This window comes from Callithrix jacchus, chromosome X, assembly GCF_049354715.1.
Source record: "Callithrix jacchus isolate 240 chromosome X, calJac240_pri, whole genome shotgun sequence".
NCBI classification, from domain to species: Eukaryota; Metazoa; Chordata; class Mammalia; order Primates; family Cebidae; genus Callithrix; species Callithrix jacchus.
This window is the reverse complement of record NC_133524.1, coordinates 124,435,846-124,580,024: the sequence shown is the minus strand read 5'-3', so window position 1 is coordinate 124,580,024 and position 144,179 is coordinate 124,435,846.

Genomic DNA, 144,179 nt, shown 5'->3' with positions numbered 1-144,179 from the left:
TTGAGCCCAGGAGGCGGAGGTTGCGGAGAGCCGAGATAGCGCCATTGCACTCCAGCCTGGGTAACAAAAGCAAAACTCCGTCTCAAAAAAAAAAAAAAAAAAAAAAAGTGGTGGGGTTTTTAAGAGGTGGTTGGGTCATGAGGGTGAAAACTTCATGTATAAATTAATGTTATTATCATGGGAGTATGTTAGTTCTCAAGAAAGCAGGTTGATATAACAGCCTGGCTTGCTCTTGTGGTCTCTTTTGCATGTGATCTCTTGCCTTATCACCTATATATCATGAGATGACCCTCACCAGATGCCGGCACTGTGCTCTTGGACTTCCAACCCTCCAGAACCATGAGCCAAATAAACTTCTTTTCTTTATATATACCCAGTCTGTGGCATTCTGTTATAGCAATAGAAAACAGACTAAGACAGTGGCAGAAGGGACCAACTAGTTGTGCCTATCCCATGGGTGCTTTCATCTGTGTTGTGCCAATGTCTATAGGACAGGCCCAGTGAACTTTTTGTTAATGTGAAAGTAGGGAGTAATAAACTAGAGAAAATAATTTGAAGACCAACTAGAGGGTTAGACAAACTGACCCAAAAGGAATAAGAAAAGGAAGAGAGCGTCGAAATTAGGAGTGAGAGACAAAGAAGACATTATAGATTGGTAGAGGTGGCAGTGTTGATAGATGAGTAATTCTTTTAAGTAGATAGCAAAGTATGGTTTTAAGAGAATAAATATAAGAAGAAAAGAGGAGAAATGAGAAAGAGTGGGAGTTACTAAGAGAATAAACAATAGATAAAGACTGCTTGATTATCTTGTAGTCCACAGACTGAGGTCCTAAGGCTGATATGAAATTGCTAGGTTTCCTTTGGGATCAGCAGGATTGTAGGGCTCACATACAAACCTGTGAAGCAGCTTCAGTGACATTTTGATTTAACTTGGAGCATCGTGAAAGTTCTCAGAAACCCTAATATAATGGACAGTGTTCATTGATTGTACCAAAAATTATGTGTCTGTTCTCTCAGGCTGAAGAGTCACCCTGTACTGTGCGGCAGGTCACAGAAGTCGAGAGAGAAGATTGTAAATTGCACTTTTGAACCTGGCCTCGAAGTGCTCATCCAGGCAGCTGGGCCAGGCTGAAGTGAACACGAGTTCTGCACAGGCGAAAAATGATAAAAAATGTCATTTGCAAGTCTTCTCTGTCAATAACAAAGCTCATCTTTTTGTGCCAGCAAGACATTGCAGGCAGCCCATGTTTCAAATTCAGTTAATCTCAAAATAATTCAAAAATCAAAGAGCCTATTCAACCATCAAGATGTACCAGATTGACTCACTGTGTATTCATAGAAGAGATTGTGTTTGGGGGTGGGGAAGGAAGAATCCAATATCAAAATCAGTCAAAGAAGCACCAGTTTTTGTTCAGTATAAATTGTTTTCAGAACACACAACTGCATTCTGAATACTAAGAAATACTGCCAAGGAATAGTTGATGGAATCATTTGCATCTTCAACTGGAGTAAAATATAGCACCTTAGATCTGTACAATTAAGTGGCCCCTCACATTTAGGTGTTTCCATCTCACTGGTTTCCGCTTTTAGTTGTTAATTTTATACTCTGCTCTTACTAAGGGCTGTTGTGGTTTAAAAAGCTAGCAGGTAGCAGAGACATCAGGTTTGTAATTCGTGACAATATTATCATCTTTATACTATTTACCATGTGTATCGGCTAGCACTTTGGCTTGTTTTAAGATTTTTCCCTTCTATTTTCTTCACTGTTTTTCAACTAAGGGGAAAGGGCTGGCGTTTTATAATTCTTTGAGCCTCACTTCCCTCATCTGTGAGATATGGAGAGTAATCATACCCTAGAAGGTTCTCATTAAGTAGTAGCTATCCACCCCCTACATTTACCACTCCTAATTTTATAGATGTAGAGATTGCAACTCAGGGAGAGGTGAAGAGTCTTACCCAAGATTGCAACCCTGTGAATGGCATAGTTGTCAGCTCTACAAATGCACCCACTATCCTTTCTCAGTGTACTCTTTGAAGCTAAGTGAATGAGATATAACGTAGGAGAACTGGCCCCCTTAGAAGTTATACTGAATAGGGAGCATTCATTACTGTATAGTGTACATTGTTCAATTTTGATGTAAAACACAGAAGGCAAACTGGCTTAAGGAGTTAGTTAGAGGGGAATAGTTAGCAACATGTCTCTACTCTGAAAGGGGTGCTGAGACTGAAGACAGTCCTTCTTCACTCATATATTTACTCAGTATAGATCTACAGTCTCCTGTTCACAATTCCGAAATCCAAGGACTGACACTTGAGAGCGCTCTCTCTCTCTCTCTCTCTCTCTCTCTCTCTCTCTCTCTCTCTCTCTCTCTCTCTCTCTCTCTCTCTCTTTTTCTGGTAAATTTGGTGCCCCAACTCATTGACAGCAAAATCTGTCCTTATCTAATAATATATGAGGCATTTTACATTCTTTATTAATGCAACACGGAGCAAGTATTTATGTGATCCACTACAGATATATTAATGTGTTAAATTGTGGGATGATGGCCCAGATCTTGCTGGAGGTGCAATTTTTATAGTGTATAGCCCACGTTATCTTTCTCAAATCTGAAAAGCATTCTAAATTCTGAAGAACTTATGGTCCCAAGGTTTTTACATACATGATTGTGGCTCTATAAATACATATTTAGTGCCTTTAGTATGCCAAACACCGTATTAGGTGCTGGAAATGTGACTAGAAATGATAATGAAGATGATGCACCAACAATTATAAAATACTCACTCCACGTTAGGAGATAGGAAGTGCTTATGTGAAATCTCTGATTTACTGGTAAGGCTTACCCGGACCTTTTGTAGCAGATACTATTGTAAATCATGGTTCCTGCCCTCAAGGAGCTTGTAGCCCCAGGAGGGAAAACAGCAGGTCTGTGTGATAGAAGCTAAAAGAACTCTATAAGGGAATTTTATGCCCTGAAGTTGCTACTGTTGCCTGGACTAAGACCTTGTGCTATCTATTATCACATCGGTGAATAATGGAGTGGGGGAAAGCCCAGGATCAAGGAGAAAGGAAGTAGCAAAGACGGAAAACGAAAGATAAGGCTAATAATGGAATGGTATGGTGGCCCAGGGATCAAGGGACAACATTTAATGGGACATGATAATATCAGTTGAGGTAGGAAATTGAAATCTAAGAGTATGTTGCTTGCCATGGGATTCTGGCCATGAGCCATTAATGCCATAGCATAGTTAACTGTGACAGATAAGAGTTTATTGTACAGCCTGGCTTGTTAGCTTTAGAGGAATGGGTGAGGGGAAATCTTAAGATGTAGCATCTCTTATTTCTCAGCAACTCCCTCTAAAGGCATGACTGAAGGTAAAACATTTGGGCCCAAGATTTTCTAAAGGGCAGGAGCCTTTCTACCTGAGGCCTGAGGGTGACTGCCTAACCCCTCCTAAGTGAGGGTGGATTTGTCCATGAGTAAATAAAATAATGTCTTGTCATATTGCAAGGCTAAGGTCAAATTCTGAAATGAGAGAGAGTCCAACCTGATATAGCACCTGCCTATTTCTAATGCAACTTTCTTTCTAATTGCTCATACTTGATGCAAGACCTATAATTGATGGTCCTGTTCAAGTGACCATCAATTATAGGTCTCTCTTGGCAACAGGCCATGCTTTCTCCCCTCCTTTGCTGGTAATTGATGGGCTGAAGTGATTAAGGGTGATATACTACATTACAAGCATCATTCCCATAACCAAGAAGACATGAGCACACAAGACATCCACTGTTCTTAATTGATAATTCTCATGAGCTGTCCAGACAGGGGCCATTTATATATTTGGCGCCCTCATTTTTCTTTCCTCCCTGGGGTTAGGTGCTGCAGCTGGTAGGGCCATTACTCCCTTGTCCCTGCTTGTGAGTTTTGGCTTGTGGCTGGTTTGTCTGTCAGAACATAAGCCTCGAGCACACAGTGGGATGGTACCAGTGGGTGGAGAGGGGAGCTGGAAACTAGCAATCCCCATCTGGTAAAGCAGAGGCTTTGAGGCTGACCTAACTGTATGCCACATGAACAAGCTGAACCAGGCTTGTGAGAGGATAACAAAATCACATCAGTAACATTAACTATTGTTGTTATAACAGTTCTCATGGCAACTAGCATTGTTTGAATACCTACTCTGTGCTAGGGGCTTTCCATTGATTATTTCATTTAATGTTTACAAGAACCCTGTAGACTATGAATAGTCGTCTTTTACTTGCCCTATGCTGCACAGCAAAAGTATTGTAGAAGTTCAATTGAAGTTCAAGTCTATTTCTGTCCAAAGCACATACTCTTCCCCCGCCCCACCCCAAGATGGAGTCTAACTCTGTCATCCAGGCTAGTGTGTAGTGTTGTGATCTTGGCTCACTGCAACCTCCGCCTCCCGGGTTCAAGTGGTTCTCCTGCCTCAGCCTCCCAAGTAGCTGGGACTACAGGTGCCTACCATGACACCCAGCTAATTTTTGTATTTTTAGTAGAGACGGGGTTTTACCATGTTGGCCAGGCTGGTCTCAAACTCCTGACCTCAGGTGATCCACCTACCTTGGCCTCCCAAAGTGCTGGGATTACAGGTGTGAGCCACCATGCTCAGCCCAAAGCATATACTCTTTTAACTAGACTACACTGTCCATTCAGAGAAGTCTCATGTAGCAGAGGTAATGTGCTTGGAATTCTCTGAAAGCAGAATTGGACTGAGGAGCAGACCAGCCAGGTAGCTGCGCAGAGCATCAGGCTATGGGGGCACTGATACAGCATTGGAAAATGTGGAAGAGTGAAGCCCATTAACTCATTTCCATATGCAAATCCCTATTTTATTGGATCCACCACCTTTAAAACACACAGAGGCCTTAAAAGAAAATAAAAACGACCCCTTACTAGATTGGACATATATCAACTTAGTAATTTTACAGTACACATGCAAGTTACATGGAGGCCTTACTACCAATCCTCAGAACAGCCAGTTGCCTAAAGAGATTATAGCAATCAGTTGAAATTCTGAAAGAGAATAATACATGGTCTAGTGCTGTGTGCCAGGAAGGAGTTATTTTCCTGTCAAAATTTTAAACACTTTTAATATGCTTTACAATCAATTTTCTGGTTCAGAAAATTGCATTTAATAAATCCCTTAATTTGAACATAAAGAGGTATTTAGATTCATTAACAGAGAATTAAGTTCATGTTTGCTTTCGTATTTCTCTTCACTATATTCTTTCTTCTTTCCCTCTACTCTCTGTCCACATCCCTATCTCTCTCCCCCTTCCTGTCTTGTCTTCCCTTCCTCCTCCCCCTCTTCCTCTGCACTGTTACTGCAGTTTGTGTCAGCATTTCAGCCCCATTAACAGTTGGAGACCTATTCAATTCTTTACGTATATGATCTTGGACATCTCCATCCTGGGAATTGCCACAGTTCCCTGCCATGGCCGTGGACAGTCCATATCGTCTCAGCCTACGGGAAGATAAAGGGCAATCAGCATGGAAAGAAAATGAGTTCTTGGAAAAGGGGCTACCAGATGCTCCAGTAGCATTCTGTTCCTAACAAAGCAAGGCTTTGATAGTGTGAAAGGAAGACACGTGGCTTGTATGTTGTGTAAAATGAAGTGCTGTATCTTGAGGTTTTTCTTTCCTTTCTCCACTCTGACCCCAATACCTCCAGAGATCTTCACTTGTCAGAAGATGATGCTCTTAAAATCCTTTTAGTTTTAGCCCCCCCCCCCCATGTGGGCAGTACTATTGGCAAAATGTTGGGCAGTCCATGTTAGCAGTGTTAGCATTCTGGTGTCACCCAGAAATGCTGAGTAAAACTGCGACATGGGGGTCATAAGCAATTCCAGTGGCACAGAAGCTGGGAAAGATTGTAGAGAGCCCATATACTGCAATACCAATTGAGGACAGAACCATAAATGTTTAAAGCTAAAAGCAGTCCCAGAAATAATTAATGTAACCTTTTTTTTTTTTATACAAACAGGAGATGGAGGTCTAGAGAGGAAAGTGGTTTACTAACCTCATATAACAATTCAGTCTGTGGCACAGCAGGCCCTAAACCATGGTGTCCTAACTCCCAGGGGAGTGTTATTTCCCCTTTCTCATGACCATGGGCAATTTCAGGGATCTGAATAGAATTGTATAAAACTATCACCTTAGGCAGCAGCTATTAAAGCCCGATCCCTTGGGTTTAATTTCCACTTGTGTACTCTATGTCCTCCTTAGGTCAAAATGTGATCTAAGCAACTCACTTATCCAGCTACGAAATGGTTTGCTGTCAAGGATTATTCTAGATTCTAAGTATATGGGATTCAGACAAATGTAACTGCTTTTAAACTGTCATGTCTTAGTAAAAGAGAATGAGGAAGCTTTAAACACAAATTGTTTGCTGGTATTTGCAACATTAATGAAATCAAATAAAGCAATATTAATAAAGACAATGGCAATGTGGACAGGGACCTGGCTCCACTGTTATTGATTTGTCTCTGAGACCCTACAGACAATAGGGGAAATGTCATTTATTTGACGTGGTCTTGTTTCGTTGTTGGGGCTCCTTTTCTCTTACACACTTTAGTTTGTTACATCAAGGAAGACTGGCTATTATGTGGTAGGCTATTTATGTTGAATAGAGAATCACAACTGGTCACTTCACTTCTGGCATCCTTTTAAAACAAATTCCAGGATGAATGTTATGGCTTGGTAGGCTCATTGAATTTAAAAGAAAATAGAGCCAGTAGAGAATTTCAGAGTGTGCTCTCTAGGTACTAATTTTTTAATGAGGAAGGCCAGGCTGGAAAGAAGACTCGTTCAAGGTCACACAATAAATGAGTGCTGAGTCAGGGTTAGAATTGAGACCTTATGACTCCTAAAACAGTATGCTCATTGATGTAAGGAAGTATTTTCATAAATTATCATATCATATTATTTTGAAAATGGTCACAGGGTCTATGACTAGACTGTACAACATATTTCTCAAATATTGTTCAGCTCCAGATGCAAGCTCTAATTCTGAGTCTGTTACTGACTCAGTGTGTGACCTTGGGCAAATCGTTTAAACTCTCTGTGTCTCATTTACCTTCTCTGCCAAAACAGCAAATCAAAAGCTGCCTAATTTGGCTCACCAAATTCTTTTTTTTTTTTTTTTTTTTTTTTGAGACAGAGTCTTGCTCTGTCACCAGGTGCCAGTCTGGACTGCAGTGGTGCGATCTTGGCTCACTGCAACCTCTGCCTCCTGGGTTCAAGTAATTCTCCTGCCTCAGCCTCCCAGTAGCTGGGACTACAGGTGCGTGCCACCATGCCCAGCAAATTTTTGTATTTTTAGTAGAGACGGGGTTTCACCATGTTGGCCAGGATGGTCTTGATCTCTTGACCTCGTGATCTGCCCACCTGGGCCTCCCAAAATGCTGGGATTACAGGTGTGAGCCACTACACCCAGCCACTCACCAAATTCTTAGAAGCCTCAAAGAAGAGAGTGTACAAGAGGTAATTTGTAAAGTGTAAAATGTTGTGGAGATGAGATTATAATAGTATTGACAGTTTTAAAATATCCCCAAAAGAATTTTGCTTTTAGCAATGCAGACTACTGGCTTTTAGGGGCACATTACAACTTTTGTGAGCTCTAGGCACTTTGCCTTCATGGGCCCTAAAATATTCAAAATTGTTTTATGACTGCATTGGTGTAAAAATTTGCATATCAATGTTGTATATATTAAAACATCTTTAACCTAAAAGTATATTTTTCATTTGATTTTAAAATATATTAAGATATATTTGTGGACTCCTAAAAGTATTGAGGGCTTTAGGCATGGTGTCTACCATGCCTAACAAATCAGTCAGTCCTGCTGATTTGGACCAGTCCTCTAACTGAGGGCAATGAGAAAAGCTGGACAAAATATAAATAATATCCATTTTAAGACACTGGGGATCTAACAAAGGAGTGAAGAGTTATAGAAGAGAGAAGCTCAGAGAGGTTAACCTAACATTTAGTGTCACTTTCTCCTTCAATATACTTCTTGATTCCAAAGGTATAGCTGAGCTGTTTACAATTCTAGGGGCTAACATTTAAAGGTCAGGGTCTATCAAAGAGGAGGGTTTCTGGTAAAGCCCCTGGTTTCAGGTTGACACTCTGAAGGGCAGCATCCTAGGCAGAAAGGCAAATCAGAAATAGACTAGCTCTTCTAGGGACTGAAGACTCGCATATAGTCATTTTAATATCGGATTGGGTTAAAGTGATCTGGAGTTGTTCCTGCCCTTAGACTCTTAATGCCTGCCAGAAAACAAAACAAAACAAAAATGTAAATAATCTCTGGAGGTTAGAAGATAACCTCATCTAAAGTCTCAAATTAGTTTTACAATTTTTCACATTTGATGTTTTGGACTTTTAGTCAAAAATAATTAGGCACAGGAAAAGGTAAGTCTGTGTGACCAAAAACTGAGGTTAATCAACAGGTAATAGAAACAGGTCCACAAGGGCCTCATAATGCAGTTATTATACAGGCTTTAAAATGACTATGATTTATATATTTAAAGAATTAAAATATCTATAGATGGCGTTGTTTGTTCTAGACTGGAAAAGAATTACAGAAATACGTGTAGATAAGCAGTGAGACATTTGTCTGTTTATAACATTTGCCATACCCATGCCCTGTATGTGAATGTTATACTTGGAAAGCTGTCAGTAGGATCCAGTATGAGATGTTGCCATTCATGTGAAGTTTGGTTTTCCACGGATGGTTATGTATTCTTTAAACATTTGAGTTCCAGGTTCTTCAGGTGTACAACATAGAATTCATTTTTATTACCCTGCCCCCCAAATTTAGAATTTATGGTAATTTGGAAAATAATGGGCTTTGTTTTATCTTCACATGCAAAAACAGATAGTAAAACAAGATTGTAGGAGGAATGCCAAGTCTGCTTAACAAAATAAACTCTTTTTTGAAATAGCCATTCTTATTTTACATCTGCCTTCTCACAAAAAATATTCTAATTACAAATGAGTCATATCCCTTAATTAAAGCTTGTCCAAGGAAGTCTTTTTACTGAAGCAGTTTATTAGTAATTAGTTTACATTGGTGAAAGCTACTTGATATAATTATTTTTCTTTGACCTTTGTGTAAAAGTTAGACTCTGAACAAATTCAGTTTAATTCTATCCCCAAATAATCTCCTTTGGTAAAGCTTTATTCTCATAAAAGATAATCTGAATATTCAACTTTTTGTATTTCCCCAACCGTCTTTTTGGTAAAACGTAAAGAATAAAAATGGTGTTTTCATAGTGTCCGAGGAAGAAAAGGTAAATATTTTGAGACATGGTTTCAATTATTCTTCTAAGGAATATTACCTATGGCTGTAGGAATGCATGCAGTTTGTTTTTTTTTTTTTTCAGCTAAGCCAGATATGACCCAAAGTGTTCAAAAGAAATTAGGCGGAGAAAGGAAGAGTTTAGAATTTATCACTTCAGAGACAGTTTCAACTGACTGCAATGAAACAAACAATTTCCCATTTGACAAAGAACCAAAATGATATTCAGAGGCCGCTGGCAACACAGGCTTTCTTTTCTCCTATTCCCTCACTCCCCGTCCTTCTTCCTTTTTCTAGATGTTAGGTTCTCTCCCAGAAAGCTGCCCTTGTTTTGTGTAATCCTGTTCCTCTCTGAATTATGCCCTTTTGCTCTATTGTGGTTTCTGATGGTAACAAATTTAGCCTTAAGATATCCTTTTATGGCAATTTGAGTTCCCTCCCAGGAGCCTAACTTTTCCCATGGAAGACAACATAGGTACAGCCACTCAACTTGAGGAGAGGGCCACATAATTGATTCAGGGGAATTTGTATTTTCTGGGCATTTCATAACTCGTAGGTAATTATGTTTCTGAAAGTATACTCAAACCTTTTGTTAACTGGATATGATGGAATTCAGGTCACCGCCCTGTCTTCTGACAAAAATGACCACACAATGAATAGCCTTTTACTGAGCACCATCTACGTGAAAAGTTTACATTAAGAGCTAAAGGGAAATATAGAGGAAAGCACAGGAAGGGGTTCTGTCTTTACAGGAGTTTATGAACAAATAGAAGATAATGGCTATATGTGTGGAAGTGGTGTGAGGCCTTTGCTCTGCTCTATATTCAGACTTTATCTCTTTTAGCCCCCACTGTGCTTAACATAGTTTCTGGTGTATTTTAGCCACTCAATAAAGGGATGTTAAATACATTAAAGAAATGAGTTAGTGTGGGCACTAATTTGGCATTAAACCACACACATACCTCTAGGACAGAGCTCATCCAAGGAGAGCTAATGCAGTGCTCACAAGGAGGCAGTGAAATTTGTGGTTCACTGACCATCAACTCAGCAGTAGATCTTTGATGAGATCATTTACTATTTGAGAATATGACAAAAGTTATGAACACTTGTTCCAGAAAAATACATAAGTGCACATATATGGTAACTTTTGAGTGCAGTTTAGACTTCCTGTGGATTCTCTAAATGTCTGTAGTCCTGTGATTAGGAACCCCTACTTTTCTGAATGTCTATTATGAGTCAGGCACTGTGTGGGATGTACACTGGGTGCTGTGAGAGCCCAGAAGAGAGATATTTATCCCAACCTGGTGATTCAAAGTAGGCTTCCTGGAAAGTTAGAGACTGAGGCTGAAACCTGAAGGATAAACGGAATAATAATAATAATAATAATAATTAATAAGTCACGTGACACCACTCAGGGAAATCTTTCCTATTCATCCTGTTGAAAATAACATGCTGTTTTCTACCTCATTATTCTTTCTTCATGTTTAATAGCACTTATCACACTCTGTAGTTGTGTTCTTTTGTTTACATATTTATTATCAATGCCCTGACTAGAATGTAAGTGCCACAAAGGTAAGTGAATTCAATCTGTTGTGTTAACTGCTATATCCCCAGTGCCTGAAACAGTGCCAGACATGCTCATTATTTGTTGAATGAATAAGGGCTTCCTAGGCAGGTGGAAGAGCTTGCCTGAAAGCACAGAGACATGAGAGACTATGTGGAGTCTATGAGTCATTCAATGTACCTGTAAGGTAACGTGTAAATGAGAGTGATGGCAGATGAGACTGAAGAGGAAAGGAGTAGGCAGGTCACAGAGGACCCCGTTAAGGCAGTTGAGCTCTCTGTAGTTCCAATGTAGAGGACAAATTCATGTAGTCATTTCTGGGGAAAAATATTCCAATCCCAGGAGAAAGAACTGGGGATGAGATGGGGCAGGGAACAAAGTAGAATAAAACAAGTCCAATCCAGGCTGACTTGGGATGTTCTGTCACAGAAACCCTGCAAGTACTTCCTGCCTTAGACTCTGGTTTGGGTCTCTAGCTATGGGCTGGTATGTTGGACTTAGGCTCTGTTAATAAGGATAATGACAATGATAGTGAGAGTAAATTGATCCATGCACTGTGCCAAACCATATGCATAGATTTTGACATTTCATTTTCACAACGACCTTATAAAGGAGATACCATGATTTAGAAAAGGAAATTGAGACTTGGGTCAAGCAAATTCCTCAGTGTCATACTTCAGCAAGTGGAGGAGTAAGGATTTGAAACTAGGCAATTTGAATCGAGAGCTTAATTCTAACCAGTAACCTCCATGCTTTTCTAACAATTAAATTTCTGTCTCTGCCCTCAGGCTTCATCTCTGGACTTGGATATACTAGTGCTACACCACTGGGCTTCTTGTTAATTTCCATCCTCTATGCCCTATCAGTTGCTTTTGGGTGTTTTTGGCCATGTCCTACTCTAGTCTGTGATGAAACAACATCACACGAAGAATAGTAAGAACCCTTATGACATTCAGCCCTGAACTCTCTAGAGGTAGTTTGAGTGGATTAGAAATCATCTCGGCCAAATCTTGCTTGCAAATCAGTATTGATGTTGTCACTTTTAGTGATTTGGTGACAGAAACAGTATCTTTTATTAGCCCGATCCAGAGAAGACCTTTTCTGTTAAACATGTGTTGGCCTGTGCCAGGTAACGTAGGAACTGGGAAGTCTATGAAGCTGTTCGTTGAATCAGTTTATATCGTAATCAATATGTAGCAAGGTAATTCTGCTAGTAACCATGAATGTTTCTGGGTTGCTTACTAGTTGCCAGACACTTTTTAAAATAGCATTTTCATGTGTTTACTTATTTATTCCATGTATATTTATGAGGTAGTTACCAATATTATCTACATTTTCCAGATGAGGAAACTGATTTACAAAGAAATAGTTAATTAAATTGCCCAAACTAAAGAGCTAGTAAGAGGTAAGGCTTGAATATGAATCCAGGCAAGTCTGGGCCCCAAGCCTGCTCTTTTAACTAGACAGGCTGTTCTTTGCAGGCTAATTTCATAATGTCATACAAGGGTTTGGATCATAATCTCCCCCCCCAAAAAACCCCACACAATTCTGAAAGCCATAATCCTGAATGTCAAAATCCTGAAAGATCTAAATATTTAAAGTCTAAAATCCTGAAAATCACAGTCCCAAAAGATTGTGAAATTTCAAAAGTTGAAATCCTGAATGTTGAATTCTGGGAAAGGGGTAAGTAGTTTTCAGTTGTATGCAGAAGAGTTCCATCATGTTAGACAGAATTATTACCTTGTTATTGTCTTTATTTTAACTTGGAAGAAAATTCAGATAAATGGATTCACCATGTGTTATGGCAGCAATGCAAACTTCAGTTTAAATTGCATCATTTGCCTGCATTGGCATTCTTTCCAGCTGATGACATTCCAGGAGCTTTTATCGAATTAAAGCCACATCTGCCTGGAGAAGCCAGGAAAATTACTGCCTGGTTTGAAAATAATTATATGCATGGTAGGATAAGAAGTACTTACTCAGTGATGTTGCTGTTTGATCACTAGTATTGTTTCTGCCAAATTTTTCATCTATATATGAATACATGCTGAACAGATTTTCGTACACCCAAAACCACATAGGAGCATGGCACAGAATATGGGAAAATTTAATAGGGAATGCTCAGGTTGGTGTATATTGAATCAGAGAAGAATTTCAAAATGAGCAGCACCATGTAGAAAATGAATGTGAACATATTCTCCAGGGAGAGCCATGTCCCAAAACAAACAAAAAAAAGCAGCTATTCATCACGATGCAAGACTTCAACATATAGTTAATGATTGGGAATGTCTGCCAGCTCTGGACTATCTCTGTGCAATTGCCCATAATCTATGCCTGTAACACACTTTTTCATATGTCAAATTTGCTTTTTACTTTTTTTCTTTTTCTTTTTTAGTTTCTTCAGTATTTTAAATTGTTAGCATTATTTTTTACAATTCACTATGCTATGTATTTCATCTTTGTATCATTTCCAGTGTTGAAGATACCAATTGTGTAAGATTTTAGAGCATTCTAATTTATTTTATGCATTTTTTTTGCAAATTCAACACCATAAAAATACATTATCCAAATGTTGACTTTGGTGTAAGCACTATGTGTACATGTTGTTGTACATAGTGCTTATACCAAATTCCTCACATATTGTGAAGAATTGTTGACAATTCCTCAATAAACAAAGAAGTGTCCTTTTTGTACATCTGCATTTGTGACTGATAAGATTTCTCCTCATCTTGGCTTTTTGGGCAACTGCATGCATGGTGGTGACCCACCTCAGTTTCTAATAGATCTTGACAATCAGATTGCTCATCACAGTATTTCAGATGACTGCGGTTATAAACCTGGATGTACAAAATTGCCAATCATGGTGATATGCATTTATACATTTCCCTTCTATTTCTTTATAATTCAACTTGTCTGCTCATAACTGTTATATCTGTGTGACAGTATGCCTGAGTATTTATGCTTGAACCATATGTATGTTCTTATTGCCTATTGTATTGCGTGAAGTGGCCTGTGACATATCATGTTTTATATTTCTCAAATAAATCACTTTCTATAAATGTAAGTATCTTTTAAATAATTAAAAATATTTTATTCAGAATTATATTTTTGGGATTTCAATCTTTTGGGATTTAAATAATTTGGGATTGTGGTATTGAGGGTTGGGCTTTGGGGGCTTTCATCGGTGCCTGTTGCACAACACATGTATTGAGTGCCTAGAGTGTACACAGCATTCCACTAGGACTAAGTTCAGGAGCCTTTGCATAATGCAAGAAATGATGGACACTTAAACTAGGGCACTGGAAATAGGTTTGGCAGATATTCCCTTTGGCAATATAGGAATGACAGAAAATAAATGATAGCTTGTTAGATAGTGTACGTTTGGTTATTTTAGGACAGAAGGATTTGAGTGAGCCCATGTCTGGGTGAAGGTGTGCAAGTCTGGGAGAATGAAGAACAGAGAAGGTGACAGTGGCAGAGAGAGCGAGATTATGGAGATGATGAGAGATCAGTAGTTTAAAGCAAGGCTTAGCTTTATAGCCGTGGAAGGCTGTGTGTATATAATCAGAAGTACAAACTAGAAAGGGAGTTCACATACAATGGACATGTTTTTCTTAGTGGAGTAGGAGACAAAAAATCATCAGCTAAGAATGAAAGGACTGAGAATGCCATTGGGTTTTTGTGAATGGGTTGATTGGGGAAGATTTGAGAAGAGAAAATAGAAATGACTGAATGCGAAATGAAAATATTTTAGCAAATTATGTCCCTCAGAATACTATTTCAGGAGACAATGAGAAAAATGCTTCTAGGGAAAGTGGACTGTAAATTAATCATAGTATGCATTTCACATTATATGTTGGAATATAAAAGACTCTTAGAAGTTCTGTGATACAGAAATTACCTACCTTCATTATCCTGCATTTTCCAATTTATAGAGCATTTTGTAGTCATTTCTTCACATAGTAATCATTAATATCCCATATCGCCCATATCATCAGTGTTCCAGGGAATGCATTTCAGGCAATGCTGATATAGAGGGCTGATTTGAGATAAATCAAAAAACTGATGAAGTATGTTGAGAACCCACATACCCAATCACATAATGCATGTATAATTGAGGCATTTAAGGCTGTCTTGTGACTTCAGCCAGCAATACTTTGTGGCCTGTAAAGTAGAGCAGAGAAAACGGAGAGTTGTGTTTGTTCAAGCATGGGTTTTGGCAAGGCAAAAGCAGCAGAATGCAAAGGAGACAAAATAAATGAAGATTTTGTAGATGTGTTGTTGATGAAGGCATGATGGTGGGTAGAGAGAAGGGCAGAATGACTGAGAGGGGTAGGAGAAGTTCGAGGGCCTTGTCATAATGGCATCAAAGGATATTTCTGATGGGAAAGAGGGAATGGGAGAGTTGACAGTGAAGGGAGAAGATACATATAGATATGTTTACAATTTATTTAACAAATATGGAGTATAATAAACTATAAAATGCTTCTCAGAGTTGGAGTAGGTTGAAGCTGGAGAATAGGCTGATGCATTTCGCAACTAGGAAATCATTAGTTACTTAAAACTGAACAATTTGTACATACAGTACTAAGAGTTAATAAGGGGATGTATGGTGAAGAGACTTACAAAATAAAACCTCATTGATTATTGCCAGTAAAAGGAATGACAAATGGGAAATTACTTGAGAAGACTGAAGGACCAAAGTGTTTTAAAAATTTTTATTTTGTTTGTTTGTATGTAGAGCAAGTGAAACAGGGGGCTTGAAGTAAGGACATTGGCTAGGAGGATTGGGATAGGCAGAAAAGAAGGAATAAAATCACCAGCATCGTTGAGGGTTCAACTAAAAAAAGTTAACATGATTTATCTTATGGTCTTTCCCTGGTTAATGTTACCTGACAATGGTAGGGTTAGGGGATGGCAATGCAGGGGTTGAAACAGACCAGGAAAATGGATAAATGTTATGAGGGAGCAAAGCAGGTTTTTCTTAGAAGGGTGAGAGCAGGGTATTAATTTGGGTTCCTGGTGAGGTGAAGTTACAAATTTTGGACAAAAGCCTGGAAAGGAGTGGAAATCAAGGCCTTCAGAGTAGAAAGAGTCAAGAATTTCCTGGGTTAGGGTGTCATATGTATTAATGCAGAGAGAAATTAATGTCACCTTAGACAGGAGTCTGTGTGGGAGGAAGTACTGTTAGAAGCACAAAATGGAAGAGGGACTTGGGGATGAGCAATGCCATTGTAAAGGAAGAGAGGGTGAAGGTGTACTTGGATTATAGTATTGGCTTCAATGGAAGAGAGGTAGCTAAAGGAAGGTGATTGAAAAATAGAAGACAGGCAACTGACATGAGTGAAGAGAAGGCAGAGTTTCTCTCTTGGTCCACAGAAAAAGAGGAAGAAGAACAGGAAGGAAAAATAAGGAGAACGAGGAAGTGGAAGAGAGGCTTCCTTTCGAAATAGTCATGAGGAAGGCAGAACTCTCAGGGGAAAGCCAGCAGGCAGCAGGTAAATCAGAGGGCAGACAGAATCCTCTGGGGATAGGTAGAAAATATAAGAGATGCAATTGGTAGTAGAATAAGTCTCCAGAGAACATAGAAGAAAGGGACAGGGGAGTGTCAAAAGCAGAGACAGATACCACAAGAGAAGATGAACTGAGTTGAAAAGTGTTGAAAATAAAAGAAGCAACACTCGATTTGATGGTTTTATTCTGTGAGCAAAAGTAATGGCAAGTAATGAGGTATGAAGGATGCAAGGTCTGAAGGCTGCAAACTGAGGCCAACCAAGGGGCAGGCATTCCTACCCTAGGAGGAAAAAAACTGGCACGGTTGACTAGAGGTAGCTTGACTCCCCGTGATATAGTGTTGAGACTGAGGGCTATGCTGAAGTTGAGAGATGCATCAATAAGTTTACCTGGACTTTTGAATAATGACGATAGTACATATTTTTTGGGTTGTGGCATCCCATATCAAAGACCTTGATTCTATGAGAAGCACAGAGTGTCACCCTAATCCCATGTCTGGTGATAAATGGGTTCCCTATCCCTGTGGAATAGCAGTGTCTCCCTATGCATTTGTTAGATGAATGTTTTCAGATGTGCAGGGGGACATGGGAGTGAGTAAAGGGAACCAAGATCAATTTGTAAGGTTACTTTCAGGGCCAGCTTTGGAAAATTGTGACACAGAAGAATTGTTCAGGGTACTTGGTATTTCTCTACCTTACCTTTAGGTGTTCTCACTGCTTGCTGCCTGCCCACACTGTGTTTAGGGCTCTTGCACCATTTCCTGTTTAACCAGGGCCATTTACAGTAGCCAGCCCTGCTCCAACTGTCCCTTTCCCTTATTCAAAAAACTTGACCATGTGCCTTCAAGGCCCTACTCTATTCTTCCCAAGATGTTTCCTTTAGTAGCTAACAAGGGAATTAGTGCTAAGGTAGTTAAATCAAATTACTTAATGTCTTCATACCCTCAGGGTTTTGTTCCATTTCATCTGCGTATCTTAACCCAAAGGAAAAACTGACAATGGGAATTGAAAGCTCTAAAGTAGGGGAAGGAAGGTAAGGAAGGGCTGCCTGGCCCTCAGATTAAACCAGCAAGACATTTAGGTTCTGGAGGTTTCATTGCATGTGGAACTGATTTTGTTTTCCAGAAAACTTGGGGTTAGCCCTGGTTTCCTGTGGTGTAAAAGTAATGACACCCCAAACTTTTGGGTACAATGACTTGCAGTTGCTTATATTTTCATTGTCTATCCCCTTTGTTGAGCCCTCTGTGGATTGTGTGGTAATTTTTTTTCTATTCCTCAGAAACTTTATACTCTAGCTTGCTTGAGGCATAAATAAGCTAAATCTTGCAAAGAGTCTTAGAAAAGTAGTTTTCCCTAAAATCAATGCAAAGAAGCTTTGAAAATAGACCCATTAAGTGGTTTTAACTCTGCATAACAAACTATTTAGTCAGGTAAATCTAATTCTTAAACAGGCTGAAACCTGATTTTTTTCCATCCATTTTCCTTCCTCCAATCAAAGAACCCTAGGTGCTCACTGAGGAATGCAAATGTCAAAGTGGAAATTTTTGATATGTGTCTTCTAGGGAGTGGGGGCTGTGACAATGGCTTTGTTGGTTTCAAGCAATGTCTCAGGCTCTTGCCAGCGATTACAGGCTTACATGAATAATACGAAGAGGCTGCAAGTGGCACAAATTGCTATCCAGAGCCAGCTCTAAGCAAAATGGAGATCCCTTACTTTGTACTCAGGATATCCATTTAATATCTGTTCTTTAGTAAGTATGTGCTGACCATATATTTCCATGTCAGAGTTGTCTGTTCAGAATAGTAAAATCATGGGAAAACTTTTCTCATCTATAAATTTCCCAGGCTATTCTCTTCCTCATCCAACTAGCAACTAATTTATTTGACCATCTGCTTTACTCTCCACTTCCAGGCACCTCATACATAGAGACATTTACGAGTACAAATGTGTTTCTTCTTTTTCAAGACACTGAATGCCTTTAGGCAACCATTAGACAGCTCAGAGACCTCTATTGTGTCCCTTAATATGGACCCATTGTACTGCACCATGTTCTGTCCTATCCCACCTGCTGGCAGCTGTCATGTTAGAAATCTATCTCGCAAATCAATCTCTGCTAAGGTCCTAATACCTAGTAATTGCCAAAGTGTGGCCTCTATTCTTCCCCTCAGGCATATTTGCATTTTAAAAAGGAACCTTTAGGACCACAAAACCTATTTTAAGAAATGACTCTCCATGGCATTAATTTCAGACATTTATTATTTCAATAAATATTTAACATGTGCCTATTCTGAGTCAAACATTGCATTAGAAACAATGAATATGCGATAGTAAAATGTGGTTCCACCCTAAGGAGCTTGCAGCATAGTGTAAGCAATAGGCATGTAAAATAATTTCAGTGTAGTGTCATAAGTTCTATGAGAAAGGTATTATTAATTCATTCAAAATACGTTTATCGACTGCCTATTATGTGCAAAGCACTATGTTAGATACCAGAGAAATAGCAGTGAACAAACCAGTCTTTATCCTCACTGAGCTTACATTCTGTTGCATATACAAGGCAGTATAGTTTGATACATTCTGTTGTATATACAAGGAATAATTTGAGAAGGTGGGCAGGGCTACACGGTCATGACATTTGAGCTAGATCTAGGAGGGTAAATAGAAATTCAAGTCTATGAGATGAAAAAAAGCATTCTAGGCAGAAGAAATATCATGTACAAAGACACAAAAGCATGAAAGATGGACATATTGCGTCTTTGTGAAATGGCAAGTAGTTTGGGGTGTCTGGAGTGTGGGGAATTCTGTAGTGAAGCATCGTGGAAATAAAGTTGGAAACAGAAGTTAGGCAAGATGGTAAATGATAGAAGCTGTACAGCCCTATTTCTGGATCACATGGAACAGGTTCAAATTTGGGGTCTGCCACTTACTAGTTAGGTAATCTTTGGATAAATTATCTAATCTCTCTGAGTCTTGGTCTCCATACCTATAGATGGGAATAATAATTGAAACAACCTCATGGTATTGGAGTAAGGATTAATTTATGTAAAGTATGATGTTTGTCAAGTACTTAGCACAAGGCCTGAAATATAGTAACTGTTCAATAATTTGTAACTGTTGTTCTTCTGTAAAGGTGATTGAATTGCATCTGTAGGCAATGGGAATCTGCTTAAGCTGAATTCTTCATAAGGGAAGTGACTTGATCAAAGATGTATTTCAGAAAGACCACTCCATCATGAGAAAGGAGGAGAGATTTTTGGGGTTAGAGAGTAGAGGTAGGGCAGATAGTTAATAGACTAGTGCAACAATTCAGGAAAGTGACAACAAAGGCCTGGATAAAATTGAATCAGGGGAGGAGGAGAGTCCAAGGGAATGGAGTTGAATGGGATTTAGGAGATTGTTCTCTTAGTTCTTGATTTGCACAGGTAGGAAGAGACAGTTGAGGCCAAAGATGTAATCAAAGGAGATGGTGAGTGATTGGAAGGAATGGTGATCCCTTTAACTGAAATGTGAATTACCAGAGGATGGGTATGGTTTTTGGGGGGAAGGGGGAAATTTCAGGAAAGAAAATTATTGAGATTGTCACAGCAAGTTTTGTTACATTTATGTCTGTGGAATATCTATCTACCTACCAATTGATTTAGCAGACAGATGAAAAGATGTGTTAGCTGATGAAATTATAGATGATGAAAGAGTAGTAGATGAGATTATCTAAACAGAAAAATATTATCTAAATAGAAAGTTGAAATAGACTGGGGACATAACCCCAAGCACACCATTTTTTCAGGGCTAGGCGGAGAAAAAGGAACAAAGTAAGAAAGAACAGTCAAAAGTATAGAAGGCCAAGTATTAGGACTGTATGCAGGAGCAAGGGATGAGAGTTCCAAAGGGGAAGGAGTGAGAAATAGTCTCAAATGCAGCTGAGAGGTATAATTGAATGGAAATTGGGAGGACACTTGGAACCCTTACTAGAGCTGTTTTATTGGAGAAGTGAAGGTAGAAGCCAGATTGCCTGGGCTGAATAGTCACCTTGACTTCCTTAGCAACCCTGCTGTGTAACTAGCAAAGGGGATGAAGTCACCCAGTGTGTTGGTTAATATTGTCAACTTGATTAGATTGAAGGATGCAAAGGGTTGTTTCTGGGTATGCCTGTGAGGCTGTTGCCAGAGGAGATTAAGGTTTGAGTCAGTGGACTGTGAGAGGAAGACCCACCCTCTATCTAGGTGGGCACCATCCAATCGGCTGCCAGCATGGGTAAAAAAAGCAGGCTGAAGAAGGTAGAATAAGCTGGCTTGCTGAGTCTTCCAGCCTTCATCTTTCTCCCATGCTGGCTGCTTCCTGCCCTTGAACGTCAGACTCCAGGTTCTTTAGCCCTTGGATTCTTGGACTTGCTTCTGGTTTTTCAGGGGCTCTAGTGCCTTTGGCCACAGACTGAAGGCTGCACTGTCTGCTTCCCTACTTTTGAGGCTTTGGGACTTGGACTGAATGACTACTGGCTTCCTTGCTCCTCAGCCTGCAGACAGCCTATTGTGGGACTTTACTTTGTGATTGTGTGAGTCAATTCTCCTTAAAAAACTCCCTTTCATATATCCTAATCTGTCCCTCTGGGGAGCCCTGACAAATACACCCAGGATATCATAGACCATACATTTGGAAGAAAGAGTTAAGACTTGTGTCTTATATACATATCTAACCAAATGCTCTGCTGCTCTACAGAGCAACTAGATCACAGGCAGTAAGGTCTGTGGCTTAGCTTGATGATCCTTGCAAACAGCGACTCAGTCACTGTGTAGATACAGTGTAAGAAACTAGATTTTAGGGGTTTCAGAAGAGTTGATCTTGTTAATTTATAATGTCATCAGAAACTCTTTGCTTATCTTTGTTAAAATTTAATCATAGATTAGTAAATTCTATTTTCCTTTAGTAAAACAGCATTTTCATCTCTGAATAGTACTTTTAAAAAATGTGCTGCTATATATTTTTCTTCCTGAAGAAAGCTGTTACCTCTTAAGATCTCTGACTCACATGTGTGGCATTAAAAATTTATATGGAACACACATTTCTTCTTTCTTTTTGGAACTCTGTAAAATTTCCACGGAATGGAATCTGAATGCCTGTGTAAGAAATTGTAGGTTCCCTACCCGTCTCCTACAATCCGGGTACCCTTTTCTTCATTTGTACTGGAAGAAGGTTTCTACTTTTCTTCTGTACTCACAGCATATTGAAGAACATATACAGAAGGAAAAAAGAACTTGCTAAAGCCACAACTGCTTTTACTTAAAAGGGAAACCACTTTGCAAAGGACCATTGTGTAGCAGACTTAAGGTGTTTACTATAATAGTTCCGGATGTCAGCTTTACAATTCATTTCCGAAAGGAATAAAATCATCCAATTCTAGCACTTCTCTGGGAACCCCTACACAGAGAGGAAATTGGCTAGCAGATATGCAGATGTGGGGGCCTGTGCCACGTAACTGCTGAGGTCTGGGATGTATCTTAATCACAGAGGAAGTTTGTAAGCAATAAAAGAGGCCTCTGTGGAGGCTCTTCAGGTCCCAAAGCTCATTTTATCCTAAGAATATAGGGCCCTGGAGTCTGTGTGTTCACAAGCAATAAAGCAGTCTAACTCTTCCCAAGTCGCTAAAAGAGCCCACTAAAAATGATGCCTTCCTCAGCACTTCTCTTTCAAATGGTTCAAGAAGAAAAACCATGTCATCTTTTCTAATACCCACATCCTATTTCGAATCTGCCAAAAATAGTGATTTTAATTCACAAGCTTTAGACAAGAGGGGAAAATGCACTCAAAAGGACAGCTTGATTTTCTGCTAATCTTAACATTTTATAAAAATAAGCTTACCGTGAAAGTGATGATCTTGTATAGAAAGCTATCTGATTGGAATGCCCAAGCTTTTTGGCTGGGTTGCTTTGCTTTCGTAATTTTTTTCAACTGTGGTTGATGTCTTTCACCAAATTGTCCTCATGTCCTCGGCACTTTGTGAGGAAAGAAGCCTTCCTCAAAATTGTCTAAAGCTCTTCTACTAGGTTGCCCTTAGTGTGGACTGGAACCTGTGTAGATCTCAATCCCAGTTTCTCTTCTTCAGAGCACTATCTGTCCTTCTATTCTAAACATGGGGTCTACCAGCTGCCTCAGTGTGTCCAAAGACTCACTCTTATGAAATCCTTTCACAGACCTTTAAATGGGGCCCCGTTCCAAGAGGGCAGCCTGGTAAATTGATAGCTCCCACTAGCTGATGGAATATTTTCCGGCTATTGTGCAAGGTCAGGCTGCTAGATTGGTACTGAGATATTAAGTTGAGACAACTGTCATTCATATTAAACACATGATAATTTTAGGGCACCGTTGACTTAGGTATCAGCTCTTTTCCATCTGCATTCCAATTGTGAGTCAGCCATTTGCCTATAGCACCAGAGGTTAGTGGGAGCAGCTGTTGGCATTTTTTAAACTCCTCACCATCCCACTACTGGCACCCAGGACAGTCACCACATTCTTTTGCACAGGCTCTGTGTCTTGTCTCAGATGGAAGATGGTCACAAATATGTCCCCTAAGGACTTTTGAGACTATTTTGCTCCTATGTCAAAAGTTCTTCTTGTTCTCTCTTGCCTTTAATTGATGTGGTGATATCATATTCTCTGAGGCTGATCTTAAACTGTGCCAGATGAGGGATAGATGTCCCTTGCATGAGTAGAACCACTCTTTTCATTCTGCCAATGGGTCCCTGGCCTATCTTCCCAGCTGGTGGTACTGTATGGAAGTCAGGGGGCGTAGTCAATGTTGAAAGCAACCATATTTGAGGAATGTAAAGATTGTGGCCCAAAGCATTGAAGACAATACATGATTGGAAGAAGTGTTGTCCTACCTTTATTCTATAAAACCCCTAATGGTAAAAATTTAACATGACCAAAAACAAATTATTATTCACATTTTTCTGCATACCCTAGGCAAGGCTTACATTTGTGGCCAGCATTAATGAGGAGTGAGGCATAGATGCTGCAGCATCATGAGTTATGATGTAATGAACTGCAGAGATAAGATTTATATCATTTCATTAAACGGATTCTGAAAAGCCATAACTTGTGAATAACAGTATTGCTGTTTTCCTCATAGTGACCAATATAAAATTAGCCAAGAATGGCATACTTACAATAAACTACAAAAAGAGATGGTCCCTGAACACAAAGAATATTTATATGCACAGATCAGACAAGAAACAAACACATAAGCATTGCTTTTTGACCCATCATTCTAAACCTTTATTAAGTCACTGTATATACCTCACATGAGCCCATACATTTTGTAATTCCTTTTAAAATCTAATTTTATAAATAGTAAAGAGTCCCACAAAAGTATTTCACAGAGTTGTTCCCACCCTAGAGGTGGCCATAACTGAAGAGTTAAAAGTTTAGAAGCTTGTAATCTCAGCACTTTGGGAGGCCGAGGCGGGTGGATCACGAGGTCAAGAGATCAAGACCATCCCCGTCAACATGGTGAAACCCCGTCTCTACTAAAAATACAAAAAATAAGCTGGGCAACGTGGCGCGTGCCTGTAGTCCCAGCTCCTCAGGAGGCTGAGGCAGGAGAATTGCCTGAACCCAGGAGGTGGAGGTTGCAGTGAGCCGAGTTTGCGCCATTGCACTCCAGCCTGGGTAACAAGAGCGAAACTCCATCTCAAAAAAAAAAAAAAAAAAGTTTAAACTGCTTGTTAACACAAATACAGTTTTGTGTTGCTTATCAAAGAGGATATGTTTTGAGGAATGTATTAGGAAATTTCATCATTGTGTGAACATCATTAGATGATTCCATCATTGTACAAACCTCATTGAGTGTCCTCACATAAACCTGGATGGTATAGCCTACTACACACCGAGGCTATATTGCGTAGCCTATTGTTCCTTGGCTGCCAACCTGTGTACCATGCTACTATACTGAATACTGTAGGCAATTGGAACACAAAGGTAAGTATTTGTGTATCTAAATATTGAAAAGGTATATTAAAAATACAGTGTTATAGTCTCATGTCACCACAATTATATATACAGTCCATTGTTGCCCACAATGTCATTACTTATTACATGACTGTACTGTACATTTTTTTCCCCAGAAGGGGTCTTTATCTGTCAAAGATCAAAGTCAAATAAGAAAGCTGTAATTTCCTTTGGTTTATGTGATAATATTTGGAGCTCAACCCCCAAATTAGAAACTTAATGAGAAATGAAGATATATACATTAACTATAACATGGAGTTAAATTTCATTGGTTTAGATAAAATTATTTAATACTTATTCAGGGTATTACAAATACTTTGCTAAGCATTGGATATATTGTGGTGAACAAATTAAACAGGGACTGAATAAGGACCTCACGGAGCTTAGAGTAGCTGGGGAGACATTAAACAAATAAATATACAAATATTGTTATGAATTTTAATATATTCAAAGGAGAATAAGAAGGCTCGTTGTGAAATGTTGATGACAGGAGTCTTGCTTCATACAGAAAGGGAAGATATTTCTTATAGAGGAGACAAAATGAAACATGAAAAGTCAGAAGAGAAGAGATCCTGGCAGAGCAAACAGCACATAAAAACCACTGAGATGGTTCCTTCTAGGAATGGAAAATGTGGAAAAGAGTGATTAAAAATGAGGTTAGAGATGTTGGCAGAAACTAGGTCATGCTGGGACTTAGAGGAGATTGAATCTGATCCTAAAAGCTATGAGAAGCCACTAGGGTATTTTATATATGAGAGGAAATGATCTCATACACATTGTTAGAAGGCCACTCTGAAAAATGCAGGAGGGTGAAAGTGGAGGTGGGAAGACCATATAGAGGGCTGCTGCATAGATCCCAGTGAGAATGATGGAAGCTGAATCCAAGGTAGCAACAGTGGGTTGGAAACAAATAAGCCACTTTGACATATATCTTGGAAGTTGAAATGACAGGACTTGCGGATGAACTGGATTTATTCATTCATTCCTTCTTCTAACAAATATTTGAAGGCTATCTCCTGTGTTATGCATTATTGTAGGTGCTGTGAATAGAGCAGTCTCTGCCCTCATGGAACCTGTAGTCTAGCGGAAAGACAGATATAATAAACCAGGAAAATGTAATATGACCAATGGTGATAAGAACTATGAACAATAACGAAGCAGGATAAGATGTGAAGGGAGTACTGGAATGGGTTTGAGGTTGCTAGTTTATAAAGAGTGGTTAGGAAAAAGCTTTCTAATAAGTTTACACTTGAACAGAAACTTGAAGATAATAAAGGAGAAACCTATGTGGTTATCTGGGGGAACTATTCTAGGCAAATAAAACATCAGGAGGTAGAAATGTACTTGGTAGTTTGAGAAACACTGGAGAAATCAGTATGTCTTGAATGGGCAAGGGTGACGGTAAAATAAGGTTAAAGGGGTTCTGCAATGGGGAAGCTCATATTGGGCATTGTAAGTACCTTGATTTGTAAGATAACATGGGAATCCCTTGGAATGTTTTGAGTAGAAGAGTCATGTCATCCAGTTTATGTTTAACAGGATCATTCTGGGTACTGTGTTGATAATAGACCATAAGGAGGCAAAAGATTAAGCATAGAGAACATTTAAGAGGCTGTTTCAGTAATTTATGCTAGAGATGATGGTGGTTTGGACTAGAGTGAATATATGTACAGTGCTTGGATCCTGTGTAAATTTTGCAGTCAAAACAATTTACAAATCAATTGTGCATGGATTGTGAGACAAAGAAGTCAAGGTCTATCCTAATGTCTGAGTAACTGGAAGGAATTAGAGTCACCACATGTTGAGATAAGGAGGACTGTGAGGAGTTGTTTTGGTAAGAAGGAGTTTTAAATTTGGAGATGGAGTGGGAAAGAATTCAGAATGACTCCTAGATTTTTGGTTGGAGCAGTTGGATGGAATGTGGTACAATATCCTTAGGTGAGAAAGATACAGAATTTTAAAATTTTCTGTGCCAAGCTCCTTATTTTGATAGATGAGGAACAAAAGCCCTGAGAAAACAGCCACTTAGTTCAGTAGTGTAAGAGTCTGGACTTTGTTAAATGTCTCCTAATGACAGGATCCTGATTCTTGCCTCTTTTCTTTTCTTTATTTTTTTCTATTATACTTTAAGTTCTGGGGTACATGTGCAGATCGTGCAGGTTTGTTACATAGGTATACACATGCCATGGTGGTGGTTAGCTGCATTCATCACCCCGTCATCTACATTAGGTATTTCTCCTAATGCTATCCCTCCCCAATCCCCCTACCACCTGCTATTCCTCCCCTAGTCCCCCACCCCCCAGGCTCCAGTGTGTGATGTTCCCCTCCCTCTGTCCATGTGTTCTCATTGTTCAACACCCATTTATGAGTGAGAACATGCAGTGTTTGATTTTCTATTCTTGTATAAGTCTGCTGAGAATCGTTTCCAGTTTCATCCATGTCCCTGCAAAGGACATGAACTCATCCTTTTGTATGGCTGCATAGTATTCCATGGTGTATATATGCCACATCTTCTTTATCCAGTCTATCATTAATGGGCATTTGGGTTGGTTCCAAGTCTTTGCTATTGTGAACAGTGCTGCAATGAACATATATGTGCATGTATCTTCATAACAGAATGATTTATAATCCTTTGGGTATATACTCAGTAATGAAATTACTATGTCAAATGGTATTTCTATTTCTAGATCCTTGAGGAATTGCCACACTGTCTTCCACAATGGTTGAACCAATTTACACTCCCACCAACAGTGTAAAAGTGTTCCTATTTCTCCACATCCTCTTCAACATATGTTGTCTCCAGATTTCTTAATGATTGCCATTCTACCTGGTGTGAAGTGACATCTCAATGTGGTTTTAATTTGCATTTCTCTAATGACCAGTGATGAAGAGCTTTTTTGCACGTTTCTTGGCTGCATAAATGTCTTTTTTTTGAAAAGTGTCTGTTCATATCCTTTGCTCACTTTTTGATGGGGTTGTTTGTTTTTTTGTCTTGTAAATCTGTTTAAGTTCTCCATAGATTCTGGATAGTAGCCCTTTGTCAGATAGGTAGATTGCAAAATTTTTTACCAATCTCTTGGTTGTCGGTTTACTCTATTAATAGTTTCTTTTGCTGTGCAGAAGCTCTTAAGTTTAATTAGATCTCATTTGTCTATTTTGGCTTTTGTTGCCATTGATTTTGGCATTTTAGTCATGAAGTCCTTGCCCATGCCTGTGTTCTGAATGATACTGCCTAAGTTTTCTTTTAGAGTTTTTATGGTATTAGTCCTCATGTTTAAGTCTTTAATCCATCTAGAGTTAATTTTTGTATAAGGTGTAAGGAAGGGATTCAGTTTCAGCTTTCTGCATATGGCTAGCCAGTTTTCCCAACACCATTTATTAAATAGGGAATCCTTTTCCCATTGCTTGTTTTTGTCAGGTTTCTCAAAGATCAGATGGTTGTAGTTGTGTGGCATTCTTTCTGAGGCCTCTATTCTGTTACATTGGTCTATATCTTTCTTTTGGTACCAGTACCATGCTGTTTTGATTACTATAGCCTTGTAATATCATTTGAAGTCAGGTAGCTTGATGTCTCCAGCTTTGGTCTTTTTGCTTAGGATTGTCTTGGTTATACAGGATCTTTTTTGGTTCCATATGAAGTTTAAGTGTTTTTTTTTTCCAATTCTGTGAACAAAGTTATTGGTAGCTTGATGGGGATAGCATTGAATGTATAAATTACTTGGGGCAGCATGGCCATTTTTATCATATTTATTCTTCCTAACCATGAGCATGGGATGTTTTTCCATCTGTTTGTGTCCTCTCTTATTTCTTTCAGCAGTGTTATGCAGTTCTCCTTAAAGAGGTCCTTCACATCCCTTGTTAGTTGTATTCCTAGGTATTATATTCTCTTTTTAGCAATTGTGAATGGGAGTTCACTCATAATTTGGCTGTCGATTATTGTGGTATAGGAATGCTTGTGATTTTTGCACATTGATTATGTATCCTGAGACTTTGCTGAAGTTGCTTATTGGCTTAAGGAGAGTTTGGGCTGAGACAGTGGGGTCTTCCACATATACAGTCATGTCACCTGCAAATAGAGACAATGTGACATCCTCTCTTCCTATTTGAATAATTTCTTTCTTTCTTTTGCCCAATGGCCCTAGCCAGAATTTCCAATAGTATGTTGAATAGGAGTGGTGAGAGAGGGCATCCTTGTCTTGTGCCAGTTTTCAAAGGGAATGCTTCCAGTTTTTGCCCACTCAGTATGATATTGGCTGTGGGTTTTTTGTAAATAGCTCTTATTATTTTGAGATACAATCAATTCATGCCTAGTTCATTGAGAGTTTTTAGCATAAAATGCTGTTGAATTTTGTTAAAGGCCTTCTCTGCATTTTATTGAAATAATCATGTGGTTTTGTCCTTGTTTCTGTTCATGTGATGGGTTACATTTATAGATTTGCGGATGTTGAACCAGCCTTGCATCCCTGGGATGAAGCCAACTTGATCTCGATAGGTAAGCTTTTTGATGTGCTGTTGGATTCAGTTTGCCAGTATTTTATTGAAGATTTTTGCATCAATATTCATCATGGAAATTGGCCTGAAATTTTCTTGTTTAGTTGCATATCTGCTAGGTTTTGGTATCAGGATGATGTTGGTCTCATAAAATGAGTTAGGGAGGATTTGCTCTTTTTGTATTGTTTGGAATAGTTTCAGAAGGAATGATACCAGCTCTTCTTTGTACCTCTGATAGACTTTGGTTGTGGACCCATCTGGTCCTGGACTTTTTTTGTTTGGTAGGCTATTAATTGTTGCCTCAACTTCAGCCCTTGATATTGGGCTATTCAGGAATTCAGCTTCTTCCTGGTTTAGTCTTGGGAGGTTGTAAGTGTCCAGGAACATATCAATATCTTCTAGATTTACTGGCTTATGTGCATAGAGGTGTTTGTAGTTATCTCTGATGGTAGTTTGTATTTCTGTGGGATCAGTGGTGATATTACCTTTATTATTTTTTATTGCATCTATTTGAATCTTCTCTCCTTTCTTTATTAGTCTGGTTAGTGGTCTCTATTTTGTTGATCTTTTCAAAAATCCAGCTCCTGGATTTATTGACTTTTTGATGGTTTTTTTGTGTCTCTATCTCCTTCAGTTCCACTCTGATCTTAGTTATTTCTTGTCTTCTGCTAGCTTTTGAATTTGTTTGACCTTGCTCCTGTAGTTCTTTTAATTGTGATGTTAGGGTGTTGATTTTAGATCTTTCCTCACTTCTCATGTGGGCATTTAGTGCTGTAAATTTCTCTTTAGACACTGCTTTAAATGTTTCCCAGAGATTCTGGTATGTTGTATCTTTGTTCTTATTGGTTTTGATGAACATCTTTATTTCTGCCTCCACTTCCTTATATATCCAGTAGTCATTCAGGAGCAGGTTGTTTAGTTTCCATATAGTTGTGTGCATTGGAGTGAGTTTCTTAATCCTGAGTTCTAATTTGATTGCACTGTGGTCTGAGAGACTGTTTGCTATGATTCTGTTCTTTTGCATTTTCTGAGGAGTGATTTCCTTCCAATTATGTGGTCGATTTTAGAATAAGTGTGATGTGGTGCTGAGAAGAATGTATATTCTGTGGATTTGGGGTGGAGAGTTCTGTAGATGTCTATTAGGTCCCCTTGGTCCAGATCTGAGTTCAAGTCCTGGATATCCTTGTTAATTTTCTGTCTCATTGATCTGTCTAGTATTGACAGTGGGGTGTTAAAGTCTCCCACTATTATTTTGTGGGAGTCTAAGTCTCTTTGCAGGTCATTAAAAACTTGCTTTATATGTTTGGGTGCTCCTGTATTGGGTGCATATATATTCAGGATAGTTAGCTCTTCTTGTTGCATTCATCCCTTTACCATTGTGTAATGCCCTTCTTTGTCTCTTTTGACCTTTGTTGGTTTAAAGTCTGTTTTATCAGAGACTAGCATTGCAACCCCTGCTTTTTTTTTTTTTGAGATGGAGTTTCGCTCTTGTTACCCAAGCTGGAGTGCAATGGCGCGATCTCGGCTGACCGCAACCTCTGCCTCCTGGGTTCAGGCAATTCTCCTGCCTCAGCCTCCTGAGTAGCTGGGATTACAGGCATGTGCCACCATGCCCAGATAATTTTTTGTATTTTTAGTAGAGATGGGGTTTCACCATGTTGACCAGGATGGTCTCGATCTCTTGACCTTGTGATCCGCCTGCCTTGGCCTCCCAAAGTGCTGGGATTACAGGCTTGAGCCACCACACCCGGCCACAACCCCTGCTTTCTTTTTGCCTCCATTTGCTTGGTAAGTCTTCCTCCATCCTTTTCTTTTGAGTCTATATGTGTCTTTGCACGTGAGATGGGTTTCCTGAATACAGCACACCAGTGGGTCTTGACTTTTTATCCAATTTGCCAGTCTGTGTCTTTTGATTGGGGCATTTGGCCCATTTACTTTTAAGGTTAATATTGTTATGTGTGAACGTGATCCTGCCATTTTGATGCTAGCTGGTTGTTTTGCCCATTAGTTGATGCAGTTTCTTCATAGTGTTGATGGCCTTTACAGTTTAGTATGTTTCCATGGTGACTGGTACTGGCTGTTTCTTTCCATGTTTAGTGCTTCCTGCAGGAGCTCTTTTAGGGCAGGCCTGGTGGTGATGAAATCTCTCAGAAGTTGTTCGTCTGTAAAGGATTTTATTTCTCCTTTGCTTTCGAAGCTTAGTTTGGCTGGATATGAAATTCTGGGTTGAAAATTCTTTTCTTTTCTTTTTTTTTTTTTTTTTTACATAACTCATCATTGAACTGTAGTTTAAATAAATGTATAACAATGTGTCCAGAAAAAAAAAAGAAAAGAAAAAGTAATTTTTTTAGAGACAAGGTCTCACTCTGCCGCCCAGGCTAGGGCACAACGGTGCGATCATAGCTCACTGCAGCCTTGAACTCCTGGGCTCAGGTGATCCTCCTACCACAGCCTCCTGAGTAGCTGGGACTCAGACACCATGCCTGGCTAAATGTTTGATTTTATAGAGACGGGGTCTCACCATGTTACTCAGACTGGTCAACATAGGTTCCTTCTGGCTGCAAGTGATCCCCCCCACCTCGACCTCCAGAGTGCTACAATTACAAGCGTGAGCCACCACACTTGCCAAAAAAGTATTTTAACCCAAGTATTTATTAAGCATCTATCAAGAGGAGATTGGCATTACTCAATGGAGTATGTGACCTTCATCCTACAGGATCATATAATTCTTGAAGAATCTTTTCCCTCCCATTTTTTCTTTTTTTTTTTAGATTTCATTTTAAAAAGAAAAAGTGATCCACTTCAAAAGTGATCCACTGTTTGTGTGTGCCTGTTTTTTTTTTTTAAAGAGAAAAAGAAGGGGAAAAAAAGAAAAAGAGGGAAAAAGGAATATTACTTCATTCCTAAAATGGGTTTCAATAATGGCCAATCAATATTTTGAGTGTTTAAAGTGGTTAATGCATATTTTATGTGTTTAAAATGGAGACCTCTATTGTGTTTATTTGTTCTGGCTCTGAGTTCAAGTCCTGGATATCGTTATCAATTTGTTGTCTTGTTGAATCTAAATCTCATTATGTGTCTTATGTATCTGGGTGTTAAGATCTCTTATTGTTACATTAATCCTTTTACCCTTGCATCCTTGTAGCTTTGAAATCTATTTTATTAAGTGTGAGAATTGCAACTCCTGCTTTTTATTTATTTATTTTTGCTCTCCATTTGGTTGGTGAGTTTTTTTCCATCCCCTTGTTTTGAGTCTTTGTATATCTTTAGATATATCGTTAGATTCTGTGGATAATGTATATTTTGTGTGTTTAAAATGGAGAGCCCTATTGAGTTTATTTGTTCTGGATCTTAGTTCCAGTCCCGGATATTGTTATCAATTTTCTGTCTCGTTGAATCTAAATCTCATTATGGGTCTTATGTATCTGAGTGTTAAGATCTCTTATTATTACATTAATCCTTTTATCCTTGTATCCTTGTAGCTTTGAAATCTATTTTGTCAAATGTGAAAATTGTAACTCCTGCTTTTTATTTATTTATTTTTGCTCTCCATTTGGTTGGTACGTTTTTTTTTCCAACCCTTTATTTTGAGTCTATGTATATCTTTGGATATACTGTTAGATTTTGTCTATCTCTTTTGATTGAGAGATTTGGTTGATTTAAATTTAGGGTTGCTGCCGTTTGATATTAACTGGCTATTTTGTCCTTTCGTTGATAAAAATTCTTCTTTATGTTAATGCTCTTTACTTTTTGGTGTATTTTTAGAAAGGGTCACACTGGTTGTTCTTTTCTGTGTATAGTGCTTCTTTTAGAAGTTCTTGTAAAGCAGGCCTGGTGGTAATAAAATCTCTGAGTACTTGCTTGTTCCTAAAAAATTTTATTTTTCCTTCAAATGTAAAGCTTAAATTGGCAGGATATGAAATTCTGGGCTGAAAGTTCTGTTGATTAAGTATATTGAATATTGGCCCCCACTCTCTTCTAGCTTGTAGGGTTTCCGTTGAGAGATCTTCTGTAAGCCTAATAGGCTTACCTTTATGGGTGACTTGATCTTTCTCTCTGGCTGCCCTTAATATTTTCTCCTTCATTTCGATCTTGGTGAATCTAACGATTATGTGCCTTGGGGTTGGTCTTTTTGAGGAATATCTTTGTGGTGTTCTCTGTATTGCCTGGGGTTGAATAGTGTCCTGCTTTGCTAAATTAGGAAAATTTTCCTGGATAATGTCCTGGAGAGTATTTTCCAGCTTGAATTCATTCTCTCCATCACATTCAGGTACACCAATCAAGCGTATATTAGGTCTTTTCACATAGTCCCATATTGCTTGGAGATTTTGCTCATTCCTTTTTATCCTTTTTTCTCTATTCTTGTCTTGTCGTTTTGTTTCATTAAGTTGATCTTCGACCTCTGATACCCTTTCTTCTGCTTGATCCATTCGGCTGTTTAAGCTTGTACATATTTCACTAAGTTCTCGTGTTGTATTTTTCAACTCCATAAGTTCATTTATATTCCTCTCTATATTGTCTATTCTTTTCAACATTTCATCTAACCTTTTTTCCAAGTTCTTAGTTTCTTTACAATGGGTTAGAACAAATTCCTTTAACTCCCAGAAGTTTCTTATCATCCACCTTTTAAAGCCTACTTCAGATAATGGAACACAGTCCTTTTCCATCAGGGCTTGTTCGGTTGCTGATGAGTCCTTTTCCATCAGGGCTTGTTCCGTTGCTGATGGGTTCTGATTTTGAGTATACTCGGCCTTCTTAGGCTGTTTTTTTCCCTTCATTGTAGATGACCCGCCTTTCTAATTAGTTTTCTGAGTCGACGTCCGACTTATTGATTCCCAGTGCTGGGATCTGAGCAACCCACTGTGGCAGCCTAAATAGCAGCGGTAAGACTGATGGTGCTCTTCTGCCCGGGAATCTCTGGTCTGGCTTCCCTCTTGAGTCCGCAACAAGCGGCTCTGAGTTCCCGGAGCTCCAAACTCTGGTCAGTAGGGGAAGCAGTCCCGTTGGCTCTGCATGAAGAGCTGCTGCGCCGAGACGCCGGCAAAACCACTGCGGCGGCCACAAGAGTCGCACTGGCGACCCGTGGGGCTCCTCCACTGGGAATCGGCTGATCGGTGAGTGACGAAAATTCGTCTAAAAGTGTGGCGTCGTCTCGTTCTCTGGGCTTTCACTGGGAGCTACAATCCTGAGCTGTTAGTGGTCGGCCATCTTGGATTGATCTGAAAATTCTTTTCTTTTAGGATGTTGAATATTGGCCCCCACTCTCTTCTGGCTTGTAGGGTTTCTGCTGAGAGATCTACTGTGAGTCTGGTGGGCTTCCCTTTGTGGGTAACCCAGTCTTTCTCTCTGGTTGCCCTTAGCACTTTTTCTTTCGTTTCAACTTCGGTGAATCTGATGATTATGTGCCTTGGGGTTGCTCTTCTCAAGGAATAACTTTGTGGTATTCTCTGTTCCTGTATTTGAATGTTGGCCTGCCTTGTTAGTTTGGGGAAGTTTTCCTGGAATATATTCTGAAGAGTGTTTTCCAAGTTGGTTTTGTGCTCCCCATCACTTTCAGGTATACTGATTAAGTGTAGATTTGGTCTACATAATCCCACATTTCTTGAAGTCTTTGTTCATTTCTTTTCACTCTTTTTTCTCTAATCTTGCCTTCTTTCTTTATTTCATTGACTTGATCTTCAATCTCTGATATCCTTTTTTCTGCTTGATTGATTCGGCTATTGAAACTTGTATGTGCTTCATGGAGTTCTTGTGCTGTGTTTTTCAGCTCCATCATGTCGTTTATGTTCTTTTCCACACTGGTTATTCTCATTAGCATTTCATCTAACCTTTTTTCAAGGTTCTTAGTTTCCTTGCATTGGGTTAGAACATGCTCCTTTAGCTCGGAGAAGTTTGTTATTACCCAACTTCTGAAGCCTACTTCTGTCAATTCGTCACACTCATTCTCCATCCAGTTTAGTTCCCTTGCTGGTGAGGGGTTGTGATCCCTTGGAGGAGAAGAGGCATTCTGGCATTTGGCGATTTCAGCCTTTTTGTGCTGGTTCCTTCCCATCTTCGTGGATTTATCTACTGTTGGTCTTTTGAAGTTGGTGACTTTGGGCTGGGGTTTCTGAGTGGATGTCCTTTCTGTTGATGTTGAAGCTATTTCTTTCTGTTTATTAGTTTTCCTTTTAACAGTCAGACCCCTCTGCTACAAGTCTGCAGTTTGCTGGAGGTCCATTCCAGATCCTGCTTGCCTGGGAATCACTCATGGGGGCTGCAGAACAGCAAAGATTGCTGTCTGTTTCTTTCTTTGGTAGCTTTGTCCCAAAAGGGTACCTGCTAGATGTCAGCAGAGCTCTCCTATATGACATGTGTCCCAGGTAGGATGCATGGGGGTCAGGGAGCCACTTGAGGAGGCAGCCTATCCCTTAATGGAGCTCAAGTTGTGGGGACTCCATTGCTCCATACAGGGCTGCTGGGCAGGGACGTTGAAGTGTGCTGAAATGGAACCCTCAACTGCCCCTTTTCCTGGGTGCTCTGACCCAGAAAGGTGGGGGCTTTGTAAGTCCCTGATGGGCTGTCTTTTTTTTTCTCAGATGCCTTGCCCAGCAAGAAGGGAATCTACTTCACAGTCTGCCTGCAGAAGCCTTGCTGAGCTATAGTCCTTGGCTCCACCCAGCTGCTGTGTAAGCTTCACAGAGGTGGGACTTTGTTTACACAGACAGTGTTGCAGCCACCTACCAGAGCCTTAGCAATGGCAGGTGCCCCTCCCCCCAGCAATCTGGAAAGTTCCTGTTGGAGCTCAGTCTGCTGTGCTGTCTGCGAGAATTTGAAGCCACTGTCTTTTAGCTTGCAGGTCTTCGTGGGGTTGGGACCCGCTGAGCCAGCTCTCTTGGTTCCCTTGCTTCAGCCCCCTTTTTCAGGGGAATGGGTGCTTCTGTTTCGCTGGTGTTCCAGGTGGTACTCACCTAAAACAGGTGCCCAGTTTCATGCCAGAAACCCCAGGCATTGGCGTTGTAGGTGCCAGAGGGAATCCCCTGTTCTGCAGGTTGTGTAGATCATGTGGAAAGCACAGTATCTGAGCTCGAGTGTTGGAGTGTTGGAAAAAGACCCTAATGGCTTCCCATGGCTAGGAGGGAGAGTCTCTGGTCCCTTGCACCTCCTAGGTGAGGTGGTGCCCCACCCAGCTTCGGGTTGTCCACCTTGGGCTGCTCCCACTGTCTAACCATTCCTAATGAGATAAACTTGGTACCTCAGTTGGAAATGTGGAGATCACTTGTCTTCTGGTGTACTCTCACTGGGAACGACAGACCAGAGCTGTTGCTATTTGACCATCTTAGCAGAAGTCCCTTCTTGCCTCTTTTCCATACTGACTTTTTAATTTTAAAATCTCTGAAATGTGGAAATGAAATGGTAAGTGTCTTAAAGACAAGATCTGCTCTTTAAGCTTCTTCTGTATGTTATGCTATGTTATGTTATATTATGTTGTGTTATGTTATGTTATATTGGGTACCTTTTGTTTTATGTATGAACATCCCCTTTTTCAGGATCCATTATTTTCCACACCTCACCTGAAATCTACATGGTTTCCACAGGAGTTACTATGCCGGAACAATATGATCCCACCTCTTCTCTACAGTGAGTTGTTTGAGGAATCAGCTTCTAATCCAAAGTGGGCCAATTTCTTCTGCCTGGTAAAGGGAGGAATGCTTATTCTAAGTGCTCAGTACATACTTGTTGACCTGAACTGAAGGATGGGTGAAGCTTTTAGAAGCCATATATGTAAAACTTTTTCAAAACATATGAATTAGGGAATGATTATTCTCATTTCAAGAAAAAATTTTGCTCTACCAGAAGATTGACTGTAATTTTGCTTTAAATAACAATCTTTCTAGTGAATTCAAGCATTTGTTATGATCATTCACAACTTGACAGGCTGGGGTTGATGGGAGAGCATTTTAAAGTTAAAGCATTTGGAAATACTTCCCATTAAATTCTCTTTATGTGGGTCTGGAGTCTGTACTCTACAAAGGTCTCTCATTTCCAAACAAAAATTTTAAGCTATCAATTGGGTTAGCACCCAGTGTCAATACAGGCTAAATGATGCTAAATAAACTAGTGGTGCTTTCAATTGTGAGTTCAATTTAGTATGTTTTACAGTCCTCTATAAGGCTACATTAAATATTGACTAGATTAATTGAAAACATGGTACATAGGGAATACTCAGTGTGTGTGTGTGTGTATGTGTGTATTTATAGTTAGCAAATATGAATACCAAAGATACATGAATAGAATCATAGGTTGCTCATAATGAAGAATGAAAGTCAACAATACCACACATTAGCAGAAAGATGCATTCAATGCTTATCAATGACCTTCTGCCCTACTGGAGAATAAGAGGAAAAAAAAGTGAGATAGAAGTCTATGGAGCTCAAATTTAAAGTCAGATAATCCATTCAGCTATTTGATAGTCCTGTATTTATTCTGTGAAGATAAAAGTGATCAGCTGCCATAATCATATTAGTGTTATATAGTATAAAGTAAATCAAGTTCAAACTAGACTTCTCTGAAAAGGGAAAAAAGGAAGAAACAAGAGGAAGAAGCAAAAAAGGACGAAGATGAAAGAATAAATGGTGATCATTAAAAAATCTGGAGACAACAGATGCTGGAGAGGATGTAGAGAAAAAGGAACACTTTTACACTGTTGGTGGGAGTGTAAATTAGTTCAACCATTGTGGAAGACAGTGTGGCGATTCCTCAAGGCCTTAGAAATAGAAATTCCATTTGACCCAGCAATCCCATTACTGGGTATATACCCAAAGGACTATAAATCATTCTACTATAAGGACACATGCACACGAATGTTTATTGCAGCACTGTTTACAATAGCAAAGACCTGGAATCAACCCAAATGCCCATTGATGATAGACTGGATTGGGAAAATGTGGCACATATACACCATGGAATATTATGTAGCAATCAGAAATGATGAGTTCGTGTCGTTTGTAGGGACATGGATGAATCTGGAGAACATCATTCTCAGCAAACTGACACAAGAACAGAAAATGAAACACCGCATATTCTCACTCATAGATGGGTGATGAAAAATGAGAACACGTGGACACAGAGAGGGGAGTACTAAACACTGGGGTCTATTGGGGGGAAAAGGGGAGGGCCAGTGGGAGGGGGAGGTGGGGAGGGATAGCCTGGGGAGAAACGCCAAATGTGGGTGAAGGGGTGAAAGCAAACAAAACACACTTCCATGTGTGTACCTATGCAACTGTATTGCATGCTCTGCACGTGTACCCCAAAACCTAAAATGCAATAAAAAAATAAGAAAAGAAAAAAAAAAGAATAAATGGTAGTTTCATGAACACATATAGCTACTAAGAGTTGTGGAATCCCTCTTTATTTTGTCATACATGGATTTGAGCACCTTTGCACTATGGAGAAGCAGCTTCCAAATGAGTTCACATATATCAACCAAATGAGTGTGCTAATGTTTGAATGAATACATGTAGTTTGTTGGAGACAATAAATATTGAAATCAGGATATGTATAATTCATACATATATTAACCTTTTTTCTCAACTCTGGAACAATCTCCTTACATTTAATGGTTGTAATTAAATCTCTGTCTAATTTGGGCTTTGCTGACTGACCAGGTCACTTTTTCTTGCAGTTTCAGTTTCTAGAAGATTGCTGACAAGATTAAAGTTTAAGGTAGTTTTATTGGTATTTTGGCAAAAATACAAAAGTGTATTCCTTTCCTATTTATGGAGGGTGACCATAAGTCTCGATTTTCCAAGAATAGTCCTGGTTTATGCCTGTTTTCCTGATGTATGCATTATAGTATCTTTTTTCACCACTAAAAGTGCCCTTGTTTGGAAAATAAATTATGTTTGTGCTACATATCGGTTTTATAGGTTATTCTGATTCAGCCAACATAGAAATAATCTGCAGGGAATTCAGTTAACCCTCCTACTTTCTCATGAAGTCTTATATACAGTTCCTTCCAATCTGTTCCACCTCCTAGGTAAAAGACCATATCAAATCACACTTCAGTTAAAGCATTTTGTCAGATGACTGAAATTTCAGCCAAATTGTACTGCTTTCTGATAATCTAAGTGGATGCAAATTGTATAGAAAACCTCAAGGAATGGATGAATAGCGTGTCTTTTATTCAGTTCTCAACTATATTCTGTATTGCTGATTGAAGCAAGATGCGTAAGTTTTAGTAAATGGGAATTGTTTTAGTTAGGATGAGGTCTGGCTGTCAGTGACAAACACAGCCTCTGAGTGGCTTCAACAAGACAGGTAATTTTTCACTAGTATAAGATACCAGAACTAGATGTTACAGAGCTGTTAGTTGTACACTAGCTCCAGTCTCAAGACCCAGGAGCCTTCCGTTTCATTGCTCAGTTATGTCCAGCATTCATTCTCAAGGTTATTCTTTATTCCTGGGGGTCTGCTTTGGTTACAGCCAATGTGTCCTCATTCTAGATTGCAAGGAAATGGGAAAAGAAGAGAACAACCTTCCCTTTTTGAAAGGATATTTCTTATAAGATTTCCACCACTTTTCCTTATATCTACTTGGCTGCAATGCAGTTACATGGCCATATTTAGCTGCAAGAGGGTCCAAGGACCGTAGTCTTAATTCTGGATCACCATGTGCCCAACCAAAGCTTAGAGGTACTAAAGAAAGGAAAAGGGAAAGTGGATATTGGGGGACAGTTAATGGTCTCTGCCATAGGACTAAAGGTGGCAAATTGACATTTTATAATGAAAAACAAGACTTGAATTATTAGTCCACATCAAAACGGATCCTACCTCCTTATAGCAGTGAATCTGAAAGTATGCTTAGTTATTAACATTTTCCCCCCAAAATAAAGCTTTGATTATGCTTGATGCCATTTAGTACTTCCTTATTTTATAAATATATACCATTTAAGAGTGTAAAAATTTATTCAAAACCATTCAACTTCTTTGAAAGTTATTGTGGGGCAAATAGACTTAGAATACATAAAATGCAATGCAAGGCTGTCTTTGATCAAGTGATTTTTTGTGGACTGCTGCTACCAACACCCTAGCTTAACTGGGTTCAAGTTTTTCCAGCAGTTACATGCAGGCACAGTACTCCATGTCACCCTCTAAGAACTACATTGAATTGTACTGCATGTGTGATGAAAAAAAATGTTATGAATGTCCCTTAAGAGTCTTCAGATACTTTCTTCCTATTCTTAAGCACCCTAACCTCTTGGAGCCCACATTTGCTAGACTGGTTCCTAGGTTTTTGTGATACATAATCATGGAGTGGGCAAAAGAGCAAGAATGAACAAAAGAGATGTGAGGATAAAGGGAATACATTATCAAGTGAGATTAAACCAAGCTATATGATAAAGGAACTAGAGAGAGAGAAAAGTTGAGAAGTAAAAGCCATATACACTAGGGGTAGGATAGAAAAAGAAGTATTTTCAGGGCACTGTTAATCAAAGGTTCTTAAGGGTATTACATGAACTGTGCTTTTAAAATTTTATACCACTTATAGCCTGGACCAACTGGGTCCCACACACATTTATTGACAAGTTCAGTTGCAATTTGGCCGTATTTTGGGGTCCTCTTAGAGTTAGTTTATTTTGATAAGAATCTTATATTATCAAAAACATAATTTTATTTAATAAATTTCTTGCTGTGATTAACCACTCTGATGGTTGATATTTAAACATACCATTCACTTAAACAGTTACCTATGATCCCTTGAAATTACTTGCCTAATTAAAGCTAACCATTTTCATGATGATCTTTCTGAGGTTTTCTAGTTCCATTGGACATTAACATGTAGGTATATTGATAGGCAATTTGAGTCTCTACAGTTGGCCAGGTTATTCATTGCATAAACCTATGTGATAGTCCTAAATACTGTAAAGAGCAATGTATTCACAATTGCTCCCTGAGTAAAATAAATAGTTCGTCACCTTATATGCAAATATAGTTTTATTCTTCCTGTATAGAATGGGCAGGATCATTTTACCTGAAAAAAGTGTGAGAGACAAAGGTGATAAGATTTCTAAAAATAATAAAGAAGATTTTATACCTTAATACTTTAGGTCACATAAGGGTCAGCCATGACTAGGGGAAGCAAGATGGTCTGAATGATGGAACTGGACTCCAATGTTATGTAGCAAGTGTCAACAAGACAGAGCTGTTTGGCACCATGCCTGTTAAACACCAGACAGCTCTATCTTGTTGACATTTGCTACATACACTGCCATCTAGGTGAGCAATTGGTATCAGGGAATTCAGCCACAGGTAAAAAGGTAATGTCACTGCAATGAGGAGTCTAGGAATAAGCAATTTTTAGAGATATACATAGGTGAGGCAGTTAGAATTGCACATTTTTTCTATCACTTAATTGTGAATGTTTTGGTCATTATGAGATTACCTTTTCTTGGGAAAATTGTTCTAAAATGATTTGTCTTTTATTTGCAACTGTATCACCTACTTTTCTTACAGTGGGGAGTGACATATGTCTTGTCTGGTAATTACAAAAGTTTTCTATAGCTTTGGAAGACCAGAGTTAGGCCTAACAAAACTAAACTGGCTCCCTGTTCTCCTTTCCCTACTCCCACCAAAGCAAATAAAAATGTATCTCCCTATCTTTTCTCTGGCTATGCCATTGATCAAGATGTCCTGTTTCAGGGATGGGCTTGAAAGTTAGGTCTGCTGGAAAAGGCTTTGATTTTGGATTCCTGGGGGTCAGCTGAAATAGTGCTCGATTTCACTAGGGTGGACCTACAACCTGAATCTTGGATCCTGTATCTATGGGGTCATACTGAAGTCTGGGTCCACAAAGGCAGACCCGGCACAGGAGTGGGCCTTGAGACTGAGACTATGGGGGCTGGTCGTGGGCTGGATTTCACTGGTGTGAGCCTGTTGCTTGAGTTCCTGGCAAAGCCAGGTACTTACTTTACTCTCCACTCACCATATGGAAGGTATCTCTCCACTCACCGTATGGAAGGTATCTCTCTCCATACGGTGTGGCTGGGTTTGTTGTGGGGTGAAATGGGTAATGTGAAATTGTTTTCCCTACCTACTTGAATGCATTTTTTTCTTATTTCTGTGCTATAGCCAGATACTGTAATTCCTCACCTGGATTGCTTAGCTCATTTGAAGATACTTTCAGGCGTAGATAGTTGTTCAAATTTGCATTTCTGCAATGGGACAAGTGTCAGAAGGTCCTACTCTGCCAACTTGCTGACTTCACCCCCAAAATTAAAAATGCTTTGGTCATCAATAAATACGATAAACAAAGTTGAAAGACAAGTACATACTGGGAGACAAGCACGTATTTGTAATGCATGTAATCAAAAAACCTTAGTATAACGAATATATGAAGAAATCATACAAACTTAACAGGACAAAAAAAAAAAAAATTAGCCCAGTTAAAAAATGGGGGAAAAAAAGAACTAGGTGCTTTGGGAAAAATGAAACATATATAGTCAATAAAAATACAAGAAGATACACAATCTCACTTATAGTCAGGGAAATACAGATAAGGACCACAATTGTATATCATTTTACATCTATTTGACAGGTACAGTGTATGGAACTTGACAATACCAAGTTTTAGATAGGATGTGGAGTATGTAAGTTCTCTCATACATTGTTGGTGGGAATTTAATTTGGTGTAACTACTTTGGAAAACAACTTGATATCTTTCAAAGTTGAACATTTGCACATTCTGTCATCTATCAGCGATGTTAGGTGTATTCCAAGAAAAATTTTAGCATATCTACCCGAGGAGATATGTACTGGACTGTTTTTGCTGGAATTGTTTATAGTAGCAAAAACTTGGGAATACCAAAATAATCATTAACAAGAGAATGAGTATATTACTTGTGAAATGTTCACATAATGGAATATAGCAGTGAAAATGGACAATCTACAGCTATAAGCAGCAACATGAATGAACCTTAGTAATACAGTGCTGAGTGAAAAAAAAGCAAAATATTTGAAAGGAAAATATAAATAACAAGATAAAATGAATAGAAAGGGAAGAGAATTATAAATATAAAATTCAGAACTGGTTACTTCTGGGGGCAGTGGGGTATGGTATATTGGAGGAACACAGATAATATTCTAGTTTGGGAATTGGACAGTGGGTTCATGGATGTTTATTAGGACATTAAAATAAATAGATAAAAATGATGATTTAAAAGTCAATGGTAGTATAACTTGAATTAAGAATTATGATTATTTCAGTTCTGTACATCTGAGGTTCCAGAAAAATCCAAAACAATAAACTCTATGTCATAGTTTACAAGCTCCCATATGATCTTTTTTTGACTTACTTTCTAAGTTTCCATTTCTCTTATCTTTGTTCACTCAACTTCAGCTACACTGCTTTTTCTGTTGATTCTTTAACTCTTTAAACATGCTCTTGTCTCAGAGCTAAGAACTTTCTTCCCTCAGATATCCACACATCTTGCTTCTTCATGTCATTCAAATCTGCTCATATATTTCAGCTGGGTGTCTCTGAACATCCTATATAAAGTAGCACCCCAAAAATAAGAAAAAATAAGAAAATAAGGTACCCCATTACTCTCTTTTTACACCCTGATCTACTTTTTTTACACCAGTTTTAAACAATGCATTCTTATACAAATATTATTTTTATTATATGTATTTTCCTACACTGAAGATCCAGGGGAACAGGTTTTTGCTTTGTTCGCTGTGGTTTCTTTGTTTAGTTACCTCCTACCTGTCCTTTGTCTCAGATGTCATTTCCTCTGGAAAACCTCTGACTCTTCTAGTCTGATTTATTTCTCTTCTGAGCTCCTATTTTACCCTCAGGATAACATCAAAATAAAACTCTTCTTATTCTTTTGTGATTGGCTATTTACCTGTGTGTCTTGCTAGATTTGTGAATGATTTGAGGATAGAGACCTTGTCATACATGCACAGAGGTGTATATATATTTAATTCAAAACATCTAGTGCCCACCATATAGATGTTCAATAATGATTATTTAATGAATGATAACATAGATAAAAGAATGAGCAAGAAAGTGAATGATTCAGCCTTAGGGTTAAGGTGGCTAGCTAGAAAAATGAAGAGGGAGATTGGACATGTGCAAACAGTAAATTGTAGTGTATATAGGAGAAGCTGGATGATTTTGGTGAGACTTGTTCATCGTGTTTATATAAAAGCCTTGTTTTTATGCAGACGTTGGTGAGCTGTATCACTTTTAATGTAGGGTATTGAGAGATATGCTCCAGGCTGGATATATGCATACATCCCCACAAGGGAAAGAAATCCACAAGTGTCTTAGTCACTCAGCATTTCCATGCAGTTACAGTTAAGGGGTAAACCCATAGCATAAGATAATGATGAGATCTTGGGAAATTTTAAAACAAAACTATGCATGATCAGATTCACATTTCCTGTTACATGAATTTCATTTTGTCTGACTTATTCTTCTTTTATAATCTATATAAGGTCTATACTTTCTACTTAATAAAATATAAAATTCACTGGCATAGTCCTTTTTTCTGCTCTCTCATCCCTGTCATGAGAACAACCAAGCGCTTTCAGTTGCCCACAGATGCTCTAGGTGGCTTAATGTTTTCCCAATCAAATTACTCTATTCTCTTTTCTGGCTCAGTTATTATGGGATCATCTTTATCATCATTATCAGCATTAATGCTGTGTCATAATGATACACATAATTGGATCACTTGCTCACTTGCATAGATAATTGCTTCAATTTGCTGCCAGCTTTTCCAGCTACCAGTGACATACCCAATAGCCACATGAGAGTATCAGCAAATGATTGGAACTTATTTATTCTATATGATGGACCAACTCCAGAGCTCACTGTTTGGGTATGATTGTATGTCATGAGTTGTTCATTAAATGTATGCTAACCCTCTTTACTTTATGAATGCACTGTGTCCATAGCATCCTGAAACCCCTGGTATGTTTATGGTGGCCTTACTTCACCACTGGCACCTAGAAGTAGTATTTGGTATCCAGATAAAGAAAATAAAGTGCTAGCTAGACCAAAGGTATACATTTTATTTCCATAGATAAGTGAGCTCTTGGTTCTTGGTCACAAACTGTACCTCTATTTCAGTAGGCCCTGACTCTGGCACAGACAGAACTCTAACCATCCCATAATTAGAAGATGGTGACAGTTCAAGAAGATGAATTTAATTAGAGAAGTTCCTCTAGAACAGAATGATGTGACAGGCAAATGTCACATGATGATAAAAATTCTGTGTGCAGGTGGTATGCCAAGACTCAGGTGAGCAAAGAGATTTTCAAATAAGAGAGAACTGATGCCATTGTCAGGTCAGAGAGGGATAATAACATGTTCTGGGTCAGTTGTGGGGTTACTTCTGGGTAAAAGGAATGGGACTTTGGTTTGAGAGCAAATTAAGGCCAATGTATTAGAATTATTAGTATTAAGATACAGGAGGAAGCAATAGAGGCAATTACTTGAAGTAGGTTATAAGGTAGAGTTTTGGTCTTGCAGTGATCTGGTGGAGCTGGCTCATCCTGGCTTGTGAGAGCTGACTGTGTATGCTTCTCTTCCTAACTTTACTGTCAGTGAATTCATGTTGATTGTTTGCTATCAGCTATGGTAGGAGTATTTGCACCATGGGAATGAGCAAATATTATAGATCAAGCCTCTCTTCCCTGTTGGAAAGCCAGTTTATCAGTACAACATTGATAATAGAAATAAGGTAGTAGCAAGTGACTTTATCAAATGCTAACTATATGCTAAATACTTGCATTATCTCATTTAAGTTTCATGCCATCTCATTTTTGGAGGGAGCAAGAAAACTGAGGCTAGAGAAGTTTAGGAAAAAGTTGAGTTACTAGAATGGGGCATGTGCTCAGAACATGACTTGTAGTGAAGGTGCTTTAATTATGGGCATTTGAGTACTAAACTAGGGTTCTTAAGTCTTGCCTTGGGTTCTAGGACTGAGCTTGCAGGAAGTGTAGGGTAATGCTTAGGGAACCAGGCTAGTTATTATGCCTGACAGAATATTAAGTAGAATTATGTCCTCATCTTTACTATATCCTCTTGCCTGAAGTTTTTCCAGTATTCACCAAACTGTGGCAGGAAAGTTCTAGAATTAGCCTAGGTACCTGCTTCCACATTGTATATTCTTGTTCTAATTACTTATTTATCAACTTCTAACCCCTTCTCAAGAGCCTCCTTTAGCATCATACTCCTGAAGCTCTATGTGATCCTAAGATTCTAGATTTTAAAATGCATGTACTATTCCCCGAGATGTTTAAGAACACCTGTCCTTATTTCTGTATGGTACATTCAAATTTTTATAGCCAGAAAGGACCTTCAAGATGGAGCTATTTTGTTTTCTTATAGCATACAGATTTTAAAAAGTCAGTTATTTCAGTCTACACACATTTCTGGCAAAAAGATTATATTTAATTTGTCCTAAATTACTTTCACACCCAATGAGACAAAGTATATAAACAACTAAAAGAAAAGTATATTAAACTGTTTAAATCCAAATATGCAAATATCTGATAAGCCCTGGCCAGTTATTGGGAATTGTAAATGAGATTTTAGGTGTATAATGCCTGCAGATTAATATAAGCTTCACTTAAACCAGTGTGTATTTTTGAACCCTAATAATGATTTTCTTTTACTTTACTATAGCAATTTACAGCAAGTCAACTGCAGGAAGATTAAGCATAGTGGTAATATCCTTTCTATTACATTAGATATAATAGGAAACCCAGATCTACCAAGAAATCATTTTTGCTCTGCAGTTGGCCCATTATTTCATATAGTTCTGAGGGAAAATAGAGGAAAAGCACATTTTAAGCAGGTGTAGACATTGCATACATTTGTTGCAATTCAGGCATACTCTGCAATTCCTATGTTACACAGAATAGGGTTCAGTTGAATCCAAGAGAGGTTGTGATATTTAGGTAGCTAAATGAATAAGAACAATGTTATATAGATACAAAACCCCATTGTGCCTGTGATGTTTTAGAATAACTGCCTAAAACCTTCTAAAACTGATGCACCAAGGTTTGAACTTTTGGGCTAGTTCATTTATGTATGTGCACATATGTATTGGGGGAAGGGGATTTATAGTTGAATGCCACGAACTGATGGCTCTTTGTGTCAGCAAGTTATTGCTGCATAATAAACTATCTTACAAATTAGTGACTTTAAACAACTATCTATTATTGCTCATTAGTCAGTGAGCTGGTCAAGCAGGTTTTTAGTCTTGTCTGGTCTTACTCATGCAGGCTGACTTGTTTAGGATAACTTCAGCTTGGATAACTTAGCTCTTCTCCACATTCTCTTGCATCTCCCTAGCAGGTTAACAGGGATATGTCCATATGGTAATGGTAGAGGTCTAATAGAGTAAAAATATTCAAACAAACACTCTCCTTATGTTATATTTGCTAACATTTAATTATGGAAAGAAGTTATGTGACCAAGCCCAGAATGAAGGATAACATCTTTTGAAGCAAAACTGATGAGAATCCACAGATGCAGTTGCTGTTCCATATACCAGCAAAAATCAGCTTCCATGCCTTCTTTGATATACATAATACAGGCTTCCAATGCCTTGAGAAATGAAGTTTGGAACTTTTAATGCAAATGCTATTTGGATTATAATGGTAAAACCATAATGTCCAGTACAATGAAAGAAATGATCCTACTATATTTTGCATTGAGCATGATATGTTGTTTATTAACTCCTTTAGCTAACATTTATTTTTCATCTAATATATGTCACTATCCAGTTTAGGAAGGACATAGCAAACTGGAGCATGGCCAGAAGGAGACAATGGATGCTATTGACTGAATATTTGTGTTCTCTCTCCCAAATTCATACACTGACATCTAAATCTCTATTGTGATAGTGTTTGGAAATGGGACAATTGGGAAGTAATCAGGTTATGAGAGTGAATTCCTCATAGATGGGATTTGTACCCTTATTAAAAGAGACATATAAGAGATAGTCTCACTCTGTGCCATGTGAGGCTACAACAAGAAGACAGCCTTGTGCAAACCAGGAACCAGGCTTTCATCAGACATTGAATCTGCAAGTACCTTGATCTTAGAAGTTCCAGCCTCCAGAACTGTGAGAAATAAATGTTTGGTGTTTGAGCCACCAAGTCTATGGTAATTTGTTGTGGCAGCCCAACATCACCAGGAAAACGGGAGTAGTGAGGAATCTGAAAACAATCTAGGAGAAATTGTTGGAGAAGTTAGTGATTTTTGGACTGCCGAAGAGAATGCTTAAGGGTGATAAAAGCAGGGTCTTCAAATATGTAAAGAGCTGTCACATGGAACAGGGATAGCATTGGTATATATCATCCCAGAAGGCAGAATTTTCCATTGCCTTGAGAATAAAAAGCAAGTTCTTAACCATGGACCTACAAGTCCCACATGATTGGCTTGTCTGTTTCTTTCACCTCATTTCTGCCACTTCCCCTTGCTCACTGCAGCCAAGCCACATTGGCCTCTTTGCTGTTCTTTGTGCACATCAGGCCCACTTCTATATCAGGACTTCTGTATTTACTGTTTCCTTTTCTTCCATGGAACACTCTTTCCCAAAATATTTGCATAATTAGCTCCTTTTAGTTATTCATGTCTCAGTTCAAATGCCGTCTCCTAAGAAAAGTCTTTCCGAACCGATCAATCCAAAATTAGCCTCAACCGGGTGCGGTGGCTCATACCCACAATACCAGCACTTTGAGAGGCTGAGGTGGGCGGATCACTTGAGGTCAGAAGTTTGAGACTAGCCTGGCCAACAAGGCAAAACCCTATCTGTACTCAAAATACAAAAATTAGCTGGGCATGGTGGTGTGAGCCTGTAATCCCAGCTACTTGGGAGGCTGAGGTGGGAGGATTGCTTGAACCCAGGAGGTGGAGGTTCCAGTGAGCTGAGATCATGCCACTGCACTCCAGCCTGGGCAAAAGAGAGAGACTCCATCTCAAAATAAATAAATTAAGAAATAATAAAATTAGCCCCTACACCTCCCACTATTTTTTTTCTTTTTGATCTCATAATCTTATTACTTTACTATATGTATTGCTATCTGAAATGGTCTTATTTTTATACTTATTTACTAGCTTGTTATTTATTTCCTTACAAATAGAATGAAAGCTCCATGAGAGTAAAGACCTTGTTTGTCTTGTTTACCACTGTGCCTCTGTCTTATGGTAAACAGTGCTGGTACATAGTAGGTTCTCAATAATTATATACTGGATGAACTAATAAATTGAATAAATCATAGGTATTTTGTGAGTTATCTTGTGAAGTAATGAGTGTTCTGTCCCTGCATCTGTTTAAGGAGACATCCAGCAGAGATAAAAGACTATCTATCGAGGAGCTCCCAAATTAAGTGGGAACATTGACCCGATGATCTCTAGAAATCCTTATAACTCTGGTATTTTGTGATGTCCAAGGTCTAAGGAGAATATTATAACTGTAGCCTAGTATTCTTATAGATGTATAAAATTCAAGAGGATTTCAAGGTTAGTCATCTCATATTTCCTTTTTTATTGTACTTTAAGATCTGGGGTACATGTGCAGATATTGCAGGATTGTTGCATAGGCGCACACATGCCATGGTGGTTTACTGTCTCCATCCCCCTGTCACCTACATCAAGCATTTCTCCAGTGTTATCCCTCCTAAACCTCCCTGCCTCCCGCTGTCCCTCCCCTAGGCCCCCCCCCACCCAACATACCCCAGTGTATGATGTTCCCCACCCTGTGCCCATGTGTTCTCATTGTTTGACACCCACCTATGGGTGAGAACATGTGGTGTTTGGTTTCCTGTTCTTCCAGATTCATTCATGTCCCTAGAAGTGACACAAACTCATCATTTTTTATAGCTGCATAGCATTCTATGGTCTATATGTACCACATTTTCCCTGTCCAGTCTATCATTGATGGGCATTTGGATTGGTTCCAGGTCTTTGCTATTGTAAATAGTGCCGCAATGAACATGCATGTGCATGTGTCTATAATAGAATGACTTATAATCCTTTGGGTATATACCAAGCAATGGGATTACTGGGTCAAATGGAATTTCTATTTCTAAATCCTTGAGGAATTACCGAACTGTCTTCCACAATGGTTGAACTAATATACACTCTCACCAACAGTGTAAAAGGGTTCCTATTTCTCCACATCCTCTCCAGCATCTGTTGTCTCCAGATTTTTTAATGATCGCCATTCTAACTGGCGTGAGATGGTATCTCAATGTGGTTTTGATTTGCATTTCTCTAATTGCCAGTGATGATGGGCATTTTTTCATGTTTGTTGGCCTCAAACCTAGGCAGTCCCATTCAGGACATAGGCATAGGAAGTGACTTCATGACTAGAACACCAAAAGCAATAGCAACAAAAGTCAAAATAGACAGATGAGATCTAATTGAACAAGAGTTTCTGTACAGCAAAAGAAACACTCATTAGAGTGAACCAGCAACCAAGAGAATGGGAAAAAATTGTTGCAATCTACCCGTCTGACAAAGGGCTAATATCCAGAATCTGCAAAGAACTAAAGCAGATTTACAAGAAAAAAACAAACAGATCCTTTCAAAAGTGGGCAAAGGATATGAACAGATACTTTTCAAAGGAAGACATATGTCTCATGTTTTAAAAGTATATTATTTTATCTTTAGGAAACTTTGTGAGATCAGGGTGTCACCATATAGAATGTGTCTATAATTATAATTTGTTTACTTTTTGCTATAGATTCTCAGAACGTTGAGTTGCAAACACCTCATTATGTAGATATAGGTAGATGTAGATATAGGGTTCTGAACACATTCTACACTAGGGGTCATTTAACTATTATTTCCCTTTTTTCTTCCCCGAAGGGAAGGCTCCTTGAGAATATAAGAATGAGCTGGACCTTAAAGGATGGGACAGGTTTTGGAGCATATCAGACATTTAGGCTGGGAAAAGGGACTAAATGAAGGCATGGCCATGGAAATAACATATGTGAGAAAAAAGCAGAGTATTTATCTTGACAGATATGTGGCAGACAATGTGTTTCTAAGAAAATATGGGAGATGGAAAACTTGGGAAATGGACAAGCAAGGTTAGGTTGAATCATATAGAAGCTTGAGGGTTTTTTAGATTTAGCTTTTGTTTTAAATTGATGCATAATAGTTATACATATTTATAGAGTACATGTGAATCTCATATAGAGGCTTGAATGTCAAGTTTGCATTTCATCCATAGAGGGCAGGGTTCTAGAATAAGGGAGGGACATATATCTATAAAACAATATATATATGTAATTATAATATATATAATAAAATATGTTCATGTGTGTATGTGCATGTATGTGTTGGGGGAAATGGATTTATAGTTGACACCATAAACAGATATCTCTTTGTGTCAGCAAGTTATATATTTTATTATATATAATATATATTATTTATACATTATATATAAATAATATATATTATACATAAATATAAATATATAATATATAAAGATATAAAATATTTATATAAAATATATAATAAAAATAATATATATAATAATTTACGTATGTATAATAATGGGGAAGCCTTCCCAAGAAATTTAAAAGATGTTGAATCTCTTTTCTCTTTTGGAAGAGGAAACTGAGACTCAGAGAGAAGAAATAACTTACCCAAAGTTACCCAGCCAGTTTACAGCATAGCTAGAGAGAACTAAATTTTTCTGATTGCTAGCTTAGTATATTTTCCAATATACCATGAAAGTGATAAATTGAGAGTGATACTTGCGATTTTAGGTATTACATGCTTATTTAAACAAGCAAGTAATCAATTAAGATAAATTCTGTATTAACAGATGTTCAGGAGCAATTCCTGAGGGCTGTAGAGGTAACAAATGTCTGGCAGTGACTGCTTTGATGAACAGTGGTACCACAGGGTACAATGTTCCTCCACAAACAAGAGACCCTCTCTACTGTGTCCACTGTGTGTGGCCCAGCTGGGAAGATGATTAAATGTATACATTAGATGGGAATGATCAAGTACCTCTCACCACATGCTCAGTGGTTTTCTTTAATTTCCAAATGCTGCACTGGCTAGAACCTTCTATTTTAATTGATGGATGTTCCGTTATGTGGCTGCCTAGTTCACTCTGTTTCTAAAGGCCATCATGATCCATCACTGCTTTGTGTTAGACTAGGGATATCCAGTGTTGTTGAAGCTGCCATATTGATTGGAAAATACAGACTGGAGGCATAGGTGACAAAGTAACTGCTCAGGCCTAAGTTCTAGAAATCATTATTGATATTTTCTTAAGGGAGGTAAACTGAAACTACTTCTGATGTGCCTGGGGTTTCCAGAGAACCGGTCCCTTGTGACATGTTCTATTACCTTTCTGTCACCAACTTGCTCTGAATCTACAAACACTACTGCTTAAGAAGGCTAGTCAGACAGACTTGTTTTCAGATCCTTCTTCCACCATTTAATAGCTGTGTGAATTTAGTCATTGAACTTACTTTCTCACATATAAAATAAAAATAATAGTAGTATTTGCCTAATAGAATTTTGTGGAAGATTAAATGAGATATTTCAAAGTGTATGACAATTTAAGGTCATTATGTTAACATTATCATTAAGAATACAGAGAAAGATCCAACTGAAATGGAACAACTTTGTCTCAGTAACCCACATTCTCATAATGGTAAGATTAAGTTTATTCTATTATAGGAAATAAGACTTGAGTGAAAGAGAAGCTGGATGACTAAGTTTAGACAAAGCGTAGGGGAGAGAGAATGGGAGAATGGAAGTCTCATTCAAAAGATACTGTCTGGAAAAAGGGCAAGATTGGATATGGATACTGTATAGGGACACTGGCTAGTCAGAGAATATCAGTTTAAGAGATTAAGGCCCAGAAATGTTAAGTTATTTGTATATAGTCACAAAGTTAGTGAACAACAGAGTCAGGACTCGTTGTCAGGTTTTCTAAGTCCCAGTCTTGTGCTCTTTCTTGCCTCCTCATTTTGCTTCCATTTAAACAGTTAGTTTGATAGAAGGAATAAGATGTAGTGTTCAATAGCACAGTACAATATTATAGTTAAGAATAATTTATTGAGTATTTCAAAATAGCTAGAAGAGAAGATTTGGAATGTTGTCAACATAAATAAATGATAAATATTCGTGATGATGAATACTCCAGTCACCCTGAGTTGATAATTACAGGTATGCATAAATTAAAAAAATCACATGTATTTCATAAAAATGAACACTTATGTATCAATTAAAATACATGAAATAAACTTTTATATTTACAATAAAATATGTGTAATCCATTGAAAGATAGAGTTAAATTTAGGGGCATTTAGAGGTAATTTCATCCAGCCCTTCATTTTCATATAAAACAATTGAAAGTCAAAGAAGTTACTTTTTCACCATCTCATATCTTATTAGTAGCATATCCAAAACCAAAACCTGGATGTTCTAATTGTCATTAGTTATTTTTGTATTTAACTCTGGGACTTTAATAGTGAGAGACTTTAAGTCCTTTAAAAAAACTTAAGACTTTTTCCTCCCTTTCCTCTATTGCCCACCAGATTATCTGTCTTATTTTAGCTCCTGGTGCCACTATGTAAAAATATTGGTATCATAGCAATAGCTTACTAGAACTATTGTAAGCATATAAGAACTCGACAGTAATATGCAGGTATGAACTATTGGTAAATATTCAAGTGAATTTGATATCACATCAATTTTATAGCCAACATTATGATACTTTATAATTTTAGGATAAAGTTTCCAATAGAGTAAGATAGAAGAAAGCTCAAGGACTTTGATGGTTAAAGTTTGCTTTGGTACAAATTAATATGTTCAACTGATGTTTGTACTGGTAAACAAATAAAACAGCAAATATGTGTCATTAAATTTTACAGTGACAAAGGTAACAGATTCAGCTCAGATGGGCTGGATACTTGACTTTTCTCCTAAACGAACACTGTTCTTCCTGCCCCAGAGAGAACAGTCATGTAGAGAAGTCAGGGAAAAGTTTCCCTTGGAGGCACCTATTGAGAACTTAGTTAATCAAGTCACCATTTTCCTATGCAATCATCAGTTTTCATTCCTTTGATATCATTGTGTCTTCTATGTTAGCTGTCAAGTTAATAGCTTTTGGGTGAACTACCATGAGACATGTGTTCAAATCGCTACAGGTTTCGCAAGTGAAATTGTGTGGTCTTCATCAGATGTTAAGGTCTTTGAGCATGGAGGCAATGCCTTTTTAATCACCATGTCTCATAACTTTTGTTCTCACTTAGTCTTTGTTATTTGCTCAGTTGAAGTCCATGCAACTGCAAAACAGAAGTCTTCTCCAAAGGGCTTACCCCGTTTCTTCAAGCTCTAGCTGCAGTTCTGTTTCTCATAGGAACTCCTGGTATAGCTGCAGCCCTCATTATTTCCCCATCTTTATTTCTTGTCTTTCGCTCACAGTTTTGTATTTTTCCAGAAGGCTTTCCTTTAAAGGCAGATTCTACTTAGTTCTTTTTGTTCTCCTACAGTATTAGACACGTGGCAGTTTCTCAAAAATATTGAGTTGATTTGAATCAATTTCAATAGCTAACTACCTAATTGTGTAATATTTGTTGTCATTGAAAACTTTTATATAGGTCTTACATTCCAGCTTGATTTAAAGTCGATCATCAATTGCTTGTGGCCATAAATGAAAATATAAGTTAATAGCATACTTTAGGTTTCTCCAGTATCCATCTAAAATTGATTGTTCTGGGATTGCAAGTGCGCTGAATGAGGAGTCAGAAGAGTAGAGTTTTAATCTTTGATCAGGCTCTAATGACCAACATGGCCTTGGGCAAATAACTTGATATCTTAGTGTCTCATCTGTATAATATAGTTAGAGGAGTTAATCACTCGGGTCCCTTTCTAGTTATGTTATTTGGTGACTGATCAGTCCCCATTCAAGAGTCAGGTAAGAGTAACAGTCAACTTGCATGCTAAATCTGGCCCAATTCCTGAGCTAAAAAAATTTTTCATATTTATAAAGAGTTTTACAAACAAAATAAAGAAGAACGTGTGACAGAAACCTATGAGGTATACAAAGCCTAAAATATTTACCATCCAGCCACTTATAGAAAAAGTTTCATGATCCCTGGTATAAAGAATGTGAGCATAAGCTCTTGGCCCAACTCTGTCCACTTACCAATTGCATCAACAGAGATATGTTTTGTTGTGTATCTATGCCCCAGTTGCTTCTACAAAATGAGGATTGTAGGAGTTCCTACAAATTTATTTGTTGTGAAGATCAAATGAGATTATATATATAATCTTCTAATTTATATATTATATATACATATATAAAATTTATTTAAATTTATATACATATATAAAATTTATATAAGTTTATATATTATATATATAAATCTATACATCAGATATATGTTATATATATAATATATAAATTAGAAAGGTGCCTACAATAGAATTCGTATTCACTAAATGTTAACTGCTGTCATCATTTCTATTAATTCCTTGAGAGAGGTAAGTAGACAGCTCAAAAGGAGGAGATGAGGAGGGACAAATAATAAAACCTTGAACCATAACATTTTAGGATTGGAATTGTGCTCAAACACTATCTAATCAGCTCATTTTCATTGAAGATGCTGTGACTGAGATTCAGGAAAATCAAGTGATTTGTCCAGAGACATAGTTTATTATTGTCTGAGCCTATATATTTTCCTCTTATCAAAGAGTCACATAATGGTTCCTAATTCTAGACTTTGACCCATGAGCTCATTGACTTTTAACTTTTTACTTTGAAATAATTTCAGGGTTATAGAAAAGTTGTAAAAATAGTACAAAAAATTCCCCTATACCTTTCATCCAGCTTTCCTGAATGTTAATATTTTACCACATTTCTCCTCTCTTGTATTCTTTCTCTTCCTACAGATGTAGATTTGAATAAGCTTTTTGTTCCTAAACTGTTTGAGAGCCAGTTGCAAATGTGATATCCATTTACTGCTAAAACTTCAGTGTATGTTTAATAAAATCAAGAGCAATCTCTTATGTAATCACAGTGCAATTATTTAAACAAAAAATAAATATTGACATAGTGTTATTTACTCTATGATCTTTATCCAGACATTATCATTTGTCCTACTTATGTCCTTTGTAGCAAAAGTACATCTTGTCTGAGTCCTTGACAGTACAAATTTAATTTTTAGTGGGGGATTTGTCCTTTGCAGGGTTTGAAGATTCTCTCATGAAATGTGTTTCTAAACTCCTCAACATGCTGATTCCATGCATTTTAAGACAAGGATAAATTTTCCTTTGAGGTCTCTTTATTCCCCTTTGCCTTAATCAATCCAAAGTGGTCAGCAAGATGCAAGTAACATTTCCTCATAGAATAGCGGAAGCCATTAACACAAGTGACATGTTCCTGGGATTTAAGTGGTTCTGTACTGTGCTGTCCAACACTTAGATGTATGGTTATTTGTGTTTAAACCTTAGAGTGAAAATGAAGTAACAATTTGGCACATTATACCTCCTGCTGAAAATAGACAAATAAAACTCATAAAATCAAGACCTAGGTCAAATCTGTTCTATTTACTTAGCAAATGACAGATTGATAGGACCATCTCTTGGAACACTTTCAGAAGTTTATCTGAGGCTGATGGAAGGGGAGATATATAAGAGAAATGGTCGCTTATTTTTTTTGCATTCCTTTGGTTTATCTTATTTAGCAGTGACCCAAGTGAAAAGATCAAGGTATAATACCATTTTTTTCAGAGAGATGGGAAAAGCACACCTATGTTTCATTCTAGCATGGCTGTGGGGTTCCATTCTGAAGGGTCAGGTTATTTTATAAACAGGTTTGTTTGATAGTTTTGTTTGGTAAAGAACTTTGGAGAGGGGGATTCTCAGTGCTCCAGTGTAATATTGAATTCAGCCTCACAAGATTTTTTTCTCTCTAGTAGGGTTCTTTTTTTCTTTTTTTCTAGTGGTGTTCTTGTCTTACAAATGCTTTTCTTTTGCAACTTCTCTTTTAAGCAAAAGTAGAGCTGAGATATTGTTGTTCCAAAAGCCTTCTTTTTTCAGCTTGAATACTGTATATTACAGTGCCAGCCCCCGGCTCCCTCTGTACATTACTCTATGGTACTTCCCTTGTTTAGCATCTGGTATTCTCTCTTAAAAAAACAACAACTTTTTTTGTTAAAAAACATAGTAAACATACAGAAGAGCAAAGAAAACATAGAGCTCATGAATTTTCACAGTGATAACACTCACATATAATCACACAGCATAGATGAAGTGATTGAAGAAGCACCCCCTATACTCTTGAAAGTACTCTTTCCTCCCTATTGTCCCTAAAATTAAAGAAGTAACAGTTACACATGTTAGAAGTTATCTTCTAACATTTATAAAGCTAGAAGTTCTTCTAACATGTATAATTGTTACCTCCTTAGTTTTATTTGTAGTTCTATCATTTGTTTATATTCTCAAACTCCATATTGTTGTCTAGTTTTTGAACTTTGTATTAATGTAATTCAATAGTATGTATCCTTTTGTGTCCCAGCTTTTGCTCAATGTAATATTTATGAGATATCATCTGTGGTGTTCATTCTCTTTCTCTCTCAGTGAATATACTACATTTCCTTCTGTAGACAGACATTGGTGTTCAATCCAATTTTCAGTTATTATCAGTATTGCTCCTGGTATATAAACACATGCATTTCTGTTGGTGATAAGAGAATTGTGCAGTCATAGTAGGGAGTCATTATATCCTGGTTTGCTTGATTCATTCCTGGTTGTTACCTATTGTCCTGGTATAATTACTTATAGTGCCCCATTTCACTCTCAAATATATCTTTGTTTGGATAATAAAATAGGACAATATAATCATGAGATGTACTTTAATGTTAAAATTTAAGATAATGCCAAATGATTTTTCAAAGTGAGTGTACCAATTTATAGCCCCACCAGCAATGTATAAGATTTTCACTTGGTCCTCATCTTTATCAACACTGTTTGTTTTCAGTCTTTTTAGTTTTGGTCTTCTTGGGGTGTGTAGCAGTACTTCATTATAATCTTAATTTCTTTGGTTGTCGTTGGAGTTAAGCACTTTAAAAAATGTTTATTGGATTTCTTTTTTGTGTATGTGTGAATTGCTTGAGTTCTGTCACTTTTGCTTTGCATATTAAAGGCCAGTTTTATAGTATAAGTAAGTCTAGAATTGTTATATCACTTATTGTTTAATATTTTTGCATAAACGTCTATTATATTTGATGTTAATAAAGACACATCTGCTTTCTAACGGCTATTATTGGAATGGTATATCTTCTAATAATTTTATTTTCAACATTTCTGTATCCTTATGTTTTGTATATGTCTCTTGTACACTGCCGATTAGTTTTTTGGAAACTAATCTTTTAGTTTCACACTGCCTGTGAATCTTTTTCTTTTAATTGGAATGCTGAGTTTACTTACATTCAATGTAATAACTGGTGTATTTGTGTTTAAGTCTACTTTCTCCCTGTATGCTTTTTTTTGGGGTCTGTTTTTTTCTCTTCTTTCTCAATTTTCTTTCCTTTTTAAACTTTATTTTGGGGGGTGATTGATTTTTATCTTTATTTTTCCACAGATGTTTATATATTATTTTGTTATTCTGTTGGTAATTAACCTAGAAATTATAACATTCATCCTTAACTTATTAAAACCTGAATTAATTAGTAGTTTAACTCTCCTCTGAAAACTCAGAGATCTCAGAACAGTTTAACTCTGTTTTCCCTGTTTCTGACATATATGTTATTATTGTCTAAGTCTTTCTCCTTTGAAAGAATTTTTTCTTCTTGCTGTTTCTTGCTGCTTTTAAAGGTTTTCTATTATTTCATTGTTTATGTTCAGTTTATAGATTGATATTTGCCATCAGTTTTGGAATGTTTGCAGTTTTTATTTCCCTAAATACCCTTTCTGTTTCATTTTTCTTAATTTTCTTTCTGTGATCCAGGTTATACATATGTTAGATTTTCTTACTATATCTTTTATATCTATCTCTTGCCTTTACTTACTTTTCATTATGCCTTTCTATTTGTCTCATCTTGGATAAGTTTTTAAAAATATGAACTTTTTTCCATTTCATCCAGCTGTTTAGCCTATTCATTGCATTCCTGAATTTGGTTATTGAACTAATCAGATCTAGGTTTTCCATTTGTTTCTGTCATGCTATTTTGTAGTGTCAAGTTTCTTGCTAACATTTTCAAGCTCAGTCCAGCTCAGCTTTTGTCTACATGAAAATATTAAGAATATTTGTATTATAGATATTGCTTTTAATCTTAATTTATATAATTTTTTGGATCTCCTCTTTTATCTGTTGTTTATGCTGTCTATTTTCATGTTATCATGTTTCTGTTGGTGCCTGATTATTTTTGATTGTTTGCTTGACAATATTTTTTAATAAACTTTTTAAAACAAAATTTAGAACAGTTTTTAGATTTATAGAAAAACTGCAGATAGTATAGAAAGTTTCTATATACTCCACACTCACTTTCTCCTAGTATTAACATTTTAAGTCAAAATGGTACATTTGTCAAAATTAATTAACCAATTAATATGGTATCATTAACTAAGGTTTGCATTTTATTCTGATTTCCTTTGCTTTTACCTAATATCCTTTCTCTCTTCCAGAATCCCATCCAGGATAACAATTAATTGTCCAGTATCCTTAGGCTTCTCTTAGCTGTGACAGTTTCTCAGACCTTCTTAGCTTTCCATAACCTTTACAGTTATGAGAAGTACTTGTTTTGCATTTTGTAGAATGTCCCTCAATTGGGATTTGTTTGGGTTATAATATCATGTGGTTTACATATATTTACTATAAAGTATAATAATTTTGAGGTAAAAACTGATTCTCCAAGCAGCTATTATATGAATTTAACTGAGTCCATCAAGGTACTGGCACAATTTCTCTGAAAGGATCAGATTGTGAGTAGAAAATGATGATTCTCAATGGCTACCTTCATAGGGCTCAATAGCATATGGGACACGTTTTGAATGATTCAAAGCATTCTTTTTTTGTGTGTATGTGTGTACTTATTTTTTTTCTTTTCACTGTTTTTCTTTATTGTGCTTTAGGTTCTGGGGTACATGTGCAGATCATTCAGGATTGTTTCATAGGTATATACATGGCAATGTAATTTGTTGCCTCCATCCACTCATCACCTATATCTGGCATTTCTCCCCATGTTATCCCTCTTGAACTGCCCCACTCCCTTGCTGTCCCTCCCTTGGCCCCCTCAAACAGATCCTGGTATGTGATGTTCCCCTCCCTGTGTCCATGTGTTCTCATCATTCAACACCCGCCTATGAGTGAGAACATGCGGTGTTTGATTTTTTGTTTTTGTGTCAGTTTGCTGATTCAAAGCTTTCTTAAAGGTGAACCTTAAGTCTATAGTAAAGGTTTATCATTACCCAGGGTTGCTAGTGACAAAAGTTCATCCAAAATGAAGAAAATGAAGTCTGAACATTTTTGAAAAACAACACATAAAATTCTTAGAGAACTTGAAATAAGAGCATGAAATAAATAGTATTTCAGTGACAAATGTTTGTGTTACATCTGTGGAGAGTGCCATGATTGATGGCTTCTTCAGTTGCAAGAGCCACAGAAGCAGTATTTGGTCAAATATAAGTATACTCAGTAATAATGATGCTTTGGATAAAATTGGAACCATTGCTAACTAGAAATGTTACATATTTTTTTGGAAAGCCAGTAGGTTCCATACTGAATCTACACATAATAACAATTCTTTTTTTGGTTCAAGCTTGCATTCTCTGGCAAATTCTTGAACTAGGACATTTTTCTGTATTGTTTGAGATGAGTATTTTCAAAACACTCCGGCAAAACGAGTTTCTTTTAAACCTTAGCCTTGAAAAAAAAAAGGAGTTAACTGCCTGAGAGAAAAAAAAAGGCTCCCTATTACACTTTCAAAATTATTTATATTAAAAAAGGGAATAAACAGGTCACAAGCATAGAAATGTCAGGACAAAGGGCTTCTTGAGGTCATTGAAATAAATGAAGGCCACATTTAGTGAAAGAGAAAGGGAAATCTCATATAAATGAGAATGGGAGATGGCATAGAAAATGAGCATCTAAGGCAAAAAGGAATAACTGCAGAAATGAATGAGGATGAATTGATAGTAGGCATTTTACATGTCAGAAAGGAGGCATAGAAATGGGAAGGTGATTGTAAGCTAGGTTCTCAGAAAAGGAGTTTCTCATAAAAGAGGATAATGGTATATGAAATTGGTGGGGGAAATTGAAAAGGAAGAAAGTGGCAATATGGTATCAACAGAGCACCAAGTTAACACATAGGAAAACAAGAAATGACGAATCGAAGAGCAAACTACCATCCAGCTATGATGGGATCAGCCAGGGTGCCTCAAGCATTTTACTGTTGTGCCTCAGCTTATGGTAACTCTCAGGAAGAATGATGACCCTTCCATGACACAATCAGTGTTCTGTGCTGTTTCTGATTCTTTTTCATTACACGAATTACAACTAAAAACCTATCTCTTCTAAGAACATGTTCTAATTTATCAAGGATAACTAATGCTAGGTAAATACAGGCTCCTATAAGGGTATGGTAGACTTTTGTGTTGTATTTACTGCAGTAAAAACAGATGCAGGCTTTTAAAAATGCAAATTATAGCACTTGAACATGAAAGAGCATTAGAAGATGCTGTGTTGCCAATACAGCATTAGCTGAGTTGAGGTCTTACTCTGCAAGCTGCTGAAATTTGGGGGGTTCCTGAGGGGAACATGTATTCTGGAAGTACCCTATTACAAAATGATATTTGATAGTGGTAGTGGTGATAATGATCCAACTGGGTAATGAAGCCTTGTTTCCCGTGTTTTTATTTTATATGTCCTATTTCAGAGCCCTCAATTTCTACTCAACAATGTTTATGTACCTCTTTAATAAACATCATTGTATTAACCACCTTCATTTTACAGCACTTTATATTTGGTCAACCACTTTCCTATCCTTTATCTCATTTAATCTTTAGCATTTAGCCACGGTTCAACTTTCTTTGCTGTAAATAATTGTTTTAAAAAACTGAAAACAGTATATCATTTAGAAATTTATAGGTTGATATTATGCTAATTTTACACAAGCTAATTATCATTGCTTATGTATTAAGTTATGATTATGGCTAAACATTTTATTAGAAATAATTTTCACATTAAATGCATAATAACACACTGGTCTAAATACAGTATTTTTTAACCTAAAACATGTTCTTTTGTTGTTCCTATACAGAAACAACAAAAGTATCTTTAAAAATTTCCTGATTTCTTAGATCAAAAAGAAGTGGGGCTGGGCACAGTGGCTCACATCTGTAATCCTGTCACTTTGGGAGTCTGAGGCAAGTGGATCACCTGGGGTCAGGAGTTTGAGACAAGCCTGGGCAACATGGAGAAACCCATCTCTACTAAAAATATAAAAAAATATCCAGGCATGTTGGGGTGTGCCTGGAGTCCCAGCTACAGGCACGAGAATCACTTGAACCTGGGAGGTGGAAGTTGCAGTGAGCTGAGATCTCACCATTGCAGTTCAGCGTGGGTGGTAGAGCAAGACGTTGTCTCAAAAAAAAAAAAAAAAAAAAAAAAGAAAACGGAAAATACCTTTCTAGATAAAATTATATAAGAAACCAGTCTAATTGTATTTTATTTATTTATTTTGTGTCTGAAATCTTCTCTGTAATTGACATATTTTTTCCTGAGATTTATAAGACTTCATTTTTTGAATTTGAATATTAGTCAAAGATTCAACATCTGAGTTATTTCCCTGGTTCCCAAAATGAGATGGTGTTGGAATAGGCCCTAACCCTCTGACAGAACACAAAGTTAAGGGGAAAGCTGAGAGGTAATAAGATTGATGTCTGTGGAATCATGGAGCGTTGAAAAGGGGAATCAAACAATTATTTTCAGCCCTCAGAGTATAAGACCTCAGTGGACATCTCTTGAGTTTTATAAGGTCAGTTTAGGATAAATGAAAAGCAAACCTTCCTCGTAGCAGGAGGTGGACTTATGGAGCTCTTTACTCTGATAAGTCAGTAAGTCAGAAAACAATTCAAAGATGAGACTTAAACAGCTCAACAAAAAGTCTAGAATAAATGATTGAGGAAAACACACATGTTGCTCAAAACTACTTTGTATTCCTAAAATACTTTGTTTCATTACATTGTGTACTTTTGTGATTACTGATCAATTTGGAGAAATTTTTACCTTCTTATTTTAAACCTTCTATTTGTCCTACCTTTTCTATGTTTATTTCCTTTTTTTCTTTTGCTTTCTTTTGGATTGACTGTTTAAAAAATTTTGTCCCTTCTACTTGTTTGAAAATTATACATTTTAGTTCTGTATAAGTGATTCACCTTAAAGTATCCCTAAAGTATCATCATACATACTTATCAAATAATTCTAAGCATAATTAGTATCTTTAACCCCTCACCAAAAAATACGAAAATCTTATGACAGTTGGGCTCCCATCACCCCCTCCAGCCTTACATACTGTTATTGTCCAGTATTTGAGTTAATTTTAATCTCCATGATTAGCAATTATTATATTGTTAGGTGATGGCAATGTTTTATTACTGAAAATACTAGATAAATATTTTCAAAAACATACATGCTTAAATAGTCTCTAAATATGATTATAACTTTTATTATGAATGACTGGTAACTTGGCCATTTACAAGATAAAAAGTAATTTTTTTTAAATTTTCTTGAGACAGTCTCGCTCTGTCACTCAGGCTGGAGTGCAATGTCAAGGTCTCGGCTCACTGCAAATTTTGCCTCCCATATTGAAGTGATTCTCCTGTCTTAGCATCCCGAGTAGCTGGGATTACAGGCACTCGCCACTAGGCCCAGCTAACTTTTGTATTTTTAGTAGAGACAGGGTTTCACCGTGTTGGCCAGGCTGGTCTCAAACTCTTGACCTCGTTATCCACCTGCATCATCTTCCCAAATTGCTGGGATAACAGGCGTGAGCCACCGTGGTAAATTTTTAAACTTATATTTTATTTTTAATTGACACATGAAAATTGTGCATATTTATGGGGTACAATGTGCTGTTTCAATGCGTGTGTGCATAGTACAATCATACATATCAATTTCCTCAAACCACTGGTCATTTCTTTGTGGTGAGAACATTCAAAATTCTCTCTTCTAGCTATTCTGAAATATACACTGTTATTAACTATAGGTAACTCTACTATGCAATATAATACTAGAATTATTCCTCCTATACAACTATAATTTTGTACCTGTTGACCAGCCTTTCCCCATTGCTCCTCCCCCACATCCTCCCTATCCTCTGGTATCCACTATTCTATTCTCTACTTCTATGAGATTAACATTTTTAGATTCCACATATGAGTGAGTTCATATGATATTTGTCCTTTTGTACTTGGCTTATTTCACTTAACATAATGTTTTCTAGGTTCATCCATCTTGTCACAGATAAAATTTCATTCTTTTTGTGGCTGAATAGTATTCCATTTTGTGTGTGTCTGTGTGTGTGTGTAGGTATGTGTCACATTTTTAATCCATTTATTTGTTTATGAACACTTAAGTTGATTCCACATCTTGGCTATTTGTAAATAATGATATAATAAACATGTGGGTACAGATATATATTTGTCATGTTAATTTCATTTTCTTACACCCAGTAGTGGAGTTGTGGGATCATATTGTAGTTCTAGTTTTAATTTTTTGAGGAACCTCCATACTCTTGTCCATAATGGCAGCACTAATTTAAATTTCTACCAACAGTGTATAAGAGTTCCTCTTTCTCCCTCTCCTTGCCAGCATTTTTTTTTTTGTCTTTTTGATAATAGCCATCCTAAGAGTTGTGAAGTGGTATGTCAATGTGGTTTTGATTTGCAATTTTCTAATAGTGATGCTGAACATTTCTCTTATAACTGTTGGCCATTCGTATATCTTCTTTTGAGAAATATCTATTCAGATCTTTTACCCATTTTTAAATTAGATTGTTTGATTTTTTTTTCTTTTTTTTGCTTTTCAGTTGAGTTCCTCGTATATTCTTGATATTAATTCCTTGTCAGGTGCATAGTTTACAGATAGTTTTTTCCCATTCTGTTGGTTGTTTCTTCACTCTATTGATTGTTTCTTTTGCTGTGCAGAAGCCTTTTCGCTTTATGTAATCCCATTTATCTATTTTTCTCTTGGTAGCCTGTGCTATTGGGGTCTTATTAAAAAATACTCTTCCAGTCCAATTTTATGAAGTGATTTCCTTCTTTTTTTCTAGTAGTTTCACAGTTTCAGGTCTTACATAAGATATCCACTTTGAGTCAATTTGTGTAAGTGGTAACAGATAGGAGTCCAGTTTCATTCTTCTGCATGTCAAATATTAGGTGAATATATATGAGTGGGTTTATCTAATTCCACTGACTCTGCTTCATTGTCTGGTGCAGATGCTGGGTGGTCTCTCTGATTGGGTAGGGTCACAGGCTGATCTCTGCAATCTCCTCTGAACTGCAGGCTGTGATCTCTGGACAGATGGTGTCACTGGCTGGACTCCATATTCAGACAGGGCCTCAAGCTATGATCCACTGTTGATTGGGATCACTGGTTCTCCTGGGTCATTCAGCAGGGCTGCTGGCTAGGCTTCATAGTTGAACTGAGTGACAAGCTATATACCCTGCGGTTGGGCAAGGTTGCTGGCTGGGCTTCCTGACAAGGTGGGATCACCTTCTGTGCTCTGTGGCTGGGCCAGATTACTAGCTAGGGACCTCAGCTAGGAAGAACTGCCAACATTGCTTCCTGGGAAGATGGAGTCACTGGCTTGGCTCTGCATGTGGGCATAGTCTTGAGCTGGGATCTCTGGTTGGGTGAGGCCTCTCCAGGGACACATTATCACCACCACGATCCAAACACTGGTTGCTGCGAGCCCTTTCCCCTGCCTTTCGTTGTTCCCTGCTGATCCCAGTTGGTCTAGCTAGTCCTGCCGATTCACCTAATGTTCTCCATGGTGTGAGACAGAAGTGGGCCTCCCTGGGAGTGCCCCAGAATTCTGGGGAAACTGGATGTCCACCTCTGACTCTGTTTTCTCCGTTACAAAAACCATAGCTCCAGAGAATCACTTTTGGTGTCTCATGGTGTAGCCTGGAGAAGAGGTGAGTGGCCAGTGTAAAACCATTCCTTTTAACCTTCTAATGCCACTTTTCTTGTTTTGACACTGACATAGTTCTAGACTCTTTGTTTTCCTCAGCACTTTGAAGAGTTTCTTCTTGAGTTTATTGTTGCTGTGGAGAATCCTATTTGCAGTATAAATGCCTCTGTAACTCATCTGTCTTCCCTTCTCTGTGATTGCATTTAACCTATTTTCTCTGTCTCTTGTGTTTTACCATTTCACCACAATGTATTTAAGTGTACTTGGGATATATTGTTCTTCCCAGTTTAGAAGATACGTGTCTTTCATTAATTCTGGAATCTTCTCAGCCATTATCTCTTTGAATATTGCTTCCACTATTTTCTTCATTCTGTTTTTCTAAGCCTTCCCATTTAAATCTTCTTTGTCTTTTAATTTCTATTTCATGTTTTCTACATTTTGTGTCTCTTAATTTAATTGTGGGTATGTATTTCAATTTTGTCTTCCAGTTCACTTTTTCTCCTCAGCCTTATCCAATCTATTGTTTAACCTATCCACTGAGTTTTTAATTTCAATCATATTTTAAGTTCTAGGTATTCTATTTTATTCCTTTGCCAATCTGCCAATTTTATCCTGTATCATAAAATCTTAATATCTAAAATGTTTGAGAAACTAAATAAGTACTTTTATTGTTTCTACTACTTCTAAGTATGGTTTTACTTTGGCTGAATTTATTTTGTGTGAATTCTGAGGGTCTGCAGTTAATGATGCTTTCCTCCAGAGGGATTTTGTGTTTGCTTCTTCTAGGTGCAAAGAGTTGTTACCAACCTGAGACATCTTTAATCCTACTTCTTGTTTTGGAGCTTCCTGAGGATAGTATAAATATAAACCCCAGACATAACTGAGGGTAGGCCTATTGCTACCAATCTTGGGAGAGATCATTTATCCACGTCTGGAACTACAGAAAAAGAGGCAGCTTTTCTCATGGGTTTCCTTTGCCATCAAGCGTTTTTTTGTTTGTTTGTGTTTTTTTTTTTCTTTTTCAATTCATAGCGTTCACTAAGGGTGTGATCTTCCTCATGGCTGGGCAGTGGTTTCAATTTAGGTGCCCAATTTGCTCTTGCTTCAGCCCAAGGCCTAATTTCAGTACCTAGGGAATACGCTAATCCTCTAGTTTGGATTTCTGGTATCTGCCATAGTCTCTGAGCCAACCCTGGTTTTTACTTGTGCTTACTGGTCTGGTTTTACTTTCTGTCCCTCTCTCTCTTGCTTTCTTCTTCTTTTTCTCACCGTCTCTGCCCTCTCCCCTTCAGCATTTCCTTTATTTCTCATAAGTTCAGCAATGCATTTAAAACTCTATTTGTTGTGGTTTACCCACAATGTAGACGTTTTAAAGGAGAAGGCTTTCCAGATGATCAATTCTGCCACACTGATGAAAGTGGAGTCTGTTCTTGTGTGTATTAAGTATTTAATAAATTCTTAAAAGAGTGATGCCACGGAAGATGACATTTTTTTTTTTTTTTCTAAAATGGCCATTAGAGCTCAGTACCAGAATCCTGGGATAGATGTATCCAGGGTGTGGATTGCTTTTTCAGTATTTTCCCTGAAATACTTACTTTTAGGTGTCATATCCTTCTCATTGCTATAGGTTTAATAAGGAATGTTGTAAGCAATACTAAAACACTTATAGGAGTATGAAGTTCTTTGAAGTAGAATAAGTATGAGGAAAAAACCTTACCCTTTATAATTTTAAAATGTGATATATTAATATTTTTAACATGTACCTTTAAATTATTTATATTTTTACTTTTTGGCTTAATTCTACAAAAAAACCCACAAAGATATCAAGTAAATAGAAACTCTTAGCAGCAGCCAGAAACAAGTCCTGAGAAATTAAAGCTATGGAAACTAGAAACAACTGAGTTAAGTTTTCAGAAACAATATAGACAGGGGAGGATTTCTCCAGAAAGCATGAGGTATACTTGGGTGCATATCTTTTTTGGGGGGTCAAGGAGAGCTTGACTTTATCATTGCTAATGGGCAATAATATTTACTCTGACAGTTCTATTTACTCTGAAAATCCTATCAGAAAGAAAACTGTAGCCCCTGACTGATATCTGCTTAGGGCTAGAAAGGCACTCACAGGTAGACCTTGGTGTTCTGTTGGACATAAGAATTTTTCAGTACACTAACATCAGACAACGTCACTCTGCTACCATGAGAGAGCAGGACAAAACAAGAAGACATTGTAATCATGTCTGAATGCAGACAAAAACAATTCCCAAACTGTAGAGATGACCATATGTGCCCCCCCAACCCTGGTGAATAAGAGTTACTGTTACTTTTCTTTTTTATTATTAAGGAATTTCTATATATCCTCTAGTTGAAAAGAAGGTGTTCTGATGTGGGCCGAGTGTTTCTCACCCCTACCTCCAGGGTCTAAATTATCAAATCAAATCAGGACACCTACAGAGGATGGTTGGCCATTTTCAAATAGAAAATGAAACACCTCTGTTAATGAAAGTAATCCAGTGATTTTCTTTTTCTTTTTTTTTTTTTAAGGAAAAAAAAGGAATGAAGGAGAGGAAGAAAGAGGAAGCAAAAGAGGGAGCGAGAACGGGAATATAGCTTTATTCTAAAAATGGGTATTAATAATGGCCAATCAATATTTTGTGTATTTAAGGTGGAGAATGTATATTTTGTGTATTTAAAATGGAGAGCTCTATAAATATTTATTGAGTTTACTTGTTTCGAATTTGAGTTCAAGTCCTGGATATCTTTATTAATTTTCTGTCTCATTGAGTCTAAATCTCTTTATGAGTCTTATGTATCTGGGTGTTAGGATCGTTAGCTCTTATTGTTGCATTGATCCTTTTACCACTATATCTTTGTTGCTTTGAAATCTATTTTATCAGATGCGAGAATTGCAACTCCTGCTTATTTATTTATTTATTTATTTATTTATTTTTGCTCTCCATTTGGTTGGTAGATCTTTCTCCATCCCTTTGTTTTAAGACTTTGTGTATCTTTGGATGTGAAATGGGTCTGGATGTAGCATACTGTTAGGTTTTGGCTGTATCTTTTGATTGGGGGATTTAGTCGACTTAAATTTAGGGTTACTGCCATTTGATGTTAACTGGCTATTTTATCCATTCGTTGATGTAAATTCTTCTTCATGTTGATGCTTGTTGATGTTGATGCTCTTTACTTTTTGGTATATTTTTAGAAAGGCTAATACTGGTTGTTCCTTTCTATGTATAATGCTTCTTTCAGAAGCTCTTGTAAAGCCAGCCTGGTGGTAATAAAATCTCTGAGTACTTGCTTGTTCATAAAAGATTTTATTTTTCCTTCAATTGTGAAGCTTAGTGTGGCAGGATATGAAATTCTGGGCTGAAAGTTCTGTTCTTTAAGGATGTTGAATATCAGCCCCCACTCTCTTCTGGCTTGCAGGGTTTCTGCTGAGAGATCTGCTGTAAGTCTGATAGGCTTCCCTTTGTGTGTAACCTGATCTTTCTCTCTGGCTGCCCTTAGTATTTTCTCCTTCATTTCAACCCTGGTGAATCTAATGATTATGTGCCTTGGGGTTGCTCTTCTTGAGGAATATCTTTGTGGTGTTTTCTGTATTACCTGGGGTTGAATATTGTCCTGCTTTGCTAGATTGGGAAACTTTTCCTGAATAATATCCTGAAGAGTAATTTCCAGCTTGGATTCATTCTCTTCGTCGTATTCAGGTACACCTATCAAACGTAAATTAGGTCTTTTCACATAGTCCCATATTTCTTGGAGACTTTGCTCATTCCTTTTAATCCTTTTTTCTCTATTCTTGTCTTCTCATTTTATTTCATTAAGTAGGTCTTTGACCTCTGATATCCTTACTTCTGCTTGATCAATTCAGCTATTCAAACTTGTGCATATTTCGCTGTTTTTGTGTTGTGTTTTTCAACTCTGTTAGTTCATTTATATTGCTCTCTATATTGTCTATTCTTGTTAGCATTTTGTCAAACCTTTTTTCAAAGTTCTTAGTTTCTTTACATTGGGTTAGAACAAGTTCTTTTAACTCCCAGAAGTTTCTTATCATCTACCTTCTGAAGCCTACTTCTGTTAATGGCACACAGTCCTTTTCCATCAGGGCTTGTTCTGTTGCTGTTGAGGAACTGTTATCCCCTGTAGAGGGAGAGGGGTTCTGATTTTGGGTATTCTCAGCCTTTTTAGGCTGGTTTCTTCCCTTTGTTATAAATTTATCCATTTGTCGTCTTTATTATTACTGCCTTTCTAGTTGGGTTTCTGAATGGACGCCCAGTTTATTGATTCCCAGCACTGGAATCCGAGCAACCCACTGCGCAGGCCAAAACAGCAGCAATAAGACTGCTGGTGCTCTTCTGCCAGGGAATCTCCTCCCCTTTACTCACGCCGAGGTGCCGGCAAAACTGCTGCGCCTGCCGCAAGAGTTGTGCTGGCGACCCGTGGGGCCCCTCCACTGGGAATCCTCTGGTCCGTGAGTGACGAAAATTCGTCTGAAAGTGTGGCGTCCTCTCGTTCTCTGCACTTTCACTGGGAGCTACAATCTTGAACTGTTAGTGATCAGCCATCTTGGCTCTCTCTCTACTTTTCATCAATTATAGTTTTAGCCCCACTGCATTCCTCATGTGTCCTTAATAAAAATTGTCAATAATTTTTATTAAGGAATTGTTACAGAATTAGCACTGCTTCCTGAGAGAACCTAATCCAGGGCAAAACCATGCTTACTTCAACTTTCCTCAGAGTAACCAGACATAAGCCACAATACTGCAACAAGCTCCTTTCACTGAAAAATCCCCATGATTCCCCATGATGTGGTGTTTTCTAATTGAAAAGAATCAATAAACTTAAATTTGTTTGACTACAGGTGTGTTTCTGGTGGTTTTTGGGTGGAGGGCATTGATTCCTGGGTGATGTAGGGTTACATTTTACCCCCAGTAAGCCAAATTTGGTTTAGAAGTTTTATCAAAATTTCTCAACTGACTTTGGGAGCACTTGTTTCAATAAGAATAGATCTGAAAATTCTATGCTTATTGTCAATAATGATACACATAGAGATGATAATGTGATAGTTCTCTATGCTCAAAAAAGGGGAAAAGGCCTGGACTTGGACTACCTTTGGAGACTTAGATGATACCATATTGGTGACACTCTTAGCTGATAGGCATCCTCTAATCTGGTTTTCCATAAATATAGCAATATTTACAACTGGTTATTGACTTTCACCCATGGCCACCGTATCGCATTCCCAAATAACTAGGACTATCACTTTAGAACAATATACCTTCCTGTAAAGCACAAGAGAAATTACAGTTATATATTTGCCTTTTAAATTTCTAGTAGCATAATCTCATGGGTCAGGTGAAACAAGTTTTATGTAATTTTGGAGTGTAACAAAATATGGCTTGTGAGCGTTTCAGAGGAAGAAGGAGATGTTATATGCTGAGAAAGCAAAGGGGACTGGGGAAGTCTGGGTTTATTTCCAATCCTCAGAGCATTCGGCCTAGATTTGTGAAAATGTTAAGAATGATGAATGAGCTGTAAATAGAAGATTTATCTGACTGTGAGCCATAAACAACTATAAATGGATTAGACTGAACAGCTGGGAGCAAAATCGTGGGCATTATGCAGGCACACAGAGCCGGCTGTGGACTGTAACTAGCATCCCACCCTATTGATTAGCTGTTCTGTGGACCATAATAAAACTATCATGGTTAATTGCTAGAAAGAGGAACACACCTAGAAATAGGCAAGTTAAGGTGTCAGCCCTCCAGTTTATTGCTCAAAGGCAGGATAATTTGTGTTTCATTATAGCACTTTCTCGGCAGGATCTATAGGGTTCAATCAAATATCACCACCCACCCCCAACACACAAACACTTTTCTTGGGCATGGGAACATTTGATTACATTTTGTTGCCTTCTAGCTATGGATCAGTAACTTTTCTAGTCAATCTATTCTGATCTGCAAGCATTCCGAAGGAAAGCCCAAGTGTTTACAGTGCAACCTAGGTAATACAGAAAGGCATTTTTCAATACCAGGCAACCAATTTTCTGCAGCAGGTTAATGTGGGTTCATTTAAGTTTTTATACATTTTTACTTACACAGAAGCCATAAGAGGAGCAATCCCATAAATCATATAGTTATAAAGGAATGGTTAGGTCTTCTTCATTATTGTTATTTACATCCAAGAGAAAGTGACAGGAGTTTGATAAGGGACTCTGTACAGAGTTTCTCCTGCATTTAAGAGTTGCAGCGTATTGAATAGAGAATGTTTGGTTTATGTCATAGAATGCTACAGGAAAGGGATAATGCACTATTTAATTTTGTTTTCTATCACAGCCATCCTATTTGAAAAGGTAATATATCTCTTGGGGCATTAGTATAATAGGAACTAGGAAGACTATTGGCTATTTCCCTTTAATACTGTTATTACAGAGTAATATGTGTGTATGTGCTAGATTCATACATAACGTGCCATTGCCAGTGGAGGAAATGGGTGTGTCTTGCAAATATGAAATATAATGTGAAGAAAACATATTTATAGTAATCATGCATGTTTTTACAGGCTTTCTGCCATATTCTGGGATATACTTTTCCTTCTGCTATATTCCTGAGGTTTCTATAGCTTAGTAGCCAAAAGCACCATTCAGTTTTATTGGTTCCTGTGTGTAGTCATTGATATCCTTGATTATGACACCCTATAGCAGTAGGGTATGGGAGAGGATTTGTTTGCTAGTGGAGTATAACTTTTCTAAGTGCGATCACCCAGCCTGCCTAGTAATCTGATTTATAGCTTTGGTCATAGTAATCTGTCTCTAAACCCACATTCATGGTTCAGTTATGAGTGTTAATACATGTTTATTGAGAACCTACTATATGCCACACCTCTTCACACTAACAGAAAGTGGAGACATTCTTGGATATATTGTCTAATGACTTTTAGTCTTATTTAAGGTGATAATGTCACCACCATATATTTGTTTACAACCAGAACACCATGATGTATGAACAAATTAGGTTTTGTGTTTTAGGTGTTATAAAGTAAAATATAAGCCTCGAGAAAATAAAGGTATGTACTCTTAGAACCAGAGAGATGCAGATGTAACAGCCTCAGGGACAGAGCCCTTGATAAAGTGGATTTTTGGAGTTAGCAGCTCTTTTTTTGCAGTAAGTCCTTGGAAAATTTAAGCCCCTAAGAAACTAAGAACTTCTATACCAATAGATACCTAGCTCTTTGAAAAGAAAACATTTCGGTTGTTGAATGGCCTACACTGGACAGCTGTTAAAGATTTACCTTCCCTTTCCTGAGAAACTCTAGTGGGCTGAATTGTGTCCTCCTAAATATATGTCCAAGACCTAACCCCTAGTAGCTGTAAATGTGGCCTTATTTTGAAATAGGGTCTTTGCAGATGTAATTAATTTAAGAATCTTGAGCTGAGATCATCCTGGATTTAGGAGGAGCCCAAAGTCCAATGGCTGCTGTCCTTATGGGAGAAAAAAAGAGAGATTTGAGATACAGAGAGACAGAGGTAAAAGCTATATGAAGAGAGATACAGAAATTGATGTGATGCTGCTATAAGCCAAGAAATGCCAACAGCAACCAAAAGTAAGGACAGAGACATGGAATAGATTCTCTCTCAGAGCCTCCAGAAGGAACCGTTTCTGCTAACACCTTGATTCCAGAATTCTGGCCTCTAGAACTATGAGAGAATAATAGCTTTTTGTTGTTTTAAGCCAAAAAATTATAATTTGTTATGACAACCCAAGGAAACAAATACAAGCTCCAACTCCATACAAAATTCCTCTTAGGTGTATTGGATATAAGTGGAGAATGTTTATTGCCCTTGATCAATTGACCCTTATTAGTTTTCTCCCCAACTGAATAAATCTCTACCAGCAAACAAATCATCATACAGTTATGATTGGATACAAGAGTATCACAACAATAATTTTTCTTTCATTCTGAATGCTATCTCTATTAATCTCAGAAACATAGAGCATTGTCTTTGTGCTGCTATAACAGAATATAATAATGAGCCTGCTCCTGTGGCATTAATCCATTTGTAAGGGTGGTGCCCTCATGACCAAAACATTCCTGAATTAGAGATCAAATGTCCAACAAACAAACTTTGGGGGACATGTTGAAACATAGCGAGCATTCTGGGCATGATAACACCCTTCTGAAGTACCTTTACTCATCCATATCTGCTAGCTCATGTACAATTAGGTATTTCCATTGCAATTTCACCAGGCAATCAATCAATCTCTCTCTCTCTCTACACACACACACACACACACACACACACACACACACACACTACATACATATATTCCTAGACTTGAGGTATTAGTGAAATCTTCTCCCTTAACTGATTTGCTAGTCTTGGAATTGGTAAGTCAACGTCTAACTCTTCTTTTTTATACAAGCTGTGATATCTTGTCTATAATACGTTTTTCCTCTCTGGGATCTTTTATAACATATTCTTGTCTGGGGCACAGATTCGGGAGAAGAAAATGGTTTATAGTAATAAGTTTTTCCCTTTGCCATGTGCCTTCTTATTGTATGTTTTCAATAGAGGGCTGGGTTAATTCTCAGCAGGCCTCAGATGCCTGTCTTTTTCTTCTAGACTCAACTCAGTATACTTTGAGTTCAACAGAGAGCAAGAAACATGTCTAGTATATGGGGATTTGGGTCCAAATTTAGTCTACTCTGAAAAGATGTTGTATAAAATGAAATATTCCATCTTGAGTATTCTTCCCACTGTTCCCTTATAGCTAACACATGCTGATCCACCAGGATGGGAATGAAAATTCATGCATCCTTTACTAGTTGTTGGGCTATAGCTTGTGGTTTTCTCAATCTCTTCTCTCCAACTTTAGTCATATTCTGTCAGACTGTTCTTATGATAGGGATGGGGCTCTTACTTCCTCCACCTCTACCATCCAGAGCCTTATGGACAGGTCTTGATCTGGAGCATCTTCCCATAAAGTATCATAATGCACTGGACCGGTTGTATGATATGACATTACCATAGCGGAAACACGTTAGGGAATTTGAAGAGAAAATTACATGGCAAGGCTCATCAGCAAGAATGATGTCACAGATTTAAATAGTCTTTTCAGTCAGTGTTGGGAGATTAAAGTTTTGAAAGATATATATTGAACAAAATATGAAGGATTTATTAGGGTTTTGTATGTATGTTTGTATACACACACATCCTCTCATGCACATGTACACATGCACCCATATAGATGAGAAAAGATTTATTAGGGGAATTGGTTTATGCAATTATGGAGGCTGAGGAGTCCTGTGATATGTCATCTGTAGGCTGGTAGGGTGGCTCAGTTCAAGTCCAAAGTCCTCAGATCCAGGGAAGCTAATGGTATAACTCTCAGTCTGAGGCCTAAGGCCTGAGAAGACTGGTGTAGGTCCCAGAGTGTGAGGGCCAGAGAACCTGGATTGCTGATGTCTAAGGGCAGGAGAAGAAGGGTGTCCCAATTCACGAAGACAGAGCGTACACACAGATTGACCTTTCCTCTGACTTTTTTTCTGTCTGTGACCTCAGCCGATTTGACAGTGCTCACCAATATTGGGTGAGGGTGAATCTTCCTAACTCAGTCCACTGATTCAAATGACAGTCTCTTTTGGAAACACCCCCATAGACATATTTAGGAATAATGCTCTACCAGCTATCTGGATAATATCTTAATCCAGCCAAGTTGACACCTAAAAATAATTATCACAGAGTACATTGAAAACCAGGCAAAAGAATTTCGAATTATTATCATAGGGTAACTATATTTATTTACCTACTATATATCCTGCCAAATTCCTTTGAAAAAGTATATAGGTAAACATACATAATAGGACAGTAAAGGCAAATTTCGGAAGAGAGATAAAAAAACTATTTTATGAAAATGTGAGATTATAACTATTGCTCTGTTCTCCCCTCACCCCACCCTAACAACTGTTATTTTGCTTCTTTATGTTATTATTGTCCATAGCCTGGATCACTGTCTGACATTTCACATATTTACTTATTCATCTCATTCTCCTAATTAAAATGAGTCATATTGCAGTGAATATTTTTGTCTATTTTGTTCTCTGTGCTATCCACAGTGCCTAGAATGGTGCTTGGTAATAGTAGATGTCTAATAAGTACTTGTCCTTAAAAAATAACTATACTGGGAACCAGAAAGGGAGTTGATTTAGATTACTAAATTGTGATGAAATGAAATAGCCTGAGGCATTGATCATTACGATGGTGGTGATGATTGATAGACTGGATGAAGCCACTAAGGGAACTCTTGCAGTAATGTTGTCATGAGGCAAAAATAGAGAGCCTGGTCCTGGATAGTAGTAAGAATAAAGGGAGGCTGGGTGCAGTGGCTCATGCCTGTAATCCCAGCACTTTGGGAGGCTGAGAGGTCAGGAGTTCAAGACCAGCCTGGCCAAGATAGTGAAACCCCATCTCTGCTTAAAAAAAAAAAAATTAGCCAGGTGTGGTGGTGCATGCCTATAATACTAGCTACACAGGAGGCTGAGGCAGAAAATCGCTTGAACCCGGGAGGCGGAGTTTGCAGGGAGCCGAGATCGCGCCACTGCACTCCAGCCTGGGTGACAGAGCAAGATTCCATCTCAAAAAAAAAAAAAAAAAAAGAATAAATGGAGAGAACAACAGAAATCCAGAATTATTGGTGTAATCTCACCGTCACTTTCTGCATGATTACTCCTACACTCACCATTCTTTCTGACCCAGGAGATGTAAAAGACCATGGACATAATTAACTCATAATGGTTTCAACAACCTGCCTTAAAGTGGTATGCTGAGCAAGATGATCTCTCTGAGTCCCTTTCAAGAATCTGATGTGATAATTTTGTGATTTCACCACCCCCAACTTCCAGACAAAGTATGCTTCCCTGAAACAGGAGGGATTCTAAGAGCATTTTTAATTCAGATAAATAGATTGTAAATACATTTGCATGAATGTGATTCTAGCACTGTTGAAACAGGGAACTTTAGTGTTTGTATGGCTAACACTTTGTGCTCCCTACTCTCTTACTAACAGACTAACAGTGGTAAATCATGCAACAAGCAGGACCATTATGAAAGGGACAAAGGTATTAATTGGGGATTTTGCCAGAAGGCTTAGAAACAAATCAGTCCGTTTACAGCTGAGAGCCTCCATGCTGTTGAATTTTCATGTTCTCATTTTCTCAGCCAGTAACTGCCACTACTGAGTTGATGTTCCTGAGTTAGAGACAATGTTTTCCTGGAAATGGAGCCATCTACTTTTGCTCCTCTTCAAGAGCAAACTGATCTTTTGAAAGAATGTTTTCCATATGCCACCTGAGTTGATGATAATTATTATTAATGGTATCTCCATCTTTCTTCCTGGCTGACCTGCAGAGCAAAAGAATAAAAGTCTTAAGGAAGTGGAATTAATAACTCCATTGCAATGCATCATAAAGATAAGCCAGTAATTACAAGGTCAGATGGGCATACACAGATAGATTGTTAGCTGGTTATACTATAATGAAAGAGCAGACCTTTTACATAAGTTTATGAATAATGTTTCTCATAAAGACAGGAGATTGATTATCCCAGAAAACCTTCCTCCTGAACCTAAGACCATCAGCAATCACAATAATGAAATATTAATAACAAATTTGAGAATCTATCAGGAGTAAATTTCGTAACCCACTATAATGAGTTTCTTGTTTCTAATTTTGGAGGGGAGTTAAATTAAATATTAACTGAAGGGAGAAACAGAAGACTGTTTTGCATTGGGAGATAAATCAAGAATGCTTCATTTTAAAGTGTAGATTTGAAGAAGTGGCAGGTAGGGAAGAACAGTAGAGAGTTTAATTTTTATTTATTTTCCATATAGAAGTAGCTTTATTAGTTAATCTCATTTTTGAAAAAAAAGGTCTTTGGATGTATTATTTTTCTGAAAACAAGTGTATAATTACACCTTTATATTATAATAGCTTGAAGAATTATATTTGCTAGTTACCTAGCAACCATAAAAGCTGAATTTCAAAGCTGGAGATCAAAACTAGGATTCTTAACATAGAAGTAAAATAAGATGCTTCTTAGTAAAAATAATGCATGTAGTAATTTGGAATGATGAAGAGAAAACAAAAGAAAAATGACCCCATCAATGTATTTTTATTTTTCTGATCAATATAAAATGGTGTGTGTGGCACCAGGCACGAATCCAATTTTCAGCTGCTATATTTAGCATCCACATTAAGCTCATCTTCTTTGTGATTTTAATTACTCACATTGAGATATGTGAATGTATCGGTACTGCATAATTACATTGTATTCATAAATTCATTGTATTCATCAAAAAGGATAGTGTGTCACTTCAATACAAAAGGACATAATTTAGTAGTAGTGTATAAACTGCCGCTTTCATATATGTTGATATTCATGATCATTCATGCTTTAATTTATATCTCCTACTGTGGGGCTAAGCCCACATAGGATATTCTCTTTCCCAGTCCCATTTGTGATCAAAAGCATTTATCAAAAAGCCATTGAGAATATTCTAAAATTAGATTGTGGTGATGGTTGCATATCTCTGTGAATATACTAAAAACCACTGAACTGTACACTTTAAAAGAGTAAATTTTATGATATATGAAATATATCTCAATAAAGGTGTTAATTTAAAAATAATATAATTGAGTCCCTCAACCCCTGCAATCATTATTCTCCCTTTTTTTCCTTAGTACTGTCTTTTGAGGTAATGACATCTTCTGACTGGCATCATAACTACTCCTAGACTTCTCATGAAACCTATGATTGCAAAAAAGAGAAACAAGACATTCAGCTGGTCACAATCCACAACTTATGTTAAAATTAAGCCTCCCTAAAAGAAACTTGGAGGCATTGGTGACAGGATAAGTATGAGATGCAAAGGTCAGTCTTTGATATCCAACACTGCTTGTAGGAGCTACAGGAAAACTGTGCACATGTTGCCCAGGGGCTTCTGGAAATACCTGGGCACAATGTCAAGGAGCTGAGACTGATGATATGTAACATATTTTCTTAGGTCAGATTGAACACAACATTTCTTCAAAAAAAGTTAAAGTCATTGTGCAAAGAGCAGTCTGCCTAGCCATTAGCTTCACCAAAGCCAATGCCACACTGTGATCTGAGGAAAATAAACAACAACTCTCATTGCACTGTTTATGTATTTTGTATAGCTAGCCCTGTAAACCCCCAAATAAGACAAATGGCCAGGGTCAGGATCAGGATTATAATTTGTGACCACAAAACTGAGTAATATTAATTGTTTCACACAGTGATTAATTTCAAGGCTTTGATAGACCCCTGAATTTTGTCCTATACATGACAGCTCCCATTCTCATAAATGTTATTCCCTGTTGACACACAACATCCCAGCTATTATTACTTTAAAAAACATCTTTTTTAAGAATCTCTATGACTTATGGTTTCACCCTATATTTGACCAAAGTAATTAACCAAATGAGACTAACTCAATAAGATTGATGGAATCTCAAGTTTTTCAACCCCTTGGTGGTATTCAGCTGAATATTTTGTAAATAAATACCTACTGTGACATAGAAGAGTAGGCTCTTTGGAGGCTGTACGATGAGTGAGACAGTATTCCTGCCATAAGGACAAAAATTCTAGATGATTTTAATACAAAGCAGAATAAATATAAAAGAGGAGAGGTAACCCATGCCTTCTGGTTTCAAAGGATCACAGCGGGTTGGGCAGATCAGGAAGTGTTTGCAAAAATAAGTAGCATTTCTGCTTAATATTGAAAGATAGGTTATATTTTTGACAGATGGAAAGAAGATACAGAAGACTTTGCGGATAAAGTGAGCAGAGGCACAGAGGTGGGGAAGAAGAAGTAATGGGACTCACTAAATGCAATTGGATATTTTTAAAATGATTACTCAGCAGTAAGCATATGTTATATACAAGATATTGTGTTGGCACTATAGAGGATCTAAAGAAATATAAAATTCTATGCTTGAGTCATGCCAGACTCCCAGAAGCCTATATATCAAGATATCTCTACTTTGTCTTAGTCTCTCACAGAAGTCACCCCTTCTACACAACTTGTGTTTTGCTGTTCTGGCTTATACCTTTATCAAAGTATGTAACAAGAACTGTAAATCAAAGTGATGCCCATATTTGCTATAGAAGTACTGTTAAGGCTATCATTTCATATATCACCCCATGCCTCTTATAAGCCCCATGCAAGCAACTTCTTTAGAACTGAATTCTAGAGAAAGTTTTGTTTCACCTAAAATTTTTGTATAATTTTTTGAGACTTACCTCCATCTTCACTTTTGCTTTGGCTGCCAAGAAGTTCATATCCGAATTGGAGGCTCAATTACACCATATTAATTTGGTTTATGATCTATATATAACATTATTTTAAAATTCATTAATCCAGGACATATTTATTGAATACCTACTATATGGCAGGTGTTGAGTACATAGTGATGAATGAAAAAGACATAAACATTATGTAAGATTTAGGTAATAAATGGGTAAACAAACATATAAATACATGTAATTTGTATTTGTGCTTGTCCTGATTCTCTATTTATAATATTCATTAGTTTACTGAATGTGTTCTCATTGTTAAGCAATCTTTATTGAGTAGAGTATAAATAAATGCGTAAGTAAATAACACGGCTACACAAAAATGTTAAGTTGAGCAAATACTTTATATTTTAAGTGAGTTTCTGTGTAATTGACTCAATCTGTAGGCAGTTTTTCTTTGAACTGGGACGCTATGCGTATAGCTGTATCAGCTGATGAAATGACGTTTCCAAAGTTAAAATATTCATTTTTTTAAAGTAGTAGGGAAAAAATTAAAATCAATTTCTTCCTGTATATTATAAACTTTAGAGGCATCCCCTGAAAAAACAAACAAAAGATGAATTTCACATTATGTGGTCTAGTCCTATTACCACCTTTTCCACATCAGATCTTTCTATGCCTCTGCCAATACTGCATCCATTACAATAAGGTTCTAGGATGACCAAAGGATTTGCCCAGTGCTCCCAAATCATTAAGGCATAAGTAGCAACAGTGTTTTTCAAGATAGATATACCCAGGTATACAAATCACATTGTTTTTAAGCTCTCCTCATCATAAGTGAAAGCGAGCATGATTATGGCCAGTGATCCAAATTTAAAAGATGTGTTTTCATGAGGCCATGGTGAATAAACTGAAATGAACCAGAGCTGTCCTCTACCTTCTGGGGCTTACTACCTATTGGTGGGCAGGATCCCGATAAGTATGCTAGGCAGTAAGTGTTCAGTAGAATTATAAGCGAAAAACTGCTGTGGCACAGAGGAAGGAGGTATTAAATCTCACTCAGGGATCAGGTAAATATTATGAAGAAGTGGCATTTGACCTGGGACTTGAAAAATGATTATCATTTCAGTAAGCATAGCATGTGGGGATGAGCATTCTCACCAGAAGGAAGACATGGAAAAGGAAGGGAGGTGTTAAAATTTATGAACTTGTAAGTGGTTCAGGGTGTTTATACCAGAGACTGAATAGAGGGATACTATGAGATATAAAGGCGGAAGATTTTGATGGATCAAAATCTTGGAAGACCTTGAATATGGTGCTAGGGAATTTCGATTTTGAGAGAAAATTATACATTCTCTTGATACATAAATAATGACTATTTGAGAAATACGGAAATGACTGTGGATGTTATTTCAATCTTATACTTCATTAGGTCTTTGTTGAATTAGTCTCTTGGTACTAGCTTGACAAGAGAATAAAATGTTAAAACAACAAAAAGAGAGATTTTAATCTCCTTAATTTTGTTGTAACTAAGTACTTGGAAATTATGAAAGTTATGAGGAAGTGCTAGTTTACAGCAGGGAACCCAGATTTAAAGTTAAAGGTGTTCAGAGATACATACTGTATGTTTGTATGGCTTCAGCTTGTGGCCTTGAAGATTTCAAGTTAATATACATATCTATTTGAGATCCAAGAGGGACTGTAAGAAGCAGTGAAAGTAGGAATGTATAAACTCAGAGAAATACAGAAGAGAAGACTATAAATCCTGTAAATTATGTTGGAATGCCTGGAAATCCTGGAGGGGACTCCTGAGAAAATTTTACATGAAAATCTTTAGCTAATTCATCCTTGCAAAAGTTCAGAACAAGTTTTTTAGTTTTTATTTTCTTTTCGTGTTTGTTTGGTTTCTTAACCAAGTCCTAGCCTGATCTTGGAAGCCCTATATCTGAAGCTGGGATGAGCTTTATACAGCTACCTATAGAATGAGAAGGAAAAGACTCTGAAAGACCTTTTTCTCTCTCTCTTTTTTTTAAATTGTAGTTTATCTTTATTTTTATTTATTTATTTATTTTTTACTGCATTTTAGGTTTTGGGGTACATGTGAAGAACATGTAATATAGTTGCATAGGTACACACGTGACAGTGTGATTTGCTGCCTTCCTCCCCTTCACCTATATCTGGCATTTCTCCCCATGCTATTTCTCCCCAGTTCCCCACCCCCCGCTGTCCCTCCCCTATTCCCCCCAACAGACCCCAGTGTGTAGTGCTCCCCTCCCTGTGTCCATGTGTTCTCATTGTTCAACACCCACCTATGAGTGAGAACATGCGGTATTTCATTTTCTGTTCTTGTGTCAGTTTGCTGAGAATGATGGTCTCCAGGTTCATCCATATCCCTACAAAGGACACGAACTAATCATTTTTTATGGCTGCACAGTATTCCATGGTGTATATGTGCCAAATTTTCCCTGTCCAGTCTATCATTGATGAGCATTTGGGTTGGTTCCAGGTCTTTGCTATAGTAAACAGTGCTGCAATGAACATTCACGTGCATGTGTCCTTATAGTAGAATGATTTATAATCCTGTGGATATATACCCAGTAATGGGATTGCTGGGTCAAATGGAATTTCTATTTCTAGATCCTTGAGGAATCGCCACACTGTCTTCCACAATGGTTGAACTAATTTACACTCCCACCAACAGGGTAAAAGTGTTCCTATTTCTCCACATCCTCTCCAGCATCTGCTGTCTCCAGATTTTTTAATGATCGCCATTTTAACTGGCAAGACCTTTCTTATAAAAGCTATCATCCTCCACAAAAGTCCTGGTCAAGAGGCTGGCCAGTTGTTGATTAGAATGTGGACAGGCCCTGAAGGAAAAGGGCTATGTGACTTGATACCACATTTTTTCCCATATCTAAAAATATCATTTTGTTTCTATTCCCTCCTCACTCTATTCCCTGTACCCTACCCCCATTTGCCCCTCCCCCAAATTAATTTTTTTCTGCAGACTTGATTTCTTGTCTCCTGTGCCAGCACTGAAAGTATCCTGGACTTCTTTGACAGCAAGATGTTTCAATGCTTCCTGACAATTCATGGTTTAATACCCTTCCCTCTTTACCTCAGGTTGTGTTGTTATTACTTCTACATCATCAATTACACCTCCTCATAGGACTGGCTTATTGTTTCCCTCATTATATAGACATCTCTGTTTCCAGGCCCTTTTAGAACATATCTTTTGGTGAATTAAAATCATCTATCTGTCCCCTGGGTCTTGTTATCCTACATATATCACCTGCCTTCTTCAAAATCTTATTTCATGCTGTCTCTTTGATTAGCACTTACAATTTACTTAGCATTACATATGCAGAGGACATATGGGAGGAGGAACAGTTAAGATACATGTACTTGGTAAAGGTAGGGATGGTTATTTTCGTTCCTCCCTTCATTCTAACAAAATGCTTCAGGCTCAGCCTTGATTTGGGGTAACAGGTTCCACTAAGACTCTTTTCTACCCCACCTCCAATTTTGCTGCTTAGTAATGATTTTCATATCTCTACAGGGGCTGCTTTCTTGCCCTTGACACTTCCTGCACACTGGGACAAAAAATTTATATGCAAAAGTCACAGGCATTCCTATACACCTATGACAGACAAACATAGCACCAAATCATATTCACAATTGCTACAAAGAGAATAACATTCCTAAGAATACAACTTACAAGGGATATGAAGGACCTCTTCAAAGAGAACTACAACTGCTCAGGACATAAGAGAGGACACAAACAAATGGAAAAAAATTTCATGCTCATGGATAGGAAGAATCAATATCATGAAAATGGCCATACTGCCCAAAGTAATTTATAGTTCAATGATCTCCCCATCAAGCTACCATTGACTTTCTTTACAAAAGTAGAAAAAACTACTTTAAATTTCAAATGGAACCATATAGCCAAGACAATGGCCCATATAGCCAAGACAATCCTAAGCAAGTAGAACAAAGCTGGAGGCATCATGCTACCTGACTTCAAGCTATACTACAAGGCTACAGTAACCAAAACAGCACACTACTGGTACCAAAACAAATATATAGGCCAATGGAACAAAACAGAGGTCTCAGAAATAACGCCATACATCTACAGCTATCCGATCTTTGACAAATCTTAAAAAACAAGCAATGGGGAAAAGATTCCCTACTTAATAAATGGTATTGGAAAAACAGGCTAGCCATATACAGAAAAGTGAAGCTGGACCCGTTCCTTACACATTATATAAAAATTAACTATAGATGGATTAAAGACTTAAATGTAAGACCTAAAACCATAAAAACCCTAGAAGAAAACTTAGGCAATACCATTCAAGACATAGGCATGGGCAAATACTTCATGACTAAAACATTCAAAGCAATGGCAACAAAAGTCAAAATTTACAAATAGGATCTATTTAAACTATAAAGCTTCTGCACAGCAAAAGAAACTCTCACCAGAGTGAACAGGTAACCTACAGAATGGGAGAAAAGTTTTACAATCTACCCATCTGACAAAGGGCTAATATCCAGAATCTAGAAGGAACTTAAACAAATTTGCAAGAAAAAGCAAACATCTCCATCAAAAAGTGAACAAAGGATATGACAGACAATTGTCAAAAGAAGACATTTTTGCAGCCAACAAACGTATGGAAAAAAAGCTTCATCATCACTGGTCATTAGAGAAATGCAAATCAAAACCACAATGAGATGATACCATCTCACACCAGTTAGAATGGTTATCATTAAAAAGTCAGGAGACAACAGATGCTGGAGAGGATGTGGAGAAATAGGAACATTTTACACTGTTGGTAAAAGTGTAAATTCAACCATTGTGGAAGACAGTGTAGTGATTTCTCAAGGATCTAGAACTAGAAATACCATTTGACCCAGCAATCCCATTACTGATAGTATACCCAAAGGATTATAAAAGATTCTACTATAAAGACACACGCTCACATATGTTTATTGCAGCACTATTCACAACAAAGACTTGGAACCAACCCAAATGCCCATCAGTGATAGACTGAATAAAAAAATGTGGCACATATACACCATGGAATGCTATGCAGTCATAAAAAAGGATGAGTTCATGTCCTTTGCAGGAACATGGATGAAGCTGGAAACCATCACTCTCAGCAAACTAACACAGGAACAAAAAACCAAACACTGCATGTTCTCACTCATAATTGGTAGTTGAACAATGAAAACACATGGACACAGGGAGGGGCTCATCACACATGGGGACCTGCTGGGGGTGGAGTGTGAGGGGAGGGATAGCATTAGGAGAAATACCTAATGTAGATGATGGGTTGATGGGTGTAGGAAACCACCATGGCATGTATATACCTATGCTACAAACCTGCACGTTCTGCACACATATCCCAGAACTTAAAGTATAAGAATAATAATAAAAGAAACTTCCTGTGCTCTGGATGCAGGGGACTTGGCCCTGGGTCAGAACTCTTTCTCTGCAGTAATGGATATAATTAAGCAAATGGTACTGAGCAATGTTCTCTTCCCAAGTCAAAATGCTCCCATTTAGGTAAAATTTGAGCCTGCTGCTGACAGTTAGGAGCCAGAATGGCAAACAGAAATACAATGTAAAAGCAATATGAGTTTGAATGAAATTATGATAAGTGTCAGATGGCACCATTACCCGAATCCCCATAGGCAGACATTAGGAAAGGTCTGTGATGTAATGCTGAAGCAGAATTCCAATAGTGGAAAGAAGAGTGGCATTCCAAACTGGAGTGTAAAACAAACATGTTAACTCTTTGAGGTCCTTTGGGAGCCAGGGATGTGGAATAAGTGACTACAATCTGGTTGAATGGATAAAGTGAGCTCTGGAGGCAGAGAACAGGAGAGAGAGAGAGAGAGAGAGAGAGAGAGAGAAACATTTTCTGTTGATGTCACATTTATTTTCAATAATCAGTGAATCAGGGAGTACACAGAAATGAATTCCTAAGTAACTAAAATTTACTCATTTAAAATGCAAAACTTGTTATAACTTCACTATTATTTTGTGAGATACTTTTCTCAATTAAGAAATTACTGTTATCCTACCTTATTAAAATGGAATACACCAAATATATGTCATTTCTTGATGATTCAGCTTATCATTATTTTCAATAATTATAGTAATTTTTTGTTGGGAAAGTGACATTTTTATTTGGGGTTTCAGTTATGGAGAGAATTGCCACACATTGAAGGAGACAGGTAATACAGATAGAAGAGATAACGTGGTCACCAGCGCTGAAGAATGCATGACATATTTTGGGAAAAGTGATCAGTTTAATGTAATTATGATATGGGTATGTATAGTCTTAAAGATAACTAAGAGGGAAATACAAGAAAGAGATTAGAATAGCTTGTGACTAAATTTAGAAAACTTTTAAAGTCATTAAAAAAGTAAGCATTTTAAGCAACATAAAATGATGAGTTATCAAAAGCTTTTAAGGAGGAGAGTGAGGTGTCACCCTTGTGATGATGTTTCTAGGTCTTTGCATCTGTATCAGTGGTTGCATTAAGGAGTGACTGAGGAGAGGTTTAACACCTCTGTAATCTCCTCTGTAAAGCCCCAACTCTGGTAGTCATTTCTGCAATTTAAAAAACAATGCCATGCAAACAGCTTCAAATTCATTTGCAACCAGTTAGCTTTTCCCAAATCCCAAGAGAGGTTGGTTAATGGGTACAAACATACAGTTAGATAAAATAAGTTTTAGTGTTTGACAGCATAGTAGAGTGACGACTATGGTTAACAATAACTTATTGTATATTTCAGAAGACTTAGAGTTTAAATGTTCCCAACACAAAGAAATGGCAAATGTTCGAGGTGATAAATATGCTGAATACCCTGATTTGATCATTTCACATTGTATGCATGCATGAAAATATTACATGTACTCTGTAAATAAATATGTACAATTATTATATCAATAAAAAATATAACAAGGAAAGAAAGAAATTCTTGTCACTACTGCTCAGTTTTTAACTCCAAGTATCTCAATATCTAAAAAAGTACATACTATATGCCAGGCATTGTATTCATTCATCCTTTATATACACTTCCCATTTAAATCATATAACAACCACATCAGTTAGGTATAGGCATACCTTGGAGATATTGTGGGGTCAGTTCCAGAGCACATCAATAAAGCAAATACCAAGACAAAGTGAGTCACAAGAATTTTCTAAAAGTTATGTTTAAACTATACCATATTAAGTATTCAATAGAATTATGCCCCCAAAATAGCAATGTACATACCTTAATTTAAAAACACTTTATTGCTAAAAAGTGCTACTGGTCACCTGATCCTTCAGTGAATTGTAATCTTTTTGTTGAAGGAGGGTCTTGCCTCAATGTTGAAAGCTTTTGACTGATCAGGGCGGTAGTTGGTGAAGATTGGGGTGGCTGTGGCAATTTATTCAAATAACAACGAGGTTTGCTGAGTCAAATGACAGTTCCTTTCATGAAATATTTCTCTGTAGAATGCAATGGTCTTTGACAGTATTGTACTCAAAGCAGAATTTAACGGAAGTGGAGTTAATCCTCGCCAACACTATTGTGGCTTTACCAACAAGGTTATGTAATATTCTAAGTCCTTTCTTGTCATTTCCACAATGTTCACAAAATCTTCACCAGAATAAGTTTCTATCTGAAGAAACCAATTTCTTTGCTCATCCCTAAGAAGCCACTCCTCGTCTGTTCAAGTTTTACCACGAAATATCAACAATTCAGTCACATCTTCAGGTTCCACTTCTAATTCTAGTTTTCTTGCTATTTCCATCACATCTGCAAGACTTCCACTGAAGTCTTGAACCCTTCAGAGTAATCCATGAAGATTGGAATCAACTTCTTCAAAACTCCTGTTAATATTGATATTTTACCTCTTCCCATGAATCATGAATGTTCTTATGGCATCTAGAATGGTGGGTCCTTTCCTGAAGGTTTTTGGCCTTCTTGGCCTGGATCCATTAGAGAAATCACTTACAAAATATATTTCTTACATAATAAGACTTGAAAGTCAAAATTATTCATTCCCATGGGCTGCAGAATGGATGTTATGTTAGCAGGCATGAAAATAACATGAATCTCCTTGTACCTCTATCAGAGTCTTAGGTGAAAAGGTGCATTATCAATAAGCAGTAATATTTTGAAAATGATATCAGTAGGTCTTAACAGTGGGCTTAAAATACTCAGTGAACCATGCAATGAACAGATGTGCTGTCATCCAGGCATTGTCATTCCATTTATAGAGTACAGGCAGAGTAGATTTGGCAGGATTTGTAAGGACCATAGAATTTTCAGAATGGCAAATGAGTATTGGCTTCAACTTAGAGTCAGCAGCTGCAATAGCCCCTAAGTAGAGAGTCAGCCTGTCTTTTGAAGCCAAGCATTGACTTCTCCTCTCCAGCTATGAAAGTCCTAGATGGTGTCTTCTTCCAATGGAAGGCTGTTTTGTCTACCTTGAAAATCTGTTGTTTAGTATAGCTACCTTCATTAATTATCTTAACCAGATCTCCTGGATAGCTTGCTGCAACCTCTCCATCAGTACTTGATGCTTCACCTTGCACTTCTATATCACGGAGACAGCTTCTTTCCTTATTTATCATGAACTAACCTCTGTGAGCTTTATGCTTTTCTTTGGCAGCTTCCTTACCTCTGTTAGTCTTCACAGAATTAAAGAGAGCTGGATTAGGCATTGGTTTAAGTGAACGCTGTAGCTGGTTTGATCTTCTACCCAGACTACTTAAAGTTTCCGTATTAGCATCAAAGATGTTTCACTTTCTTATAGTTTGTGTGTTCACTAGAGAAGCACTTTTAATTTACTTCAAGAACTTTTTCTTTGAATTTACAAATTGGCTGTTTGGTGCAAGAGGCCTAGGTATTGGCCTGTCTCAGCTTTTGATATACTTTTCTCACTAAGCTTTGTCATTTTTAGCTTTTGAGTTAAAGTGAGAGATGTGTGACATTTTGTTTCATTTGAACACTTAGAAGCCATTGTAGGGTTATTAGTTGGCCTAATTTCACTAATTTTAATATTATTGTATCTCAGGGATCAGGGAGGCCTGAGTGAGAAATAGGGGAGGGGAAGGGCAATCAGTGGAGCAGTCAGAACACACACAATTATAAAGTTTGTATTCTTTTATGGGTGTGGTTCGTGGCACCTCAAAATAATTACAACAATAAAAGAGGTATTCCTGTATTAGTCTGTCCATTTGACAGAAGAGGAAACTGGGGTTCAGAAAGGTTAACTAACTCACCAACAGTTATAGAGTTAATGGCTAGCAAGCCATTCCTAAAATGGATGTCTGATTTCCAAGCCCGCACTACTGTCGTAGCTCAGGGCAAAGGTAACATGTACTTGAATTAAGTCATATACAGTACGGATGGAGACGAGGGGTTAAATCTGAGATTTTTTTTTTTTTTTGATACAGAGTCTCACGCTGTCACCCAGGCTGGAGTGCAGTGGTACCATCACAGCTCACTGCAGCCTCCACGTCCTGGGCTCAGGCAATCCTCTCACCTCAGCCTCCCCAGTAGCTGGGACTCCAGGTGTACACCACAATGCCTAATTAAAAAAAAATGTGTAGTGATGGGTCTCACTATTGCCCAGGCTGGTCTCAGACACCGGGGCTCAAACTGTCCTCCCGCCTTGAGCTTTCGAAGTACTGACGTTACAGGTTTGAGCCACTGTGCCCTGCCAAATCCGAGCTTATTTAGGAAAAAAAAATAGTGTTCTACTTTTATAATGTCCAGAAGTCACAGAAACAGTTCTGGTTTAACTATGTTATGAATTAGCAATGTCTTTTCTGCAGAAAAATAAGTTAGAAAAAAATGTAGCAGTTGCAGTCATTCAATTAAGAGGCTTCTTTGAAAAACACTAGTGAGAAATTGGGTATTTCTGTGTGTCTTAATTCAGTGTGTGTTTCTAGGTGTGTGTGGCCAGTGTTTGAGTGTACAGTCACTGTAATTGTTACTGCATGTACCGAAGAATAATGACACATAAGTTCTTTAAAAGCAATCTATTATTTAAATTACTCATTAATTAGATTTGCCACCCCATCCCTTATTTGTCTTATTCTGCAAGTTTGTGGTTCTTTCTTTTATTGCACCTCAAAGTTTTCCAGATGTTACAGTTTTCAGAATTCTTTCAGATGCTTCTTCTCATTTGAATTATACAACAGTCATGTAAATAAATGAGGCTCAGAAGACATTTAATGTCTTGCCCAAGGGAACAGAGATAACTAGTGGCTGAGCTAGACTAGAAGCCATAGTGTTCTCTCTATTTAACCATAGGCACCATCTCGTCCCCAGCATCTAGCTCAGTGCATGGGCGTAGTAGGTGCTCACTTACTGCTTGACCAATGGATGACTAAGTAAATATTAGCTAATATTACCATTGAGTTATGAAAGATTTTATAATAAACTGCTAGTTATTAATGATTCCCAATGTTTGCTCAAAATCAATCCTTTATTTTAATGACATACTATGGATAATTCAATGAGCCGTTGTAGTTAACTTCACTGAGGATAAACTGAGCTCTATTGATTTTGCAGTAGCTTCCAGGGATCGTGGTGGTGGTTGGAAGTCATTCTTTTGATAGAAAGTGATTATATCTATTTGTACAAGAAGAATGATTTGTGGTGTAAAAGAAAGAATAGCAGGTCAGAGGACTTGGGTTCACGTCCCTGCCCTGTAATTTACTAAATATTGTGACCTCGTGGAAATTATAAAACTTTCTGAGCCTCAATTTCTACATTAATAAAATAATAATAATAAGATCTATATCAATAGGATTGCTGTGACAATAAAATGACATCATATATGTGTGAATGTTCTTTGTGAAAAATAATGTACTATATAAACTGGGGAGTTTTGTTATTATTTGATATTTCAGATAAGATTAAAGAACATTCAATAACAACCATGATGCCAAAGAACTCATGTAGGTCCAGTCTTACTGCTGCAATGGTACTGGTACCATTACATGTATTTTACAATTATGTTGTACTGCTGCAGTGATGCCCAGCCAACTTTACATTGTGTTCTGACAAAGACAAAGTCGGAAATAAGTAATGACTCATTGTTACCAGGCTTACAGAAAGGAATGCTTCTGTGAGACAGGATTTTCTTTTTTGATTCTCTGCTAGGGGTATTGCTTAAAATGGCTACACAGCAAACTGATTGAATGTGGATTTGTGGGAAGACGCTTCATTTCCCACTTAGGCGTCACTTTCTGAAATACGAAAACTTTGTTTAAAGAGCTCTGAAGGAGATTGGGCTGTGACACCTAATTTATATGTGTGAAAATCTGCAAGTCTAGTCCAAGGGCTAGTAGAAATGTATTTACTGCTTTGGATTTCTTAGTTGTGCCAGATGGCGCAAGTCTGACCTATCTGAAAACAAGCTTGTCATCTTCTCCTCAAACTAAATCCTCTTCTTTGTTTTCTTATTGCCATGGTCCAGCAGCTTAAGTGCCTTTTGATTCCAGCTTTCTCTGTCTCCCTAGTTACCAAGTCTATTGACTGCTAATGGTCAATATTTGACGACGTCCTGTATTTCTTCCTCTCAATAGTCACCACTTCATACACTGGTTGCCATTTTACATACTTTAGCATATGCTAACCGATTTCCCTGCCTCTGTCACATGAATGCATCCTGTCAGCTCTCTAGATGAATCTGCCTAAACTACTGCTTATCTCCCTGCTCAGAAGCTTTAGTGGATCCCAGCTGCCAACTGAATGGGCCATACACTGACATTCAAGGCTGTTTACAATCAGGTTCCACACCGTATCTGTTCTACTGATCTCCTATGGGCTTAAGTCAAAATCCTCTTTCACCCTTTTCAGAATACATCTTGCTATTTCCCATCTTTGTGGCTTTATTTAAGGCTTTTCTTCCCTATGGAAGCACCTTTTATATCCCCACACAAAAATAACCTTCCCTTCCTTTAGAGGGAACTTCAAATGGCATCTCTTCAATTATGAACTTTGGAGTCATGGCTCAACTACTCTAGGATGAGTTATTGAATATGCCCTGTGACTTTGAGCAAGTTACCTAACCTCTCAGAGTCTCAGTTCCCTAAACTGAAAAATGGGGAAAGCTCTGTGAAGTAGATATTATAAGGAAAAAATAAAGTGGAATGGATGAAAGACTTACCACATATCTGGGATATACTAATCATTCAATGAAAGGTAGCTGTTCTCATTGTTGTTACTCTAGACAGAGAAGATGTAACTCCTTTCTGAACTGCTAAACCTCTTCGTACAAATCTCAGGAGATTTGTCTCGTGCTGGTTTATAATTTTTCTTTTTAAAATTTTCCCTGCTGAGATGTTCTAAGTTCTTTGAGGTTGGGAAACTTACGCTGACTTTGTATGTGAACCTGGCTGCATAGTAGACACTCAATAAATGTTTGCTGGATGAATGCAAAATACTTGAAAGAAGGGAACCATTACTACCTCCTCCTTTTATTTTTTCTGAAGGACAATGTTTGTAATAATGACATTGTATGCAATGAAATTGGACATGTACTCACAGAATCCTTGTGAAATAACATATTATCATGATGATGATTGGGAAAGACAAATGCCTTTTGCATACGAGAAAAATAAAAATTATAAAGATATTCAGACAGCACTGTAATGCTCCTCACTGAGTTACCTATGTTTGAGCCTCTAGTCCCCAGCCCAGTTAACATTATTGTGTTATACTCTTAATTATATACTCACTTCCTTGTTAATGTGCTTCAGATTTTATTTAAAAAGCTTTGTTCTTATCATGCTTGTGCACATAGAGAAATATGTAGCATAAAATGTAAAATAATTACATATTGAGTTGCACATATTTAGATAAACTTAGATCTCCATACTTTTCTTTAGTCTGGCCTGATTTAAACAACTCTCCATAGAGCTATGCAAATCCTGGCCTGTTTCCTGAGCATTTTCTGAAATGGCTGAAACAGAGAGGAGTTAAAAATAACCACCCTTCTCCCTGTCCCTGCCCAAGCTGTGTATAATAGGGAAGGGGTTGAGATCACTCTATGACATGATTGGAGAGTATTTTGACTCTCCAGGCTCAGAGGCAGTATTGATGATGGTGATTTTGGGTGGCTAGGGGTCGGGGAGAATTACTTAAGAAAGTGGGTAGAAAAAATAGAAAGGTAGGTGAATCCCAATGAGCTTTACCACATTGCTTTCCACAACTAGATGAGTTTTCTTTCTAGTCCTTTTCTATTTCTTAGGGCCTACATTCCATTCAGATCCCAGATGACAGACACTATTTATCTGCCTTGCATGTGGGAAAATCACACTTACCTGATTAGAGTGCTGTCATTTCTAATATAGGAGAAGTAATAATGTTCAAAGTAGCAGGCTTGGGAAACTTAGGAGAGGGATTTAGTTGGAGGTATAACAATGACAGGTACTACCTTTAGATGAGAAGAAAGGATGACTTAAATCATGTGCCCTGCTTTCATTCCTGTAAAGTTTGAGTCAATAGTCAGTGTCAATGACCATACCTCACAAGTGAGACTATCTGTATTATTCTTTTGTCCTAATGCTCTGCACACAGTGGGTGCTCAATATTGGTTGTTGACTGCCTGGCAAATTTCACTGGAAGGCAGTTCTGTGTCCTGATCTTCTATTGTAACCAACTACAATAGAATAAAATAGGGGTTTGATTCTTCCTCTGGAAGAGTGGCTGCAATCAATGTGTAAAGTGATGGTGTACCTTCCTCCCGAGATAAAATTGATGACAACCATGCTGTGTCGCAGGGAAAACTGAATGCAGTCCTCATTAACCTGAGAAGCCATGGTATTTTTCCCTCAGTGCTTCTTTACACATGAATGACTGAAAAATGATTGTACTTAAAAACAAAGTCTATCATTGAATCACAGTTATAAGCATTATATCATGTAAATGTCTTAGTTTCTTTATTTTTTGTTAAGAAGAATGAAATCCTGACAAATGAGAGTGAATCCAATTGGCTTTGTCCAAATTCTATGTAGACTATAAAATTGGGTTTTGAGTATTTGCAGAGCAATAGCTCAAGATTGATGGATGGAAATCTGATAATCCACAAACGTGACCCAGCACAATATTGTCTTAATTTGCTTTGTGGGGATTAATTCAACTATTTTCTTCTTTCATGGCAGTGAATATACAGTGTGGCACAAATAATGCCCTGTAAACAAATTCTGAGCTCCCTTAATCTTTGCAAATATATTTAGTTGACCCTTTATCTGAGTGTCCTTTAGGAGGTTCTAGGATACAGCCCAGAGCATGTGGAAAACCATAGAAGAAAGAAGACTCTAATCAAAAAGGACAGTGGTCCATTGGAGTCAATATTTATTCCAGTAGTTTCATTTTGCCTGGTAATTTAAAGACAATTTTGATGACTTGTTGATAATTTATCCTGTCTTGCCGCAGTGACTAAAATACTGGAAGTTAAGTTTTACTGTAGGAAAATGTATTACAGTAAAACATACCATGTTTAATGTGACTTCGAAATTCCATTCCAGCAAATGCAATGATGTAGTAATGATGCCAACAGAAGTAATTTGGATTCCTAGCTTGACATGGTCGCAAATATCATCTAGAAAATGTTCCCTTACTAGGCTTCACAACCTCTCTCAGAGCAGTGATCTAGGAGAGAACCATGTTAAAATTTGAGAAGCCAGCTCTGAACCTTCTACCCTCTCACAGACAGAATTTTGCCCACCACTTTTAGGGTTTACATCTCTTTTGAAATTCAGCCACTAAAGGTTCATCCATATCAAAAAAAGAATCCTTCTGTTACAAGAAAGCCATAAGAGAGTAGTGGAAGTTTATTAATCAAAGATATTTTTAAAACATTTATAAAAATTTCCAAAACAGAATTGATAAACTCTGAGATAATGCAGTGAGAGGAGAAGGCACGGCACCATATAATAATTTCTTCCTCCCCCCACCCCTGCCTCATGTTTCTTAGTTTAGCAGCCAATGTTTTCTATGTCAATATTTTAAGACTCTTCTGTTTTATGAGCATCCTGTTAATTAGCTGTGTGGTTTCTGTAAGATTGTTCCCATAGCATTGGTGGTAGCTATTTGTGGCTGCCAGAAAACCCTGACTTGTATGAAATATTCTTACACAAAGAAAGGGCAACTAATAAGTACTGGATAATGTGTGGTCATGGGGAAGCTGAGATTGACAGCAGGGATTTATTGAAATGGGTTCAAGATCCTCACCTAATTTAGCACGAAGGCACTGAATAATGAGGGCATGTTTGATAAAAACAGCATGTTATAAAGGGTTGTAATTTAAAGCTTTGTCCTGGCAGACCAGGGATTTAATTCCTATGAGGATACTGAATATTCATGTAGGTATAATTTTATGAGGATCTTGAATCAATTTTTCCCTCCTTTTGGCTTTAATGAAATGGTTTTGGCTACACTGCATAATTGTGAAGGGTGATTGTGAAGTCCGTTGTGAAAGAAGATAAGTAAAATGTTTGGAAATAAAAGAAAGTTATTTTAGAACCTAAAGTTTGGATACTTGAGATGGCCTAGGAGAATGCTTAAAGGTGGGAATGAAAGGACCTTGCCCAAGATGGGTCAAAAGAAGGCAGACTTGAAATGAAGGTTGGGCTATGGCATGGCAGAAGATGTTTTCTGCAGCGTGAGAGCTGTCCAACCATGAGTGCTACTCTAAGTGCTATTCAACAACTTTTAGTATGTCTCTAGATCAACTTCACTGGACTTCTAGAACAAATGGGTCCCTCTATTTTCTGAATCAAACTAAATTCTCCTGATGGGAGGCAGTAGAGAAGAAAATTGAAAAACATAGGCTTTGGTATCAGGCTGTGTTTAATTCCCAGTTCTACCACTTATTGGGTGAACTTGGTATTTTATTCAACTATTTTGTGCATGAGTTTCTTCTCCTGTAAAATTGGGATGCTAAGTATATTCATATCAGAGTTATTGAGACGATTAAAGGAGTTAATGTGTGACTCAACATACATTAAGTACCCAATAGATATTAGCAATTGTTACTATGGCCCCATTAGCCTTTGGCTTTTAGTCAGTATAATGGGTTCTAATGATCTAAGATTTCGTGAGTTCAATGAAGGCAGGGATAGTGACTTATGTTTGTAGTGATTGTGACATCTAGCACGGTGTCTAAAAGAAAATAGGAACTCAATGTATGTTTGCTATATGAATTGATTTTTATCTATACGGTGATAAGAATTACAGTTTTGGGAAGAGAAGGAAAGGGGAATCAGAGATGGATAAACTATTTTTCGTGACTATATGTTGTAAACAACAATTGTTATTTCTTTGTGTGTATGTGTTTTGTTTTTTGCTTGCAGTTTAAATTTTTTTTCAGCTTTTAGGAGAAAGTTTCACAATAACTATAAGGGAGGTACTGGTTTTCTTAGCTCAGTAGTTACGCCTTATTTGCTGGGGATATGTTCCAAGACCCCCATTGGATGTCTAAAACCATGGATAGTTGTTACTATACATAAATACCTATGACAAAGATTACATTATAAATTAGGCACAGTAAGAGATTAATAATAATAACTAATGATAAAATAGAACAATTACAACAGTATGCCAGCATAACCATTCTTGTGATTTGTGACCATTATTAAGTAAAATAAGGGTTACATAACACAAGCATGGGAATGCTGCAATAGCGGATCTGACAACCTAGATGGCTACGAAGTCACTAACGGATGGGTGGCATTTACAGTGTGGATACACTGGACAAAGAGATGATTCATGCCCCAGGTAGGACAAAATGGGTTGGCTCAGGATTTCATGACACTACTCAGAAGAGTGTGCAATTTAAAATATATGAATTAGTTTTCAGAATTTCCCATTTAATATTTTTGGAACATGGTTGATGGCAGGTAACCGAAACCATGGAAAGCAAAACTGGATAGGGGAAGACTACTTTACTTCTCACAAAGATACCTGGATAGGGATCACTGATTTGCAGAATGATAACTCTGAAACTACTCAAAATTCTCTAGCAACAGAGGCGCAACAAGCTTTATTCAAAAATTTACTAAGACATGATAAAAACTATACGACTAATCCATTGTCAATATATATACACACAACTATATACATGTATATGTAATTTTTATTTTTTAATCTGTGAAATGTAGCACACATGCAAAAAACTGACAAATTAACATTTGAAGGATTTTCAGTATGATGGTTTTAGGTTTAAACATGTATCCAGCACATTTAATTAAACTCAACCCCTGTCCCTTATGGTTTAACAGACCTTTTTATGATGACTGATACTCTCATGTTAAATAGCAGTCTCGTGTGCATCAAACATGTCTTGAGTGTAAGAGCTCTATATTTTCAATTTGCTATGCTCAGTCTTGGGAGCTAAGAGTTATAAACCCTGTCCCTCACTGGTTCTTTTTACATTTCATGGTTCAAGTTGTTAAGCTGAGGGCACACCTTCTGCATTTTTCCTGGTCACTTCAAATTCCATCAATACCTCTCTATCTGGCAGAGGTCTGTGATGGTGAGGGCAAGGAAAAGAAAATTCTATTCATCTTCTTTTCCTGTCCAGGCAATTATTGACCTTCTTTCAATCCTTCTCTTGGATGGTATTTAACCTTGCCCCCTACGTAGTTCACTGTCTGATTTCTGATTTTTTAACAGGCCCTTAATACTGTTGCTTCTCAACAACACTTTTGGCACTTCAGAGATTGCCAAATTAGTTAAGCTTTTTTCTAATTTGAACTTTTAACAGCCCTCTTTTCAGATTCTTGTGTTTGCTATAGCTGTGGATTTGTATACAATTTGAGTAAACTTAATAAAAACAAACTAACCCTAAATGAATTTGAATTTGGTTAAGTAAGTGTAGCTCTTTTCTTTCTTCCTTTTCTTTATTTGAACTTCTGATTCTAAGTAGTCAATTAGACTGAGTTTTCGACTAGATTTTTTTGGAGGAGGTATTATGCTAATGACAGAGACAGCCTGGTTGATCCTTACATATATGAAATAAATATTTTTTCAAGGTAACTTGAGGGTCTTATCCAAACTTCTTTTGCTGATGCTAATATTAAAAAAAAAGTATCCCCCCATCTTAAATCCACAATTGTCCATGAATAAATGAAATTACTTGACTTCTGAAAGATACATTTGATTTTTAGATATGGTTTTAAAAGTGTTCTAGGCTGGGCAAACAATCTTCTATATTGACTTATAATCAAAATTTATCATTCTATCTAAACTCATTTATAAATATAGTACTAATAATATCCTTCTATGTATTGAGCCTCTGTGGTGTACCTGACACTGTGTATCTTAGACACCGTGCTACAATAAAAGAATACTACAGATTGGGTAATTTATAAAGAACAGAAATTTCTTTCTCATAGTTCTGGAAGCTTGGAAGTGAAAGATCAAGGCATCAACAGGTTTAGGGCATACTCTCTAATTCCAAGAGGGCTCCTTGAATGTTGCAACCTCTAGAGGGGAGAAACACTATTTCTAACATACCAGAAGACCTGGAAAGAGTGAACCCAATCCTTGAAGCCCCATTCACAATGGTATTAATCCATTTATGAGGGAGAAATCCTCATTACCTAAACCCTTACCTTTAGGCCCTACCTCCTCCCACTGCTACACTGGGGATTAAGTTTTAAACAGGTGAATTCTGGGGGCATATTCAGACCGTAGCCTGCACTAAGAGCTTTATCTATGATGTCTTATTTAGTTCTCATAACCATTCTGGAAACAAGGTATATTTATTATATTCATTTTCCAGATGAGGAAACTTAGTGGTCAAATAACTTTCCCAAGGTTATATAGCTATTCATCCTCATACTTAGTATAAAACATAGATGTGAATTGCTCTTTAGTTAATTGGTCTCCTGTATTGTGAACATTAGCTATGACTTGTGCTTTGGATAAATACTGCTTTCCCTCCACTGCTTCTACTGTTATTTTTTATAAAATGAAGATACAAACTCACAAATGAACAGGCAGTTTTCCCTCATAGCCACTGACTCCATTCCCTCTCTCATTTTAGCTCTTGGGCCTTGTCCTTTTTATTCCCACTGCCTTTGACACTGAAATGACCCACAGACATTTACTTTAGTCCTTGCACAGCATGGAATTTGAGGTCCAATTTTTCAAGGCATCTTTCTGACTCTGTCCGTGACCTGCTCCTACTATACAAAGCATGTATTGCTATTCTGTATGTGTTCTTTTTGCTTTTCACTCATTAGCTTCTGGTTTCGCTTTTCTACTTTTGTCTCAAAAAATAATGATTCCATACAGTCTTAAAGTCGTTATATAGTAGACAAAGGATACTCAGGAGCTCAGCCTCTTTGCTTTTGTTCGTATGGAGGAAAGAAAGGACACTTTAGCCAGAACTCAAGTACAATGAGAAGTAAAGGAAGGGATACTGTCTTTTGTGGATCTTTCTCTTCTGGGAAATTGTCATTACTCCAGACTATGTCCCTTCTCTGTCACAGAACTGCATTGAAACAATCCTGTGACCTGAAGCTAACTCTATATAGGCAGAATGTGCAGAAAGAGCTATAATTTTTTGATAACCAATATATTACATTTTGCACAAAATGCTACATTTAGGTTTAATGCATCAGCATTCCATGGCATTCCATAAAGCAAGCTGTGAATTTCAGGTACTCTGCCACCCTAAAACATTTGTTAAACCAGTTTTGTAAGTACAGCTTTCACAGAAAACTGGGCCGGGGATACGTTGACACAGGAGAGAAAAAGTTTGATGGGCATAAGGGAAAAAGCTAGACTCTAGCCACTAGGGTACTGAACAAATCTAGATGGGGCACCACAGTGTGGAGCTTCAAGCACCCAACAAATGAGGCCACTGAGTGTCTAGTGCTAGAGTAGAAGATTTTTAAAAGACTAACAACTTTATCTATATCTGAGTAAGTCTAGGGCTTTCAGCTTCAAGATAAAAATAATAAGGGTCGGGCACAGTGGCTCACTCCTGTAATCCCAGCACTTTGTGAGGCTGAGGCAGGCAGATCACCTGAGGTGAAGAGTTTGAGACCAGCTTGGCCAATATGGTGAAACCCTGACTCTACCAAAAATACAAAAAAATGGCCGGGTGTGGTGGCAGATATCTGTAATCCTAGCTACTTGAGAGGCTGAGGCTGGAGAATTGCTTGAAACTGGGAGGCGGAGATTGCACTGAGCTGAGATTGCACCACTATACTCCAGCCTTGGCATGACGGAGCGAGCCTCTGTCTCAAAAAAAAAAAAGTGTGTGTGTGTGTGTGTGTGTGTGTATACACACACACATTTTGAGGCAAATATATATATCATATATCATATATATATGATTATATATATCAGTTTCTCTTCTTCTTTGTTCTCTTTAATGTCATTGGAAAATGGATGAGAAAAGGGATTTGCTAACATGGATATTGAAAAGGCCCACCCTCTGAGCAGCAGGTAGAATTTATTTTTGCTGTCCACTAACAGCTCTTTCTTCAGGTGAATTGTTCTCAGGCAGAGGAAATTTGCTCCATAAGGGATATTTGGTAGTGTCTGGAAACCTTATGGGTTGTCACACCTGGGAGTGTGTGAGATATATATATATATATATATATATATATATAATATATTATAGTAACATATAATATATGATACGTTAAGGATGAGGCAACTAAGCAACAAACACTTCCAGACACAGGAAGAGCAGAACTGAACATTAGCCATGGGGCACTCATCTAAGGGTTTCGTGCTTGATCGCTGGCTTCATGCTTTTTTCAAAACAGGTCACTTACTTCATTACTTTTCTCCATCTTTAGAAATGGGACTTAGCACAGTGTGTTTCATTAAGTGAGTACATTATTCCAGCCTCTGCCACCATGACCACCATTTCCCCTGTGAAGAAGGTAGTGACTTTATTAATGCAGATCCTTTATGAAAATTTAATGAGTCTATCTATCAAGAGTAATGTAATAAATTTGCTTACTCGATGATTTAGCATGGGCTGTGTGTGTGTGTGTGTGTGTGTGTGTGTGTGTGTATGAGTCTTACCAAGTAATACAATTTTGTTATGGGATTCACTTCCTTTAATAGCATATATGCTACAAAATGGACAAAAAAGCCCCCAAGAAGAGAATAGCCACACCATAAGCAGAGTAAATACCTTCAGGATTTTGGGGGCTTCATCTCAGACCTGATAATTATGGGCACTGGAGGAGATCTGAAGAAGGACAGAAAACATGCTAGTGGAAAGGGAGTGAAAGGTACACAGAGCCATAAGCAGAGATACCCATGTGGAACTACAGATAAATTCTGCATCAGACTCATGCTCTATAACTTAATTGTGAACAAATGAATATTTTTCTCTTTACCAGAGACTGGATTAACTTTTGGTAAATTGTGAGGAGACAAAATTTGGGCCCCCAGGCCACCCACAAAATTTGATCTCCTTAGGCTCTTGGTTCAAGGAATCTTCTTAATTTTGTTTCGGTAATAGCCTGTGGCTTCCCACAATGGATGCCTCCCTGCAACATAGAACTTTCTAGCGGGACCCCTAACACCATTCCACATCATATCTCATTCAACTATTTATTCCACAAACATTTGTTGAGCACCTTCCAGTTACAAAGAACTGTACTAGGTATCAAAACCTTGCCTGTTTGGCCTATTACAAGGATCATCCTGATATCAGCAGGTAAGTCTCACTTATTTCCTGTAGGGGCACCTGTACTCCTTTTTGTATATAACCTATGAGGCTGATTCAGTAACAGACAGGGATATGAGAATTTGAGCTATAGTTCTAACTTTATCACTCCTTGGTTATAATCTTGGTAAATCATATATATATTTTTTAGGTTTTATTTCTTTTTCTTAACACATAAATGGCTTAGACCAGGTAACCATTAGTTTTTTCCAGATTGATTAATCTTTGGTTAAATAACTGACATCATTCATTCATTCACCAAATAATCAGATTTGAAAGAGGAAGACACTGAAGATAAAGTGAAGAACATAAGCAAAAGTGATTCTTGTTATGGCTTTCATTTTCTGATTATCTTTTGAAGGATTAAATCCCAAGAATGGGAGTCTCAGGAATGAGAAACCCAAGAAAGCCTGAATTAAAGCCAAGGTGTCAGGGGGCTTAGTAAAGCAATGGGAGGAAACCCTCGTGATGATTCATTGTTTTATACCCACAGAATAGCAACTGCCTCCAACAGGTCATGTCTCAATGAATGCTGTGGATCCTTACCAAACACAGTGCTAATCAAATGTCCTGTAGAGAGCTGAGTGTGTGGTAGGCAGCTACCTAGAATAAAGACTAATATCCATAGCCACTATGGAATTGTCTTCATAGGCAATGTGAAGCAAGGTGGAAGGTGAACAGAAGAAACACTCTGCTGGTCAATTGGGGTTACAAATGTCTGTCAAGATAGGAAAGTAGATATAGGCATGCTTTATTCCCAGGAACCTGGGATTTTTGGCTCAGTTTCTCTTCTCCCTCTTTGTTCTCTTTAATGTCATTGGAAGATGGATGAGAAAAGGGATTTGCTAACATGGATATTGAAAAGGCCCACCCTCTGAGCAGCAGGTAGAATTTATTTTTGCTGTCCACTAACAGCTCTTTCTTCAGGTGAATTGTTCTCAGGCAGAGGAAATTTGCTCCATAAGGGATATTTGGTAGTGTCTGGAAACCTTACGGGTTGTCACACCTGGGAGTGTGTGGTAGTAGTGTACTGGTATCTACTGGATAGAGGTTGGGGATGCTGCTATACGTTCTATAATGCATAGGACAGATACTCTGTGACAGATAATTATCCAGCCCCAAATAATGCTGAAGTTTGGAAACTTAGCTTTAGATTATTCATGCATTAAGTCATTCAGAGTACTTACTGTGTTCCAGACGCTATGCTGGGTGCTGGGGACACAGTGATGAATAAGACAGACATGGTGCCTGCTCTCTTGGAATTTACAATGAGGAAGTCATAAAATAAACAAGTAACAATAGGTTTCTTTTATTTATCACTGGTTATAATAGGCTTCTTTCAGCCTCTATCAACCACAGTTCTGTATGCCTATTCAGACAATAGACATTCACTCAACACTTACTCAAAGCCACACATGTTGTCAAGGAGGCCATGACACTTAAGTCAGATTTGATCTCTGTCCTAATAAAGCTTAGTCTAGTGGGAGAGACAGACATGGAAATAAGCAATTGTAATAACAGATAATAGTTTTAATAAAGGGGAGCAAAAATGCTATAGGAATGTAGAATATAAAAGTGCAGGCTGCTTTGGAGGTGGTAATAGCAGTTGAAAACTCAATAGAGAACATGTTTTCAGCCAGGTCTTGAAGAAAGATTTTGGGCAAATATTCATTGGCCATAAATGCTGAGAACAGCATTTCTGTTAAATAGATCAATGTGAACAATGTCATGGAAGATGAACGTTCATAGTGTGTTGGTGAAATGCCCATGGCATGTTGCATCTAGCCTGTAGGGTACCCGAACGGGAGTGGCTGATTTGAGGTAGAAAGGCGAACAAGAGTCATAACAAGGAGGGCTTTGTAGAATATGTTAAGGTCATTAAGTTTTCTCTCAGGAACAATGGGAAGGTGTTGAAATATTTTATGAAGGATAATAATATGGTCAGGCTCCTGCTATAGATGGTCAGGACTTAGTAAAACCCTCTATAGCTACTTTCACCGTGATTAAGTTTCTCTTACTGTGGTCTCTCCTGCACCACCATCCAAAATTGTCTGCTCTCACCGATATCTCATTGTTTATTATAACAGATTCTTACCCCACTAAGCAATTGGGTGCCCAACATGAGAATGGGCTCCTCAGATGACAAGTCTGCATTCACCATTAATTGGTTCTTCTGGAATCATAGGCTATTACGTTCAGAAACGACCCTAGAGGGAGGGCAAGTGGAAGTGACCAAAATTAATGATCGCTTACCATGTGCCAGTAATTGTGCCTATCTTATATGCCATGTATCTCCAGTGCTTAACATTTAACATAAGCTTAATAACTATCATCATCATCATCATCATTATCATCATTACATTGTCTTACACATTTCTCACGACTCTTTGAGATAGATATTACTATTATTTTCATCTTGTATACAGGCTAATGTGAACCAGAGATCAAAGCATTTCTGAAGCAAGAAACTTTCTGTTAAGTATGTAGGCAAATATTTACTGTAGTAACAAATGAAAACACAAATCTATGAGGAGGGATATGTCTTTGCCAGTATGTTCCCATTGATGTCTTTGGATTCAAGCACTATTGTTTTATTTTAAGGGGAATTCTCTAATTTAAGATTTGATTTTGAAATGTTTTATGCAGCATAGTGGTTCAGAGAGGTCTTCAGAGGGAAATGGCTGAGATAATCATTTTGACACTACCATACTTAGTGGTTTAACTCTAACCAGTGTTTTTGAAACTTTCAACTGTGACTCACAGTGAGAAACATATCCTTCATGGTGACCTAGTATTGTACCCTATATTTTATATACAAACATATCTATGTATCTATGTACATATTATATATGTGCACTTAACTGAAACAAGTTTTTACCCAAAAAAGCTTAGCCTTACCCTATGTGACAGATTTTTAGATTTTCCATAGGATAGCCCATTCTTTTTCATTCCATTACATTACATTTCAAAATGCTGGTCCTGACTTACAGTTTAAAAACCATCCCTTAAACTATCTTGAAACTGTATGTAAGGCTTAAACCCCAAAGTGGGCCTCATCTGAACAGGCATTTATCAGTTCTGGCTACAGAAAGAATGTTGCTTACAAAACCTAGCTAGATTACTCACAATAGCAACAACATGGAATCAATTTAAGTGCCCATCAAGAATAAACTGCATAAAGAAAATGTAGTACATATACACCATGAAATACTACACAGCTATAAAAACGACAACATCATGTCCTTTGCAGCAATATGGATGGAGCTGGAGGTCATTATACTTAGTAAACTAACACAAACAGAAAACCAAACATTGCATGTTCTCACTTATAAGTTGGGGGGAGCTAAATGATAAGAACACATGGGCACAAAGAGGGAAATTACACACACTGGGGCCTACCAGAGGGTGGAGGGTGGGAGGAGGGTGAGGATCGAAAAACTGTTGGGTGCTAGTTTTACCTATCAGGTGCTACACATTACCTGAGTGGTGAAATAATCTGCACACCAAACCCCTGTGATATGCAATTTACCTATATAACAAATCTGCACATATATCCTTGAACCTAAAATAAAAGTTAAAAACAAAACAAAACAAAACCCAGCTTGAATCCTCAGCTTCTTTTTGGGCAGTGGTTGGTTCACAGCGAACATCTCACCAACTCAACCAAGAAGCTCAAGGCTGGGTAAAATATCATGTAAGCACAGGAAATGTACACGAATTTACATTAAGGCAGCCTGAGCAAAAATGCATATGAAACCCTAGGCAAAAAATTATGTTGCCAAACTCAGTTGCTATCTCAGTGGTACACCAATCAAATGCACTTTTTAGAAGGAAAATCAAACTAAAAGGTATGACTGAATGTAGGCAAAACTGTAAATATGTCACTGCGTCTTCTTTATTTTGGCATTTCCTGGAGTCAGTACTTAAACCCAAGAAAGAACTAACTGCTTTGGCCTTCTTTTTTTTGTCTCTTAATATTTGGGTATAAGTCCCTCCTTACCCTACTGCATACTACAACCTTATAGCCATGTTTTATTTTTTGAGCCTTCTATTACTAGGAGTAGAATGGGTACCAGGCTCACTGTACTTACCCAAGGCTTTTGCAGATTTCTAGGCCTTGCTCCAGATTGTGAATTATACTTGAAACAGCACGAGTTTTGTGTGTGCAGATGAAAGTCTCATTAGGACTGAAGATCCTTGCACTGTAGTAGTACTCTGATTGCCCTAGAGGCCATGATGGTTTCTGTTTGCATGCCCAGGGACACTTCTATCAAGAAAACTTCCAGCGATGATTCTCTATTATTTGAAGGCTGCTGATTAAAAATAAAAATACCTAAGGTTTTATAAGGCATATTAAACAGTTTGCTTTTCAGTCTTATGATAGAAAATTTTTGGTGCACAACTTCTCTTTTTGTATTTCCCACTACCTACTACAAGCCTCCCCTTTAGCTGAAGGATATTTTATGACATGGCCAAGTAGAAATGTGTCCATCTGGACCATTCTTTTTTTCACTCAGAGGTAGAATTATGACCCCATAGGGTCCGTCTGCCCTTTTACTGGGTCACCAACTTACTCCCTTATTCAAATACAAAAGGAACTGATGTCATTCTTTAGAATCTGGGATTGAGGAAGAGGGACTCAAGATGGCGCTGTGAGAACAACCCAGGATTGGAGCCCGCGTTGAATTCGCAAACGGTGAGTCAGTGCTGCATTTCCAGACTGATCTTTGTTGCCCACAGAACGGGGAAACTCCCAAGTATAAAAAGACACGGGACGCCAGGCAGTAGGTCTGCCTGGCGAAGCCGGCAGCCGGGGCGGCGGCGGCCGGCCCTACCCAGCAATCCCCACAGGGCGCGCTTGTCCGGGTGCCTTGTTGAACCAGCAACCTGAGACTTGAGAGGGCTGGACTTGAGACTGAACGAGACTTGCACAGTGGCCCAGCCTAGGGGATTGCAGGGACAGATCGCTTGGGATACCCAGTGGGACGAACAAAACCGCGATTTCAAATTATCCCGGGCAGACGGTCCGAGACGCTCTGTGGGGGAGGGGCGTCCACCACTACGAGGCAACCTGCCCCAACTGATATACACGCCCACTGCTGAGGCAGCCAGCCGTTGCCGAGGCAACCCGCCCCAACTGAGATACACGTCCACTGCTGACGCAGCCTGCCGTTGCTGAGGCAACCCGCCCCAACTGAGATACACGCCCACTGCTGACGCAGCCAGCCGTTGCTGAGGCAACCCATCCCTACTGAGATACACGCCCACTGCTGACGCAGCCTGCCGTTGCTGAGGCAACACGCTACAACGAAGAGACTCCGCCGCAGGGCGTGGTGGAGACCACAGCAGAGCCCGCAGGAACAGCGCGAATCACACAACAGCAGGGCGGAGCCTCGGCAGCCAAACAGTGGCTAGTCTGCCTTTGAGCTGGGCAGGACACCTGATCGGACATCCAAAAATAAAGCCCAAACCCCTCAACACAGAGCATTTGAGAAAAAAAAAAAAAGGGTTGTTTAATGAGCTTTGTTGCAGCAGAATCAAACATAGCAGCCTAACAGCCCTGAATGAACAACAGAGTGCACAGCTCAGCAATTAAACCCCTATAAAGTACAAACTGTCTCCTCAAGCAGCTCCCTGACCCCTCTATATCCAAAAGACTGTCATTAGGCAGGCATCATCCTGGGACAAAGAGAGCAGAAAAAGAAACTGGTAGCATCCCTCGCTGTGCCACGGCTACTAGAGGTGCACCCCAGACAAGCAGGGTCTGGAGCGGACCTCAACAGTCGTACAGCGAAGGGGCTAGACTGGTAGAAGGAAAACCAAGCAACAGAAATACTTCATCATCAACATTCTGGGTGTCCACTCAGAGACCCAATCAAAAAGTCAGCAACTACGCAGACGACCAGCGGACAAATCCACAAAGATGGGAAGAAACCAGCGCAAAAAGGAGGAAAACACCCGAAACCAGAACACATCGCCTCCTAGAAAGGACCAAAACTCCTCACCAGCAAGGGAACAAAGCTGGACGGAGAATGACTGTGACGAAATGACAGAATTAGACTTCAGAAGATGGATAATGAGAAACTTTTGTGAGCTAAAAGATCATGTATTAAATCAATGCAAAGAAACTAAGAACCTTGAAAAAAGATTTGAAAAAAGATTCGAGGAAATGATAACAAGAATGGATACCTTAGAGAGGAATATGAATGAATTAAAGGAGCTGAAAAACACAATACGAGAACTTCGCGAAGCAAACGCAAGTTTCAATAGCCGAATTGACCAAGCAGAAGAAAGAATATCTGAAGTCGAAGACCAACTCAATGAAATAAAACGAGAAACCAAGATCAGAGAAAAAAGCGCAAAAAGGAATGAACAAAGTCTCCAAGAAATGTGGGACCATGTGAAAAGACCTAACCTACGTTTGATAGGTGTACCAGAATGTGACGAAGAGAATGAATCCCAGCTGGAAAATACTCTTCAGGACATCATCCAGGAAAATTTCCCCCACCTAGCAAGACAAGCCAACACTCAATTGCAGGAAATACAGAGAACACCACAAAGATATTCTGCAAGAAGAGCAACCCCAAGGCACATAATCGTCAGATTCAACAGGGTTGAAATAAAGGAGAGAATACTAAGGGCAGCCAGAGAGAAAGGTCAGGTCACCCACAAAGGGAAGCCCATCAGACTCACAGCAGATCTCTCGGCAGAAACACTACAAGCCAGAAGAGAGTGGGGGCCAATATTCAACATTCTTAAAGAAAAGAACTTTCAACCCAGAATTTCATATCCAGCCAAACTGAGCTTCAGAAGTGAAGGAAGAATAAAATCCTTTGTGAACAAGCAAGTACTCAGAGATTTTGTCACCACCAGGCCTGCTTTACAAGAGCTCCTAAAAGAGGCACTACACATAGAAAGGATCAATCAGTACCAGCCATTCCAAAATCACACTGAATGCTAAAGAGCTTTATCATAATGAAGAATCTACAACAACTAACAGGCAAAACAGCCACTTAGAATCAAAATGGCAGTATCAAATTCACACAAAACAATATTAACCCTAAATGTAAATGGACTAAATGCACCAATCAAAAGACACAGACTGGCAAATTGGATAAAAATCCAAAACCCATCAGTGTGCTGTATACAGGAAACCCATCTCACATGCAAGGATACACAAAGGCTCAAAATAAAGGGATGGAGGAAGATTTACCAAGCTAATGGAAAGCAAAAAAAAGCAGGAGTTGCAATTCTCATCTCTGATAAAATAGACTTTAAAGCAACAAAGATCAAAAGAGACAAAGAAGGCCATTACATAATGGTAAAAGGATCGATACAACAAGAAGAGCTAACGATCCTAAACATATATGGACCCAACACAGGAGCACCCAGATACATAAGGCAAGTTCTTAATGACTTACAGAAGGACTTAGACTCCCACACAATAATAGTGGGAGACTTTAACACTCCACTGTCAATACTAGACAGATCAACCAGACAGAAAATCAACAAGGATACCCAGGGCTTGAACTCACACCTGGAGCAAGCAAACCTGGTGGACATTTACAGAACTCTCCACCCCAAATCCACAGAATACACATTCTTCTCAGCACCACATCACACCTACTCTAAAATTGACCACATAATTGGAAGTAAAGCACTGCTCAACAAATGCAAAACAACTGAAATCATAACAAACAGCCTCTCAGACCATAGTGCAATCAAGTTAGAACTCAGAATTCAGAAACCGACCCAGAACCGCACAGCTTCATGGAAACTGAACAACTGGCTCTTGAATGTTGACTGGGTAAACAACGAAATGAAGGCAGAAATAAAGAAGTTCTTCGAAACCAATGAGAATGAAGACACAACGTGCCAGAACCTCTGGGACACATTTAAAGCAGTCTCTAGAGGAAAGTATATAGCAATAAGTGCCCATATGAGGAGAATGGAGAGATCCAAAATTGACACCCTATCGTCAAAATTGAAAGAGCTAGAGGAGCAAGATCAAAAAAACTCAAAACCCAGCAGAAGACAAGAAATTACTAAGATCAGAGCTGAGCTGAAGGAGATTGAGACACGAAAAACCCTTCAAAAAATCAATAAAGCCAAGAGCTGGTTTTTTGAAAAGATCAACAAAATAGACAGACCACTAGCCAGATTGATTAAAAATAAAAGAGAGAACAACCAAATAGATGCAATAAAAAATGATAAAGGGGAAATCACCACAGATTCCACAGAAATTCAAACCATCATCAGAGAATATTACAAACAACTCTATGCACATAAACTAGTAAACCTGGAAGAAATGGATAAATTCCTGGACTCCTGTGTCCTCCCAAGCCTAAACCAGGAGGAAGCTGAAACTATGAATAGACCAATAACAAGGTCTGAAGTTGAGGCAGCAATTAAGAGCCTACCTCACAAAAAAAGCCCAGGTCCAGATGGGTTCACAGCCGAATTCTACCAGACACACAAGGAGGAGCTGGTACCATTCCTTCTAAAACTATTTCAAACAATCCAAAAAGAGGGAATCCTTCCCAAATCATTTTATGAGACCAACATCATCCTGATACCAAAACCCGGCAGAGACCCAACGAGAAAAGAAAACTTCAGGCCAATATCCATGATGAACATAGATGCAAAAATCTTCAATAAAATATTGGCAAGCCGATTGCAACAGCAAATAAAAAACTTATTCATCATGATCAAGTAGGATTCATCCCAGGGATGCAAGGCTGGTTCAACATACGCAAGTCTATCAACGTAATTCACCACATAAACAGAACCAAAAACAAAAACCACATGATTATCTCAATTGACGCAGAGAAGGCATTTGACAAAATTCAACAGCCCTTTATGCTAAAAACCCTCAATAAACTCGGTATCGATGGAACGTATCTCAAAGTAATAAAAGCTATTTATGACAAACCAACAGCCAATATCATACTGAATGGGCAAAAACTGGAAGCATTCCCTTTGAAATCTGGTACTAGACAAGGATGCCCTCTCTCACCACTCCTATTCAATATAGTACTGGAAGTCCTAGCCAGAGCAATCAGGCAAGAAAAAGAAATAAAGGGTATTCAAATAGGAAAGGTGGAAGCCAAATTGTCTCTATTTGCAGACGACATGATAGTATACCTAGAAGACCCCATCGCCTCAGCCCAAAAACTCCTGAAACTGATAAACAACTTCAGCAAAGTCTCAGGATATAAAATCAATGTGCAAAAATCACAAGCATTCGTCTACACCAATAACAGACTTAAAGAAAGCCAAATCAAGAGCGAACTGCCATTCGCAATTGCTACAAAAGGAATAAAATACCTTGGAATACAACTCACAAGGAACGTAAGGGACCTCTTCAAGGAGAACTACAAACCACTGCTCAACGAAATAAGAGAGGACACAAACAGATGGAGAAACATTCCATGTTCATGGTTAGGAAGAATTAATATCGTGAAAATGGCTATACTGCCCAAAGTAATTTACAGAATCAACGCTATCCCCATCAAGCTACCATTGACTTTCTTCACAGAACTGGAAAAAACCACCATGAACTTCATATGGAATCAAAAGAGAGCCCGCATAGCCAAGTCAATTCTAAGCAAAAAGAACACAGCGGGGGGCATCACACTACCGGATTTCAAACTATACTACAAGGCTACAGTAATCAAAACAGCATGGTACTGGTACCAAAACAGAGATATAGACCAATGGAACAAAACAGAGGCACCAGAGGCAACACAACATACATACAACTATACAATCTTTGATAAACCTGACAAAAACAAGCAATGGGGCAAGGATTCCATGTTTAACAAATGGTGTTGGGAAAACTGGCTAGCCATGTGCAGAAAGCAGAAACTGGACCCCTTCCTGACACCTTACACTAAAATTAACTCCAGATGGATTAAAGACTTAAACATAAGACCTGGCACCATAAAAACCCTAGAAGGAAATCTAGGCAAAACTATCCAGGACATAGGAGTAGGCAAGGACTTCATGAACAAAACACCAAGAGCATTGGCAACAAAAGCCAAAATAGACAAATGGGACCTAATGAAACTCCACAGCTTCTGCATGGCAAAAGAAACTGTCACTAGAGTGGATCGGCAACCAACAGAATGGGAAAAAATTTTCGCAGCCTACCCATCTGACAAAGGGCTGATATCCAGAATTTACAAACAACTCAAGCAGATTTACAGGAAAAAAACAAACAAGCCCATTCAAAAGTGGGCAAAGGATATGAACAGATACTTTACGAAAGAAGACATATATGAGGCCAACAATCATATGAAAAAATGCTCATCGTCACTGGTCATCAGAGAGATGCAAATCAAAACCACATTGAGATACCATCTCACGCCAGTTAGAATGGCGATCATTAAAAAATCTGGAGACAACAGATGCTGGAGAGGATGTGGAGAAAAAGGAACACTTTTACACTGTTGGTGGGAGTGTAAATTAGTTCAACCATTGTGGAAGTCGGTGTGGCGATTCCTCAAGGCCTTAGAAATAGAAATTCCATTTGACCCAGCAATCCCATTACTGGGTATATATCCAAAAGACTATAAATCGTTCTACTATAAGGACACATGTACACGAATGTTCATTGCAGCACTGTTTACAATAGCAAAGACCTGGAATCAACCCAAATGCCCATTGATAATAGACTGGATTGGAAAAATGTGGCACATATACACCATGGAATACTATGCAGCAATCAGAAATGATGAGTTCGTGTCGTTTGTAGGGACATGGATGAATCTGGAAAACATCATCCTCAGCAAACTGACACAAGAACAGAAAATGAAACACCGCATATTCTCACTCATAGGTGGGTGATGAAAAATGAGAACACATGGACACAGAAAGGGGAGTACTAAACACTGGGGTCTATTGGGGGGAAAAGGGGAGGGCCAGTGGGAGGGGGAGGTGGGGAGGGATAGCCTGGGGAGAAATGCCAAATGTGGGTGAAGGGGAGAAGAAAAGCAAAGCACACTGCCATGTGTGTACCTACGCAACTGTCTTGCATGCTCTGCTCATGTACCCCAAAACCTATAATCCAATAAAAAATTAAAAAAAAAAAAAAAAAAGAATCTGGGATTGAGAAATTTACTTACTCCAAAATGTTCCTTTGACTATAAAAATTTGCTTTTTGTCATTCCACAGTGAGCTTTGCCATGTTTAAAGGGATTTCAGGCCTCAGCAAGCAAATATGGAGATTTCGAAGGGATTGAGGGTCTTCTACAATCTCAATAGGCTTATCAGTTATGTGAAACAAAAGGCAATCTTAGACCTTTTGAGGTTACAGGGGAGACCAGAAAAATAGCCTGGGATACATCCTGATCTATTTTCCCCCTGCAACTCCACTTCATTTCACTTCCTGGTGCACGACTATTCTATGAAAGATAAGCCCATTGTTGGTTCTGGTGAGTTTATTAGAGGTCTGGTCTTAGTAGAGGACAGGAGTAGGGGGAAGAATCTATTCTCCCTGATTTTCTCCAAGATTAGAAGCTCACTATGTCCCAACAGAAGACTGTCAGAGAATCTCTCCCCAACTGCTCCCTGCCAGAGCACTAAACTTAACCCACTTCTCCTTCATATTTGTACATATTTTCTGACACCAGTTTTATTTCTCATTTATTGCATTTTAAAATTTCTGACTGAGACATTCGTGTTGTACTTTTTTTTTTCTTGCTATTCTACTTTTGTTGTGTAGTGTTGACAAGAAAGGCCTTTTCTCTTTAGTAATCCTTGTTTTATTCCATGCATATGTCCTGAATGCTTAATGGCAGATCGCTAGCCTCAGTAGGCTTCCTATTAGATTGTTATATGGCTGCATAGCCCAGTTAGCTTTTGCTAAACCCCATTTTCCAGGGGAAGAGGATTTTCCTAAAAGCTGAAAGAGTTCTTTTTAAACATTGTTTTTGCATAACTTACTTTGCACCAGTTACTATACTAGTACTTTACATTATATCACTTAATCTCCACAATCACTCTATGAGATTAGTTTGATTACTAACATCCGGTTGTAAATTTAAAGGAATTCTGAAGAGCTAAGGATTATGCTCAAGATCATGCAGAATGGTTGATTCCCGACTCTAGCATGACTGGACATATATTGAAGCAGATGTAAGAAATACTTGGACTTATTCATTGAAATAATCATTTAAAACTGATGTTTCTATGGCCCAGAGAAAGTTTAATTAATGGCAACAGGATGTGTTGTATGCAGTGAGGTAAGGCTAGGAATTGAGCAGTGTTTTGCCCAGTCGCCAGGTATGGGTTGCACTGAGCTATCTACATTCTTTCATCTGCTCCCTCTGTTGGGAGTTTTTTCAACTTTCTCTCAGCTGATGTTTTCAAGTTTTTGCCCAGCTCAGTTTCTGATGTAATCCTGACAAATTGTGCAGAAACTCAGTGTGCATGTGGTACACCCATTCTCATGCCCACTGTCCTCAGCTGCTCCTACTTTCACCAGGTGTACTCAATCTGCAGATCTCATGACTTCTGTCTAGTTGATGGTATAAACTGGAAAGTACTACCTAGCCATATTAATGTACTACTTGAGAGTCAGAGGAAGAAGAGAAAGCTGAGTATCCCACCAGCACTTACCTTCCCTAATTCCATCTTACTTTGTGACTCTTACCTCCTCCCTCCCTAGCCCATATGTTAGGTTTATTCTCCTGGGAGCTGAAACCTGTACTCACCTCCTTGGTTTTGTGGAATCTTTTCTTCAAACTGTCTGGAACCTTTACTTTTTAATGCTACATCCTTCATTTTGGGTATTTCCATTGCCAGGAGATTTCTGATGTACCCTATTCTGTAGACTTGACTTTTCATCCTTTCCAAGATGGCAACTCCTGCCTGAATTGAGCTGAAGTTTGAAAGTTTATTAGACTAGTGAGTATTCCCCTACTCTACAACCACCATTTATAGGCCAAACCGCTGCCAAGTGTCAGGTTCCAGCCTAAGCTGAGGTCTGAATGGAGTGGGTAGGTGAGTTTCAAGTAACTGGAAAAACATTCTAGGAATCATAGGCAGTTTTGACATAGCTTTATTCTCTCTCAGGGCTCAAGCGAGCCATGTGTACAGCATCAGCAGGGTAGTTACACCTTTACAGACAATAGTGTCTCCGAGCCAAGCACGAGCTCACCTGAGAGGTTACTAATGTGTCTCGCGTGGCATGGTTACATAATGCATGGGATTGTGCACCTGCACTCCAAATCCACTAAGTCATGCTGCACTAGAAGGCCGCCTCGGTGTACTCCTGACTACAGCACAGCCATCTCCCTCACACCAAGTAATTTCCCTTGTCCTCAAACTTCCCCTGCCCTAGTCTTTTCTGCTTTCTTTCTAAGATCCTGGCATGCCCGATGGTCAAGATTGTTGACAGGGACACTGTTGGTTGAACTCAAATACTTACTTCTTTTGCATTGTGTTCTAAACAACCTACCCAAAGGGCAAGAAGCCTCTCCTGCATCAACAATAATGGAGGATGTGAAGCAAAACAAGTTGTCTCATAAAGCCCAACTGTCATGTTTCTGCTGCAAGTGCAGCAAAGGGTAGAGAAATAACTCAGTTTTCTCTGCTTCTGACTTTCAAGCAGCACATTAATATGGCTAGTTAGTGCTTTCCAGTTTATGCCATCAACATTGTAAATTCAGTAGCTTAAGTCTCACAGTGGTTTTGGTATAAGCCTTTAATCTTAGTAATGATTCCTTGATCAGCTGTGGTCCTTCCAATTCAGAGGTCATTAGAGGTCCCTGCTGAGAACTCCCCAGCTGTTTCAGTTCCGTTCATGTATATTTATTTACATGGTTTTTGAACCACATTTGGGTATGCAGGAGCACAACTCCTTTTAGAGGTTGGTGTTCCAGATCATTTCTTGAAAGTGCAGTGGAGCTGGGAGAAAAATCAAACCCAAGGCACAATGTGTCTGTGGTGCCTGAGATGCTCTGGCATCCTGCTTTTAACTACTTCAGGGTTAATGACAGGCCTGCCAGAGCCTTTTTGTTGCTTTCAAAAAGGTCATTTGGAAACAAAAAGCCATTTTCCAGGTAGGATATTATTGTATTGGCAAAGACAAGACATTTAGACAAGGAGGTCAAAATGATCCGCTGAAAAGTGAAAAATTCAGACAAAATGTTCATTTGGCTGTACTGAGATCAGAAAAAAATGTGCTAGTTTAAAGTATCATGACAAAAGCGTTTACATGTGGAAACTTCATGGTGATCAGTTTTACATCATAGCTGATGAATGCAGAAAAATAACCCATTTTGGAAAAACTCGTGAAAGACTTGTGGCCGCACCTAAGTGGATTTTAAAGATTAATGTGCTTCTCTTAGGAATGTGAAAGTATATATAGCAATGAACTTCCAGAGGTAAAAATGACATTGGATATTACCTGAATCAATTTCCTAAATTTACAGATGACAGAACTAAGAGAACCAGAGAAGCCAAGCTGCCTGCCAAAATTCACACAGCAAGTTAGTGCAGAGTCAAGACTAAACTCCGCGCAGTGATTATTGTATTTCATGTAGACATTCCTCCCCCATTTTACAACTATAGATAAAGTGACAGCAAATTTCACCTTGCTATGCCAAACTAAAGAAGAAGTGGAATATTTGAAAGAGCAAACCTTTGAAGTCAGGCAGGCTTCTATGGGCTAGTAGCCCTGTCCTACTTCTAAGTAGCCACGTGAGCTTGGTCAAATTACTTAATCTCTGGGAGACCCAGTCTGTACTTGTGAAATATGGATAAAGACACCTAACTTAAAAAAACACTCCTGGGATTAAATGTGATAACACGTGCAAACTGCCCAGTGTGATGCATAGGCAGTGATCAGCAAAATGACAGCTGCAGTTGTTGACATTGTTGTTATGTCTAAAGGAGTTATCCAAAATATCAGCTTCTCTTGTGCTGGAAGCCTTTGTTTTCACGGCACTAACTGTTGGACTGGGAATCAGAAGCAGACGCAAATCTTCAAGCCTCTGTTAGTTGAGGCTAGAGCCCAAATGAGGATAAAGTTGTTCTGTGATTGTATTGTGCTGCAGGGAGGAAATATAATTTGATTTACAAAAATTCAATTGAGGAAACTGTTCTTGAACCTGCCTGCATAAAACAAGGCACATATGCACAGCAGTAATAGCACATAGAGGCACTTCTGCTAAAAAAGCATCTCCTAGTAAAGTGAAAAGAATGTACACAGTCTTAGCCTCCAGCTGGGTAGCAAATTTCAGAATACTTCCCGAACAAAGGCTAGTAAGCATGAGGTGTGTCATGTTTGATCATTAGGTAGTTCGGCTGGAAAAAAGATAGCATGTACCAAGACAGCAAGGGCTGTCAGATATTCTGTGCAGTGCTTGCAGAATTGGGGTTCTTTTATTTGCTTTCTCAGATTCTCACCCGAACTTCCTTCAGTTATCCACAGAATGACCTCAGGGACGCCCAGCTGGATTTTATCTCATCTCTTTCCATTAGCTCCCCCATCCTGCCACCAGCTTTTCTTTGCTTTAGTGATCAATAGTGAGATCTCTTTCTATGAAAAATAACAAAGCCCTCAACATTGCCATTCTTCTAGTGGCTGTGGTGGGATCAGCCCCAGTCCAGGAAGCCAGAGTTGTGGCTATTGATTTGATTACAGCTCTGGGAAGAAAGAGGGAGGACAGCTTCTTGTACCGCTGTTAGATTAGGAATTAGTGCCATGACTAATCTGGATCCTGAGTAGAAACCTGAATAATTGATAGTATATACAGGAATTGAGACACTTGTGAAGAAATAAAAAAACTTCAGATTCACATGTCATATCCAATGACTCCTCCGAGACTAAATAAGCAGTTTGTTAAGGTTTGACTTAAGTAAGCCATCATTATTTTTCTTTGGAAATAAAAGGGAAACTAGACAGTTTCAAATGTCTTCTTAAGTCCACTAGTTTAGTCACTGGAGAACATGGCCAGAGAGTCCACTGTTCACTGGCTGGAGCACTAGGGTGCTGGAGACAGAGAAGCTGTGCTCCCTTAAGCTACACATGGTTCTGTTGGGACAGTTAGAATTAGGATAAATCTGCTTGCCATCCAACTCCAATAAGATAATCAGAAAGATATTACTATATTTGCTGAATACAGCATCTCAACGAAGGGGCAACTCCAGAGAGCACTATCCAAATCCCACGTCCAAGGGCCAAGAAAATTCAAGTGGAAACAATCTTGGAGGGTTTTATGGAACTAGCTTATTTGGGGCTGAGTTTTTAGACAAGGAAAAAATTCCTATCTGGGCTTCTAGTTCATCATCTATACATGAGGTGGATAAAATAATCCCCAAGGTTTTGATTAATTCTAACCTTCTATCCATCCTGTTATAGTAGCTCCACTTACCAAGAGATTATTATGTGCTAGACAGTATACTAAGCACTTTGCATACCCAATCTCATTGAATCCTTAAACAACTCAATGGAGAAGCTAGTATTACCTTCCATTCCCACCTTAAAAATGAGGAAACTGCAGCTTAGAAGATAAATTGTCCTTCGCAGCTGGTAGATGGCAAAGTGTGATTTGAACTCATTCCTCCCTGAGGCAGACCCAGTTCCTGGCTTCATAGAGTTCTCAGTTTGGTGTATCTAATTTACAATTCCATTAGATCATCTCTTCATTTCTGGCCTGATAGTCTTTGCTAAATACAAACAGTGCTGTGACAGATATGAGTCTTCCTGAGCTCTGTTCTCATCCAGATTCCCTTATCTCCAAGAGAGCTGGCATTTACTAAACCATTAACAGTGATTCCATGAGATTCTAGGTTACTTGAAAAAAAATTATCAGGTCACAGAGAGCAGAGTCCTGATAGAATGGGACTGGGAGCACACTTACTTTGATTAGAAGATGGGAGACGGAGGAGTCAGGCTTGGTTGGAGATCTCTAATGGAATTCCTTGAGCAGTGGAGACAAAGGTTAAATCTGAGGACATCAGGAAGGTATGGGCGCCAGCTTACGGTCATTGCTATAACAAAAAATTCCCACTTCTCATTGGCATAACACATCAAAAGTATGTCTTTTTTGTGTTATTCTCCAGTAGAGAACTGCAGGAGAGCTCTGCTCCACTCATTCATTAGGATTTCAACCTCCTCTGTTTAGTGACTTTTCCATCTTCTGGGGCGTCAGTATCTTCCATTAGATCCTTTTGGCAACTTCAAAAACACAGAAGACATAACCACTCTAAAGCTGTTTTACCCAGGGGGTGATCCAAGTCACTTTTGCTCATTGCAGGGAATTAGTTTCATGGGCCACCTAGATGCAAGGGCCTTGAATCGTCCAGTGTATATTCAGGAAGAAAAAAAGAACATAGATATTGGTGGGCACATAGCATTGCCTTTGTCATTAGAGAAAAGAGAAGGTAGGGAGAAGACACAATGAAGAAGGTGACAAAAAGCTTCACATAGTAATCACTAATTCCCTTTTGTTCTCAGATCAAGGTCTGGGAGGGCATATGCAATAGTAGGAGAACAGTGTCACCCAAATCCAGGTGTCACCGTTCACATTATACCCTTTACAAATGGCATCTTCTGGAACACAAGTGTATGTCTTTGTCTTTAAAAAATGGTTTGGGGTTGCTTGGGATTTTGGGGGAAAATGTATGCTCAAAGTACAATTTTGGGGCTTCTTCAGAGACTAAACCAGAAAGCAGAATAAAAAGTGGCAGAGAGCACTAGTAGTACAGTGACAGGATTTGATTTAAGACCAGTGAGACAGATGGTGGTGTGTTTTTTTTAGAAGCAAACTAGGAAACAACAGATTTGCAAACAAATTTTAACTGCTATAATTCTTCTAATGCCCCACCTGAGCAACACGAGTCACTGTGAACAAAATGTTTCTTTAAGGCAGCTGTACCTCAAGTGTTTTCCTTTCTACCTATTTAGAAGGAGGAGAGGCCCACTGCAATGTTAATAAAATAATCTCACCACTAATATTATTGATACTCTGACCCTTACTCTGGTCTCTGAGCAACTGGAGTTGGTGATATCTATAAAAGAAGAACATGAGGACAGCATAGGAAAATGTGTAAAAAAGTTTATTTTACTCTCTGGGAGAATGAGGGTGGTTTCTGGCCTGGATCCTCATTCTGAAATGTAAGAATGAGCAAATTGAAGCATACATGCTTATTAGAGAAATATTTTCTCCCTTGGAATGGCTTTAATCCCAGTGGAATATTTGAAATAACTGCTCACTTTAGAAGAAGAAGAGAAACAGTTCGCTAGTAATTTGCTGCTTCATTCATATTAGGCTGTATACTCTGGTGGACCATCTAAAGCCTGCCACCACAATCTCACTTTTGCCCGTGGAGATTATAAACATCCAGTTTTCATGAAATACATTTCAATGAATTTACTGGCTGCCATTGTGAGGAAGACTATTTTCCTGAATATTTAGGTTTGGAACTTCAATGATCAACTCATTCCCACCTCCTGTTCACCCAGTGGAATGTTTGGGGAGTAGAGCAGAGAGTGAGAAAGCTGTTGGGGGGAGCAGGTGAAGGTCAGGGTACTTGTGAAAGATCCCCAAGGACGGATTTTACTTATCACAAACTCTGCTCAGATATTATCATTTTATTTTCCATTGTAACAGCTTCCCAAATAGTATTACTGCCTTTAAACTCTCCTTTTCAATTCATTCTACAAAATAATGCCAGATTGCCTTTTTAAAAGAACAGTTTGACTCCTGTCATTCCTCTGCTCTAAATTATTAAATCATCTGAAATTTCTAAGATAATAAAACCAAATTTGCTAGCTATATATTTAAGGCTCTCCATGTTTGGGGCTCTGATTACTTTTCTAGTTTTACCTATCTGCCCCTCCAAATAACCAGCTGAAGTCTTGTCCTTCAGGCCTTCGCTCTCACTGCTCTCTTCAGAATGCTCTTCATTCTTTCCCCTCTCCCTAATCACTGTGAAACCTACTCATTCTTTAAGTCTCAGCTCAACTTGTATCTGATCTTTGAACTTTCCTTGACTTTCCAAGTGAAAAGGAATTACTTTTATGTGTGCCTATAGCATATTGCTGGTACCCATATTTGACATTTATGTTATTCTGCCTCAAGTGTTAGTTTGTTATTTACAAGTCTGTCACTAGTCTGTTAGGAACCCTCAAAGACAAGGGCTGTATCTTTTTCATCTGTATATCTTCCACAAGACACAGCACAGTGACTGGCTGAGAAGAGGTACGTGATGAATGCTTGCTGACCTGGACTGATAGATTCCTCATTTTTCTTTTGTGATACGAGTGGTGATGGCTTGCTTATTGTGGCCACCAACTACATTTCTGCCAGTGAGGTCACAGGCAGAGGGTCAAGATATTCCCTTTCTGTATGGAAGCAATCAGGCTGAAAAAGCCATCAGGCACCATTTATTATAAAGTTATTATAAGAACAGCTTAGTGCGTTGAAAAGGGAGGTTTGCAGAAAACTTGGGTCAATGTATGTGTCTATCACTGCTGGGGGAAAGGCCCAGAATAGGCAATAGGAACCTGCAGATCTAGCCAATGAGGTTTTATGATATAAATTCACCTTGTCACCTGCCAAGTTTCATTTTGTTTCTATCTTCATTATTACCTATCTCAGGATCAGACATATATTCCATGCTTTCTAACTGTCCTCTAGGTGGTGCTGTTACTTCTATCTAGTTTGGGAGACTGAATATGTACCTAGAAAGATAAGATACCATAACATATAGCATAATAGTTAAGATAAAAAGAATCTGGAACCAGACTAGCTGGCTTTAAATCATTCCTGCACCATGTACTAGCTGGGTAATCCTGGAAAAGTTGTTTTACCTCTCTGGGATTCAAATCACTCATATGCAAAAGGGCATAATAGTAATAGTAGTTATCTTAAAGGGTTATCATAAGGATTTAATGAGTTGCTATACATAGAATGCTTAGTAAGTGCTTACAAATGGTATTACCACATAAAAATACAAAATAAGATAGTGTGGCCTAGTGTAATGAACAAAAGCTGGGGAGTCAGAAGACCTGGGTTATATCCTGACTGCCATTCATTCACCTTGGCCAACACATACAGTCTCTCAGATTCTTGGTTTCCTAACTATAAAATGAAGTGTGGAACTAAATAATATATGATGTTCCTTCCAGCTCTAAAATGCTAGTGTTCAATATTGAATACAAGCTTCTTCCCCAGTAAGAGATGATTTATTAAAAAAGAAAAAGAGAGAAAAGAATGTAATTCATATCTGCCAAGAGAGATTTTTCTTCTCCTTTTATCATTGGCTTCTGATAATCAGAAAATAATCACATGTGTAGCAGTTTATTTTTATGCTTCCATGCTTCCTCTCTTGACTTTCCATCTGTCTTCCAGTCACCATTTCACCGCCATTAAGGAAAATTAAAGCCTTCAAGAACAAGAATTCTTAAAAGCCACTGGTTGCAAAACAGCAGAGGTGATTTTCTAGTGCAGAGATTCAGCTCAGTGCAACTTTACTTGCAGATCATTTCATGTAATTAAAAATGCAATCTATCCAAAGAGGAATCTTCTTTTTGGAGAGAAAGGTTTTATTAACTAACCTGTTAATTGATATGAAGCTTTAAAATCACTTTCTTTTTAAGACCTGTAAAACAAGATTGAAGTGAGCTTGAATGCAGTTACCATTCACAAGAATTTAATAACATCCAGTTATTAGCCCCGATGAAAGAGACATGCACATCTCAATGATTCCCAGATTCCATTTTCAATTTAGTTAACACTCTGGCAACTCTCTTTCCTTCTACAATCCCCACCTACCACAGCAAAAATAAAGTGAAAGGAGGTATATATTTTCCCCCAGTTTTTACCTCTCCTTGGCTTTAAAAACTTGATTGCTTCACTTGTGAATCCCTCCTAAGGCCCCATAAAGGCTGATCAACGGTCACTGCAGGTTGGCCTATGTCCAACTTCTCTCTTTAAGGTGTTCAGACAATTCAGAGTGACAAGACTCGAAGGTAAGGAAGTGACTTTTCATTGAAAGCATATTTCACCTTAAAGATATTGTGGTGGGAAGCTATTGGGATGCTGTTTTTATAGGTAAAAGTGGTCAGATATTGACAATGTTTTTAGAAGTCTTTCTCTCTATATATATTTATTGTACTTTAGGTTCGGGGGTACATGTGCAGATCATGCAGGATTGCTGTATAGGTACATACATTGGCAATGTGGTTTGCTGCCTTCATCCCCCTGTCACCTATATCTGACATTTCTCCCCATGTTATCCCTCTCCAACCTCCCTATTCCCTCCCCTGGTCCCCCCCACCAACAGACCCCAGTGTGAGATGTTCCCCTCCCTGGGTCCATGTGTTCTCATTGTTCAACATCCATCTGTGAGTGAGAACATGTGGTGTTTGGTTTTCTGTTCTTGTGTCATTTTGCTGAGAATGATGGTTGCCAGATTCATCCATGTCCTTACAAAGGACACGAACTCAAAGTTTTTTATGGCTGCATAGTATTCCATGGTGTATATGTGCCACATTTTCCTTGTCCAGTCTATCATCGATGGGCATTTGGGTTGGTCCCCGGTCTTTGCTGTTGTAAACAGTGCCGCAGTGATATTGACAATTTTATGAGTTTACCTGATAACAGTTAGGCCTGGATCCAGATACACACTACTGGCTAATTGGCAGGGAAATGTTCATTCATGGCACTGAACATTTGGTACAATGGACAGGGTCTTGAATGGCAGGTTCAGTGAAACTGTATTTTTTCTTTTGCTTTCAACTTGTATTTTAAGTTCAAGTGGAACATGTGCAGGTTTGTTACATGGGTAAATCATGAGTCATGACGGTTTGGCTTAATTTTGTCACCTATGTAATCAGCATAATACTCAATAGGTAGTTTTTTAATCCTCACCCTCTTCTCACCCTCCAGCCTCAGGTGGGCCCTGATGTCTATTGTTCCCTTCTTTGTGTCCATGTGTACTACAAGTTTACTTCCCATTTATAAGTGAGAACATGCAGTATTTGGTTTTCCATTCCTGCATTTGTTAGCATAGGATGATGGCCTCCAGCTCATTCCATGTTGCTGCAAAGGCCTTGATTTAATTATTTTTTGTGGCTGTGAATTATTCCATGGTGTATATATACCACATTTTCTTTATCTAGTATGCCATGGATGGACATCTAGGTTGATTCTATGTCTTTACTACTGTGAATAGCACTGTCACAAACATATGCATACTTGTGTCTTTATGGTATAATGATTCGTATACCTTTGGGTATATACCCAATGATGAGTGATGAAATTGCTGGGTTGAATGGTAGTTCTATTTTTAGTTCTTTGGGAAATCCTCAAACTGCTTTCCACATTGTCTTGACTAATTTACATTACCACAAACAGTATATGTGTTCCCTTTTCTCCACAGCCTCACCAACATTTGTTGTTCCTTGACTTTTTAATAATAATAATTCTGACTGGTGTGATATGGTATTGCATTGTAGTTTTGATTTGCATTTCCTTAATGATTAGGGATATTGAGCATGTTTCCATATGTTTGTTGGCCACATGGAGGTCTTCTTTTGGGAAATGTCTGTTGATGTTCATTGCCCATTTCTTAATAGGGCTGTTTGTTTTTTGCTTGTTGATCTTTCTAAGTTCCTTATAGACCCTAAATATTAGATCTTCGTTGGATGCATAGCTTGCACATATTTTCTCCCATTCTGTAGGTTGTCTCTTAACTCAGTTGATAGTTTCTTTTCCTTTGCAGAAGCTCTTTAGTTTAATTAGGTCCCATTTGTCAATTTTGGGGTGTTTTAGGAATTATTTTTGGCATCTTTGTAATGAAATCTTTGCCAGGTCTTATGTTCATAGTGGTATTTCCTAGGTTGTCTTCCAAGGTTTTATAGTTTTGGGTTTTACATTTAAGTATTCCATCTTGAATTGATCGTTGTACATGGTGTAAGCAAGGGATCCAGTTTCAGTTGTCTGCATATGGCTAGCCAGTTATTCCAGCACCATTTATTCAATAGAGATACCTTTCACTGTTGCTTGTTATCATCAGCCATGTTGAAGATCAAATAGTTCTGAGTGTATAGCTTTATTTTTCGGTTCTCTGACTTGTTCCATTAGTTCATGTGTCTATTTTTCCACTAGTACTGTGCTCTTTGGGTTACTGTAGCTTTGTAGTATAGTTTGAAGTAAGGTAATGTGATGCCTCTAGCCTTGTTCTTTTTGCTTAGGATCCTCTTGGCTATTTGTATCCATTTTTTGTTTCATATGAATTTTAAAATAGTTATTTCTAATTCTGTGAAGAATGTCATTAGTAGTTTAATAGGAACAGTATCAAATCTGTAAATTGCTTTGGGCAGTATGGCCATTTTAACAATATTAATTATTTTTATTCATGAAAATGGACTGTTTTTACATTTGTGTCATCTCTGATTTCTTTGAGCAGCATTTTATGATTCTCATTGTAGAGATATTTTACTTTCCTGGTTAGCTGTATTCCTAGGTATTTTATTCTTTTTGTGGCTATTGTGAATGGAAATATGTTCTTGATTTGGCTCCAAGCTTGGATGTTGTTGGTGTATAGGAACGCTCTAATTTTTGAACATTGATTTTTGTATCCTGACACTTTGCCAAAGTAGTTATAAGATCAAAAAGTTTTAGACAGAGACTCTGGGATTTTCTAGGTAAAGATTTATATCATCTGCAAACAGGGATAGTTTGACTTCCTCTCTTCGTATTTGAATGCCATTTATTATTTTTTATTTCATATTTTCTTTTTTAAAAATTTTACTTTAAGTTTTGGGATACAAGTACAGAATGTGTAGGTTTGTTACATAGGTATATGTGTACCATGGTGGTTTGCTGCACCTATCAACCTGTCATCTAGGTTTTAAGTACTGCATGTACTAGCTAATTGTTCTAATGCTCTCCCTCCCCTTGCCCCGACACCCCAAGTAGCCCCATTGTGTGTTGTTCCCTTTGCTGTGTCCCTGTGTTCTCAACTCCCACCTATGAGTGAGAACATGCAGTGTTTGTTTTTCTGTTCCTGTGTTAGTTTGCTCAGGATGATTGGTTCCAGCTTTATTCATGTCCCTGCAAAGGACATGATCTCATTCTTTTTTATGGCTGCATAATATTCCATGGTTTATATGTACCACATTTTCTTTATCCAGTCTGTCATTGATGTGCATTTGGGTTGGTTCCATGTCTTTGCTATTGTAAGTAGTGCTGTAATAAACATATGTATGAATGTGTCTTTATAGTAGAATGACTCATATTCCTTTGGGTATATACCCAGTAATGGGATTGCTGGGTCAAATGGTATTTCTGGTTCTAGATCCTTAAGGAATTGTACACTGTCTTCCACAATGGTTGAACTAATTTACATTCCCACCAACAGTGTAAAAGCATTCCTCTTTCTCCATAGCCTTGTCAGCATCTATTGTTTCTTCACTTTCTAATAATTGCCATTCTGACTGGCATGAGATGGTATCTCATTGCGGTTTTGATTTGCATTTCTCTAATGATCAGTGATGTTGAACTTTTTTTCATGTTTGTTACATAAATGTCTACTTTTGAGAAGTGTCTGTTCATTATCCTTTGCCCACTTTTTGATAGGGTTGTATGTGTTTTTCTTTTAAATTTGTTTAAGTTTATTGTGGATTCTGGACATTTGACCTTTCTCAGATGATTAGATTGCAAAAATTTTCTCTCATTCTGTAGGTTGCCTGTTTACTCTGATGACAGTTTCTTTTGCTGTGCAGAAGCTCTTTAGTTTAGTTAGATCACATTTGTCAATTTTGGCCTTCATTGCAAGTGCTTTTGGCATTTTCATCATGAAGTCTTTGCCCATGCCTATGTCCTGAATGGTATTGCCTAGGTTTTCTTCTACGGTGTTTGTGGTTTTGGGTTTTGCATTTAGGTCTTTAATCTATCTTCAGTTAATTTTTGTATAAGGTGTAAAGAAGGGATTTAGTTTCAGTTTTCTGTATATGGCTAGTCACTTTTCCCAACACCATTTATTAAATAGGGAATCCTTTCCCCATTGCTTGTTTTTGTCGGGTTTGTTGAAGATCTGATGGTTGTAGATGTGTGGTGTTATTTCTGAGGTCTCTGTTCTGTTCCATTGATATATATGGCTGTTTTGGTACCATAGCTATGCTGTTTTGATTACTGTAGCCTTGTAGGATAGTTTGAAGTCAGGTAGCATGATGCCTCAAGCTTTATTCTATTTGCTTAGGATTGTCTTAGACATACAGGCTCTTTTTTGGCTCCATAGAAAATTTAAAGCAGTTTTTTTTCTAATTTTGTGAATAATGTCAATGGTAGTTTGATGGAATAGCATTGAATCTATAAATTAATTTGGGCAGTATGGCCATTTTCATGATATTGATTCTTCCTATCCATGAGCATGGAAGTTTCTCCATTTGTTTATGTCCTCTTTTATTTCCATGAGCAGTGATTTGTAGTTTTCCTTGAAGAGGTCCTTCACATCCCTTGTAAGTCATATTCCTAGGAATTTTATTTTCTTTGTAGCAATTGTGAATGGAAGTTCATTCATGATTTGGCTCTCCATTTGTCTATTGCTGGCGCATAGGAATGCTTGTGATTTTTGCATATTAATTTTGTATCCTAAGACTTTGCTAAAGTTGCTTATCAACTTAAGGAGCTTTTGGCCTGAGATGGTGGGGTCTTCTAAATATGGAATCATGTTGTCTGAAAACAGAGACTATTTGACTTTCTCTCTTTCTGTTTGAATATGCTTTATTTCTTTCTCTTGCCTGATTGCCCTGGCCAGAACTCCCAATACTATGTTGAATAGGAGTGGTGAGGGAGGGCATCCTTGTCTTGTGCCAGTTTTCAAAGAGAATGCTTCCAGGTTTTGCCTATTCAGTATGATATTGGCCACAGGTTTGTCATAAGTATCTCTTATTATTTAGAACTATGTTCCATAAACACCTAGTTTATTGAGAGTTTTTAACACGAAGGTTGTTGAATTTTATTGAAGGACTTTTCTGCATCTATTGAGATGATCATGTGGTATTTGTCATTGGTTCTATTTATGTGATGGATTATGTTTATTGATTTGCATGTGTTGAACCAGCCTTGTATCCCAAGGATGAACTCAACTTGATCATAGTGGATAAGCTTTTTGATCTTATGCTGCTGGATTTGATTTGTCAGTATTTTTGAGGATTTTCACATTAATATTCATCAGGGATATTGGTTTGAAGTTTTCTTTTTGTTGTTGTTGTTGTATCCCTGCCAGGTTTTGGTATCAGGATAATTCTGGTCTTACAAAGTGAGTTAGGGAGGAGTCTCTCCTTTTTAGTTGTTTGGAATAGTTTCAGAAGGAATAGTAACAGCTTCCCTTTACATCTCTGGTAGAACTTAGCCATGAATCAGTCTGGTTGGGTTTTGTTTTGTTTGGTTGGTAGGCTTAATTACTACTTCAATTTCAGAACTTGTTATTGGTCTATTCAGGGATTCAACTTCTTCCTGGTTTAGTCTTGGGAGGGTGTATGTGTCCAGGAGTTTATTCACTTCTTCTAGATTTTCTAGTTTATTTGCATAGAGGTGTTTATAGTATTCTCTGATGGTAGTTTGTATTTCTGTGGTGTCAGTGGTGATATCCCCTTTATCATTTTCGTTGTGTCTATTTGATTCTTCTCTCTTTTCTTCTTTATTATTCTAGCTAATGGTCCATCTATTTTGTTAATTATTCAAAAAACCAGCTCCTGGATTCTTGATTTTTGAAGGATTTTGTGTGTGTGTGTGTCTATCTCCTTCAGTTCTGCTCTGATATTAGTTATTTCTGTCTTCTGCTAGGTTTTGATTTGTTTTCTCTTGCTTCTATACCTCTTTTTCTTTGATGTTAGGGTGTTGATTTGAGATCTTTGCAGCTTTCTGATGTGGACATTCAGTACTACACATTTTCCTCTTTAGGTTGCTTTAGCTGTGTCCCAGAGATTCTGGTACATTGTCTCTTTGTTCTCATTTGTTTCTAAGAACTTGAAATTCTTTCCTCAACTTGGTCTATTCTGCTGTTAATACTTCTGATTGTGTTTGTTATGAAATTCATGAAGTGAGTGTTTCAATTTTATCAGTTCAGTTTGGTTCTTTCTTAAAATGGCTATTTCATCTTTCATCTCTTGATTCATATTACTGAACTCATTAGATTTCTTGGAATGGACTTCAAGTTCCTGCTGAATCTTGATGGTCTTTATTGTCATGTAGATTCTTAATTCTATGTCTGTGATTTTACCCATTTCATTCTGGTTAAGAAGCATTACTGGGAGTCAGTGTGGTCATTTGGAGATAAGGAGACACTTTAGCTTTTAGGGTTGCCAGTGTTGTAGTGTTATTTCTCATCTGTGTGTGCTGTTGTTCCTTTAATTCTGGTGTCATTTGAGCATAATCAGTTGGCTTCATTTTGGATGTTTTCAGAGGGCTGATGCTTTGTGCATGTTCTTTACTGATGGCTGAATTCTTGTCCTTGTTTTCACAGGAGGGTATATTAGCAAAGTATTTTTGATGTTGAAGCTTGGACTGCAATCCAATAAATAGCACAGAAGCATAATGACTTGTAGATGGGCTCCTAGCCACATGGCTCCTCAGCATTTTCTTGTGTTTACAGCCATGTTCTCTCTTTGCCCTGAGAATGTGAACTCCTCTCATACTCAAATGCTGGCTACAGATCTCAGCCTGGCATTCCTGGGCTGCACACTGAAGCCCTGGGGCTAGCTCAGGCTTATTGTTCCCTCCCAGCTTGGAGACAGCCAGCACAGGGACCTTGGCAGTGGCTATGGCAGAGGGCTTCTTGTCCCTTGAGACCCTCACCCCATAGAAATGAGGAGCCACTGCCAATCAAAAAAATTAGCTTGGTGTGGGGTGGCTGCATTATAGGCCCAAGCCAGGGACCCTGCCTAGTGATTAGCAATGGGGGCAGAAAGCTCACAGGGAAGACAGTCTGGTCTGTTCCCCACAGGGTGTCTGTGGCATGCTGGAGATATGAGTAAAGTTCTGAGGCTTTTTGTCTTTTCCCCCACCTGGTGGCAGCAAGGGCTGATACCACTGCATTGACAGTGGCAGATGGGCTGTCAGTTGCCTCTGGGAACTCTATGCCAGAGACACAAAGTCACTGTCAATGGGTATGTTCAGCCTGTAGTGGGGCAGTTGTATTGTGGGTCCAAGTCAGCAGGCCTGCTTGGTGAAGAACAGGGGTTTGGGGTCTCACAGGGAAGGGAGACTAGGCTCCTCTCCATCTGGCAGTTGTGGTATGCTGGGGGAGCCAGCAAAATGATCAGAGTCTTTATTCTTTTTCCATCCTGAGGGCACCAAGGGTAGTACCACTGCAGTGGCAATGGCACAGAGCCTGTGTTGTTTGTCTCGGGGATTTCCTCCCCAGAGAAACACAGAGCTGCCACTGACTGAAGTATTCAGGTGAGGGGAAAGTGTCTTTGCTGGTGGCCCAGGTCAGGGGGCCCTGCCCAGTACGGGGCAGCAGGGGCAGGAATGCATGTGGATAACAGTCTGGCTGCTTTTCCACAGGCAGCTGCATATCCTGGAGACCTGTGGTAATACTTGGGCTCTTCTCTCCCTCCCCAGGCTGAGGCAGTGAAAAAAGCTGTGGGCCTTTTGGTTACCTCTGGAAGCTCTGTCCCAGCGAAATAGAGAGCTACTACTGGCTTGAATGCTCATGCAAGTGTGGGATATCTGTGCCAGGGTCCTGGGCCAGTAGGTTTTGCCTGGTGCAGAGAGGCAGAGGTGGGGAAGTGAGGTCTGTGGTTCACTTGCTCCTCAGCGCCATGGATATGGCCCTTATCCTGGGGACATGTGAGAGAACATGGCCTTCCTTATTGGCTGAGCTATGGCAGCTGGCGCTGGGGTGCTCAGGGATACATGAACCTTGGGGCTCCACATGGGCCTGAGAGGTGATTCTGCTCACAGTACCTATACCTCTCCACGTGAGTCTGAAGGTCCCAGGGGGAGGGGATCAGAGGGGTTCTCCTGTGCCCAGAATTGCAATGAGCTATGGCAAAAGTGTAGGTCCCTGGGGGTTCTCACTCACTCACTATTTTCCCACTGTGGCAAGCCTCCCTTGGCTCCATGACAATCCTGGCTGGGCCACTGTCTTGTCTCACTCTACTCTGCTGTCTATGGGTCACATTGCTTACTTGGTGAATTCCAACATGTCCTCCTGGACAATTTCACTGAAGAGCTTGTGTTTACTGGCCATCCTATCTCCTGTCCATGAGATTGGCATGCACTAGCTGCTTCTAGTCAGCCATCTTAGCACCTTCTGCAGTGAAATCTTTTCTAGTATTTGTGCATTACAGTGTCCTCTATAATATAAACTGTTTCCTTTTTACCATTTTGTTCTTCATGTATTATTTTTTTCTTTTACTTTCTCTATTGTTTCTCTTCTTTTTCTCTATTCTACTCTCCTTTTGTGTTGCTTTCCTTTTGTGCTGCTTCTCACACTCTTGCTCTTGCTTTCTGTAGCTAAGTAGTTAAGAATAGAAATTAGAATCCTGCTTTCACCACTCATATTTATATGACCCAGGACAACACTCTGTTTTTCTGCTGTAGATTCTCCATCTGTGAATTGGACAGTCATACATATTTCATCAGGTTGTTGAAAACAGTAATTGAGATAATGTGAGGGCAGAGCAAGATAGCAGAATAGAAGCCTACACCATTTGTACTCCCTGAAGGAACACCAATTTTAACAACTACCTACATAGAGAAAAGCACCATCACAATAACTAAAAAATCAGGTGAGCAATCATAGTATCTGGTTTTGACTTCATATCTCCAAAAGTGGCATTGAGAAAGGCTATAGAGACAGTCTTGAATCACTGATGCCAGCCCTCCCTCATCCCCCGGCAGCAGCCCTGCAGTGAAAAGTATCTGTACACTTAGGGGAGGGAGAGCACAATGACTGGGGGACATTATATTGAATTCAGTGCTACCCTGTCACAGCAGAGAGTAAAGCTACACTGGGCTCAGCCAGCATCCACACAGGGAGGGAGCATTTAGACCAGTCCTATCCGGTGGGGAATCACCTATCCCATAAAGTTTCTCAGCAAGCCTCACCATCGCAGGCCAAAGTGCTCTAGGGTGGTAGGTTAACTTGAAAGGCAGTCTAAGATACAATGAGTGTAATTACTGGACAGCTCCTAGTGCAGGGCTGGGCTCAGAAGGAGAGGACTAGGGTGGAACATGACCTAGGAAGATACCAGCCAGGGTGGCTAAAGGTATGCTTGCCCTACCACTCCCCCAGCCCCAGGCAATGCACCTCATGACAAGGACAGTATCTCCTTCCTTCTGCTTAAGGAGAGGAGAATGAAAAGTATAAAGGACTTCACCTCATATCATGAAAAACAGCTCAGCCACAGTAAGATTGAGCACCAGGCAGAACCATGAGGCTCCCAGTGTAGGCCCTAGCTCCTGAATGACATTTCTAGACACACTGTGGTCCAAAATGGATCTCATGGCTTTGAATCAAAGATTCAAGTCCTGGCAGGATCAGTCACCTACTGACTTAAAGCCCTGGGGCCCTGAGTAACCAGCAGCAATACTCAGATAGTATACTGTGACCCCTGGGCTCTGAGATTTGGTGACTTCATGTGTGAGCCAGCACAGTCTCATCTGTGGTGGCTATGGTGAAAGACTCCATCTGTTTGAGAAAAGCAGAGGGAAAAGTAAATTGGAGTTTACCTTGCACCTTAGATACCAGCTTGCCCACAGTAAGGTGGAGCAATAAGCAGGCGCTTGGGGTCCCCAAATGTAGGCCTAGGCTCTCAGGAAGCATTCCTGGACCTATCTTGAGTCACAGGAGAGCCCACTATCCTGAAGAGTGAGTCCTGGGCCTGGCAGCATTCACCACAAGCTTACTGAGGAGACCTTGTTTTTTGTTTTTTTTTGGTTTGTTTAATTTGTTTTGGGTTTTTTTTTTTTTTTTTTAAGATGGAGTCTCACTCAGCTTCTCAGTCTGGAGTGCAGTGGTGTGATCTTGGCTTACTGCAACCTCCACCCCCTAGGTTCAAATGATTCTCCTGCCTCAGCCTCCTGACTAGCTTGGACTACAGGCACACACCACCACACCCAGCTAAGTTTTGTATTTTTAGTAGAGATGGGGATTCATCATGTTGGCCAGGATGGTCTCCATCTCTTGACCTCATGATCCACCTGTCTCCACCTCGCAAAGTGCTGGGATTACAGGCATGAGCCACCATGCCCGGCCGAGCCCTTGATTCTTAAGCGTACACGAATGGTAGCCTGGCAGAACACCCCTGGTGGGATGGTGCTGATGCCCACAGGGAGGGGCTCCTTTGCCTGTAGAAAGGGGAGTAAAAAGTGGGAAGAACTTTATATTGTGGTTTGAGTGCCAGCATAACCACAGTAGAATAGAATATCAGGCAAATTTCTGAGGTCTTTGATTCCAACACCTGGCTCCCAGAAGGCATCTCAGGACCCACCTGGGGCCTGGGGAAGCTCTTCAATCTGAAGAGAAGAACACAAACCTGGCTGGATTTGCCATCTACTGATAGTGTAGCCATAGGGCCTTGAGTAATAATAGTTGTTAGCCATGTAGTGGTTATAGCAAGCCTTGGACAAGATGCAGTGATGTGCTGGCTGCAGGTCTGACCCAGTTCTAGGAGTGGCCAGTAGGGTTCATGCATAATCACACCCCCAGTTCCAGGCAGCAGAGCATAAAGAAACTCTGTTGTAATCTAAAGAATTCTTCCAGATCTTAACCAAGACCACCAAGATGGTACCTCTATGAATCTGCAAAAACCACAACAATATTGGGCTTGGGGACCAAGTCCCTTCAAACACCTACAAAGCTTTCTCAAGAAGGATGGGCATGAATAAGTCCAAACTGCAAAGACCACAATAAATACATAACTATTCAATACCCAGACACCAACAAACATCTACAAATATCAAGATCATCCAAGAAAACATGACCTCACCACATAAACTAAATAAAGCATCAGGCACCAATCATGGAGAAACAGAGACATGTGAGCTTTCAAACAGGTAATTTAAAAATGCTATTTTGAGGAAATTCAAAGAAATTAAAGATATCACAAAGAAAAAATTAAGAATTATTTCAGAGAATTTTAACCCAGAGGTTGAAATAACTAAAAAGTACAGAAGAAATTCTGGAGTTGGAAAATGCAATTGACATACTAAAAAATATATCACAGTCACTTAATAGCAGAATTTGTCTAGCACTAGAAACTGTGAACTTGAAGACAGCCTACTGGAAATTGCACAGAGGTGGCAAAATAGAATAACAACAATGAATCATGCCTGCAATATCTAGAACACAGGAACAGAAAACCAAACACCACATGTTCTTGTTCATAAGTAGGAGTTGAACAATGAGAATACATGGAAACAGGGAGGGGAACATCATAAACCAGGGGACTGTCGAGGGTTGGGGGATAGGGGAGGGATAGCATTAGGAGAAATACCTTATGTAGATGATGTGTTGATGGGTGCAGCAAACCACCATGGCACATGTATACCTATGTAACAAACTTGTACATTTTACACATGTACCTTAGAACTTAAAGTAAAATTTTTGAAACACTGGGCATTGAAAAAAAATCCCTCAACAAAATAAAAGACATATATGACAGACCCATAGCTAGTGTCGTACTAAATAGGGAAATGCAGAAAGCCTTTTTTGTTTTCTAAGATGTGAAACATGACAAGGATGCTAACTTTCACCACTGTTATTCAGCATTGTGTTGGAAATTCTAGCTAGAGCAATCAGAGAAGAGTAAGATATAAAGGACATCCAAACTGGAAAGGAAGAAGTAAAAGTAGCCTTGTTTGCTGATGATATAATTTTTAATTGGAGAAACTTAAAAACTCCACCAAAAAACTATTACAACTGATAAATTCAGTTAAATTACAGGATATAAAATCAACATAAAAATCAGTAGCATTTCTATATGACAACAATGTACAATATGAAAAAGAAATAAATAATCTCATTTACAATAGCCACAAATAAAATTAAATATCTAGGAATTAACCAAGGAAATGAAAGATCTCTACAATGAATATTATAAAACATTTATGAAATAAATTGAAGAGGACACCAAAAAAAACGGAAAGGTATTATTACATGTTTATGGATTGGAAGAATCAATATTGTTAAAATGTCCATATGAACTAAAGTAATCTACATATTCAATGTAATCCCTATCAAAATACCAAACACATTCTTTATATAAATAGAAAAAAAAATCCTAAAATTTATGTGAAACCACAAAAGTCTCAGAATATCCAAAGCTATCCAAAAAGAACAAAACTAGAGGAATCATATTCCTTGACTTCAAAGTATATTAACAGAGTTATAGTACACAAAACAGCACAGTAATAGCATAAAAAGAGATACATTGATCAATGAAACAAAATAGAGAACCTAGAAGAAAATCCACACACCTTTAGTGAACTCATTTTTGACAAAGTTGCCAAGAAAACATACACTGGGGAAAGGACAGTCTCTTCAATAAATGGTGCTGGGAACACTGGACATCCATATGCAGAATAACACTAGACCCCTATAGAAAAATTAAATCAAAACAAATTAAATACCTAAATCTAAGACCCCAAACTATGAAACAACTACAAGAAAACATTGGCGAGAATCTCCAGGACATCAGTCGGGACAAAGATTTCTTGAGCAATACCCTACAAGCTCAGGAAACCAAAGCAAAAATGGGCAAATGGGATCACATCAAGTTAAAAATCTCCTGCACAGCAAAGGATACAAGCAATGAAGTGAAGAGACAACATACAGAAAGGGAGAAAATATTTTCAAACTATTCATCTGACAGAATGTATAAGGAACTCAAAAAACTCTATAGGACAAAAAATCTAATAATCTGATTTAAAAAGTAGGCAAAAATTTTGAATAGGCATTTCTCAAAATAAGGCATACAAATGGCAGCCAGGCATATGGATAAGTACTCAACATAATTGATCATCAGACAACTGCAATCCAAGACTACAATTAGATATCATCTCACCCTAGTTAAAATGGCTTTTGTGCAAAAGACAGGCAGTAACAAATGTTGGTAAGGATATGCAGAGAAAACCCTCATAAACTGTTGGTGGGAATGTAAATTAGTACAACTACTATGGAGAACAGTTTGAGGTTCCTCAAACAAATAAAACTAGAGCTACCATATGATCCAGCAATCCCACTGCTGGGTATATACCCTAAAAAAGAGAAAACAGTATATCAAGGAGCTATTTCTCTCCCATACTTGCTGCAGCACTGTTCACAATAGCCAAGATTTGAAAGCAACCCAAGTTTCCATCAACAGTTGAGTGAATAAAGAAAATGTGGTACTTACATGCAATGGAGTACTATTCAGCCCTAAAAAGGAATGTGATTCTTTCATTTGCAACAACATGGTTAGAACTGGAGGTCATTATATTAAGTGAAAGCAGCCAGGCACAGAAAGAAAAATTGCATATTCTCACTTATATGTGGGATGTAAAAATCAAAACAGTTGAATGCATGGAGATAGAGAGTAGAAGAATAGTTACTAGAAGCTGAGAAGTGTAGTGGGGGGTTGAGAGGAAATAAGAATGTTTAATGGGTTCAAAAAGCAGTTTGAATAATACCTAGTACTTGACAGCTTAACAGGGTGACTCTAGTAAAAATAATTTAATCGTACATTTAAAAATAGTGAAAATATTATAGTTGATTGGTTTGGTTTGTAACATTGAGGATAAATGCATGAGGCAATGAATACCCCATTTTCTATGTTGCAATTATCATGCATTGCATGCCTATACCAAAATATCTCATGCACCTCATACATATATACACATATGTACCTACAAAAATAAAAAAATTAAAAACAAAATTTAAAATTGAGATAATGTGTATAAAATATTTAGTGCTGTACCTACTACATAATACACAATTAGGTTTAACATTCACATTATTTTTTTTTCTTCCTTTCATATTTTGTTTCTTTTCTACATGTTATTATTTTTCCCTGCCTCTTATTCTCATCAGTATTAAACTCCTCTGTTCAGCACTCCTAGATTGTCTCAGTAACTGGACAGCTTTGTGCAGATACTTGACAAGCTGGACTCTGTTAACACATCCTTTAATCTCTTTCCCTTAGCCCTTCCCTCCTATGGAAGTTATAGTGATTTTTTTTCTAAGTTGCAAATATTGCCATGTAATTGTCTGCTCACAACCTTACCTATAGTATATAATCCTACATCCTCTTCATAGAATACAAGGCATTCCATAATATTGCCCCTAGCACCATATTCATACTTCATCTCTGTCACCAAAATAGCTCATAAAATAGGGTTGCACACACATAGGTGTGCTTGTTCCTCAAACACACCACACACTGGTTCTTCTGAACTATGGTGCATCCTCTTCCACTTTACCTAATGAACCATCAAGATCCAGCCATAAAGCCTTTCCCAACTCTGTTTTCCATATTTGATTCTTCTTTTCTTCTTGCTCCCATAGAAGTTTATGCAAATTGCTATGGCAGTGGCTATCACAACGTTAGTATAGATATACCCAAATAGATAGATACTGAGCCCCTAAGATCAAAGATATGTTTTGCTTGCCTTCATTATTTCTGGGTCCTATAACTGAGCCTGTAACTCAACAAATAAACATATCATATTTCTAAAATTAGTTTTCACCAGTCTGGAGAAGATTTATATTTGGGATTTATGTCTTTATAGCTGATATGATTTAAGTCAACTCTAATGTCTTCGCTCAATTGCAGACAGCCCCAGAGACAAGTCACATAATGGCCTGTTCTGAGCATCTTTGAAAAAGGGCAAATAATTCTAAAATATATAGGAACGAATTGTGTAAAGATCAGGAGATATACAGTGGTCATACGTCAAGTCCCCTCTCAGCCCTAGGGTTCTATTTTAACATGCCATAGACCTAGTGTATCTTTGGAAATACTTGATAATTATGATAAATTATTACTTTTATTACCTTTCTGTCAAAAGGTTTCAGATAACAGAATAAAGATTAATAATCTTTTTTTGTGAGGGAGGATAGGTGAAGGATGGTATTTTGTTTTTCAGTTTTGCTGACATATTTGCCTCCCTCCCACTTCTGAAGATCTGCACTTTCTACTTTTTGGTTTTACAACTAGACTGTTTCCTGTCTGGCTTGCAAGCCATTTCCAGTGGAAATTAGATATAATCTCTTCCATATAGGAATTTAGGAAAGAATTCTAAGAAAAAGTTGAAAACCTTTGAATCAACACATTTCAAGTCTTGTAGACACAAAAATCTGTAGATTCTGAAGAAAGAGTAAAATCTAGGTATGGGGTTGTGGCTGTCACTGGTGTAAGCAGAAGGTGGTAAGTTGGAATGGGTTTCTTTAGGAAATGATGAAGAAAATAGATGAGAGCAGGAAGAAAGACTTAACCATGTATCAGAGAGAGATTACACAATGTTCCTGGAAGCCTGAACCCTGAAGCAGATTGCTAAAGGTGGTGGGAGACAAAATGAGAGAAAAGGAACTTGACTTGCCTATTTCCTAACCAAGGAACAATAGAAGGGAAGTAAGGAGACATAAGGAAATGAACATATAATGAACATATAGGGGTCAAAATAGTTCTACCAAGCCTCTTGATTTCAAAGTTGTGATCAAGGTAAATTGTCTTGACTCAGACTGTCTCCAAGAATCTTAACATAAAGAAAAACCTGGCCATACTTAAGGATGCATTCATCCTGAGAACAAGTTAGTACAGCTAACTAATTTCAAATGAGAGCCCATCTTATCTCAACAACTGCTCCAAACAGACCAAGAAAATGTATGCCAAAATGAGAAACATATGAGAATCATAAGATACAGTACGGACTCTTGGTGGACCTATCAACAAGCATGTGTGTGGCCTTGGACAAGTCACTTCCTCTATTTCTTTATTCTGTTCTCTGAAATGAAGACAATTAAATTCTGCCTTCAATACCTCATAATTGGTTGTGAAAATCAAATGGGCTGGCACTGAAAACTATGATTATGGGGGTTTCTGTCAGGTTACCGAGCCCAAGTTCTAGGGATTTAAGCTCTATTACCACTATTTAGAAGTAATGTTTTTCTTTTTGTTTTCCAGAAAGATACTAGAAGACTGTTGCATATAGACCCAGTAGTCATGTCTTCAATTGTTTTATACACATAGTCTTGCTACAGTCTAGAATTTGTTTGGCAGGCTGACAACAACATTACCAATAATTTGTATAATAATTTTTAAAGCTATAGAAATGATAAATCCACGAACTTCCTGTGGTATTGATTATAAAAGCGTAATAAAAGCTCAGAGATCAGGAATGTTCTGTGTGTACATTCTGCATGGTTCCAGTGGAAATAAAACAGACATAAACCAACTCAGTAGCCTTAACGCTGTGCTAATCACAAAAGCCAAGGTCTTTATGAGCAGAGAGCACAGACTGAACTTCTAGAAGTGAGCAGAGATCTAGAGATGTTTACATTTTGCTTAACAAAGAAAAGAATGGGCCAACTGTCCTTTGTGTTAAAAAATGACATATTTTGGACCCAATAACAGTCTTCTGTTAGTTATTCTTCAGTAGTCAGGGTGGATTTGTACTGAGCCATCCTCATAATCTTACTTAAGCCAAAGTCTCCCTTAGTGTGGGAACTCAATGAACTGAGGTTAGGACTCAGTCAGTGGCCTGAGCTAGAGCACCAGCTATAGCTGCTTAAACAGTTTTTCTTGGTATATGTCAACCTTCTGCCTTATCTTTGTTAATACTGGTTTCTAACCAAATGAGCTGTCTGGCCCAGTTCAAATGAAACAGTGTTGTTTGCAAATTTTTATTTGTAGTTACCTAAAGATATCTTAAGAGGCATATTGGTACAATCCTTCAATGCACATGGCCACATCCATGTGTGTATGTGTGTGTGTATGTGTTCATTGGTATAACGCTTAGTGCCACCCATGATGTTAGGAGAATCATTAGCTATGGAAGGAAAATTAGCTGAGTAAATCCATTCTATCATGTGGCTTTGCCATCCATCTACAAGGGTCTCTGAGTTTTCTAACACATCACCTTGCTCCTACTGGCAGTTATGAGAAGAAATAATGGAGGATACATGGAAAGATTTTGTGGTTCAGGCCTAGAAGTAGTTCATGTCAATTCTACCCACATTTCAATGTTTATACTCTATCACACTGCAAGTAAGGGTCTTAGAAATGTAGTGGAGCTTTTTTTGTATTAAAAGAAAGGAATTAGATTTTGGTGAACACATTGCAGTCTCTGCCATACCAGTTTGTCTGAAAATGGAGTTTGAAAATTTTTTGTTTCATTTTTATTTTGTATGATTTCTAGAAGAAGAAATAGTGAGATATTGAAATAATGTTTCCTTGATGATGTACATATTAAAAGCCTATAGAATTATAGATAACAGAATGAACTTTGATGTCAGAAAGATTTAGCTTCAAATTCTAGTCCTTGTACCTCTAGCTGTGTGATCTTAGGCAAATGGTGTAATGGGACCTCAAAATGTTGTTGTGAAGAGTCAATGAAAAGATTAGTGTAAAGTTCTTTATCTTGGAGCTGACAGTATTATGATTAGTAATAATAGTAGCAGCATGTTGGCAAGCAAAACACAGATTGGTCTGTGAGGAGTCAGAGGCATGAGAAATAGATACAGTTAAAATCCATGTAGAATGAGATAGGCAAGTGCACATTCAGATTAGCAATTACAAAGGATAATCACTTGCAGTAAACCTTTAGGATACTGGCCAGTATAGTAAGCTTTCTTTTAGCTTTGGGAGTGGTGTGGTTCTCCCAGGTCTTGTTTAGACCTTACTATTGAGCTTTAAGTTCTAGTAAATCTCCAGAATTGCCGCTGTTTGATGCAGGCCTGGCATCTCATGCCACTCCATGAGATCTCTCTGGGCAGTATTATTTTCAATTCAACATTTTTTTTGCTACCTGATCATTATGTACCAAGTCACATACTACTAACTATCATACCATCATACTATAGCCCTTCCCCCCTCAACCTCTCTCCATGGAGTCATATCTCCAGGAAACCTGTCGTAATTAGTTCCATTCTTATTCTTCTTTCTCATTGGCTCATAAAATATTGCTTAGTTGACTTTGTAATTATATATTTTTCAGTTCTTTGAGAAGATAAGTAAACTTTTATATTGTATTTATGTGTTTGGACAAGAATTAGATGGTCAGATCCTGAGATGTAGACAAAAGAGGTTTCCATATTTTCTTTGTGTCCCCTGTAAAGTACCTAAAATTGACTTTTCACACAGTAGTCACTCAAGGAAAGTTGAGTGATTCATTGCCATTTTGTTATATCCCTAAAGTACTGCCAGATTTTTCAAGTAGAGCAAAAACAGTCCTTGTACTTCCTGCTGCTTCTCTAGAGAAGGGAGAACTGATAATGGCTAGAATTTGCTGGAAAATTTCTCAAACTTATTCACAAGGCCCCTATAAAATAGTGCCTGTTTTGAACACATGGCTGAATAGTGCTTTGGAAGATGGACAGATTTTTTTGGATACCAAAGGACTTTACAAATGAGCAACATTGTGTATAAGTGTGAGGTCACTGTCTGGGACAGGATCCACAAGGGATCATAAGAAATACTGAGAATTGGCTTCCATAGCAGTAAATGAATTCTGTTCTACTTGAGTTGTTCTGAGAAATAGAGCAATAGGACTTGGCATTCTTGTAAGTGGAAGGGTTTGAAAGCCACAAGGCAGTAAGTGATCGAGGTTAAAGTCATTAGAGGAATGGTGTTTAACACACTGTTAATTGGGTAATGGGGAAGAAGGTGTCTGGGCAGTCAAGAGAGACACAATGCTTTAAATAGAAGAAAAGAATCTGGCCTACACTAAATTGTGTGGTAAAAAGCTGTATATTTCTCTTTTGTGCAATGCATGATTTCTCATTAAATAGATTGACAAGTAGTCATCTTGTTTCTATTCAGGCCAGCAGAACAGGAGAGAGGTTCTTGGAGAAGTGTCATTGTAGGTAAAGAAAAACCTTATGTATTGTCCTTTGCAAACTGAGTTGCCATTCTTTACCACTGTAACTGCCATTCAGCAGACGTTTACTGAGGAAATGCTGATTCTATACTATACTCTGTTTGAGGTGATGAGAATTCAGCAGTGAAAAAAGGAGATGGCCTCTGACCCCTAAAAAGAAGACACATAAATGACTGACCACCACATGTCACACTATAAGATTTGTCTCTTGAAAAGAGAAGAGTTTGTGGCACTGAGAGTTACTGTTACCCTTACGATCATCAGTAAACTTTCTACTTTGTAAAATCACATTATTTTTGTCTCTTAAAGTGACAAAAGCTAAAATCCCACAATAAGAAATGATTGATTTTTTAATTATTTCATTCATTTTCATTTGTATTACATAGATGTATATAAACATTTATTAATGCACTGTATGTATATGTATATATATATACTATATATTAAATATATATATTATATTCAATCCTGTATTTTTATGGTAAGTTAAATAATTTTATGTTATGAAAACATCACAAGTATTTTAATGGCTGAGTAGCATTCAGTTGTGGATACATAGTATTTTACTCAACCATTCTCCAATTAATGAGCATTTCAAATAGTAAACATTTTTGAAATGTTTAGGATAGACAAACAATTGAGTCTGCCTCTATTAATTAGTTTCTTTAAAAGACTTATTGACTGCAAGAAAAACAGAGAGGGAGAAAGAGAGGAAGGCAGAGATGAAAAGAAAGGGGGAGGGAGGGAGAGAAAGAGGAAGGGAAATACAGGGGAAAAAAGAGAGAGACACTAGATCTGGTTACATCTGATTCTGTTATATAAGACTAAGAATAATACCCCCAAGATTATCTTTGGTGATCACTTGTCAATCAGTTTCTCTACATAACTACTGTGACCTCAACATTAGGACCTCATGGATATTGATGGCCAGTATCAGAGCATAGTCTTTCCCCTTTGGTCTTCATACTATTTGAAAGTTTGCCTTTGGTGGGATTTGGAAGATCACGGAATCAAAATTTGACATTGAGAAACCCTGGAAATTTTAGTAAGAAGGCAGGGGAAGCTAAAATAAGATTTTTTCCTTTCCTTGGCTAGGAGATTAAGGTATTGTAGAATTTGAGGCAACACAGTTCAGAAGACTTTCCTGACTTCTGATACCAACTGCAAATTTGGTGAAGTTCCTAAAACCACACTCAGTTACAATGATTAAGGACTCACAGAATTTATTGAAAGCTGTTATATCCATAGTTATGAATTATTACAGCAAAGGGAAACAGATTAAAAGCATTCAAGAGAAGATACATATGAGGCGGAGTCAAGAAAAGTTGCAAATACAGAGCTTCTGGTTGTCCTTTCTAATGCAGTTATGGGCAGCATTATTTTTATCAGTATCAGTGTGTGACAATATGCAGTGTATTGCCAACTGGGAAAGGTCATCTGAGCCCTGGTGTCCAGAGTTTTTATTACAGCTCCATGGTTGACTGCTTACATGACTGATCCTTAGTTTCTACACTCTCTAGTGGTAGAGCTGTTACCATGTGACTGGCCTGTAGACTCCATTTCTTTAAAGTGGAGTGAACTCTGCATGGCCCAAAGCCCTTTCATAAGTTGTATTTTCCATGTAGTAGTCAAGGCCCCCAGGTAAACAAAGACACTCTGTATCAGGCATGGCATTCCAAAACCTTAGCTACTCCTTCCCAGAAGCTGAGATCAAAGGCCAGCCCTTTTTCTGGGCAAAGTTAAATTCTTTACTATACAGATACCCTGTTTAGTGGAGACCTTCCATTAATGATTTTCTACTAGCACGTGGCATGCTGTGAAGAAAACCACTGAGGAAGCTGATACTATATTTTATCTTTTGGAAGGTAGGTGGTGACTTAGCCCATAGAACACTAGTCAGTGTTCCATGACATTTTGCTTTGCCTGCTCTTCTTTTTCTGCAGGGCTGTCCAGGTCTAAGTACAAGTACAATAGGTAGTTATGTCGTGTGGCATGAGATATAAGGAAAAAAATTTCTAAC